At 43.6% G+C, this 139654-nt stretch overlaps 13 protein-coding genes, 1 long non-coding RNA gene and 1 other non-coding gene across 15 annotated transcripts; 8 read left to right on the top strand and 7 right to left on the bottom strand.

The window, feature by feature from the left end:
• Positions 1–9622: 9622 nt before the first annotated feature.
• Positions 9623–12673, bottom strand: MSRB1 (methionine sulfoxide reductase B1). The gene is made up of 4 exons (XM_053471531.1): positions 12512–12673; positions 11079–11221; positions 10725–10839; positions 9623–9994 (listed from the first exon to the last, which is right to left on the bottom strand). Exons 1-4 carry the CDS (start codon positions 12564–12566, stop codon positions 9969–9971), a joined length of 339 nt encoding a protein of 112 aa, XP_053327506.1. The 5' UTR covers positions 12567–12673; the 3' UTR covers positions 9623–9968.
• A 6604-nt stretch (positions 12674–19277) lies between these two features.
• LOC128501888 (testis-expressed protein 2-like) lies at positions 19278–29459 on the top strand. Its single transcript, XM_053471532.1, has 12 exons — positions 19278–19380; positions 19740–21055; positions 22811–23011; positions 23684–23990; positions 24277–24518; positions 24692–24841; positions 25088–25187; positions 26801–26933; positions 28044–28184; positions 28451–28663; positions 29079–29199; positions 29319–29459. Exons 2-12 carry the CDS (start codon positions 19760–19762, stop codon positions 29427–29429), a joined length of 3015 nt encoding a protein of 1004 aa, XP_053327507.1. The 5' UTR covers positions 19278–19380; positions 19740–19759; the 3' UTR covers positions 29430–29459.
• A 967-nt stretch (positions 29460–30426) lies between these two features.
• RPL3L (ribosomal protein L3 like) lies at positions 30427–35759 on the bottom strand. The gene is made up of 10 exons (XM_053471524.1): positions 35629–35759; positions 34153–34345; positions 33875–34043; positions 33658–33793; positions 33379–33565; positions 32653–32813; positions 32332–32433; positions 31251–31346; positions 30840–30959; positions 30427–30541 (listed from the first exon to the last, which is right to left on the bottom strand). Exons 1-10 carry the CDS (start codon positions 35752–35754, stop codon positions 30485–30487), a joined length of 1347 nt encoding a protein of 448 aa, XP_053327499.1. The 5' UTR covers positions 35755–35759; the 3' UTR covers positions 30427–30484.
• Positions 35760–37388: 1629 nt separating this feature from the next.
• NDUFB10 (NADH:ubiquinone oxidoreductase subunit B10) lies at positions 37389–39121 on the top strand. The gene is made up of 4 exons (XM_053471530.1): positions 37389–37610; positions 38258–38396; positions 38544–38683; positions 38911–39121. The coding sequence occupies exons 1-4, from the start codon at positions 37463–37465 to the stop codon at positions 39021–39023; spliced, it is 540 nt and encodes a 179-aa protein (XP_053327505.1). The 5' UTR covers positions 37389–37462; the 3' UTR covers positions 39024–39121.
• A 1648-nt stretch (positions 39122–40769) lies between these two features.
• RPS2 (ribosomal protein S2) lies at positions 40770–43925 on the bottom strand. Its single transcript, XM_053471527.1, has 8 exons — positions 43839–43925; positions 42595–42735; positions 42313–42402; positions 42093–42200; positions 41828–42001; positions 41434–41593; positions 40999–41090; positions 40770–40914 (listed from the first exon to the last, which is right to left on the bottom strand). The coding sequence occupies exons 2-8, from the start codon at positions 42730–42732 to the stop codon at positions 40819–40821; spliced, it is 858 nt and encodes a 285-aa protein (XP_053327502.1). The 5' UTR covers positions 42733–42735; positions 43839–43925; the 3' UTR covers positions 40770–40818.
• Positions 43926–43974: 49 nt separating this feature from the next.
• On the top strand, positions 43975–45131 carry LOC128501890 (uncharacterized). Its single transcript, XR_008355065.1, has 2 exons — positions 43975–44015; positions 44806–45131. It is a non-coding gene; the product is annotated as an uncharacterized LOC128501890 (long non-coding RNA).
• LOC128502513 (small nucleolar RNA ACA64) lies at positions 44540–44667 on the top strand. Its single transcript, XR_008355143.1, has one exon. It is a non-coding gene; the product is annotated as a small nucleolar RNA ACA64 (small nucleolar RNA).
• Positions 45132–47495: 2364 nt separating the features above from the next.
• On the top strand, positions 47496–50225 carry RNF151 (ring finger protein 151). Its single transcript, XM_053472022.1, has 4 exons — positions 47496–47513; positions 48234–48379; positions 48820–48916; positions 49643–50225. Exons 1-4 carry the CDS (start codon positions 47496–47498, stop codon positions 50033–50035), a joined length of 654 nt encoding a protein of 217 aa, XP_053327997.1. The 3' UTR covers positions 50036–50225.
• Positions 50226–51259: 1034 nt separating this feature from the next.
• On the top strand, positions 51260–59451 carry TBL3 (transducin beta like 3). Its single transcript, XM_053471521.1, has 22 exons — positions 51260–51385; positions 51857–51908; positions 52645–52740; positions 52842–52889; positions 53015–53156; positions 53366–53450; positions 53579–53749; positions 54213–54288; positions 54383–54479; positions 54639–54847; positions 55040–55181; positions 55739–55797; positions 55960–56066; positions 56244–56394; positions 56486–56716; positions 56944–57014; positions 57101–57257; positions 57369–57427; positions 57933–58036; positions 58244–58315; positions 58632–58790; positions 59009–59451. Exons 1-22 carry the CDS (start codon positions 51354–51356, stop codon positions 59176–59178), a joined length of 2490 nt encoding a protein of 829 aa, XP_053327496.1. The 5' UTR covers positions 51260–51353; the 3' UTR covers positions 59179–59451.
• Positions 59452–59855: 404 nt separating this feature from the next.
• Positions 59856–64921, bottom strand: LOC128501889 (NADPH oxidase organizer 1-like). The gene is made up of 8 exons (XM_053471533.1): positions 64822–64921; positions 64041–64121; positions 63193–63268; positions 62262–62439; positions 61744–61940; positions 61532–61645; positions 61106–61223; positions 59856–60703 (listed from the first exon to the last, which is right to left on the bottom strand). Exons 1-8 carry the CDS (start codon positions 64903–64905, stop codon positions 60019–60021), a joined length of 1533 nt encoding a protein of 510 aa, XP_053327508.1. The 5' UTR covers positions 64906–64921; the 3' UTR covers positions 59856–60018.
• Positions 64922–68895: 3974 nt separating this feature from the next.
• Positions 68896–76247, bottom strand: LOC128501879 (NADPH oxidase organizer 1-like). The gene is made up of 8 exons (XM_053471523.1): positions 76143–76247; positions 74852–74932; positions 74439–74514; positions 71432–71609; positions 71089–71297; positions 70459–70572; positions 70229–70346; positions 68896–69908 (listed from the first exon to the last, which is right to left on the bottom strand). The coding sequence occupies exons 1-8, from the start codon at positions 76206–76208 to the stop codon at positions 69401–69403; spliced, it is 1350 nt and encodes a 449-aa protein (XP_053327498.1). The 5' UTR covers positions 76209–76247; the 3' UTR covers positions 68896–69400.
• A 2016-nt stretch (positions 76248–78263) lies between these two features.
• LOC128501881 (NADPH oxidase organizer 1-like) lies at positions 78264–84051 on the bottom strand. The gene is made up of 8 exons (XM_053471525.1): positions 83951–84051; positions 82443–82523; positions 82019–82094; positions 81141–81321; positions 80659–80849; positions 80165–80278; positions 79460–79577; positions 78264–78971 (listed from the first exon to the last, which is right to left on the bottom strand). Exons 1-8 carry the CDS (start codon positions 84020–84022, stop codon positions 78503–78505), a joined length of 1302 nt encoding a protein of 433 aa, XP_053327500.1. The 5' UTR covers positions 84023–84051; the 3' UTR covers positions 78264–78502.
• Positions 84052–93512: 9461 nt separating this feature from the next.
• GFER (growth factor, augmenter of liver regeneration) lies at positions 93513–99077 on the top strand. The gene is made up of 5 exons (XM_053472021.1): positions 93513–93567; positions 93988–94115; positions 97107–97412; positions 98256–98464; positions 98843–99077. Exons 1-5 carry the CDS (start codon positions 93513–93515, stop codon positions 99003–99005), a joined length of 861 nt encoding a protein of 286 aa, XP_053327996.1. The 3' UTR covers positions 99006–99077.
• Positions 99078–104932: 5855 nt separating this feature from the next.
• Positions 104933–120670, top strand: SYNGR3 (synaptogyrin 3). The gene is made up of 4 exons (XM_053471528.1): positions 104933–105211; positions 115275–115509; positions 117980–118122; positions 119263–120670. Exons 1-4 carry the CDS (start codon positions 105113–105115, stop codon positions 119470–119472), a joined length of 687 nt encoding a protein of 228 aa, XP_053327503.1. The 5' UTR covers positions 104933–105112; the 3' UTR covers positions 119473–120670.
• A 4102-nt stretch (positions 120671–124772) lies between these two features.
• ZNF598 (zinc finger protein 598, E3 ubiquitin ligase) lies at positions 124773–132233 on the bottom strand. The gene is made up of 12 exons (XM_053471520.1): positions 131357–132233; positions 130311–130423; positions 129700–129829; positions 129344–129555; positions 128945–129162; positions 128684–128804; positions 128275–128462; positions 127972–128089; positions 127085–127875; positions 126502–126640; positions 126081–126225; positions 124773–125311 (listed from the first exon to the last, which is right to left on the bottom strand). Exons 1-12 carry the CDS (start codon positions 131534–131536, stop codon positions 124961–124963), a joined length of 2706 nt encoding a protein of 901 aa, XP_053327495.1. The 5' UTR covers positions 131537–132233; the 3' UTR covers positions 124773–124960.
• Between the last annotated feature and the right edge of the window lie 7421 nt (positions 132234–139654).

Here is a 139654-nt window from a genome sequence, read left to right as displayed (position 1 = left end):
CGCACTGTTTTCTTGTATAAGTGTTTGCCCCTGCGCGGTCTGTGTGTTTCATTATTCCGCCCCAGTTTAGTATTCTAGCGGTTTCCAGACTTCGCATTTACATTCCACTCAAGAATCTGAAAACCATTTCTCATCTCGCGGAAGAGATCGGGAGTTCTGGATGAAAAATATGCATTATTGGTCTGCGTTATAGGCATCATAACGATAAAATACTCATCTTTGTGCCCAATTTCGGCCGATTTTAGGAAACTGGAAACTGATAAAGATTGTTGAAGATTAGATGGCTTGGCTGGGGCAGAATAATATAGGATGTACAAATTCCTGCTGAAAGTGAACCTTGGTACCCCAAGAAATCTAAAGAGACCCCCCATGTGTCCCACACAGCCCCACCAAAAAAGACAGCACTTATTAAAGAAGCTGCAGCTCCAGCACTGTAGCCCACCATCCCCACCATTATCTGATTTTCGCTCCAGTTGTTGCTGCTAAGAGCAATCAGTGGCAGCAAAAGGAGCGCTATCTGCGCATGCATGAGGGGGTCTCTTTAGCCCCCCCCCCTGGAAATCTCACGTAAACCAGCACTGAACCTGTCAGGGAGTATAACGCGCATGCACCGTGGTTAGCTGGATCCATATTTAACAGTAATCATCACAAAGGTCAAAAGAATAAGAATGACCGATATTTCAAGAGGTTCTGCAGAGGCAGCGGTGGAAAGTCATCGAGGGCCCTTAATAAAATCACTTAACTCTTGCAAGACCAGACAGACTCACACAGGTGTCGCTGAAATCCCGTTCGTATTCTTAAAGAGACGCTGTCATGAAAAAGGCATTGTGTGTTTAAATATGTTTTCTTATTTTTTATAAATCCTTCTTTTCTTCTGGCGTAATTGTGTGACATCATCGCCACTTCCAGCTCTCCTACAAACAATTTTATATTATAATAATCTTTAGGGACTTGCATACAAAGCTGTAAGAGTCGGGTTGAATAGGTTTCCTATACTGTGAAACAGGTCACACTTTTACTCTATGGAGAGGGTGGTAGATAAGTGGAACAGCCTTCCAGCAGGAGTGGTAGAGGTCAATACAGTGGGGGGGATTTAAACATGCATGGGATAGATTTACGGCTCCTGAATCTAAGACGAGACCAACGACTGATTAAGGTTTGGGTCTGTACAGATGGGCCGAATGGGGCCGATCTGGCGGAACATTCTATGTTTCTATATGACTAATGACTGGGAAAAGGGGGTATTTCTGCGGCTATGTCCCTTTAAATGATTGTGAAGCCGGTGTCTCTAGGTGCTGCTCAGAGACCACATGCTGAGGGTTAGCGGGACTCATCTGCCGCGCATGTAATAAACGAGCGATTCTCATTAGCGCAGGGCTCGGGGAAGCTGCACATTCGTCGTCTGTTGGCACCCGTCTTAAAGGCGCATGATTTGCTGTTGCAATAAGAGTCGGCCATTTACCTCCATTAAGGCCGGGCAGAGTAAACTTTTGGTGACCTCCATACATCATGCGCACCGAGGGGAGGACGCGGGTTACAGGGGGCAGCTGCTTCCTAGAAATCTTAGGACACATCGGAGAGGTACGAGTGACTATATGGGGACATAAACCAGAAGACGGGCCTACAAAGTGTCTCGGTTAAAGGGGCCCCCCGGCCACCTCATTTAAACCATTCAAAAATACTAGAAATTGGTGAAATATTTACTTAATTTTTTTTCCTATCAAAACTGAACCGCATTCTTATTTTTAATATTATATTTTTTTAATGTTTTTTTATGGCCCACATTTTTAATGAAAAAAAAACTTTTTTAAAACAAAATGAAAAACTTTTTTTTTTAACCAAAAACATCGATACTATAATTTGGAATAAACATTCATGGGAAAACCTGAGTCTCAGGGGGAGGATTTTTAAGGTCGCACAGTCTGGAGTTGACTCCTTTCTATCAGACCAAGTTTCATCCGGAGACTTTGGGTAAAATGCAGCTTCTCCGAGCCTCCGGGTTACAGGAGCGGCCTCACGGCACACCCCGCGCCCCGCCCACTTCCCCTCCATCAATCACATGTGCCCTGCAACATCAGCGGGACCGCCCACTGAGCTCAGCAGGACCTCCCACCCGCATTCCACAAAGGGGGGCTCCTGGTAGCGGGAGTCAGAAGGTCCCCAGCTATGCTTCCTAATTGGTGCTTTTGCTCCCAGTATGCTATGGCTGATATCCCTGCTTGAATGCAGGTGACTCAATTAATTTTAGCTTTAAATAAGGAGGACTGGTATTAGTTGGTGAGTGACTGCAAACTTTGACAAGGAGCCTCCACGGTGGGCTATTAAAGAGTTAATACATGGGTCTCAGAATGCTATGGGAACAAACTGTCCAAAAGCATACTTTTGGGGCGTGATATTATGCAGTTGTAGTTTTGGCGGCGATTCCGGGCCCCGCGGCCACCTTCTGCCGGATGTCACATTATTTGTACGCCTGCCTTGTAAGACCTCGCAGATCTGCTTGATTTCCTTTGAAATAATTACGATGGCCAGCGGGCACCGGGCGACGAGTCCCTCCTTGTTCATCCTTTTGAATCTCTAAGATAATTCGGTCCCCTGGGTGCCCTGACAGCTGCTCTCCTATCCCCTGACCTTCTGCTCCTCTTTCAGCCTGTCCTGATCCCCCTGATTAATGCTCAGCGCCGGACACCTGTCTCTTCCAAAAGCTCGAGGTGAGAGGAAATTTGCACCTGACCGGGGGGGGGGGGGGATTTACTCCCGAGGACTCTCCCTCCGTCTGGTATTCCTGTGCGCTTCCTATTCTACGTTCGGCCCTCGTGAACCCATGAAAAATGCTTAAAGGGACACTATGGAAAAAAACTACCGCCTTAAAGGGACACTATGGAAAAAATATTACCGCCATAAAGGGACACGATCACCAAAACATTACCACCTTAAAGAGACACGATCACCAAAATATTACCGCCTTAAAGGGACACGATCACCAAAATATTACTACCTTAAAGGGACACAATCACCAAAATATTACCACCTTAAAGGGACACTATGGAAAAAATATTACCGCAATAAGGGGACACGATCACCAAAACATTACCACCTTAAAGGGACAGAATCACCAAAATATTACCGCCTTAAAGGGACACGATCACCAGAATATTACCGCCTTAAAGGGACACGATCATTAAAAAGCTAGTATCATACTCCGGTTTAAATCCAGACTGATATCTTTCAGACCAATCTAACCGTGAGCGTTCCTTTCCTCCGCTTGTTTCCCGCGGCTCTTCACATGCAGTCCTCTGAAATGTTATCTGATATCTGCACCTCGGCCCCGTACGCCGTGCGAGTCCTTCTAGCGATGTAAGGACTGTGACGAGGCCGCTGGACGCACCGGGATCATAAAGCGGGTCTGGGGTGGCGGGTAATTTAGCATTGGAGTCGGTGGATTTAATAACGTCTGCCGGGGTCGCTCTCTGTTGAGTCTGATTTCGTTTTTATCGCTTCGCAGAGAAATGATATAAAGTCTTTATTAAAACTGACCCTCAAATCCCACGTTACAGGGCAATAACCCGGGGTGTTTTACGCCAATGATCTGAGCCCGCATTCCATTGGATGACATTTTATACCTATTGGGATCTCCCGATAAGTGACATAGCTGCCAAAGCTCCTGAATTTTCTGGGACAGTTCTAACAACCAGGCACAAGTCCAGCATGTGGGTTTATGTCCTATTAGATGGAGTTGCAGGTCCTATTTTATCGGCCGGCCGGGAAGCTTAGCATTCCCAGTGCTCGGATGTTCCAGTGTGAGGACTTGAAAGTTGGTTTCTATGATAAGATTACAAGCTCTTCAGGGTAGACAAGCAAGTGTGTGAACTGTTCCCTATTCTGCTGTCATCTCTATAACATTTTTTACAGAGGAACTCCCGCCAAACGGTTAATAATATCAAATCATACGTACTGCAGTAAACATTAGAATGGCTTAATCTCAATCACCAAGTCAGACTCTCTGACTGTATTCAGCGTGAGTGTAAACTGCACTAATTTATAGGTCAGGGATCAACACCAAGCCTGGGCAGCGGGCCATGAGCTTTAAGGACAGCGCTGGCCATCGGCACATTTCCAGGACGGGGCCGGCGCTGTATCGAGCCGTTCAATTACCTTCTTGCGTGTTAGCCTTGGGTGACGTATTGATAAGGTATTAGCCGAGCTCTCGCCCTTGTACTGAATTATTGACCATTTCCAATCAATTTTAGCAATTAGGCCGGCGAGGAAAAGAATGCGATCAATTTAAATGAAGAAAAAGGCTGCTGGAATGTACCTCGCGGTCTCAAGATGTCCGCGTGTCACTACCAGCGATTCTAAGGATGCCTGTGAGGGCCAAACCTTTTCTGATGTCTTTTTAATACAATATTAGGCCTATAGTAGAAGCTGCCTTCATTTACACAATACTGTTCCTTTAATATAACTCTGTCTGTGGCTACCAATCACAGCTCAGCTAATGGGATTAACCCATTATATACCATTAATAACACCAATAAATTATTCATGAGCATCCGTGGGAGCTTTCTATGGGTTTGACTTGGAGTCTCCTGGTGAAGCGCTGCTTACCTGAGTCTCCGGGTCAGTTTCCTCTTTATCCAGACAGGGGCGTGGCATTTGGCCACGCCCACTCACCCTCCTACTCCCTATCTACTTAAGGCTGTCTGGAGCTAGCCCCGCCTCTATGTTCTGCTAGCCCCACCCCATGCACAGCTAGTCCCACCCCCCATGAAGTGACAGCGCCAGGTAGCCTACCCTGGGAAGTTCCTAGGTATGTTTATGAGCCTCCAGACCACCCCAAAAAAAACCCCCAAAAACCGTAATATTACTTAGAGACATTATCGACGAAGCAGGGAAAATCTCAGGGATTTATTCAGAGACGCAGGAGCCGCAGACAAAGAAAAGACGAGCAGCGCCTTGCACACCACTCCAGAATTTAAAGAGTTAACAAAAGAAAAAAAATATAATCAAATTATATTGTTTTAAGCAACTTCTGCATTTCGTATCTAGGAGATGGACAGTTATTATATCCCGCTCCCCGCTGCGATACGCAGAAGATTGAGATTAAAAGACTACGAGATCCCGCTTTAAATTGACCCGCTGATACCGCGCTCTAGATGTTATCCTTGCTGGGGTAATAACGGGTGGGTTCTCTTTATATTAACTCTGTATATTATCTGCCCCGCCGGTCCCTGCTGTCCTCTGCTGCCGTATGCAGGATACTAACGGACGGACGGGTTATTAGAAAACAAATCTTTTATTCCGGCCTCTATCAGCGGAAGGAGATGAAGGTCCCCCCCCTGTAATATTTAAGACACATGGTCTGTAATCAGCCCGCGCCGTTTAGATGATGGATTATGTTGATTGACAGCTAAAGAAAGCCGTTAAATAGATTTTTTGAGTGATATTGAAAATAATATACAGTGTGATTTTATGCTTTAAAGTCCATTTAAATATAAATTCCCGCAGATTATCCCCGATCCTAATTCTCGTTGATGATGTTTCTTTTCCTCTTTAATTAAAGGGACAGATTAATGTCTCCGACGCCCCCCGATAATGACAGATGCATTTTAAGGTACTGTGTGAGTAGCCCTCATGATCTGAGCCGGCATTCCATTGGATGACATCGCATACCAATTGGGATCTCCCGATAAGTGACATAGCTGCCGAAAATCCTGAATTCACTGGGACAGTCCTAACCAAGAATTCTGCGGCTGCTGCTACTGGGATCAGCAACATCTCCCAACGACATTAAGGGGTCTGTTCACTGGACCCTTCTGAGGAAGCAATGCCCCCCATCAATCCAGGGTTTGGGGGGGTGTGGAAAATGAGCTAAACGTAAAGGGACAGTCTAGTGACGGACGCTCGCTACATGAGCAGCACATATAGAGCCGTCGGATGCGCTAACATCATGAAGCAGCTGCTGGCCTTAAAGTGCTGGGGGCCATAGTCATCTCCAGTCCGGCCCTGGGGCCTTATCATGGCGGGCATGGCTGATATTTCAGGTCTGTGCCAATAAGTCTGACGCCAGCTCAGCCCAAAATGAGACATATCAGCCCAAAGCCCACCTGTAGCTTCGATGTTACTGTCACCCGTCGGCCAGCGGTGCAAACGTCCCGCGTTTAACCCCCGACCGACTGCGCAAGCAAAACAAAAATCGTGTATTGCCATATCACGTCGAAAGCAAGAAAAACCAGCGCGTGACGCCCGTTTAGTGTAATAGAATTAAAATAACGAGATCATTCTGCTATCTGGACGCAGAAGCCCCTCGTGTTCCGAGGAAGGGAGGGTGGATTATTTTACGTCTTTCGCCCCAGGAAAACATCGTCTGGGCTCGATGAGGTAAAGGTCATCGGTTAAAAGTTCAGATCGAGAAGAAAACAAGCGTTTGGATGAAAAGCCGGATTCTGACCACCAGCGGAGAGAGCTGGATCTACACGGACCGGCCTCTTTAATGTCCTGCGCTGAGGGATTTAATCTAGGATCCTAGATCCGGGGTTAAAAATAAATAAATAAGGAAATTGCTTCTTTTTTTTTTGTGGCCTCCTGCGTGTTGTAAATTAACCCCAAATATTCCAAAGGGTGTAGAGAAAGAAATCGAAAAAAGTTAACTTTGCTTCTAGAAATAGACTTCCAGAAGTATCATTATAAACCCTAAAAGTTACATTATATTAAATAATATATTATCTGCCGGATCGGCCCCATTCGGCCCCCGTCTAGTCGCCCGTTTCTCCTGCCGTAGACTCAAACCTTAATCCGCCGCTGGTCTCGTCTTAGATTCAGGAGCCGTATGTCTATCCCATGCATGTTTAATACCCTCCCTGTATCACCCTCTACCACTTCTGCTGGGAGGCTGTTCTGTGTATCCACCACCCTCTCAGTAAAGTAAAACTAACGCACTGATGCAGATACTGTCAGCGTTAGATAACTAGTTGGTTTTGGCAGCGATTGTCAGTAGCGGGCGAGTCTTTTGAACGTAGCTCTAACTAATCCTAATGAACTCAGACAAGAAACAAAAACCCCAAGCTCTCCCGACACGATCACTTCAGGAAATCAGTAACAGTTTAAACTAATCCCAAATTATGCTGCCTCAACCTGTCAGCAATTATATTTTCAGATGAACGCCCCCCCCCCGGACCCCCGCGTCTGGCAGGATTTACGGCTCACGATCTCGCAGCCTGTCAGTATGTGACAGAGGCAGGAGTGACGCCACATGTCACAGCACCGGGCTCTTTAACCCTTTTTTGGGGCTTAAAATATTCATAGAAACCTAGAATCTGCCAGTCGGACCCCGTCTTGTCGCCCATTTCTCCTGCTGTAAAGACTCAAACCGTAATCAGTTGTTGGTCTCGTCTTAGATTCAGGAGCCGTATGTCTATCCCATGCATGTTTAATACCTTCGCTGTATTACGTTCTACCACTTCTGCCGGGAGGCTGTTCCACTTATCTACCACACTCTCAGTAAAGTAAAACTTCCTTCCATTCACTCTAAGCTTCTGACCCTCTAGATTTAGACTATGGCCTCTTTTTCTAACATTTATTATAGCTCATTATAGCGTGTTTAACCATCAGACAGTAGAATGAATCAGAACTCGTGAAGGTCTATAGAGGAAAAATGGAACCAAGACTTTCTGATCTCTCCCGTGAAGAAGCCCAAAACTGACACTCCGGCCCCTGCGGACAGCCTGGACACCCCATTGACTGGGTAATACCCGGCATATCAATCAGCGATTTACAGGAATGTTAAAAACATTGGCCGAAGCACGGTCCATAATCTGCGAAGATATAGAGATAGAAAAACAGGAATTCTACGGCCCGGGACTGGGGACGCTGCTATAGATTTATGACGATACAAGAGCGCCCCCTAGTGCTGCCTTTAGAGCAGATCAAGCGAGAAAAGAAAGCGCCTCAGGAACAAGGGGGTTATACGAGGCTGCAGAATGACCACAGGGTCTCGGGGGCAGATTCTGGGGGTCACACAGTCTGGAGCCGACTCCTTCCAACCCCCCCTCCCTCTGTGGTCATATACAAGACAATGGGTGATATCCCTGCTTGAATGCAGGTGACTCGATTAAATGTATCTTTAAAGGTTACCATGAGCGGCGAGCCACTACATAGAATCTCCACTATGGGCCCATTTCAAGTCACCCCCAAATCCCAAGATGCATTGTACTTTAATCGTGGGAATTGACCTCGGATCTTTGTGTCGTTCTCCCACTAACCGATGTCATGGAGCCAATGCATTCACCCAGGTAGGAGGACACATAAGATTTTGAGACCCCCAGATGTTACTCCTTCAGGTGTAACCTGCGAGGTCTTGAAGGCTTTTGAAGGTGGGTCCACTAAAAGATGCCCCCCCTACGGCCATTAGAACCGGAGTGCGCTGTAATTATTCTTTTATTTTTACAAATCCATATTTTTCTTGAAAGTTTGTATCACAGACCCGTCAGCTGTCGCATGCGTTGAAGGATATAAAGTCGTCACGAGATGAGGAAGCGGTTTTGATGCGGAAAGTGTCGAGGAATCGAGGTAGTAAATAAGGAAGAAACCAACTTCTCTCCTATCAAAGTATTTAGACGCTTCCGTCCACTTACAAAGTGTAATGGGTTAAAAAGCACGGAGCCCCAAAGTCCGCCCATTATTTTAAATGCCCAAATATGGACACTTATAATGGTGGGCGTGGCTGGGGGCGGGGCCATCCCAAGACCTTTTGATCTATTAATAGCTACTTATGTATCGGAGTAAGGCACATAACTGAAGAATAAAGTTTCCTACTGTTTCTATATACATTATCGGGGCTTTTAGGGCTGTAGAACCCCTTGATACCCTTCGCCAGTCTTACAAAATAAAAGTATGCCCCCCCTCCCAAAAAAGACCATCTGAACTGTGTTAAAAAAAAAAAAAATGTGACACATTTTAAGCCAAATTTATGATTTATTAAAAATTACAAATTATATTTTGTGCTTACAGAATCATGAATCACGCATTGTGGGTTACGAACAATTAACCCATACATTCCCAGACACTTCTGAAAGCGGCAGAACAGGAGGATCTTATTATTTTGTTAAGAATCTGTATTTTGGAGATGACAGATCTTGGCAGTCACACTTCCCATCTACAGATGAACTACAACTCCCACAATCCTTTGCCAGTGTGGATCATGGAAGTTGTAGGTCCAAAAAAAAAAAAAACACGCACTAAAGTATGAAATACAGGAGTACTTTCCGTCTGCTAAGGGGACAGATTAATGTCCCCGACACCCCCACTATTGAAGAATGCACCTCCTGCACGCCATTTAGCTGAGGGGTGGGAAAAGGGGGCAAATGCCTTTGAGGGGTTCTGTAGATTATTATATACTTCCCAGCGTATGTCCCCTCACCGCTCCCGTATCGCGTGATCTCTTAAAACATTAAAAAGGGACACCCATCATGTGAAGCGCTTGTGAGGTAGAGCTGAAATCTGCTGTGTAACCAGGTGACTCGCTTCACGGGGTATTATCTCGGGGGGGGGGTGACACGTTACAGAGACCCTCGCTGCCCACTCCTGCGGAGTGCGAAGTGTTAAAAAAAGCCATCGCTCGTTGGCTGAAGATACGGCCAAGTCGGCAACCCAAGAAGAATTATGATCACAACAGCATGTACCAAGAATGGATCCACCTGAGTTCAACCAGGTCATTAGCCAACATTCATCCATTTAAATTAAATTAAAATAAATTGTGGTACCGGCGTCCTCAGGTGTGAGATCGCTGCGGACCGTGAAACGTAACCATCGAAATTACAAGCGTGCAGCAGCAGAAAGCCCCGGACCCCATCGCAGTCCGACGCGTGATCCTCGTCGCCCCAGACGTCCAGAAAAGGCTTTATCTCGGGGCAATTCATCCGGCGTCAGACTACGCAGCGGTCCAAGCGATCTTTACATTCTCCCGGTCTTTACTCTCACTTCGCGCTCCCGTCGACTTTGTCTGCGCCGGCAGAAGGAGAAAAGATTGCGTTATTATTTCAGACTCACCTTTTCTGTGTCATGTGACAATTAAGTGTGCCCGGCAGAACTTTAAGTGGAGAATTATTTCTCGGAGGGGTTTTGGGACATTTAATAGTATTACGGATATTGTTTCAAACGCTACATTTGGTAACAAAAGTGTTACAGTCAGCAGCGCAGGCGGAACAGGGACCTTTGAGCCGCTGCCGACGCTCTCGCCTGGAATTCTACAGTCCAAGGATTTTTTTTTTAGACTTAAGACCAAAGTGAACTAAATGAAGGTGCTGACTTAGGATATCCCTGAACCTGCGCGACATTCGGGAGGAAGGGACACAGGCTGATGGCAGGTGTTTAACCTTTAGCTACTCTAAAGATATGCGCAGAATGAGGTTTTATTGGCTCATTGAACCCAATAATCTCCAAGAGCTAAATAGTCAGAAAGCGCTGTAGTCTTAAGTTCAAAAAGTGAACTTTCTCAGAAGGCATCAATTGATCTACCCCCCCCCTCATACCGATGAACTGCATGCCCCAGGGCGACAGGATTTGCACCAGGTGCATGGCTCCATTAAGAAGTGGAATGGCACCCATACACCCATGGGCTGGCAGCCATACTTGACCCATACATTGTGCTGCCAGGCGTGCAGATGGCCTTCACAGCGCACCCGAATGTGTCACATAGGTGTTCCCGCTTGTGCCAGACAGAGGCAAGTTACCTTTGGGAACGAATTTCAGCGAGCTGCTGAATATTCAGAAGCGGGATTGCCCCTTCTTCGGCCCGTCGTTTAGGAATTCATGGCCCAGTCCATTCCCGCACTTCCCGCAGGAGACCTAGGGGAGGAAGCAGCACCGAGGAGATCATACATCTAGAACCGGACCTCGTTCGAGGTTCAATCCGTAGCGGGATGCCCATTAACATTTAGACACCCGGGCAGACTACAAGATAATCCAATCTACTGGACATCGAATGCTGCCAGAAGACATAATAACCCATTTGTGAAGGTCTGTTGATACAGTGGGGTAGGTTTGACCTCTCCTGGGACCCGTAGGAAGAAGTGGCGGTATCTCACCTTCAGGGCGTTCGGGCGCTCCACGTATTTCGACAAGCTGTCTTCGTGGATGGGTTCTGAGAAAGCCGGCCACGGAGAAGAATGCTCGAATTTGGTTCGGCTGGAGAAGAGCTCATAGCCGCACTTGGAGCATACATATATTCCTGGAACAGAGAAAACTTCAATCAACTTCATAGCCACGTTAATCACCTCTTAATGCCAGCAAGGCCACCACAAGCCACCGGCCAGGATCAAGACGCCCAGCTCGGTGGCAGATCTCACAGTGTAAAGCTCCGTGTGCAACAAATCAGGGAGTCCTTAATCATAAATACCCATAAAAACACAAATTCAACACAAAAATCCAGAGCCTCGTTGGCTATTTTCAGCATATAGTCTAGAAAATGCCATCCAGCAGCACAACACTCAACACTACTATCCGCCCCTCCCCCCAGCACTTACTGTCTTAACTGCACCCCCATTGTCATAGCAGGTGGGTGTCTGGGGTACCCTGTAGGAGATTATGGACCCCCCCCAATTCTTTGTAGAACCCGGAGAAAGCGGCGGGGGCTTCCTACGCAAACGAGATCATCGATAATAAAGGAGGAAGAATCAACGATCTCAGGAGCTGCGCAGGTTTGGCCAAAAATGATGCAATTGGAATATTATCAGGGAAAAGGTAACCAGGGCTAACACATGTTAATGCGTTACGGGTTATATAACCTAAACGCATTCTTTTCATTCTATAACTCTAAAAGGTTGTGTTTGAAATTATATATTAGTAGACCTGCATCTTGTTAGTATTTATTTATTAACATAATGACATCATAACCCGCAGAGCTGTATAATGTATTCCTGTCTGATGTAAGAGCGAAGTTCCTGCTCCTAACCGGCTGTTACAAAACAAGCAGCCGCCGGCGGGCGTTACACAACCCTATAAACAGGTTATGTAAAGACTTTACAAACCCCGAGAACGTCACTGGCACAAACACTTCGCACTTTAACGATAAAAACGCAGGACTGGGACACACACGGGGTTCAGGCACTGTTCCTGGAAAGCAAGGCAGTTGGCAGGTATGAGCGGCAGCTCTTGTCAAACTCTGGGTGTGAGCTGTTTTGGGAGCACTGATTCCCTGCCACCCCGGGCCAGGGGCCAAAATACTGATAAATACAGCAATTCTGGTGGAAAATGATTAAAAATGTGAAGCCATCACCATGGCAATGAGTCCGATGCTCATGCTGACAGCCCCACGCTCAGAACTTTGATTTCTTTGGCCTCGGTTACCCTCATAACACATCTCAGACACAAGCAAACTCATCCACGCACCAAAGGGACATTTGTGGCACTGATTGCAACACCCATCATGCTCAGACTTCCCCTTTGCCTGATGGGAGTTGTAGTGCATAACCCTTTCAGTGTCTCCAGCTCTCACAGACCATCACACTCTCGGTATTACCGTTCTGGAAGTGATCCTTATAGACCTCCCCGCCAAAGAACGAGCAGAAAGACATGGCGCTGCGACACTGGCTACAACTGACCCTCGCCGGCCACCACTCCGCACCGACTGACCCAGCAAGCGACTTCAGCGAGTTCTAAATATCACGCAGTAAAGCCTGGGGACAACTGATAGGAGGGACAACGAGCTCCAAACACCAAGAGACACAAACACATGCCTATGTCATCTGTCTCCTATACAGAGAACATTCTGGCGGAGCGTTTGCCGTAGAACCCAACTATTTTTTGTTCACTTGCACGCCATGCAATTGCCAAAAAGCCTTTGTCAAATATTTCAGACTCTTAGCATTTAGAAATTCTAACTCAAATGTTTAGATCTCTAGTGAGTGGTGTGGAATTACAGAATTGCGTCATATGATCTACGCCCTATTTCTCACGTCCTGTCATAGCAGCCATGTTGGAAGGGGAAAAGAATGTGGAAAAGTAAAGTTATTAGTTCATATTGGATGCTTCGATATTAATTAAGGGCCTATGGTCAGATAATTTCAGCTGCTGCATTTAGTTTTATTTATGTGCATTATTATATAACTCATTGCATCACCTTTCCCAGGTGTTTTTTTACAAAGATATCTGCGCCTCTGAGCCTTCCCGTTAGTAATCACTTAATATAGCGCCTCAATATCTCTCAATCAAATAACGCATTGCCAGGAATTCCCATTTATATTCATGGTTCGATGGGCCAATCTTGCTTGTATTCTTGCATCACACGCTGAGAATTATGAACAAATAGGTAATTCCACCACAAAGTTTGAAAACCGTCTTATCACCATAGCAACAAGTGGACCGGTCTAATGGACAGAAACATTATACCGGTTGTTATGTAATAAGATAACTTTTCAAAGTCACCATAAGAGCCGATGAAATGTTCCTTCAAGATGGCGGGAATCATTTTTTAATGACCTACCCCCCATTGAGTCGGCCAATAAATCAGCCACAAAGTGACAAAATATTGTGTTTTGTATATATCAAGATAAATAGGCAACCAATAAAAATAATTAACAAATATAATATCTCATTCTCCTCCACATTTGTCAGTTTAATTTATAAAGCCGTTTCCTGCTGTTTCTATACACATTATCGGGGCTTTAAGGGCTGTAGAACCCTGCGATCCCCTCATACCCAGCAAACATTCTGACCTCCTAGAAAAGAGGGGCATCTGGGGAGAAAAGAGGGAAACAGGGACTTGCACTCTTAAAGTAGGACACTTGGGAGGTATGCTATTGTGTTATTCCAGTACAGGGTCCCCATCAGTGTGTGGTCCGGGGTTATATACATTGTAAGCTATAGATATGACTCCATACTTTTATTGCTTTATTCTTCCCCATCAGCCTTCACCAAAGCCAGAGATCCTGAAAATTCCAATGTAACCCCCGGGGGTCTGGCGTTATCTTGGGGTCTTTACCTTAAACCTAAAGGCTTAGTTGATGAGTTCGGTCTCCATCTCACAGCTCGGACTGTATCTGTAAATGCCGCTTATCATCAGACGGGGGAGGTCTGTGCATTAAGATCAGAGACCCCGACGACTCCAGCCTCTCAATCCCTTTCAGTCTGTAAATCCGGATTAATCGCTCCAATTTCTAACGTAAGATCCTAAAAACCTCCTCGGTCTCTCCTCTTATTATTCACACTTCTTCAACTTACCTTAGTGCGTGAAAGTAAAGATGTCTGTGTAACTGTGTTACTGCATGTATGTGTATGTCAGCATATGTGTGTGTAAGTATGTTAGTGCATATAGGTATGTTACTGTATGTTTGTGTAGGTATGTTATTGCATGTGTGTGTATGTTAGTATGTTCAGATAAGTATGTTAGTGTGTGTAGGTATGTTACTGTATGTGTGTGTATGTTAGTATGTTCAGATAAGTATGTTAGTGTGTGTAGGTATGTTACTGTATGTGTAAGTATGTTAGTGTGTGTAGGTATGCTACTGTATGTGTGTGTAAGTATGTTAGTGTGTGTAGGTATGTTACTGTATGTGTGTGTGTAAGTATGTTAGTGTGTGTAGGTATGTTACTGTATGTGTGTGTGTAAGTATGTAAGTGTGTGTAGGTATGTTACTGTATGGCTGTGTATGTTAGTATGCTCAGATAAGTATGTTAGTGTGTAGGTTTATTACTGTAGGTGTAAGTATGATAGTGTGTGTGTATATCAGTATGTGTGTGTAGGTATATCACCGTATGTGCTGCTATGTGTGGGTTAGTATGTTAGTGTGTGCAAGTATGTTACTGTGTGTGTTAGTAGGTGTGTGTTTGCATAAATATGTCAGCATGTGTGAAAATATGTTACAGTATGCGTTACTATGTTTGTGTGTGTTAGTATGTTAGTGTGTTTAAATACGTTACTGTATGTGTTTATTAGTAGGTACTGTATGTGTTAGTATGTGTGTGTGTATATTAGTATGTGTGTATGTTAGTATGTTTATGCGTAAAGGTGTGTTACTGTGTGTGGGTATGTTACAGTATGCATTATTATGTTAGTGTGTGTAAATATGTTACGGTACATGTTTGTTAGTATGTTACTGTGTGTGTCTGTGTATAGGAGGAATTTGGGGGCCCCAACTTTACATCTTTAAGGGGCCCTGGCATTTTTACTCACCACTGCTTTGGCCCCTCCCCTAACCCCCCCCAACCACTCCTCTGTACTTCCCTCCAAATAAAGTGTCCCAGTTCAGAGGCCTGAGGACCCTCCTGCGCCTTTGTGGGACCGGACACATTAACTTCTTATTCTCATGATCTGTATGATTATTCCTCCCCATTAAACTAGGCTGAGGTTAAGAGAGAACGGTCCAGAACAGGAAACGTTAAGACACAGATCTCAGCTTAAATTGGGGCTAACGGTAAAAATAAAAACCCGCAAACCAATTATTCTGATTAACAAACAAAAAGCACAGATTGTACGTAGTTTTAGTAAATTAATTCCCTTGATAATAATGAATATTATTAGTATTATTAGTATTATTAATATTATTGAACGAATGCTAAAAGCTGAGACTGCGTCATTTCCCTTTTAAACTGAAGGGAAACTGACATTTGGAATTCTGACACACAGAGCCGCAAACCCATTCTCTCTCTCTCGTCCCTTAACCAAAAATAATGTTTGTATTTTTTTAATGTAACGTATAAAATACACATTTCTGATACATACCATAATGGCCACTTAAATCATAAAAATAAATCAATAAATAGTAATAATAACCTATAAAGTACATTTGTTAAATAAATAAAGCAGGCACTACGCGCTTCCTTTACAGGGTTAATAAAATCTGGCTACTCAGCGTCCTCCGGCTCTAGGTTTACGTGGAAGGCAGGCATGTCCTTACAGAACATTAAAAATTCAAGACTAGATCATCCTGGCTCAGACCCCGAATCCGCTGACCCGCAGAAGCGTCTTCGGCATCCGGAAAGGAAAGATAAACCGTCTGAAACCAGATCACCAAATCTTAGAAGCTGGAAGTCAAAAGTGCGGAGTTGGACCAAAGGACACGGCTTCCCAGGGGCCGGCGGCTGGTGACAGAGCGGACGCTTCGGACTGGTGGCCGCCATCGGGAAACGATTCTAATTCTTGGGTCCGAAATGTAACTTATGGCTTTTATCGTCTTTATCGGACACCTTCTCATCGGATGCCAAAATATTACGGGGCTTGTTATATGCAAAAACATCATGATCTCAGTAATGTGCCCGGACCACGTACTAAAATGATGCATTATATACCTAGTGTCCCTGTTCATTTTGGCTAGTCCCTCTTTGGACCCCGAATCCTTTTTTTGTCCCCTGTTGTCCTTCTTTCCTTCCCTGATGCCCTTTTTCCCCCACATTTTCTTCTCCCTCCTATGATGTTCCCCTTTCCTCGCCTGATGCCCCTCTTTTCTAGGAGCTCAGAATGTTTGCTGGGTATGAGGGTATCGCAGGGTTCTACTGCCCTAAAAGCCCCGATAATGTATATAGAAACAGCAGGAAATGAATTAAAATGTGAAAATAAAAAGTGTTCTTCACCTAAATGTCCTCTGCCAAAGAACTAAGGAAAGAGCTGTGGGGAGTGCAGCCCCGGGAGATGAAGAATTGGGATCTGGTCTCCGCTGTGGCCCTTCCACTTTTTTTTTAACCATTATGTACACAACGAGTGCGAGGGTTTAATTCTCTCTGCTGTCTGACATTGAGATGGGAGTTTATCAGCGATGTGGTCAGCTGAGCTAATAATAAGCGCATGTCAAGGATGAGAGATAACGTTGTCAGGACAAGCTGAAGACCAAGCTGAAGACCAAGCTGAAGACCAAGCGGGTATCATTACTAAACCGTAGCAAGACATTTTAATGTATCGATTTACCGACATCGCTCTGCATTCTGTAGATCCGGCCCTAACGAGCGTCTCCTGCGAGAAGTCCTCGTCCTGTCTTAATGTCTAGATAAACCAGTAGGACACCGTTCTAGAAACCACCCCATGTTACTCTTCATGGCCTCCTGAGATCTTCCAGAAGGACCTCGGTGGGGTTGCACCTTCACGATACATCCGGAAGACGGGGAAGTAAATGTTCTTCTCACCTGCTAACTTACAGTATGGCAAATATCCCTCATAGTACCCTCTAAGCTACTGACACCCATCATGGCTGTCTCTGGTGAAAGCCCCCCAACATAATGAAGCAGCTCTGGACACTGAACCCCAAGTTACGAGTTACAACAAGGACCTAAGACGTCTTCGCTCAATCCAAGTTTATAGGGATAATGAAACGTATCCATATTTAATAAACAAAGAAGAACACTTTACAAGCAATGGAGTCGCTTGGTTATCTTGGTAACATTGTATCTCAGGTGGGACCTCTAACCCCTTGAGGTAGCCATCGGGCTTATGCCCTTTGGCCATAAATCTCATGTTTTATGTTTATATCTCTGCAGGTTTAGATTAGAGATCTGGGAATTTGTTCTCATAAAATAAGATTGTGCAGGGCGATGCGGTATTAATGAAAATTTAATGAAAAATTATAAAGGGGGTCTCCACGGAGCTGCAAAGAAGGGGGTTTGAGGGGGTTTGCGATGCAAGTTTTAGGTGGGAGGGTTCAGAACTGCAGAGCATGGAGGTTTCTGTACAGTTCTGCATTAACACAGAGATTACGGAGCGCAGATCGCAGCTCAGGCTTGTACCGTCCTCTCGGGTGCTTGTGTCTTCGGTGGAAATGCTCGCTGTGCGTGTCATCTAGTGGCCGGGGGAGCTGGGTGTGGGTTCGGTGAGGCAGTGGGCATGCAGCAGCTGCTGTCAGACGGGGGCCGCTCCAGTCTGATCCCTGCGCTTGCTGCATTCGGCTCAGCCTGTCTGGCTGCTACAGAGAAAATCTGCAGGAACCCAGGAGCCGGCTGCCGGCTGCCAGCCTGGAAAGCACTTACCCCGACTGCAAGGGTCCCAGGGCATCCCGGCCGCTTTCTAACCTGGTAAGTACCTTTTTTTTTTAGGATGCTCATTATAATTAAAATCTGCAGCGAGAGGGGCCACGCATCCTAAGGACTTGCCAGAGGAAGCTGCGACCTGTCTTAAGGGCACTTACTGTAGTGTAGGGGGCATGGGGGTCATCCTACAAAACATGAAGATCAAAGCCCAACCTTTGGCTTCGCAGCAACGCACAGAGCTACGGGATCCGGACAAGTCCTCCAGAACCGAAGCCTCCGGGTTAAAGAAGCTTGAGGACCCACCTGGGCATGCAAATGGTTAAATTTCAGGTAGCCCGCTTAGTACGTGACCTCCATGCGGACCTCACGGGGCATTTATTTCAACGTGAGGACGACGGATGTGGTGGGAGGACGCGCGAGTCCTGTTTAACGGAGCCGATCAATAGCTAATTCATTATAATGAAAGAAATTCCCTGCCGCTGATTGCTGTTCGATACACGGGTTAACCCTTTGCATGCCGGGGGGGCGGCGGCATTTCAAGGGCACTGCACATCCCTGCCTAAAAACACGTAGCCAGAGCGTTGTCATTTTTTACTAAAACCGTGAGCCTAGAGAGCTTGCAATTAATTTAGAATCTCTGTTACAAAGATATCCTTGGCAGTAACCCATTCAGTGCCAGCGGTAAGTAGCGATCTGCAGCGTTACTTGCAGAAAGAAGGGTTTAATAAATATTGTGATTGTGTTATTATGTTATAGATTTGCTGTAGTTCTAGATCTGGGCTGCACGGCTGTACAGCGATACAAAGTATTACCAGACTCTTGTATAATACCCATAAAAAATATTTATTGCTAACTGCCAGGGAGAAAGAGAAGCGCTAGGAATGATTTTTAGGATAAGACATTTACAGGGAATATTTTCTGTTGAATAATTACAAATTACCAAAGCTATCTGCGAAAGATTAATTAACACTCATCAGGTCTCATCTTTGTTTCTATGAAACATAGAATTTGCCGGCAGATAAAACACATTCGGCCCTTTCGTTGGTCTCGTCTTAGATTCAGGAGCCGTATGTCTATCCCATGCATGTTTAAATCCCCTCGCTGTATTAACCTCTACCACTTCTGCTGGGAGGCAGTTCCACTTATCCGCCACCCTCTCAGTAAAGTGAAACTTCCGTACATTCCATCTAAGCCTCTGGTCCGCTTTAAGTATTTAAATGTCTCTTTTCCATCTCCTTTTCTCTTCTCTCTCCCAAGCCGTACGTACTGAGATCCCTAAGTCCTTCCTGGTCACTCTCCCCAGTCTAGTGGCTCTTCTCTGATGTCTCCCCAATAGGTCAATGTCCTTCTTCTGGAGATGGGGTCTCTTGTTCATGAAGATGTAACAGACTGAATCAGAGCCGTGATATCGCCAACAGAAGCAGTTCGGAGTTCATAGTAAGAGAATTAGTGCCTTTGTGTATTGAAGCATGAAGATAAAGATAAGTCCCCAAGCCTCAGTTTTACGGTCAGGTCAGGTGACCCTCGTGTTACACGATATCCTGTTCCAGCAAATATTAGACTTAAAGTAAGGGATCGGACCACCTGAATGCAACACTACTCAAAAATAGACTCGGGGAACATTCCGTGATTAAAACTTATTAAAAGATTAACAAAAAGGATTGTGCGTTACCTGTATCCATGTTTCTGATTGGCCATCTTGAATGTCAAATTGTTCCGTGGTTATTGTCCATCATATTGACCAGTTCTATGATATTATTATTTGATTGAACATGTCTATATGTTTGTTCTTTAAGGAAGAAGGACATGTTGAAAGATGTCTTATACATCCAAGGTCGATCTGGTCGAAGGCAGGACTCTTGCACCCATCCATTCTATGTCAGGTTCCCCAGCAGAGGACAATGTGCCACCGGTCACGCAGGGGATAACTATCCAGCTAACCAAGGTTCAAAGTGAGGACAATTGGGAGGACTTGGACGAAGGTGAACTGATCTTTAATCTGGATCAGGATAATGATGATGGAACCTTAGAATGTTCACCTGAGAAGGCTACATGTGCTTTATATGCCAATTCAGCAAGTGGCCGTGGGACTGCGGTCAATGAGCTTGCATTAGCTGCCTACGAGTGTGTGGGGGATGTGCTGTTGTCTAACGAGACCCAAGGAACCAATTCCCCTCTGTTGCCAAGTTCACCTACATCCAAACCTCTCATGAATTTAGTGAAATCTGTGTCAACTGAAATTGATTCCAAGAACCCTTCCCCCCAAAAAGCTCATCCACTGGTTAGTCTAGTCAAGTCCATCTCTACGGAAATCACCCGCCTGGAACCAGAGGTCACTCAGTCCAAGTCAGACTCCAAACTCAACGTCCATCTCTGGAGGCAGATAACTCAAACGAAAAACAAAAATGGAGACTCCAGGACTGCTCCATCGTCCCCGAGCATGTCCCCGTCCGAGAACAAAGGAATGTTTTTTAACGTTCAGGAAGTAGAAGCCAGGTTTGAAGACACCAAGAGAAGGTTATCAGAAGCCATGCAAGAACCCTTGAGCATGCTCAGTAAGATTATTGGGGAGGACACGAGTACTACTCCAAAGTATAGGACTATGTCACCAGTATTCTGTACTCAAGACTCCCAGGGCAACCAGTTAAGGGACCAAGTACTCTTCGACGGAAAGAACACTTTGCCAATTTATGAAAGAGTGGAAGAGGAGGATAAGCAAATCTACATGGATCCTCTAAATAAATATTCCAAGTACAAAATTTGCTCCTATGGGGATGTTATTCAAGTAGTAGAGTTGGCAACCAATGACATCATAGAAGAAGTCACAGATACGCCGCTTCCTCGCTGCCAAAATCCCCCGTCTCACAACGACGTGCCATGCAGCGCTCTGGTGTGTGTAGCCATCTTGGCTTACAACTTTTTCATTTGGCCTCTTCCTGCGTACATTTCGGGGCTTTTAATGGGCTTGGTCAGTGGATTCATCCTGGGATTTTTTATGATTTTATTCATGGTGCCCCAACCCAACTATTCCGGCAGAGACAGACGCGTCCTACAGGACAATTTACAACCTTCTTTAATGGAACTAAAATCCCAAGAGCCCGATGTGCTGAGGGTAAGGAAAACCGACGTAACTATATACTCAGTAATTAAAAAAAAGGAATGTATTGATCCAGGAATATGTGTATAGATCAAGTGGTCTACCTAGTGATCATGCCAGAGGAACATCTGCTCAGTCATAAAATCTTATGACCTTCTGGTCAACGTTCTTGAGTGAAGAACATTAGAAAGAAAGCTTTGAGGAAGAGGAATTTGGTTTTAATAAAATAAATAATTTAAAAAAAAAATTCTACTGGCAGAAATATTTAGCAGGATCAAAGAATTCTACAATAATGTGAGCTATAGCTTATTTCTTATTTAAAAATATATAGATAAATGACATTGTATCTGAACACTTCGTAGATAAAGCCTGGTGGTACATAGTAGGTAATTATAAATAGGGCCAGTGGTATGGGTCAGACAAAGACCCTATGCCTACCGCATGCCATTGCACCCTAATTTCTCATCTTGGTCACACCCTTTCCTAATTTCCCTCACTGCAGGGGTTGGGTCTTCCTCGATGGTTTAGTGGTGGTACTGGAGATCCGTGGTCTATTTAGCATACTTGGGGTATGCTGCCCAGAGCAGTACCTTTTCTGGGGTGGGAGTGGCTTTGAGGGTGAGCCACACACAGGGGCGTGGCTAGCCACTGACAGCAGGGGAAGTGGGTAGGGAGTAAGTAGAACTGGGCCAAGGAGTGGGCGTGGCCAAATGACATTCCCCTTCCCAGAAAAAGAAGACACTGAGCTGGAGACTCCGGGAATCAGGGCTTCACCTGGAGACTCCGGGTTAAACCCAGAGAGTTTGCAATTATGTTATTCTCCAAAGAGGCGAGTAGAAGGAACACAGAACATTTCAACTCCATGATATCACTATGCATTATAAGGGGGGGTAACACCAGTGAGCTTATCCTGCAAGAAGATTTTAGCTGGCCCTGTATAATGTATAGAAAAACTAGTGAAGAGAGTTTTAAGAAAACACCCACATTCCGTATGCATTAAGCAGGGTCGTCTCAACCGTGAGGAAAAGCTCATTGGGGTTGATCCTTCAACAGAAGGGTCCTGGTATGAATGGGGATATCTTTATGGTCTCTGCTTGAAGGGGCAGATTTTTAGGGTAAATGGACAGATTTTTGGGGTAAATGGACAGATTTTTGGGGTAAATTAACATATTCTGGTTATTATGAAGAAAAGGAAAATCCTCAAGGTGAGAACATCATGGGGTTTGCTCCATCATATTCCAGATTTCTAAACGATTTTTGTACCTTCCGTTTATTTTATTTCTCTTGCCTGTAATGTTAAGAGGAACCGCCTCCCAGCAGAAGTGGTAAAGGGTAATACAGCGGGGGGGGAATTTAAACATACATGGATAAATGTATCCTTATCCTGGTATGTTGATGACAAGACCAAGAACTCAATGAGGTTTTTACAGCACGTAAAATGGTCAGAATGGTTCTTATTGTATGTTTCATAGTTTTAATCTCCGCTTGAATATAGGTCACTCAGTTAATTATATCTGATAACTCCGGACAGCTTAGGGTTCCAATGAGAATCAGCATTAGAAGTTTTTTAGAACCATATGGTTCCGTGTTAGCTTAGTCTTCTAATATAGGACATACTCCCTGTCCGCTCTATACACTTACCTTATTTTATATAAGCATATGATGTAGTATTATTATTATTTATTGTTTTATATATCGCCTTCATATTCCACAGCCCTGTACAATGGGGTCCTCCTATAATTAATGTATATAAAATGTTTTAACCTCCAGGGCTGGATGAATGAAATGTTTTCCTACGACCCTGAAACCTACCACCCAGCACTCACTCACTCCGTGTTTGTCACCTTGGAGGGACCCACCATAAAGAGGTCCTACCCGAAAAGCAATCTTTCCCGCAGGTCGACGTTCGGAGAGGAGATTCCCGAGGTGGTCTTTCTCAGTCATCGGGTCAATAACTTGACGAATGCGCAGGTAAAACGGTGTAAATAAACTAAACCAAGAGACGTACGTTGGCCAACATAAGTTGGGTTTGGTCAACAGTAGTCTTTACTGGTCGCCTCTGTCAGAGACGTCTTGCTTAGACATCTCATAGGTGCCCCTTAGTGAGTACGCGTGACCTGTGCTCTCTGTCCTGCCATAAAACCTTCAGTATTTCTTTGTCAATGATTTAACAAATATTTGCGATATTTTCCCCAATTATTGTCACACATCCAGAAAAATGAATCCAAGCTAAATAACAGAACGTAGAACTAGTTTGAAGAACAGATTAAGCTGAAGATGTCCATGTTTGTGTCTTCCAGTTTGTAGAAGAAGCCTTTCATATCCTCACAGATGCGCGCACTTATACTTGACAATGTTAAACTATTTCAAGCAACTTGGCCTTGATACGAGGTTTCTCTCCATTTCTGCTTACATATAGCTTTGGGTCAGCACAGCATTTCTCAGTGATGTCCAAAATAACCCATATTCCATTAATATGGCTATGATTATTTTGATTTTGGTTAGTTTATTCACTAACAACCTCTTTTTATCATTTTAAAACATAATGTTTCACCCAATTTGCAGCTCTTAATATCATTTCCAACGATTTCTTTGAGGTAGTAAATAGAGACTGTACATTTACGGTCGTGACCGTCTCTGCAGGTATTTCTCTATCCGTATGGATTGGCTAAAAAGAGATTATGGAATAAGAAATATCCAATCTGCATCCAGCTCTGTGACACAGAACAGCCAACTTCCACCGACTTAGAATTGGGGGATACAGATGTTTTGGAGGAAGAACCCCCGAGGCATGACCATGATAACCCTCAGGCAATATTTGGGGATTCCAAGGGTTCCATCTTGTTCCTCTTTGGAAGAACAGGAAGAGAGAAGGAAGAATGGTACCAATACCTGGTGAGAGCTTCCCGGGGCTTCACGAATGGGAAGCAAAGATGCGAGAGCAAAACAGGTAACTGCTCATGTGTTGTGTGCATGCGCGTACGTTTGTGCGGCATCTATGAAGAGTGAATAAATCAGGCCACCAATGTCCAACTTTATAATACGCAAGTATGTGGTCGAGGGATTTTTTGGGCTTATTTTGAGCAAAATTATTGGGTTTCTTGGCTTCTACAACAGCTGTAGAGATGATCAGTTGGATTTATGACTTTTTCAACCATGTAATTCTTGTTATTTTTGATAGTTTGCCATTATTATTATTATTATTATTATCATCAGGGGTCTTTGTCTTTGTCTAGGCTTACTCCTAACCCCCATGAGCAGCCCGTGCAGCAGCAGGGGAGGATCTGGGAACAGCACTGGGGAGACCACCGAGGACATCTCCTGCCTGTCCAGACCCAAGGAGTCAGCAGGGACCATCAAACAGAAAATCCACCTGGATTACACGGCCTACATGTCCCACTTTATCCCACCCGATCAACCCAGCCCCCTGCTGAGCCCGTGCCAGAGCGCTGCTAGCAGCCCCACTCCCGTGAGAAAGGTCATTATAATAATGTAACGGAATCATCACATTTTATTTTATATTTAGAACTTTCCAGATTTAAATAGAAATGATCTAAATCGATTATTAGAACAGTGGAAGCGAGAGCACAAGAATCAGATGTTCACCTCAAAAATTCAGAGGTAACCATGAATTCTTAATTCTCAACCTAGAAGCCTCTTGGGGATCGTCCTACTCCGTGTAACGCCCATGTGTGCTGGATAAACGCGCTCATCGGACGCATTTTTTGGGATTTCTTGAGGGAGAAGTACTGGGAAGATATGGTGGTCAACAAGATTCAAAAGAAACTGAGTAAAATCAAGGTAGGGTTTGAAGGGTTATTTGATCAACTTTATTTTGAGTGTTTAGACTGTGTGGATCTCACTTTTAGAAGAACAATGGGAATTTTAGTCCACACGTTGGTCAACCGTGTCATACCAAAGTATTGCGTGTTGACGCCAAGTCATGAATCTTCTTACCTGGAACTCCTGTCTACTTTACTTACTCTATTATACCATAAAACAGTGAGATGAGTAGATAATAAAGATAACCTGCTCGTGTCTCCCCAGCTGCCTCACTTTATGAATGAGCTGACCCTTATGGCCTTGGAGATGGGGACATCTCTGCCAGAAATACTTTCTGCCTCGACCCCCACCATGAATGAGAGAGGTAAGAGATGCCTTCCTGTTTGTATGACAGTATCGTCGGGGCAGTTGACTAAGCATTGGCTCAGGCACTTATTTACTAAACACCTGCTTTAGTAAATCAGTGCCTTAGTGTTGGTTGCGCACATCATGTTTAAAGCTTATAGGAAGGAGTATTTGATTTTGATACAAATGACCTCTTAAGTGCGAAGAGCTTGGAGAACCCACAAGGATCATGTTGGATCATTCCCAATTAGCGTCTCATCGGCATGGCGGCCACGCCGTGGTGTGTAACCCTTGGGTTGTAAGGGTTGCCTTGTCCTGCAACAATATTTGAGAGTGTTTTCGTGTTGTAATTAAATTATTCTGTTCTAGACAGAAGATATGCCCTCAAGGGAATTATCACTTACTTCCAAAATCACACCATACAAATTTACAACTGTTTAAAATGCCCCGTCTGATGGCAGAACCCAAGTGCAGACAGAAATTTCAGCCGTAGTTATGCGCCAAGGATTGGCAGTGAGTTATAAGGCCTAATTTACAGAAAACAGCTGGACTGGACCAGGAATGCCTAGCGGGCCTACGGCCAATATGGCCGTCTGACTCTGATCGTAGGCAATGGCGTGATGTTTGGGTTCTGCCCCCCTGTAAACCACGTTATTATGGTGGTACTATGGGGGCATTTGTTAAGATCTTTGTCTGTAGGTATCTAGTAGATAGTTGGCTCCTCTCGGGGAATAAGGCAGCACAGGCTTTTGTTTACCACGATGCACATTTGAAAGAGCGAGACAGCGGCTCCGTGCTTCACGTTGTCATTTCTCCAGACTGGGCAAGCAAATGATCACATTAAATACTCATTAACTTTGCTCATGCAGAACAGTGAGAAGCGTTCAGACCGAGAGCGCACACAAACGATCACCGCATCTTCAAATCATGCAGCTTATATTTTCTTCCCTTCGTTCTCCGGCCTTTCTTCCTAACCTCTATCCTCAGCCTTTTCTTAAACCCATGTCTATACCCCGCGCTAAACTATTTCCCCCCAACAAATCTGGCTCAGAAAAGAAGAACGAAACACCTGTCCTTCGGGATCTCTGTAGTGTGGCCACCGTGTGCCTTTGCCCAAGAAGCCAGCGAAGCGTGATGTCATAGCATGATGTCATGGTCCAAATCATCAGAGCTCTGTGAGTGAGAGGAGCTACAGAGAGGGCACCACTCCACCACTGGGCGATGTCGCCCTCCAGAAGTCACTCTGTTGGTTTCTCCACCAGTCTAGCTGTTTGGTTCTCGGCTCCCTCGTGAGCGCGGCCTCCAGCTGGCGAGGGACATAAGCCTGTGTGTGGGATTAACAGCAGCAATTAGAAATCACAGCCCCAAAATAAGTTGTTTTGCAGCGTACGGCTGTAAATTGCATGCAAGGGCTTTAATCGGGGGATTATCAGCCAACGCGTTCAAAATCTTTTAACCCTTTGCTCTCACCGGAGCAACGCTCTACACGGAGCTAACAAAAATAAATAGATTAATATTATTTTAATGCATTTTCTTTAAAAAAAAAATATTATTCTCCGGTTCTGTGTTTCTTAAAGATTTTTAATATGTTTTATAAGATTTTATATGTTATTCTTTGCGCTCTTTCTCCAGGTCTATGGATCAATCTAGACGTTCACTACAGCGGCTCCTTCCAAGTGACGTTAGAGACCAAAATGAATTTATCCAAACTGGGGAAAGAGACAGCAATGGACGAAGATGGTCAAGCAGAAGACGGGATCGAAGGGTAATGACTGGCCGTAGCGGCTCTGTATGTCCCCGCTTACCTTCGGTGCTTAGAAATCAAAAGATCTAAAGGCTAAACACATTGTGAATGGGAGATAGAAAGCGTCTTAGTGTTGTTGCGGCAGGCGGTGCGTTAATTATAGGAATTATTATGTTAAACATAGTTGTTTGTGAACGAGAAACTCAATACAAGGCTGCAGAGAAATATATCCCTATGTGATCGCAGATGGGTCCATCCCACCAGACCATCGATGAGAGGAACGTGGTGGGCTTCACCCGTTCCTCACCAGCCTCCTCCTTTCATTTGGCGGCAGCATAGTTCAAATGAGTTACTAAAACCGGTTGCTAGAAAGGCGTATTAAACGCTACATTGTTCCATCTTTCTTTCTTTTTTTTAATTTTCTGGAATTAATTAGATGCTGCCTCGAGGCTTAATGAGACCTTCTGCTTCAGCTCGTTTCTAATTAGGACACGCAAGAAGCACAGATGTGCCGGAGACTAATGTGCTCTTCTCACTTACAGTGCTGTACATTATAAAACATTATAATAATAATACTAATAATAATAATAATAATAATAATAAACTATCGCGGGTGATCTCCAGTTCGGTTATTGTTATTATTATTATATTTTAAATCCTACTATCTTTGGAGGATCTTGGCTTCCACATTCAGGAAAACACTATTCTTTCAGTAATTAATTCAGATTTATTGGCAGAAGGTGAGAAACAGCCGCGACGTAAGTGTAAAATGACGTAAGTTGGCTGCTATCGGCTGTTTGTCAAGCGGAATAACAATGCAAGAAATGGGGAAAGTGTCTGATTCTGTGGAAACGGATAATTATAAGAACAGCTGAAAAAGTGATACTCATTTAGGTGATGGAGGCCGCGATAGGGAGGCCTGGCACGGTGGCGTTACAGGTCCTCTGTATCGTAAATTTACCCCACTGCACCTTTGGGACCCGGGTAGCCCCTTTCAACTAACACCCAAATTAAAAATAAATTAAAAAAACCCAAATAAAAAGTCATTTTTCCATAAAGTCCCCAAAAAATATTGTTCTGGAACTGGTGAAATGTTTAATTGTCAGAAAACCTATTCTTTTCTATCCATAGACCTCTTAATCCAAGAGCCCGGATATTCACGGACAGCGACGAGGAGTCTTCCAGTGCCGGGTCTTCTGAAGATGAAGAGATCTCTGTTGCTGAGGCGCCAGGAGCTGTGGGAGAGAGATTAACCCCGGCTAACGCTGAAGGGTACCGCATTTTACTTTTTCATATATATATTTTTTTTTTATTATTATTATTTATTTATTTTTTCTTATTGATCAGAAATAATTTTCTGCTTGATCACAAACCCTAGCGCTGTATACAGTAATAACCCCCAGCGCTGTATACAGTAATGTCGGTCGGTGACAAAAACCTGGTTTTATCGCATTTTGTTCCAATAAACTCCCTTTATCTGCAAACCTGGAGCCACCGTTGCTGTCAGTCATGTGATATTTTGGGTGACTTTCCTGCAGCTTTACGGGTGGAAACAGCACCAGTCGCAAAATTCTACGCTTTGTGGATAAAATTACGAAATCCAGGTATTTCCAGAAAGCAACCGAAAACGAATACATCAAGAGGAAGATTGAGGAGGTGTCAAACACCCCACTGCTGCTTACCGTGGAGATCCAGGAACTGGAGGGGTCTCTGGCTGTGAATATCCCCCCACCACCCACCGACAGAATATGGTAAAATCACTCGGCATCCTAAGTTCCTTTTACGTTCTTCGTGGAGAGACCAACATACTTTCTTATGGGTGTGGGATTTAGTCTAGAACGTCATAGAATGCTAATCAATTATCTAGAACGCCATAGAATGCTAACCAATTGCCTAGAACACCATAGAATGCTAATCAATTGTCTAGAACGTCATAAAATACTAATCAATTGGACTAGGAACTCTAGCATGCAAAGTCTACAGGATCCTTCCGGCCATTCAGCCCCCTTAAAAAAAAGTTAATATGAACGATGGGGGTATAAATGGGAAATTATTAAATCTTTCAATTTTTAAATAATTTTTAATTGTTTTTTAATCTGTTTTTTATTCTCCTCCTTGGAAAATTGCCTTTTTTTTTGCTGTTGACTGTTTTTTTTGCTCATCCAGGTACAGCTTCCAAACTCCTCCACGGGTGGAGATGAAGGTCCGTCCGAAGCTCGGCGACAGGGAGGTGACGTTCATTCACGTGACAGAATGGATCGAGAAGAAACTGCAGGACGAGTTTCAGGTTCTTCCCCCCCTTTTTAGTGTCGCACATTTACGGCAACATTATGATGTAACGTTGAATTTATCATTTTGTTGGATTTAGGCTTACTGTGTTTTGTTGGGGGTTTTTTTTTCCTACAGAAAATTTTAGTGATGCCAAACATGGACGACTTGTACTTTCCGATCATGCAGTCCGCTGTGGAGAGCTCCAGACAGCACCAGGTGGAACCTGAAAAGCCACCCATTGTGTGAGCAATGGGAGAAAGCGTTCTATACATGGATACGTTCCACGAGCCGCACTCTAGAACCGCCGGGAATTATTGGATTTGCAGCACATGACTTGGAAGCACCTTAGAATGTAACGTAGATGGATTTCACAGAGCATGACTTTTCCAGACGCAAAAAGAGCAGAACAATCCCAACACATTCTTCTCTGCGATATACTGGGGTCAGATTAGTCCTAACAGTTTGTTAACCAACTTTATTGGTGTAATGTTGTAGAATCTTTATTGGTCTAATGTTGTAGAACCCTCACAATCATTGGTCCGTTGCCCCCCCCCGTGAATGTTGACGATGTAAAGCAATAAATAATCACCCAGGTCCGGCTAATCCATAGCATCGCTCCCCACATCCAATAAATGAAAGAGTTATCATTTAATTTAATATTATGATTATTATTATTTTTTTTTTTTACTTTTGGGTATGTCGAGTTTATGTAGAATCCGTCATGGAAACAGAATAAAGTGTCAAACACGGTCTGAGTGTTATTTGCAGATATGGAGACACGTTCTATGTGCTTTGAAACTGGATTTCCTCGGGATAGATCGGGGGTTTTCGGGATTTTTATGGATTTCCAACTGACCTTATTTCAGTACCCCCCCCCCCATATTGAATGTCCATATATAACAAGGCAAGGTTGGAGCAATTCCAGACCAACTCCTACATTCAGACCAGTCGCCACAGGAGACGATGGAATCTTCTCACCAGTATGTACGATGACTGCTGGAGTGTTCATCTAATATTATCAGGTCGCTTTAAATAAGTATTTTATCGCATGTAACATACTTAATTTCTAACACAAAAAAAAAGGTATCCTTCTTTCCCTCATTGAGTTATATCGGCTAAACAGATACTGGCCCATTCTTGGGTTTATAGTTACACCAAACAGTGGCTTTAGGTGAGATGAAATGGGTTGTAAGAGTCACTAAAGGTCACACGCAAACGGATCATTCACAAGAAAAACATGAAATGACTTAATACGATGAGGTCGTTTTATTAGGAGGACAGTGACAGAAATTCCGTGACGTTTATAATTCTTCAGCCGGCTCCTGTTTTTCTTTTATCAGATGTTTCTTCTGGGGACCCTGTAACAGCACAAAAAGAGTTAGACCTAAGTTTTTATACTTCTAACCGCTTGGTTTATAGAGAGAGCACCGATGCCGCGTGGAAGAAATGAATGGCGTAGAGTTATTGGCGTGTCTGTTGATCTGGAATTCTACCAGGTTCTGATGGAATATTTAAGGGTGACATATTTAGCTTTCCTTCGTTGGAGCGATAGGTGGGTACGTATAGGCATTGTCCTAGGAACGTATACGGCACTTAGGAACGTATAGCACAGTGGAGACCGGCAGTAAGGAAGGCCTGGATGGACATTACACATACCATAAAGGCTCTTTTCTCCTGGTGCGTCTGGAAGCATCCGTGGCCAAACTTGGACGTGGTGTCAATAAACTTCAGCTCAACAGGGTCCAGGGCTTTGCGGCTGGTGTGAACCAACAGGGACTGGCGGGAAATAAACAGAACAGGAGAAATGTGGAGCAAGAACAAGCTGCTAATCACTAGAACCTTTCTAGGCTCACTTTTTGGTTCGCAGAAGATGTTTTCGCCCCACTCTATAGTTATTTGGGGTTTTTAAGCTGCCGTTGTTTAATACAGATTTTTTTTAAAATCCACTTATTATTTTTTCTCACAAGTGGAATTGTTTTCTTTTGCTTTGTTCTTATTTGGTTGTTTCTACAAGGAAATACTGGGGGGGGTTGGGGGGGTGACATGGTAACATGGGGACAGCCTCACCTTTCTCAGGGTCAGGACTCTCTTTTTTGTTCCCACGACACAACCCTTCACCATCACAAAGTCGTTGTTGACAGGCCCATAATGGGGGAATCCTCCCTGTACGCAATATAAAGAAAAAAATGAGGAAGAGGGAATAAAAAAAACATGGGAGCGACTGGTTAATATTTCATCTGGCCACAGACTAAAAAAATGTACTTAAAAAGAAATCATAAATCCAAAGTCTCATTAAAAGGGTTTCTTGACATTTAAATGCAATTAATAGCATATTTTGGTTGTTACGGTGATACTAAAGTTTATTCGCAGACTAGGAGTCACTACAGGGGGTTCTTGCGTGGATTTTTCTTGGTACCTCCTAATTGTGCTGACCGCTTTAAAGGTGCTATTCACTTAGAAAGGGGTGAGCCTGGGGTTAATGGCTCATTTCTTTGGAACCCCCCAGCCCCCCCCCCCGATCAAATACTTACACATACAGAAACACCCCCCCTCCACCTCTGCTTCCCTCTACTCTTCTGCCCTGCACCACTAACCCTAGGCTCACCCCTGTCACTCTAACACATACGCTGAGACACACACGCTGACACCAAACGCTAACACACACACTCATACTAACACCATAAACTAACACATACACTATATAAGCAGCCATACACACGCTAACACCATGCACTGACATCCACACACACTAACACCATATGCTGACACACGCTCATGCTAACATCATACACTGAAACGCACTCTAACACCGTACAGTGACGCACACACAGGCTAACAACAAACACTCCGTTGCCAGAACGCCTGGGTGCTATTCACCCATGGCAGCCCAATGCAGATATATGAGTCATGCTCTATACCTGGGGTCCCGTTAGTAGGAAAAGCCCACCATTCAAAATACAAAACACAAACATAAAGATCTCAAACGTGACAAATTCTCTTGAAGACTAAAATGGACAAACTGCGGAGGGAAGCAATTATCAGCACGCCACGCGCGAGGCGTCACCGACTAATTATGTAATTATTTTTCTCATTATTTATTGATTAATGTCATCATATTCTGCAGCAGTTGATATTCTAATCTCCTTACCAGTGGTGTAATGGATTTGTCTGTGATGTCGTACTGCGTTGCTGCGTTATTCTTCACAATTTTGCCTTCCTGCATATGTATTCCTCGTCCGACGCGATAAATCTGTGTGACGAAGAAATCATTCAATTAGTAATTAAAGCAGAGATCGGCCAAAAGGACAACTGGGGGATCTCAGTAGTTCCACAGGTTGCTTCTATGATAAAGCCACGATATCTGTATCTCATTCAACATTTAGTACAGCCGTAAGTCACCATTACTGTCAGGGCAGGCGAACAGACAATACAAAGTAATAAGGGGCATTTCACACACCCCCCCAAGTACCTTCTTGTTGATCTCCGTACGATGGTGATAGCCCTTCTGGCCAGCCCGGGCCATGCTATAGGAGACTCTTGCCGGGTGCCATGCTCCAATACAGGCCACTTTTCGTAGACCCTTGTGTGTTTTGCGTGGCAGTTTTTTGGTGTGCCAGCGGGAGGTGACACCTTACACAAAAAAATGTAAAAAGATGAGAACTGCCCATATCGCTTAAAGCATGAGTCGCAAAGATGTTGCTGTTGGTTAATGCCGGCTACAGGTCGATGGAGGTAGTCACCGTGATTCCGTGCAGTAGAGGACTTGGTCATCCTTGGGCATTGTTGGTCATCCTTGGGCATTGTTGGTCATCCTTGGGCATTGTTGGCCATGTAGCTGCCCGCCTTTGCGTACACAGGGCACGGTGGTAGTGCACACTCACAAGAGTTCCAGCTAAAGGGAGCCGTGGGGTTCTGGATTTCTGGATAATATCAGAACCCAGTCCTGTCTCTCTTATTGTGGGCCTTCAGAGCCATTGGTCCGTTCCCCTACACTACTCCACTATCTTTGCACCCTGTCACCTCTGGCAATGCTATCACTGCATTTGCTTAGGGGTGCTCCTAGAGCTCTGTAATATACGTTGACCGTTCCTAGGTCCTGCTGTTCCTCACCCAGTCCCCATCATCACCCCTACCAACCTATTCCCTTTCCAAAACATATATAATACATCGAGAACGAATAACACTCAGCATTTACCTTTCACTCCTTTGCCTTTGGTGACTCCAATCACATCAATCATCTCATCCTGGCTAAAAACAGAGTGCACAGAGATCTGCTTCTCCAGCTTCTCGTGGGCCCAGTCCACTTTCTCAGCCACGGTGCCACCATTCAGCTGGATTTCCATAACGTGGGCTTTCTTTTGCCGCAAGGGAAGGAGCTTCATCTACGCAGGGCAGACACAGTCAAACAGAATAATAATGAATGCATTGAGGAGGCATTTCTTGCGTCCAGTCTTGATCTGTGAGCCATACTCACCTGAGTGTGGACAATAACCCGGATAACCTTGCAGTACTTTTTCATTGCCTCAAAGTCTTTCTCCAGCTGTTTCTTGCCTTCCGCGTCCTGCCATTTCTTGCAGTATTTGGTAAAAGACTTCTTCTTGCTCTTGTACCTATGGGAACGAGTAGACAGAGGGTCAAAGTGTATGTTGTGCCGTCACTCTAACCCATAACTCTCATCGGTTCCTCCTCACCAGTTTCTGTAGAAGCGTCTCTTGCATTCATCGCTGATGTGTTCTGCAAAGATGGTCTTCAGACTCCGTAAGCCCCGTGGTGTTTCCACGTAGCCCACGATTCCCACCACAACCAACGGCGGCGTCTCGATAATCGTCACCGCTTCCACCTCCTCTCGCTTGGAAATCTCTGAGTGTTAATGGAACACGGTTATGGAACGCTTGAGTAAAGGAGAGAATAATAATAATAACCCTACTATTTGCCCTGATGACTTCATTTATGGATAGAGGCCACTTACTGAGTCCCGGCCTGTGGATTTCCCTAAGTATGTGGGTCATCCCAGCCTTGTATCCCAGGAAGGCTGCTAGGTGGACAGGCTTGCTTGGGTCGTCCTTGGGCCATGTCTTGACTTTGCCCCGGTGGCGGTGGCTACGCTTGTGCTTCAGGAAGCCAAGGTGTCCGTGCCGGGGGGCCGAGAACTTGCGATGAGACTACGAAAGACGACAAGAGAAGAGTAAATTCAAAAGCAGCCTGACCCATGACAGCCCCAGATCACTGATGATCAAGGAAATATATATATAGTAGTCGTGTAGTCCAGGAGCTATTGAAGAAGAGACCTCTGTGGTGTTAACGTGCTTACGTGACACTTTGTCTTCCTCCACCAATGATGGTCCACTAAATAAGTGTCATAAGAGTCTAAAAATATCTTAAAAATGCATAACGAGCTTTTTAGACACTTTTAATGTTTTGTTAATTAATGTAAAGTAAGTTTAGACTCCAAAAAATCCTGTAAATAGAGGGAAAAAAGAGAACTTTGGCATTTTTCTGGATGACTTAGTTAATTACAAAGCCAGAAACAAAGAGCTTCAGTAACACCGTTGCCTAGAAGTGGATGATACATTTAGGTTTCGTTCCCTATATACAATTTGGGGAAACGTAACGTTTTGCTTTTTTCCCCCTAAAATCTAGAAGTGGCCAGGGCTGCAGTCATCCCACGTGCTTCCTATTAAACATCTTGCTGAGCGAGTTAGGAACGGCAGCGAGAGATTCACCGCGACTGTAAAGTGATCCTCGTGCTTCTGTGAGATCACTCACCTCTAAATATCACTCTCTCTCACACATTTACTCTAACGCAGCGGACTTGGACCTTCTCCGAGCCGGCCCTCGGCCCCCCAGACACGCGCTGCTTCTATCTGCCGTTACGTTTTACAATTCAGATTACACATTATGCATTTTTTTCCATTAATGGAGAATTAGGACACATAGAAACGTAGAACCTGCCGGCAGATCGGCCCCCATTCAGCTGTAAAGACTCAAACCTTAATCAGTCATTGGTCCCGTCAGGAGCTGTATGCCTATCCCACGCATGTTTAAATCCCCTCACTGTATTAGCCTCTACCACCTCTGCTGGGAGGCTGTTCCACTTATCTACCACCCTCTCAGTAAAATAAAACTTCCTTACATAAATACACAGATACAGATTAAGGCTCTCACTTATTATTTTCTTTTACTTTTTCCCTCTAGATGTAGAAAACCACAAACAATATATATATTTAACCCCTAACAAAACAATACATTTATTCTCCATCACCCCCCCTCCACCCCAAGAAAAGGATCTGAATCCCTTTTCGAGTTAATTACAGAAAGATAAGTAAAAAAAAGATTGGTGGGGGTAATTGTTTGTGATCTCTTTTCTCAAGGGTTAACCGATGCTTTCCTGTACAAAATTAATGAAAATGAGCAAAAATCTAAAAGTTTAGAAAGGCATACAGACCATATCACTCGCCCCGCCGCTGGCTGCCTTCGGAAAGAGGGCTTCGCCGAGTGTTGATCGACTCTGATACTTAAGAATTTGGCAACACAAATTTAGATTCTGGCTTGGCGTCCTTTTGATATTCATTTCAAACCCAGGGGAAGACGGAAGGGTGATATTAATAATCAGGCCGTCCTATGGGGGAAGGTCACATGTCCTTGTTTTGATTTATTACCTGGGTGATCTTAAACCTATGAAGGTGGCAACGCGATGATACCATGGACACCGGGGCAGCCATAGTCTAGGATTAGGTGCCGCTGCGTGTCAAGGGAGAATCCTCGGGGATGGGATGGATCGTGGCAGATCCTTACGGTCACCCGGTGATTTACACCGCCGAGTCACAATGTGTTTGATTTACAATGCCGCAGTTGAGATACCAAAATAAAGGAAGCTCGATTGAAGACACCTTTCTGATTTCTTAAGGAAAGTTTTCCAAGGGTAGCCAAGGAACCTTTTGGTTACCGGAAAGCTGGTTTGTAGAAGGCGGTTTTGGTGTTTTAGGGCAAATATTTATAGTCTCTGGATCTGCGAATTTATTTAGTACCCCGGGTGAGGAATGAGGGGACAGACACTCCATAAGTAGCCGTATCATAGAGCAATGACTGGATTTATCCTAGGGGGTCCGTGTATGGCGGCAGGTGCCAGGAGCCGGGTGATCCTTTGATTTCCAAGATGGGGCCAAACCCAGTAAATTCTCTACCAAGTTATGCCGATTTTCTCCCCATCCAACGCTTTTCCCACCCCTGCCATTAGCTATATCGCTTCCCTGTCCTTCCTCCATATGAAAACAAACAAACAAAAACAGGGGCTTCAATAACCTTAATAAAGTGCTGGAAACTACTGCTCGTTATTCACAATTCACTAATAATCACTACTATCATTAAAATAGGTTTTCAAAAATATTGCGCTGTTTTATATTTTAAACCAGGTGAAGTTTTTGCCCCATAATATAATGTTTTCAATAAGCTGCATATCAGCCGTTTGTAGAGAGAGAGTTCTCGCTCTGTTATCTGAGCCCCGATCTACTAAACACCTCGACTCCTTAACGTATTGCCTGTGGGGAACCCACAGAATGGCTCAGTCTTAATCACCCAGCCAGACTCTCTGACTAATGAATGTCTATGGAGAAACAGACTTCATTAGCATTGCCATAAAGCATCAGCTCAGTGCGGTGTTTGAGCCGGGAAAGTCACCCAAAATATCACATGACTGCCAGCAACGGCACCTCCAGGTCTGCAGATAAAGGGAGTTTATTGGAACAAAATTAGATAAAAACAGGTTTTTGGCAAATTGTAAATTAATTCCTTCTTAAAAATGGCAGCATAAATAATGGTCTCCTGGGAAAAACACTTGCGCAGGAAGCCCTGAAGTGCCCATCTATTAAAATGATGCCTTTTCCAACCCTACATGGTATCCCCACACCGCCCCCTGCTGGCTGGATTACGCGCCACTTCTCTCCCATCGTATCACTGATCACTGCTGGGAGGACCTGCGAGGTTTTATTTGTAACCGAGGCTTGGAACGCAAGTCTCGCTCTCATTGGCTGTTCTCATTATTTGACTGTATATTAGCTGCCCGGGCAAAGCCTGTCTACAACCCCTTCTTGTTTGTTAATAATCCTGTTGATGAGGGTATTAGCTTGCGGGTGTTAGCTGTATCTCTCACCGCCTGTGAGAAAAAAAAAAAAAAAAAAAAGAGCCCGCCTGTGCTGTGTGCAGGTTTGAGCCCTCCCAGCCGCCGTCGCGCGTCCTGTGTCCGCCATATTTGCAAGTGCAGGGCCGGGGTGACCTGAGAGATGCCGTCCGACCATGATAAGGACGTGTACCCGGAGCCCTCCAACCGCACTCCGGTCCCGGACCGGCAGAGCGGCCTCCCCAACCCCTCGCTCATCCTAGGGAAGGTCTTCTACTATGCGGTGGATTTACCGGTTACCTCCTTCCGTGGTGAGTGGGGAAGGATAGGGGAGCCTAGGGGCAATCTGACAGGCTGTGGGGCAGGGTATAAGAGCATTATTCAAGCCTAGCATTTCCCAGTGTATGCCCCCTAGCCTCTCATTTTGCCTCTTTGTCCCCCAGTGTATGCCCCCAACCTGTCACCTTGCCCCTTTATCCTCCAGTGTATGCCCCCCAACCTGTCATCTTGCCCCTTTATCCACCATTGTGTGCCCCCCCCAAACCTGCCATTTTGCCCCTTTATCCCCCCATAACCTGTCACTTTAGTCCGTACCCCAACCTGTTGCCCTGCCTTTAAATACCTCTAGCATGTAACCCCGTACCCTTCAATACATGCCCCATATGACAAAAGGTCATTCGTTAGGACTTTTACGGACACATCGGCAGCTGGGTGATAAAAGGGCGAGAGAAGACGTTATACGGAAGAATCTGGGGATTTAGGGCCAAACCGATGGGATAACGATCGGCTCCGGCCAAAGTAACTAAGTAAATATAGAGAAGATGGTGGTTACGCTTATGGGAAACAAGGGGTTAAAGAACCTTGGAGATAAGTCTTTGTATTTAAGCAGATTGACGAAAAAGTACCAAATGTGTAAAAAAATGCATTGATGATGTAATGTGACGGCTTTATCCGCCAGATTGGGTTGAGCGCCAGCAAGCGAAGAATAAGTATTATTACTACCATAGAAACTTCCGCCGCGTGCCGGACCTGTCGGAATGCGAAGTCGGGGACTACTTGTGTTACTTTGAAGCCGAAATGCAGTGGAAGAGGGATCAGTGAGTATCTTTATTAATGCAGTATGAAAAATACATGGTCGGGGTGTGGGGGAGAGATACCCAAACTTTGGAAAACTTGCATTTCTGGCTGCCCCTTATTGTATAAACTCTGTATTTTATTTTTTTTTTTTTTTTTTTTTTTTTTAGCAAAGTTGATCAAGAAATAGTGAAGATCATACAGGAGAGGCTGAGAGCGTGCCAGCAGAGGGAAGGCCATAGCTACATCCAGAACTGTGCCAAGGAGCTGGCCCAATTCGCAGAGGCAGCAAAGGGTTACCAGTCTAGATGTAAGTTGTCTATTTTAGCGGGCAGAATAACTAGAAAAGTAGGATATCTAGGAATATTTACCTTTTTAAGTCCAAACCGCATACAGCAGTGATAGCAGCGTAGACCTTAAAGGAGTCTCTTGCTCTGATGTTCCCAAAGTTTGGCGAGATCCGTATTGAGATGCCCAGGAGAATATAACCGGATAGATGCCTCTCGGAGCCTGACGATTTCTTTGCTTCCTGTTTAGATGGTGATCTCGGAGCGTACGGTAACGCTAGAAAATGTCTCATGAAACAGAAACACAGAATGATCGCAGAAAGGAAAGCTGCAGCGGCAGCAGAAGAAGCAGCTGCCTCATAAACGGAAAGAAAGCGACGGAGGCGGTCAGCCAGCCCATGTGTGTTTTCACTTGTGTCGTAATCCTGGAAACTGTAAAATCTAATAAATATTATACGTTGGGTATGAGTGTTATTGGCGCTGGGAATGGTGGCTTTTAGATCTATTGCCAAATGTTTGCGGGCGTAAAGCTGAGCCCGTTCACCCAACCGAGTGGCTTCCAAGGAACAGTAATGACTGGAAGCTGCACCTTAACTACAGCCATAGGTGGGTAACAAATGCTCGTTGCGGTCAAGAGGTGGGATTTTTTCTGAACTTAGAGTCCAGGAAATCAGACATAGAATGACTTCTGCCAACTATGTTTGGCAGCGTGAGGACGATTAAAGTGCTGGGTCAGTGTTGTGGAGGGCAAGTAGTATTTGAGGCAACATCCTCAAGAGCAGATGTTGAGGAATGCCGTGTTTGAGATGGGAGAGGAAGGTTGTCTCTGGTTAGGTGAAGATGTTTGGAGGAAAGGGAAGAGGCAAAGAGAGAACGGTATGAAGTGGAGATGGGAAGTATAAGTTGAGTGAGTGCATGCTAGAAAAAGTAAGGTCCAGGGTGTGAGTAGGGAAGCCCTGCAAGAGTTGGTGAAAAGTTGCCTGGGAGAAGGGGAGAAGTAATGAGGGAGCAACAAAAATAGAGTCCTGGTGGCTCTTCATAAAAGGACAATAGAGATGGTGATTGTGGACGTGGTACTTTGGTGGCAGTTGATGAAGGATCGGTGGAGTACGGAAGGGAAGCCACCACGTTCCTCTACCACCCTTTAAAAGGCCTTGTTGCCCTCCCTGGATAAAATAGTTTAATGCCAAGAAGCTGGTTCTTGGAGGGAGACACCTCAGTCTCCAAAATCAGTTCAGGTATACGATGGGTCAGAAAAGCTCCATCGCCAGCCAACACCTTCGTGGTCAGATGTTTTATGGCACAGGTTATTGGAGCCACAATTGCCAAGCTTGTACCGGAGCTGGCCGTTCGTTACATCTGGCAGATGAAATGGGCCAAGTAAGTTTCCTACATGCAGACGAGCCGAGGACAAAAGCGTATTGGGGATTCTGCAGAAATCCAGGATTCATGCAGGAGAAAAAAAAAATCCAGTTATTTGATAGCTAGTGTCCTCCGAAGAGTGCTAACGGAATACACTAAAGGCTAGAAGTACTGGAATCCGGAGCCCAGCCATCCAAAAGCTGCCCAATAACCCATCTGCTGTTGCAACCAGGCTGCAGATTGGGGCAGCATAAGCGGGCTCTAAAAGTATACCCAGATAGTTAGAGCCATTTAACATAATCTGTAAAGTAGCAATGCTCAGGTGGCATCGCATGCTTTCTACTTCTGCAGATCGACTCAATATAGAAACTCTATACGCATCAGATGTTTCCTGGCCCATAACTTACATTTGTACAGACATGCCCACAATCTTTTGGAATCGCATTAAATTTACGCTTGTCTGACAATTCCGCTCCCAGCTTTGCTACCCTTGCGCCTCGACATCCTTGAAACCATCTGCGCGTCAGACGCTGTAACAGTTTAAACAAGTGCCAAGAACCGGCCCCTGACAGCTAGAATGCCGACGCGTTTCACACGGAACGGACCCATGCTGTGAAGCCAAGTTCCTAAGACCCGGCATGAAGGCTCAATGGATTCTAAAACTTCAGGAAACTCGATATATGCATGGAGTGTACCAAACAAAACCAAAAAGCACCCTTTTGAATAAAAGTAACAGAGACAATATACTTTTGTCAAAACAACGATGTCATTTTATTTATTTTTTTTGCAGAGAGGTCTAGGAGGTTGGTGGAGTGGTAGCCGCGGCCGCCGCAGCCTGGGTCCTCTGCACGGACACTCTGGTGTGAGTCTTCGCCAGATGATCGGTGTACTCCTGGGGATGAACAGACGAGGTGTGTTAATGCCGGCACAGAGTGATGAGAGTCACTGTGCTGAACACTTATTAGGGTATAATTACCTGGTATGGGGACTTTGTGAACACAGTCTCCTTCCACAGGTCAGGAGTCAGGTAGCTGTAGGTCTTTGAGATGGCATCAAAGGTAGCCTTAGCTGCGGAGGAACAATATAAACACCATTGAGTTTTTCCCTTGCCGCGTGGAAAGTGGCAGCTTTGATTTACCAACAGAGTCCATTGTAGAGCCTCAGAAAAGGAACAACGTGATCACGTTACAGGATCACCTTGCCGTGCATTAAGGGCGCATTTCCTTTCTCTCTCGTGTAACGACAGTAACACTATGTGCCGAGTGTAACTGAGCAGAGCTGAGAGATTAACGTTAAATCTAATCTTACAAATTATGCTTTAAGAAAAAGCCTTCAGCCACTTAAACACCCCAGCGCTTGTATTTCATTAACACCCAGCATGTAATTGCGCATGGAAGGGCAGATCACTCACCAAAGTTACCCAGGGTGGCAGTGCAGCCCCTTGCTGATGTATAGCAGTCATCAATACCAGCCATCATCAGCAGTTTCTTGGGGACGGGAGCGGACACAATGCCTGTACCTCTGGGGGCTGGGATGAGACGCACCAACACAGAGCCGCAGCGGCCAGTCACCTAGAAAGGGCAGAAGGTATTAAGTGAGTCCACTTTACAGTCCAGAGCATCAAAAGATTGACAATTGGGTGCAGTAACTACAAGAAACCCATTAGAACCATCAAACAACCAGCCATTAAGGCATGTCACGGCACTTAGGTAACCACACTAGGTCCCTTCCCCTGTGACATCTCAGAAGATAGTCTACCCGCTGACATTACATTACCCAGGTAGTCCCTGTTCTCATCTACACACCTTGCAGGGTACAGTGTGAGGTTTGCCGATCTTGTTACCCCAGTAGCCTCTGCGAACGGGTACAATGGACAGTTTGGCCAGGATGATGGCTCCACGGATGGCGGTGGCAACTTCCTTGGAGCACTTCACACCAAGACCCACGTGGCCGTTGTAGTCACCAATGGCCACAAAAGCCTAGAATGAATAAAACAGGCATTAAGAATCCATTGTACTGATCCCAGTTAGCAAACATCATTCATAACACTCTGCATCGAGGAAGCCGTACCTTGAACCTTGTTCGCTGACCGGCACGGGTCTGCTTCTGCACAGGCATGATCTTCAGGACCTCGTCCTTCAGAGATGAGCCCAGGAAGAAGTCGATGATTTCAGACTCCTGCAGAAGGAAAACGAGCAGAATTAAACAAAAAAAATCTTTAATCTAGGAACCAGCCAGTTCACGACCGGCTTAAGAGCCAAAGCAGAAAGACGTAATAAAGCCTCTTTACCTTGATGGGAAGGGAGAAAAGGTAGATCTCCTCCAGGGATTTGATCTTCATATCCTTCACCAGACGACCAAGCTTGGTCACTGGAACCCACTGGAAGACAGATGGTACGTTACAGACGACCCGCATGAACGCTCAAAAGCAAAGCCGCACTGCATCGCTTGCACCCTAAACCTATATAAATAAATCTGACAGTGACCTCATTTGACCTCTGGTTTTAGTACATGTTTCAGGTTTACTCAGAACTTTTCAAGAGCCCAAAGCGCAAGTTCTGTGAATACTCACTTCCTTGTCGTCGGCCTTCCCACCACGGGCTCCGCGGCCTCTACCGCGTCCCCTGCCTCTTCCGCGACCACGGCCTCGGCCACCACTGCCAAAGCCCCCGCGGAAGCCTCCTCTGTTTGCACCGGCGTCGTCCGCCATTTGCTGTAATAAAGGACAAAAAAAGAATGAGAAATAAGGCTCCGGAGCGACCAGGTAGAAAATACAGAGCGGAATATACAAATTCTAGCTTTATTTAAGGAAATTAGAAAAAGGGTGCGTGAAATTGTGACCGCTATAAGCACCTAACCTACAGTGGTCAAAATATATCTAATATTAGACCGGCACCCAGTGAAACCGCAATTCTCAGAACTAATTTGAGACAAAACTACAGGATCTCAATAAGTTCGGCTTCGAGGAAGGAAGTAGGAAAGAGTTAAATACTTAAAGGGGTTTAAAGTACAGTTGGGAAGTTTACCTCAAAGGAGAAGTGTTAGAACAAGAGAGCAGAATCTAGAACTAGGGGGTGAGATGGAATGGAAGGAAGGTTTTCTTCCCTTGAGTGGGTGGTAGGTAAGTGGAACAGACATCCAGTAGAAGTGGTAGAGGTTAATACAGTGAGGACATTTAAACATGCATTAGATCGGCATATGGATCGTGATCAAGAAGGGGCAGACTGGGTCTGATCTGCCATAGCATTCGAGGTTTCTATTAACAGAATAAATATACTACAAGTGAAGACAGACTGACAGGCAACCGGCATCAGACACGTAGGACACACCGACAATCAGACATTTAACCCCCTTTAGTTACAGGAGAGGCCATTGTTTTAAATGACAGGACGCACTCTATACACAATCGACTTCAGGCCCCTAGATAAGAAAACGAGGAGCATCAAGGGCCACAAAGCTCGAGTAGACGTAATATACAGTATAACAGCAACGTAACCCCACCAGGGAGAGGCGCGGATATATTATTGGGGCGGTAATGTCAATTTAATAGGATATTATTAGCAGTTATTTCACATTACATCACGTGACATCTACACCCAGCAATAGGCATTCGTAAGCCAGGCCTCATCTTTAGCACCGCTATAAACCCCTCAGTTTTAGCCAGAATCCCTCCAATACCCGGCCCCTGATTTCACTAAACATCCCAGCTTCGCATCGCAATCACGAAAGTGCTATCAAGCCGTGAGAGCCGGCGGATGACAGTGGATTATCGTGCAACCCCCATCCCAAACCATCCCCGCTGCCTCCATCACTTACGTGATTTCGATAGTTCAGAAGGCCGAAATGAGGCGGAAGCGGACTGATATACCCAAGGAAGTGTCGCGAGATTTGTAGTGAGCATGCGCGCTTCTGCCCGTGGGCTGCTGTCTATAAATAGCCGTGCACTGAAGGATGGTTTTCTCTTCTACGCTGGCTCGAGCTGGGGCAGTAAGGGTGAGTGTGGGGTGCGAAAATGAACTACTACCTTTATTTTAAAGTTAATTGGATTATTTTATTGCTGCGTTATGAAGAGTTAATAGTATTGACTCTTGGCGCTCTTAATTCTAGTACGTATAGGCCGTAAGTCCACAGACCGACCTTCATAACCTTGGGCTGTGTTATAATTAACCATTTTGCTGGGAAAAAAACAAAATAAACATTTGTTGACGTTCGTGTGTAGTCTCTACTCTATATGACCGTTTCCTGTGTGTTTTGTGAGGGATATAAAATGTAATTTGGTGCTCTTGGCCTAGCAACCAGTGGGGGTTCCAGTTGGTCGCTATGGAGATACCGCTTATACAAGCACTGAGCCACAGTTGCTTTTAACACATAAGCTCTGATGCCCCTGAATATGTTTAACTAAATAAGGCTTTAGTGTCGCATTAACCATAAAGTGTAAAATAGGTTGGAGGGATTTTTTTTTTCTCTCTATAGTCAGACAAAAGCTATGGGGGGATGGGCTGTTTGTCATATGTGGCACAGACTGAAAATTGCCTCTGGTGTTGTCCGTCACTGTTGGTGAGATACCTGTGCCTACATAGTCCTGGAGCATTATGCTCATTGCCCGCTCCTAATGTGGTGTGATGAGACCCGTGTTCCGACAGCTGAGATTACCGGCCAGCTGGCTCTTTGTCGTTTCTAGTAATATCGTGACGCTTATTGACATTAGAGATACGAATGTCCCGTTCATCACCTTCAAAATGGATAATTCTGCGGTTTCCTGACTGTTAATCTCTATTTCCAGGTGTAGCATGGCATGGAGCGTCGCTTCGGAGGGATGATGGATTCGCAGAAGGTGGTGGATACACACCGATCAGCTGTAACATTATGAACGCTGATAATCTTATGGCACCTGTTGGTGGGTGGGATAGATTGGGCAGCAAGTAAACATTTTGTCCTCAAAGTTGATGTGTTAGAAGTGGGAGAAATGGGCAAGCAGAAGGAGCTGAGCGACTTTGACAAGGGCCAAATAGTTATGGCTAGACAACTGGGTCAGAGCATCTCCAAAACGGCAGCTCTTGTGGGGTGTTCCCGCTATGCGGTGGTCAGTACCTATCAAAAGTGGTCCAAGGAAGGAAAAGCGGAAAATGAACAACGGGGTCAGGGGGCTGCCAAGGCTGTTTCTGATAGTTAATGCTGGTTCAAATAGAAAGGTGTTATGTATGGGGCTGCGTATGCGCAGACCCCTCAGTGTTCATGCTGACCCCTGTCCGCTTCCAAAAGTGCCTATAATGGGCTTAAGAATAAGAACTGGACCATGGAAAATGGGACAGCTGGCCTGGTCTGATGAGTCACGGTTTCCTTTACATCGCGTGGATGGCAGGGAGCGTGTGTCGCTTACCTGGACAGCACATAGCACCGGGGTGCATCCATGGAGGCTGCACTTCACAACTTACCTGACTTAAAGGACCTGCTGCTAACGTCTTGGCACCGGTTATCATATCATGCCTTCAGAGGTCTAGTGGAGTCCATGCCTCTACGAGTCAGGGCTGCTTTGGTGGCAAAAGGGGACCTATGTGATATTAGACTGGTGGTCGTAATGTTATGGCCAATTGGTGTATGTAACTATATGATTATTGGTGTAAAACAATCTAAAACACTAGCGTGGAGGGGTCCTAAGAGGGTGACATCATGGGTTGGCCCACCCATGGAATTTCCATTACCTCATTAGAGCCACAGTGCTTGACTTGCGTTTAGAGCTTCCAGTCTCTGCGACTGGTGGCAGCTATGGTGTCTCGTAATATTATATTTGGGCTATGTAGGTATTACAAGGTAGATTCAAAGCCTTCCGTTATTTATTCTATATAGCTGTCATATTATGCGCTGCCGTACAATGGGTAAATAGGACATTAGAATGTAACATTTCAATTTCCAGAAGCAAGGTGTAAGGAGGGTCCTACTCATACGGGCTTATGATATTTGCGGCGGTGTCTCCGGGCGGCCTGTCTGGAAGGTGTAACTGGTTTGTACATAAATTTCGGGATCTGCATGGTTGGTGTCTCTAAATGTCTTAACTGTATGTTTTTTGTGTAATTCGAAATGTCAATAAAGTTTATCTGAAAGTGGAGTGTCTGTAATTTGTTTATACAATTTTTATAGATGATAAAATTAGATGTTTTAAATACCAGCTCTGTTTTTTTTGCGGTTAAGATGGTAACCAATAAAACCAGGGCCCTGTTCGATCGAAATAATTTACGTAGTCGCGCTGACCTTCAGAGAACACTTCTCGTACTATTTAGATCGGCATATCGGAGGCTACGAAGAAAGGAGTTACTAAACAAGAGCTAATTAGTACCGAGTAAAGAAGACTGAGGTACGCAGGTTGTTTAATGTAAAGTAATGCATTTGGGTTCCTTTTGATAAATCTGTTGTATAATTATTGGCTATTAACCCTCTGCATCCATTGTTTGAATGGGGCCTTAATATGTAAAATGATTTTTCATACACATGCGATCCTATAAACCATTAGCACATACAAGTCCAGATCTCCATTTACAGAACGGACATCTGGCTCTCTGTGACACTATATATCCCAAGATCCTTAGCCACCTTTTCTAGGAGAGCTAAGGATAATGGGAAATGTAGTCCTGCAGCTGGAGGGCCACATGTTGATTTTCCCTTATTCTAGAACATTGCTAGGTGAATTTACGTATCTATAGGTTCTTTACTTACACGGGATGAGATCATTAACAATTGGGGAATCGTAAAAAATATTCAACCGCAAGGATGATTTAAATCCCAGATCTTAAATTGGATGTTTAAATCCCAGATCTACAGCCTGTAGCGACGTAGATCATTTATTGTTTTATCTAGTGCCGTCATATTCCGTAGTGCTGTACAATGGGTAGACAGGACATAACGAGCCGTATATAATTTAACAATCTGACTTCCAGAAATAATAGGCGGGGAAGGTCCTGCTCATAGGAGCTTGCAATCAGGGGTTTCCAACCTGCAGCCCTCTAGCTGGGCTGGCTGAGGAGGATGGGAGATGTAGTCCTGCAGCAGCTGGAGGGCCACAGGTTGGACGCTCCTGATCTAGATGTTGTTTTGCCGGTATGCGGTGGGGGATTAGCTGCTGATCAGCTGGAAGGGTATAGAACAGGCGCTGATTGGTCACTGGACGCAGCGGCACATGATCTCTGTCCGGTGAATGGTGTGTGTATCTAGAAGCGGCAGCAGATCGCTGGGGAGGTGGGATGATGGTGAGTACCCACGGGCTCTACAACCTCTGTTTCTTTACATTTAGACACATCTTGGACACTTTAAAGTTCTACATTGTAACAGAGAAGCTAATTCAGTGGCCAATCACTGAGGAAACCCCTCTCTGGCAGAATGAGGGTTAACTAAAGTTCCAGTTACAACCAGCGAGCATTCGCACGGCAGCTGTTGGTATGCGTCGGTTCTAAACTAGTTTCGGGGTGTTTAATGCTCATCATGATCTGTGACCCACAGGTTAGCACCGCTTTCAAACTTCTGTGGTGGGTTTGGGTTTAATGTCAGCTCAAGCTTGTATTGTTACTGAAAACTAAGCAGATCCTCGGAAACTACCGGACGCTACCAAGAGTAGACATAGTCTCTTTTAAAAAGTAAATGCTATTTGTTCTTTTTTTTGGGGGGGGGTAATTAGTGACAAAATCATACGTAGATGATCACCCAGCTCTGGAGGTTCCATCTGTAGTTTCTGCTGCTGGATTCTCAAACATGGTTGTTTGCTGCGGTACTCCGTTTACTCCGGTGGCACCGACCCTCAAGGACCTGGTGGACTAGCGGACCGGTGGGGAGCTTCTTTGCCGCTCTGTATGTTACTGATCTCGTGTTGAGACCACCAAGGATACTATGAGATATCTGGCATCATATAAACATTGCCCCTCCGCTCTTCAATTGCAGAAGGCCCCTAAATAATTAAAATACAACCCCCAACTGCCCCAGGGTAATAGTCTTTGGCTATCATTATTTGGATCTCGAGCAAGATTCCTTAAGGCTCCATTCAAAAGTGTAGGACATTTAAATATCAGCTCCAATCGAGATCCATGAACCGAGGTATGCGGCAGGAAAAGACACAGACCTCCTCCCCACGCGTTTCACACATAGGCATTCCCCTTCACGGGGGGGGGGTTCTCGGTGCTTTGCCTCCACCTTCACACCCCGTTGTTAACTTGGTTTTGTTCCCAGGGAGGAGGATATGACCTTGATATCTTTACGGAAAGACCTGACCATGATTTGCTGTGCTCCATCTGCCGAGGGGTTATGAAATGTCCCGTAATGATCTCCTGCGGCCATATCTTCTGCCGCAAATGCATATTGCAATGGCTGAAGAGGTAAGTGGCGTGTAATGGGGGTAAGTAAAAAGAAGATAAACCCCCGGACACAAACGTTACTACCTTTAATGATTTGTAGAGGACATCGCTGTCCTACGTTGGTTTCCTGACCTGACCAGTCTATGAGAATTGTAGTTTCCACTGTTTTGTCCCCATTTATTGTGTCAAAGTGTTAACAGTAACATTGGATCAAGCTCTCCCCGTCGAATTAACCTGTTCTGTCCACTTTTGCACATGCGCAATGTCGGCCCTGCAGAAGAAACGGTATAGACTAGACATGAAATCCAGCAAGAGGGACAGTCCTGATGAAATAGAGACAGTTGGCAGTTGCAACAATTTTAGTCCTTCAGGTCCAGGAATAGATCCACATTTTTCATGTTGAAAAAGCCCTTTCCATATACCCCGTGCTTTTAGGTAACTAATTATCTTTGTTTCTACAGGCAGCAAACATGTCCATGTTGCAGGACGGAGGTGAAAGGCAAACTGTATGTCCTGATGCACAAGCTGAAGAGGAAAATCAGCCGCCTTCAAGTAAAGGTAAAGTTTCTGCTCCATGACCTGGGACGGCTCAGCACCGCACAGGGCCGGCCCGACACATTACGCTGCCTGGGTCCACGGATGAAACACTCGGTACTCGGGACCTACCTCGTTATTTATCCTTACTTGGAAAGTGTGCTGTCAACTTTCTAGGGGTGGGCATCACTCCTGTGTTCCAATTGCCCTTTATCACTCCCATCACTCCTGTGTCCCAATGGCCCTTTATCACTCCCATCACTCCTGTGTTCCAATGGCCCTTTATCACTCCCATCACTCCTGTTTTCCAACGGCCCTTTATCACTCCCATCACTCCTGTTTTCCAATGGCTCTTTATCACTCCCATCACTCCTGTGTTCCAATGGCCCTTTATCACTCCCATCACTCCTGTGTTCCAATGGCCCTTTATCACTCCCATCACTCCTGTGTTCCAATGACCCTTTATCACTCCCATCACTTCTGTGCTCCAATGGCACGTGGTGTTCGCTGATCCAAGTTTAAGTTTAAAAGGCTAATTGATGGTTAGAAAACCCTTTTGCAATTATGTTACAGCCAGAAATGTCTGTATATATACGTGTGTATATATATATATATATATATATATATATATATATATATATGCATACACACAATGATGAGTCCAATAAGATGCTTCCATTGACCACATACAGATTTAAATACTCTATCGTATATAACGCATGGCCCTATGTGTGTGTTTTGGTTCCCTAGTGCCCTAATGAGCAGAATGGCTGTCCTGCACTCTTCCCGTTACTGCGGAGTGAAGAACACACCGAGTCCTGCGCGTATGGGTTGGTCGGCTGTCCCAACGAGGGCTGCCAACTCAAAGTCTTAAGGAAGGACATTTGCGAGCACAGTCAGAACTGCGACTACTGGAGCGCGATGTGTCATATGGGGTGCGGGACTTTACTGAACCCCGAAAATAGAGACGCACACAACTGCTACATGGAACTCAAAGAGAATTACGTCACGCAGCTCAATAAGTTAAAGCAGAAAGCCCGGCGCATGGAGAGCCTCTCCTCCCAGATGAACCGGCACATCCAGCTGCTCAGCGAGAGCCTGGGGGACGGGCAACCAGAGATGCCCTCGGCGGGGGCAGAGTGATGGCTTGGGTCTCAACGCCACTCAACGTGACACCCTAACTGACGCCCACCGGCTCCAAATATATTACATTTTTATTTATAACTTGCGTGGTGTAAAATTTCTCCAATTTGTATGATTTATATAATTAGACTGGTGTAACAGATGAACTGTGCGGTGATGTCGTGTTTATAATTAATAAATATTTATTAATCCGGAAAATGATCTTAGAAAATAATAATAATTTACCCACTGTTCAGAAAATATTAACTCCTACTTATTTCCTTGGGCTTTTAAAAAAGTTTATTTGCCCCGGGCTTTTTTTTTTAATTAATTTTTTAATTACCCTGGGCATTTTTTTTTATTAATTTTTAATTGCCCTGGGCCTTTTCTTTTATTTGCCTGGGCTTTTAATGTAGTGTTTCAGAAAAAAAAAATAAAAAAAATTATAACAAATAATGTGATTTAATGTAATTTGCAGCGTTTTGTGTAAAATTGTGTAAAAAAAAAAAGAAATACTTCCTCTTGATTCCTCACACTTTTTCTGCTGTTTCTATACACATTATCGGGGCTTTTAGGGCTGTAGAACCCTGAGATACCCTCATACCCAGCAAACATTCCGAGCTCCTAGGAAAGAGGGGCATCAGGGGAGGAAAGAGGGGGATGAAAGAGGGACATCAGGGGAGGACAGAGGGGCAATCAGGTAAGGAAACAGAGGCATCGGGGGAAGAATAAGCGACAGGGATTTGGGTCCTAATCAATGAATGTTGCTCCTGAATGCGTCAGTCACTCCAAAAATGAGATTTGTGACAATCCGCCACAAAATGTGGTGCAACCCACGAAAAAAAATTAAAACTGTTGGTTATGTTAATACATAGGGTTACGTCACAAGGGCCATTTAAAGCATTGTGCCTATTGTGTCTTTATGATCCCCGTATACCTCACCCCATATATTTCATGAAAATTACAACTATTATGTAGGTGAAAAATCTCCACACCTTGGAGGCGGTGAAAAAAAAATTGTGTTACTTTCTTTAAAGTACGTTAATTAAAATCTTCACAATACCTCTCAATAAAAAATAATTGATAGAAAGATGCGTATCTTTTATAGTCACCCTACTAAAGGGACCGTGAATAAAAGCACTTGGGTGTACAAAGATGGCGACGAAAGTACGATAGCTAGAATGCTGGGTGTAGCAAAATGGCGGCTATCAGTAATCAGGTCGAACGACGTCACACTGCAGCGCCGGAAGTGCAGTGCTGCTGGAGGAAACACATGGATTGTCGGTATCCGCGTGTGTAAAGTCTTAATGGCATAGGAAACTCGACTGTTTAAAGAAACATGGCCTACTCCGGGTTGCAGTTCAAGACTAAGTAAGAAATTAACTCTTTATAATTAGACTTATTCAAAAGTCAAAATGAAACTCAACACTGTTAACCCTTACAACCCCAAAACGACATATGCAGCGCAATGCAAAGCACCCATTGAGTGTGAGTGGTACTGATACAACGTTTCAAGTGTGGTCTTATAACCATAGCAACCAATGGAATGGTGCAATCATTGGAAACACTCAATTGGTTGTTGCTATGGTTACATGGCTGCTTTTTAAATGTTCTATAAAGTACCCCCCAATACCCCTGCACCTCCCGGTACTTGCTCTCACAGTGTTTATACTTCACGTGACTTGCTAGCAAAGTTTGAGGATGTGTACGGCGCTGCAGAATGTGACGGTGCTATAAAAATCACTAAATAATAATTTTAAAAATGTATATCATGTTATTTGTGGCGTTCTAATGATGTAACATTTCCTTCTTCTACTCTAACTCCTTTTAAATTCTTTCCAGTTACGCCGTCACCAGAAAAATTGAAGCTTTTTACAAAGGAGGAAAAGTCCAGGTGATGACGCTCATCTTTAAGGATTTTTTTTACTGTCTGCAAAGAATTTCACACTGATTGTCGGTGGGGGACCTCTAGTTATCGGCAGACACATTTGTGTGTTTGTTAGCAGGGTATCTTGTTAGTTTGACAGGGACATAGTCTTTTATTATTATTATAATTAATAATAATATTATATTTTATTTATATAGCGCCCCTGATTTCCGCAGCGCCTCTTACAGCCCATACATTCAAAGGGTCTGACAAAATTAGAACTTGACAGACTACGACGGACCGATACATTAGGTGGAGAGGCTCGGCTCGCAAGCTTACGATCTAGACGGGAATGGGTTGTAGACAAAGTTCCATAGATGGATGTGGAGGTTGTATTAGTGGCAGATAAGTTCTAGCCGAATTGATTGTAGGAAGAAGAAGCAGAAGAAGAGCGTAGAGTACAGAAGATAAGCCCAGCGGCTGCATTTTGGATGGAGAGAGTCGGGACAGAGGAACGCCAACCAGAAGGGTGTTGCAGTAGTCGAGGCGGGAAATAATACGTGAATAAACCGTAGTTTTTGTGACGAGGAAAGGGTGGATAGAGAGTGTACCTATCGTAATTTAGGGGAGTGTTCGGCTACACCTGTCAAATTGGCCAGGATGCTGAGATAGCACTTCTATATAAGATGTTGCACTCATTATAAAATAATGATGTTAATTTTATTCCCTGATGTATTCATTCTAAATATTTTTCCCTTATTAGATAAATAAAGATGGGACGTATCTGTTCTGTACCTGTGGAAATAAACTCAACATACTGGACATTGCAACAGGGACTGTCGCTTATTCCATTGAGCAGGTAAAACATTCGTTTTTGTTTTTAGTATGCAGAACTGCAGACAATGGTCTAGACTTTTGCCATGTTTTTGTTTTTAAATATATTTTTGGTTTTTTTCTTAGGAGGACCAAGAAGATATATCGTCATTTGCACTCAGCCCAGATGATCAGGTAAACATACAGAATATATATATATATATATATATAACCTATTTCTTTATTAAGCGAGGGCAGGTAGATCCATGTGTAGCCAGCCGCGTTTGTCTGACATGGCTCGTCGCCTGCTTCCTCCGTAGGTCCTGGTAACCGGAAGCCGGGCTCTTCTGCTGAAGCAATGGGAATGGAAAGAAGGCGTCTGTTCCCGAACCTGGAAAGCCATCCATACGGCCCCGGTTGCCAGCATGACCTTCGATTCCACCTCCACACTCCTGGCCACAGGTAGTTACAGACTTTCCTTCGTGCCTTCCAAGTTTTCATAAACGATAACCTACTCTTTCCATGTTTGTATTGGAATTGATAGCCTTTGATAAATGGTCCTGCTGTCGTTAATGTTTTTTCTTTAATTTGTCTTAATTCTATTGATTTTTCCCACAATATATTGGATTTGGCTAATACTAATTCTATACAAACTGCGTCTGTGATTGCAGGAGGCTGCGACAGCACCATTAAGATCTGGGATGTTATCAAGCAGTATTGCACCCACAACCTAAAGGGATCCTCCGGAGTCGTACAGTAAGACACTTCATCCCCCCCGCGCACGCATGGATTCAAATACACGGGTTTATTGAGTTGTGGAGATTCTTTTGCGCTGTGTTTATTACATTCTTCATACAGCGATCGCCCGTGTTCTCTTCCCGCAGCCTGGTACAGTTTCACCCGGACATGTCCCGCCTGCAGCTCTTCTCATCCTCCATGGATTACACGATACGGATGTGGGATTTAAAATCCAGCCGATGCCTGTGTGTGCTGGAAACCCACTACAGCGCCGTGACCTCGCTCTGCTTCTCACCTGATGGCGATACAATGATAAGGTTGGTGGTTAAAATGCAGGTTTTAATCTACCCTGTCGTTAACCCCTTTTTTTAAGAACACCCTCCTAATCAGCATCTCTGGCCATTCATGAGTTAATCTCAGCTATTCGGCACATTGACTGCCTAAAGGTTCGATTTCAGAGATCTGTCATGTACAAAACATAGAATTTGTTGGCAGATAAGAGCCCTTCGACCCATCTAGTCTGCCCCTTTTTTTTCCTGATGTAAAGACTCAACCTTAATCAGTCAAGATAGCTTTTTGCATATCCCATGCATGTTTAAATTTCCTCACTGTATTAGCCTCTACCACTTCTGATAGGAGGCTGTTCCATTTATCTACCGCCCTCTGGGTAAAGTAAAATTTCCTTACATTACATCTGACAGCCCTTTATATTCTAGCAATAGCTCATGAATGGACATCTTCAGTGCTGACATTTTTTTTTTCCTTTCTCCAAACGAACAGTTCAGGCAGAGATAAGATCTGTACCGTATGGGACTTGAAGACCAGAAGCTCTAAGAGGACAGTGCCTGTGTATGAGGTGACTATAGAGAGATCGATATAAGGAGCGTCCCTAAACGTACCCTTATACTGCGGGACGTGAATTACTTTAATACTTTCTCTTTATCTGACAGAGTGTTGAGTTTGTCCTCCTTCTCCCCGACTCCCCTGAAACTACTGACCAAGAAAAGGATACAAAACCTCTTCACTTCCTGACGGCCGGCAGCAAAGGTAAGGGAATTCAGGAAAAATGCTGAAAAATATAAATCACAACGTGATCTTAAGATCGTTTCAGTATTTTTTGCTGCTGTCCATTGATCTCTGGAAGAAACCCTCTGTGTGGGTTTTTTCTTGTTGCGTCTGAGCGGACACCTTGCTTTGTCCGGGCAGGTATGTTGCGGGTGTGGGATGCGGCATCGGCGAAGTGCGTGCGCAGCCAGACCTTGCCGCACGCGACAGCAAAAATCTCAGAGGATGAGACCAGCGAGCACAGCCTCACCTACTGCCTGCTTCTCCCGAACCAGCAGGAGGTTCTCACAGTGACGGCGGAACACAACATAGCCATCTACGATCTCCAGAATCTCCATCTGGAAAAGCAGGTAGGTCTCGTAATCCACCGACGCTTGGAACACAACAAGCCGCAAGCGGGCCAGTGTTCCCGACCTCGTCCTGAATGACAAATCCCATCATTCTCAGTGAGCTCTGGGGAAGGGCTGATCATGTCTGAAGCTTTGTCTGGCTTCTTCAGTCATTTCACGGATCTCACTTTGTCCTCCTCCTCTCTTGTCCAGTTTGCGGGCTACAATGATGAGGTTCTGGATGTGAAGTTCCTGGGTCCATCCGACTCCCATATTGTGGTTGCCACCAACAGCCCCCAATTGAAAGTGTTTGAGCTGGCCACGTCAGACTGCCAGATACTCTACGGACATACAGGTGAGCTCGTGTGGATCCAAGGCTCCTGCATATACTGTCTAGGAGTATAGTATGACGCCAACACAGATAACGGGGTTCCTTTCCCATGCAGCGTAGCGCGTGAGAAGACTCAAAGTGGTGGGTTCTGAGTCTCTTAAGGTGCGGTTCCACTAGGAAAAATGATATTATGCCTGGTCCGTTAGGCAAATAAACTTTAGTGGAAATAAATTTACTCTAAAGGAGTAATTACGTAAAATTTAAAGAAGCTTTGTGCCGCATGACAAATAAGTGTTCCTGGCAAATTTATAGTTGATTAAAGAATTGGTTCTGGGAAGGGTTTGGACATTCAGCAGTACGAGGAAAGGTTTCTAATGCTGCATTAGGTACAGAATTGTTAAAGCAGGAAAAAAAGATATCATTGAGCCGTAGGGCTCTCCTCTCGCACTAGAACCTCGAGTACACACAGGGTCTGATGGGGTCCGGATCAGCCTGTCCGATCATAGCCGCAACCAGTAATATCGCTGCCATTTGGAGGAGAATGTTTGTAATCACGCGTCTTGATGATTTTCTCCTTTTAGAGACCGTTCTTGCCCTGGACGTGTTTAAGAAAGGCCTCCTGTTTGCCAGCTGCGCTAAGGTATGAGCCGACTTTCCGTCTTCCGACTTAGTCTGGCATCTTTTAGAGCGGAACTGGTGCCGGGGGGACGGGAACCCTGCAGACCCTCTCAAAGTTGGTTTTGTCCTTTTCCACGCATTGGCTGAGTAGATTATAACATTCTGCGTTCTTTCTCTGTCACAGGACAACACCGTCAGAATTTGGCAAATGAATAAGGTCTCCGGGAAGGTGGCGTGCGTGGCACAGGGCATTGGCCACACGAATGGCGTGGGAGCAATCTCATGTTCAAGGTAAAGCTCGTCGGGAGAACCCGGTATTGTTTTTTTTATCTTTATCTGGAGGGGATCCTTCCTCCGATATCTTTGTGTTTCTTCTGGATCGTCGGGTTTGTGGGGAAAGAAATATTTGCTGTTGGCTGTGGGAGCGGGTGGTCTTCTTCTCTGACCTCCTGTCCCATCTTTCTGCAGAATGAAGGAATCCTTTCTCGTAAGCGGCAGTCAGGACTTCACCATGAAGTTATGGAAGCTCCCAGAATCCATCTCTTCCAAGAACACGGACGGCAAGCTCCCTGAGCTTGAAACTTTGCATGCGTGTGTCACGGAAAAGGCACACGACAAGGTGAGGTGACCCGAAGAACGCGGTTATCGCAAAGGGCGAACCCGTTTTCTGTCTCTCTGACGGGGAAATTGTCTGTATGTTCCCTGTGCAGGACATTAACAGCGTTGCGGTGTCACCCAACGACAAGCTCATCGCCTCGGGGTCTCAGGATCGGACGGCCAAGCTTTGGGCAGCCGCTGACTGTTCGCTGCTGGGTGTCTTCCGAGGACACAAGAGAGGCATCTGGTGTGTGCAGTTTTCCCCTGTGGACCAGGTTTTAGCAACAACGTCAGCAGATGGATCGCTTAAGCTTTGGGGTCTGCAAGATTTCAGCTGCCTGAAGGTGATTGAAACCAATTCATCAAAAGAGGACATGTTTCACGGAGTTCTCGCTTTATTTAGCAGATAAACCCTCTTGTGTGCTTCTACCTCCTGTTGGGGAGCTTGCTGTCCCTGGCGGTTGGAGATAATTACTGATAAAAAACATTATACTGTATTAGCGTTGCACATCTCCGTGATTTCTGTGCATCTATGTGAAGATTATTTATACGCTGCGTTTCTCTCTCGCAGACATTCGAGGGTCACGATGCCTCGGTGCTGAAGGTGATATTCGTCAGCAGAGGCACGCAGATGCTTTCGAGGTAATTATCCAGCCGCTCCCTCCTGTTCTCTATTCAGCTTTCTATACAGGATAGATTCATTTATTTCATTTATTTTTTTCCTGCAGCGGGTCGGATGGGCTTCTGAAGCTTTGGACCATTAAAACCAACGAGTGTGTTAAAACCTTGGATTCCCACGAGGATAAGGTGTGGGGTCTGCACAGCAACAGACAGGATGATGCCGTCGTGACCGCGTCCGCAGACTCCACCATCGTCCTGTGGAAGGTACAAACTATTTCACTGCTCTGAGTCAGAGGGAAGTATCGCGGAAGGGGCTTATTCAGTATCAAGTGCCACGGCTTACGTAGAGACTCCCGTTTGCTTTTGATTTTATAGGACGTCACAGAGACCGAATTGGCCGAAGTCCAGGCAAAGCAGGAGGAGGAGATCCTAAAGTGAGTTACTGATTGTTAAATGGTGACGCTTTACTGAGGCTCGTTAAAGCTTTTAGCACAGAATGTATATAGAACCTACAGCCACCAGCTTCCATGTTCTGGTTTTAAGTTTTTTCCCAGCTGTTTTGTGTAAAGCGGAGGGAATTCCATTTGGTGCCACCAGGTGGCGACCCTGAGCTCTGCAGAAGCAGCAGCAGGGAGTGATAAAGGGCCATTGGAACACAGGAGTGATGGGAGTGATAAAGGGCCATTGGAACACAGGAGTGATGGGAGTGATAAAGGCCTCTGTACGCCTATGAAGAAAATCCATTAAAAATCTGCCGTTTCCAGCTATAATAGTCATTTACCACATTAACCCGTCTGCGCTGGATTTTTGATCCATTTAATGTTAATTTAATGGACGAAATTAGCTTTTCTTTAAAAGAACAAGGATATTTAAAAAAATAGAGCTTTATGCTTCTTAAAATGCCCATCTTCTCACACATTTTGTATTTATTAATCGTAGGCAGCAAGAGTTGTCCAACCTTCTACACGAGAAGAGATTCCTGAAGGCGCTGGGTCTGGCCATCTCCTTAGACCAGCCCCACACGGTGCTAACAGTCATTAAAGGTGAGCGTTTAGTAGAGGAGCCCCGCTTTACCCCCCCATTATCTTCTGGTTTTGTAAGTTTCCAGCTTTTGGCGACCGTTCTTCATCCCTGGGCCAATGAGCGATGTGATCAAATACGTTTAGGAATTTGCCGTTATAGTAGTTGCCGTACTGTTTGATTTCCTCCGGGAAGAAATATATAACGGCGGTGATCTTTTTCCATCTCAGCTGTCCTACGAGAGCCTCAGGGAAGAGACGATCTAGAGACAAACATTCTAAGACTGCGTCAGGATCAGAAAGGTACGTGGCTGCCGTCAGAGAACAGAACGGGTTTAACTCTTTAGGATGCTTGTAACAATGTATTTTAACGGTGCTGTTCCGCTTAAAGTGCTGTTTAAAAACATTCCCATTGGGTGTCTAAACCGCCTCTACGAATAATTAAGAAGTTTTTTGCCTGGACTTAATTATCACGTGATGCAAAACCAGTCACTGATTCGTTGCTGCCATAAAAACTACATATATATATATAATATTTATTTATTGCAAATGTTTTGAATGTCCCAGTAATAACGTCTCTCCCCCATGTTCTCTTGTTCTTCTCCCGCCGTCGCTGCAGAGGCCATACTCCGCTACTGCAGTGTGTGGAACACAAACTCCCGCAACTGCCCCGAGGCTCAGTCCGTGCTGAACGTTCTTTTAACCCACGAGTCTCCCGAAACCCTGCTGCAATACAACGGGATCCGTGGCAGCGTGGAGGCTCTCATACCCTACACCGGTGAGTTGTGGGGCAGAGTTTCTCAGGATGACCTACGTGGATCCTGTGGGGGATGTTTCGGTTCTTGTTTGAGGATCTAAGGCTATTTAAGTAGAAAGCACAATAAAGCAGACATCTTTGAAATGTTTCGTTCAGTGATTCATCACCTAAATGTAATTTAAGGAGAGAGCTAAAGCTCACGAGGCTAGCGGTACTGACCATGTCGTTCTTGTTCTCAGAGCGACACATGCAGAGAATGGGGAAGTTGCTCCAAGCCTCCATGTTTGTGGACTTCATGTGGCAGCATATGAGGCTGACGGACATACCGCAGCAAGAGGAAAAGATGTCCGTGTCGCTTCCCGCGGCTGCCAATCAAACCGGGAATAAACCAGCGGACGTGGCGGTATAAGGACCTCATCCCAGATGTCGGCCACGATGTAACCAGGCGTTTCATTGGCTGACGGGAAGACCTCCTGTGTTACCTGACGTGCTAATGGACATTGCATTAGCCGATTAGTAGATCTCCCCGTCAGGAGACAGGATTTCTCCACCAGTTGTGATGCCTTTTACTGGACTTTTTGTAAACATTTCTATTTTTTTGCTCTCTCGGGATCCCGTTTATTTAACCGATTCCGACACCAACTCGGCAGCCGCTCCTCAGCAATAAAGAAATTCCAACTAACGTTTTGCTGTAAAATGTCGGTGTGAATCGGGTTTTATCATAGGCTTTTCTTTACGTTTCTTTCTAGTTTTTATGATGAGATTTGAAGTCATTGAGTCGCATGCTTTATTCCGGGCTTGCAGTTGGGGCCAACAATGGAAATCTTGGGGGCCCCAGTAAAAACCCACAAATAGGGACCACCACCCCACCTCGCGATGCTGCCCTACACTCGCAATGGGCCACCAGGCCGATGCCCAATGAGGTGGCCCGTGACAGGTCAGGGAGCTTTCCCGGGCCCCTGTTACTGGTTGTACCCCCTCCCCCACAATGACTTAGGGTAACACTTTTTGCAAACTATTCAAGGCAGATAATATGTAAATTGGGATTAAATGTGTCGTTATTAGAGACGCACAATAAACATTCACTTTATATGAAAATATTTATTTAACAATAAAAAAGTAGGAAGTACTTGGATGTAGGCAACCGTTCACTTAGTGAATACACAGGACATTGGTAAAATAAATAAAATACATAAGCATGAAATAGTTTTTTTTTTTCCGAATAGATTTTTTTTTCACTAATTACTAATTAATTAGCGCTGGAGAGGTAGGGTTCTGCCTGAGCTTGCAGGGCAGTCTTTGTCACAGTCGTGCACTTGTGCAAAATCTCGTGCGGTTTGGGCCGTTTGGGGACCTGAGGGCGCTGTGGTTGAGGGTAAGAGGTGGGCGTTGGAGACGCGTTGGTTAAAATCCTGTCGTACGTGTGCTGTGCCGGTGTCTTGGATCGGGAGTCTTCATCTCTCTTTGGTTTGGGCGTCTGCATTGCTGCCTGAGGGTGTTGAGGTTGGGGGGAAGGCACAGGCTTCCGGGAAGCGTCGGTTGTAATCACATCGTAACTTTTTTGTGGCTTGGCTATCGCCTCGGGTTCCTTATAGTTTTTCCTCTGCTTTGGGATAGGCGTCCAGTCTGGGTTAGCGGTCACTGGTGAAGCCAATTCACGCTGCATGTTCGTCGACAAACCGTAGAGAGACCGGGACTTCCTTCTGTCCAGTTTCTGGATGTTCCTTCTGTCATCGTCGTTGGTGGAGGTCACGTGATGGTCATCCTGAGACCTCCAGCCTCCCGCTAATGCGTTCAAGGCCAAGGAACTGGTGGCTTTGGAAAGGTTAAGGGTGGACGTACATTTGCCCTGAGTGATCATGCTTTGAAGTTGCTGGTAAGTGTTGTAAGGTTTTAGATACATTGAAGGGACGTATCCGGTTCTTCCGTTATACCTGAAGACAAAGCGAAGAGCGGTTAAGGTTGACCCACTGATTTGTTTAGTGTTTCCCAGTAACATTCACCATGGGAGGCCGAGCTATGGCTGAAGTAGTCACCAGAGTATTATGGCTACTGGAGACATTTGATAGAAGGCACATGGTTAGAGCATTCCATGGAAATAGTATCAGTCTCCAAGTTCCATTCTATATTACTATGTTTGTCCGAGTTATGGACATCACCGGCTGGACACAAGGGGTCTTAGTCATTTTGTGCCTTTTCTTATTCTGAGGAGAGACCATCATAGCAGTGATACATTTGGGAATGGTTTGTAAATGCGCTCTTCATGTTGTGGAATTGAGTTGCTGATACACGTTGTTTAATTATAACCCTCATTGAGGACTCGCAGCTCTTCTTACCTGACCAGCCACCAGCCGTTGATGGATTTCTCCATGACTTCCACAATGACTCCGATGCTGATGGTCAGCTCATCAGAGCTCATGGCTTCATACCCTTTCGATGCGTAGTAAACGACTCCTGTGGGTACAGAAGTAAGTTTGTTTTTTTTTTTTTAAATAATGTTCTTTTATTGATTTGTAAAATCTTTTTAGTAGTTTAGTCTAACAATAAAAAGGGGAAAAACCTAATTTTTAAGTCTTACAGCACACTGCACCCTTTTATGAATATATAATAAATACACGATGAATGAAGAACACAGTCATGTATGTTCTAGATTTCTTCTAGATTAAAAAAATATATACTTTTATTGCTTAATTCTGATAATTCTGTCCTTCATGGAAACTATGGTACAAATAATTACTATTCTGGATGTTTCCTGTACTTGCCATCATAGTCAGAATCTGCTCCTGAATTTGAATCCTCGTTGCTTTCAAGGTCTTTGAGAAAAGGAGCGGGAAACCAAGCAACCCTCTTCTCCTCATTCTCCACCAACCACCAGCCTAAAAGAATAAGATATATTTAGGAGTCGGAAAGGAACGTTAAAAAAGCGCAAGCGCCGATTCCAGCTGGATGTAGAATAGATATTCTAGAACGTTACCTGAGCTTTCCTTGATCAACACACCCAGAAGCTCGTTGCGTTTCACCTTGAAGGGCCTGTTCTTGGTGTCTTTGGTCTCATAGTCTTCTATACACACATACTGCTGGGAGATGATGGGTCCCTTGGCCGGGGGTTCCGGCAGCGGTTTCGGGGGTTCTTTGTTCTGCTCCCTTGCATCTGATGGCATGATCACCAAGCTGCAATCAGGAAAGTAACATTAATGAGCATTAAAATCCTATACGAGTCCTGAGCAGATGGGTCATCGGTGTAACAGGGTCTTGCTAACCGTCACGACCGCTCGCTTTTGGAACCATCGTTGATCGTTCAAGGTTGGCCAGACCATAAGGTGAAATTAAGCAGCTTCTGAGCTTCCAAGTTAACACGGGACACTTTCTTGGGTGGGGGAAAAGACACGTAGAGCATGACCCCAAGAACCAAGTGTGTGTCCTACACAAAGCCCGACCCAAGTGTTTTCCCATAAAAAGTATCAAGAAAGGAATACGAAAGAGGAAACGGACCTGTTTTCTGGAAAGGTTGGATTAAGGTCATAATTGCTCGGGGCGAAGAACTTGAAGACTTCTTCGGACTGTGAGATTTTCCCGTCGGTTTTCAGAAGGTCCGAGGAGTAGACCTCAAGAAGCCGGAGCCTCTCGATGAAACGGTTCGTGTTTCTGTTCCGTCGAAAGATTGGAACGTCTGCGGACGAAGGCGATCATTAGCGTGACTAACAGGGGTGGAATTTCTCGGGGCGATGTCCCCAAAAGCAATTATAAGGATGTCACAACAGGTTCTACTCTAACTGACAACGTGAATGGGCGGAGCTACAGGGAAAGCCCGAGATACAATGTATCACCGGAGTGTCCAGATCTTTCTACGATGCCTTGGGAATTAAAAATAAGGAAGTTAAGATAAGAATGGCGCAAATCTTAATTATAAACCATCGGGCACAATATTTCAGTCCTTCCAGCTAAAGGCAGATGAGTGGAGAGCTGTTGGATTGAAATAGTTTTTTATCCTGATTATTAAAAAACTTTATATATATATAATAATTCTTAATCATTTTTTTTAAATATTAACATGATTTAAAATAATTATTTTAAATTATTTTTTAACAAGAATTATAAAAATTATTTAAAAATATTGACATTATTTATAATCATCTTTTAATAATAATAATAATAATATATATGATAAAATATATTTATATATATATAATTCTTTTTTTTTAAAAAATATTAACATATGGTTAAAAATAACTATTTTAAATAATTTTTTAACAATAATTATAAAACATGATTTAAAAATATTGAAGTTATTTATAATCATATTTTAATAATAAAAATAAAACAAATATATATATATATATTTAATAGATTTTAAGAATTAAAAAAGATTTGTCGGCAGTGTTTCTGGCGGCGGACTCTGGGTGGAGGATTTAGGTTAAACTACCTTTCAGTTTAGGGAGGACACACTCGGACTTTTTGAAGAATCCGGACTCCAGAGGGAATTTCTTCTTCAGCTGTCGCTGTAAAATGAATGGAAATGAAATTGAAATGACTTGTTTCACTCCTCCTCAACGACTGGTTATACAACGTTTAGACGACGTACCCCAAGAGCTAAGAATAACACTGTATACATTTATGTGGGCTATGTAATGTGATAAAGTTTTACTTTACTGAGGGGGTGGTAGATAAGTGGAACAGTCTCCCAGCAGAGGTGGTAGAGGGTAATACAGTGAGGGTATTAAACATGCATGGGATCGGCATACGGCTCCTGAATCGAAGGATCAACTGATTAAGGTTTGAGTCATGTTTCTACATCATTATGACAAAAATACGGCAGGATTATTAACCCTTTCATAGCCCATTATGAAGATTCTATGTAGTGACTCCCCAAATGGCTCTAATACAGGTCGTCATGGAAACCTTGGCTTGTCGTTATTTAAAGATACACTTAATTGAGTCACCTGCATTCAAGCAGGGATATCAACCAAAACAAACTGCGTGCAAAAGCACCAATCGGGAGTCTTATATATGATCACAGCGGGGGGGGGGAATAGGAAGGAGTCGGCTCCAGACTGTGTGATCCGGAGAATCTGCCCCCGAGACCCTGAGTTTGGGGCAAAAACCCAGGTATGACCTTTAAACATAAACATTTCTTCCCCCAAAAACATATATCTGTTGTAATCATTTTAAGGTTAAAAGTCATAGAAAATAATTTATTTGGGGTTAAAAAAACATTGCGTTTTTATCACAGTCTAGTTAACAAACAGTAAGGTCGTTCTTTGCCAGACTTACGTTTAACTTCTTGAAGTCTTCAAACATTCGGTAAATCAGAATATCGTTACGGTCCGACCACAAGACCGTAAACATATTATGCTGCGAAAAGAACAAAGATTTACTATCAAATCCATCGAATCAGGTAGTGATGTCATATGTTTTTAAATTAGTTATGATAGCAAAAGAGAATATTTTTACTTTTAATTTCACCGGTTCGTGATCACTAAAGCACATTTTCTGTTTACTATTCACACCTTAAAATACAGGCTGTTTGGAATGCCCTTTTCCTACAGATTGCCTACAGATTTTGATGTGAGAGCCTTAGTTGTCGCGGGATACACATTCAGATGAACCGCTGATCAATGTCAGGCTTTTAATTAAACAATTTCCTTAATTTTTCAGGGAATGCTTAATTGTCACGTGACACAAAATCAGCACGTCAGCAGCATCTTAAGCAAACAAACCTTAGCAGATCTGTCATTTTATTTTTGCCTCTTAATGTATATAAATCTGAATAATCAGATTAAAAAAAACTCTAAGGCTTTAAAGTTTTTACAGAAACAGCCAATCGGTAGCTGCTTATAAGTCACATGACAATTAAGCATTCCCGGAAAATTACGAAAAATGTTAAATCATTATCTCTGGAAAGGCAATGGACTTAAAAATAAGCAGGAATCACGTTTCAGCGAGGACAGGCGTCATGCATGGCGGCATCAACTATCGAAGGCATGCGCACGTGTAATCCCAGGCACATAAAAGTTAATATATTCCCAGCTCGAGGTGATGGGAGTTACAATACCTTGAATTTCCCATGTTGAAGGACTCCAACAGCTTTAACCTCCAGAGGATAACGGCCGCTTCCACTCCTACCCCTCTGGGGCATCTTGAGACCGTGGAGATAATATGTTTTTACGAGCTAAGATCCTGACGGCTTCTATTTATAAGGAACGAGGATCAGGGTTGCGAAATAATCCTCCAATCACGTTCATCGAATCACGACGATCAATCACTACGGGCCGTACCCGTCCTCCACTCCTCGTTCGGAGAACAAGGAAGCGCCGTCCTCCCCTGCAGTCACTCGGAGGTTTTTCCCCGTATGATCCAATCGCTCTATCATCCATAATATTTATTTTTCACATTTCCCTCCTGATCCAAATCTCGTCATTTTAACCTCACTCTATAAATAGTTTTTATTGGGGTTTTATTATTATTATTATTATTATTATTATTTTTATAATTTTTTTTTTAAATTATTTTTATAATTTTTTTTAATTATTGCCAATATTTATTTTTTTTTTAAAAAACCCTAATCTCTCAAATAGGCACAGAAAGTAACTTTATAATATATATATATATATATATATATATATATATATATATATATATATATATATATATATTATAACATATATCATACATACATGGAACACGCACGGAATATTTGAAGAGTTAGGAATCGATGGAGTGATCCTGACGACTGTTGCTATGGTGATAAGACCCCATTTCCAACTTTGCATTAGGAGTAAATTTTTTGGACTAAACCCCCTACATATTTTGTGCAAAAAGCGCACCCCCCCCCCCATGTACCTGATAAATGAGCCGACCCGGGGAGTCTTGAAATATTAACCCTTTAATAGCCAATTTTAAAGCTTCAATGTACTGACACGCCAAATGTGTGACCCAAACGGCTTTAATACCGGCCCTCGTGGTAACCCTGACTCGCCTCCCCGCAGTGACCCCGAGACCCGGTAATGGGTTCAATAAACACTAACTTTTTGACCTATTGTGCTTGGAGATTTGGTTAAATAAATATCGACATTATTTTCATTGTGTTGCAAGCGAGATAATTGCATCATTCTTTAAAATCTATTTTAGGATCTAAAATTCACGCGACTAATTTTGGACTTTACCCAACCCAAACATTTTTGAATGTATATATAAGCGCATTCCGATTTGGAATCTGACGAAGGGTAAATACACACAAAAAATAAAATAATAAAATAAAAGATAAAATATAGAGGTTTGATCTTTAATTGGACGGGTAACTTTTTTAATTTTGGTTTGTGCTGCCAACGTTTGGAACGGTTGAAGAGGGGAAATTTGGTTTAAGAGGGGTAGTTAGAGGGGTGGTAATCTTTGGGGTATTTGTGTAACTGATTGGGGCATTTAGAAGAAGAATAATGGGATTTATTCACCCCGTTTAATTTATAAAGCCGTTTCCTGCTGTTTCTATACACATTATCGGGGCTTTTAGGGCTGTAGAACCCTGCGATCCCCTCATACCAGCAAACACTCCGACCTCCTAGAAAAGAGGGGCATCAGGGGAGGGGAGAGGGGCATCAGGGGAGGGGAGAGGGGCATCGGGGGAGAAACGAGGGGCATCGGGGGAGAAACGAGGGGCATCAAGGAAAAAGGTATGCAGGTAGGGCATACTGCAATGGTATGATCCAGATTAGGTGGAGAAAAGGTCAATTTAATTGGGCTGACTGGCCTCCAGTGGAACCCCCCCAAAAAATGGCTGCTCAACAATGTTCTAGACCTATGAGAAACATGGCCACACCTTGGAACTTTATTGCTCCGGCTACCCGGAGGCCCCCTTGTGGGATGCGAGCAGGAAGTGCCGCTGATGTCGGTGGGCGGTCTGACTGATGTCGGTGGGCGGTCCCGCTGATTTAGGTGGGCGGTCCCGCTGACATGGCGGGATAAATCACTGTTTAAGGGGGGAAATGGACGGGGAGTAGGGTCGTGACCCGGAGTTTTGGGGGGAGAGGCTTCATGAGGGGTGAGACACCTTCAATTTGTATAGCGGCGGGAGGTGAATAGGGCGGCATTGGGCTGCCTAAACGGCGCTCCCGCGACCCAGAGATTGAGCACCGTGACCTGGAGAACCAGAATAGCCGCTCTTCACCCGGAGTCTCTGGGGCGAAACCTGGGCAGCTCCCGGGATGCTCGCGATGAAATGCCCCAACGGGCGATCTAATGCGTACCAGGAAACCACACCTGCCAACTTTGTATATGAACTGACCCCCAAAGCTCTTCCAAACCCTATCACAAACATTCTATCGTACAGACTTTCTAAAGGTGGCAACCACATGGTTCTAAAAAAAATCACGTGGTAAAGATATTCTGAGTGGAGTCACCTGTACTCAAGCAGGGATTTCAGCTGTGATACAATTGGAATGCTTACATATGATTCATTTCAGGGGAAAGGAAAGCTTCTGTTAAATACAAAGACAATTCCAATAGATGGTTAATGAAGCGGGGATTTTTTTATGCTTTGATTATTCACATGTTGTAATTGTCTCCACTAATTGTTGCTGTAAATAGTAATATATTAATAATGTTCCATACATAACGTTCTTAGACGCTAATACTGGATATCCTGCGTGGTATATGCTACCGGCACTGGAATGGTTAAACATTCATTCATACTATTAAAAAAGCAGTTTTAAGTACTATAATTTTTCCAGCTCATGGTGATTGTCTGATAATCCAAACTGGATCTGCCCCCTTTTCCCAAATCTGAATTATATATAACCTCAAAAATAAGCAAATATATATAAATATATCTATATTTTTTTTTTTAGAAACCTGCCGTTGCGTTATCTCTCCCCTATTGTTAAGTTGCTGATTGCTGCTGATTGGATCACTCAGCCATTGTAAGCATGGAGGAGGAAAAGGGAGAGAACGTTATGAGATGAGACTCCCAGTTTGTGCTTTTGCTCCCGGTATGCTATGGTTGATATCCCTGCTTGAATGCAGGTGACTTAATTAAGTGTATCTTGAAACAATGCCGAGTCAAGGTTTCCACGAGGACAAGTACGAGTCCCAAGGTCGGGCCGTGTGGAAAGTTCCCTGCTCTGCCCATCGCTCAGTGTTTCTCTCCTGTTGGGTATTTTATACCAGGAAGTGATCCCAAACGACGTTTCCCTTAGTCTGCGTTTTTGGAAAGCCTGCTCCTCCCTAGATGCTTCGTGGAGGAGTCAGACAGGTAGAATCCTAATCACCTGCTTGTCCTTGACGTACCTGTTTCAATCCATACGGTATTTCCTTATAGACATTGACCCAGTAACTTCAGAGAACCGAGCACTCCTAGAGATCCGGCTTGTAGGAGATCAAATGTCCTCTACGTGAAAGAACCAACGACCCCAGACATAGATTCCCCTCTGGGCACAATGAGCAAGGAGGACCACGTCTGGACTCATCTTGGGAAGAGATTGTATACCAGGACATACGAGAAAAACTCAACCAAACTTAGTAGCCTGCCCCCCATGGTGCGTTCCATGTCTGGAGCGCCTCCAAGTTTTTGTATCCAATTACTCCCCTCAGAGAGATCTCTAGGGGCTTCACCCCGAGTGTGAAGGTTGAGTCCAGATGTGGACCTCTTTGCTCGATGGTGCCATATAGGATCCACAGCATCCCACCGATGCAAATTCATTGGATGCCTTTAACCCCTTAAAGACAATGGGCGGTCCCTAAACCCATTGAAAACAATGCATTTTGAGCCTGTACATGTACGGGCTTTGTCATTAAGGGGTTAAATATAGTTGGGTGACCTTTATACCACTTTTTTTGTATAGTCTTTCATTTAGCTTGAATAATATGTCAAAAAGCAGCAAAATATAATGTTTTTTAAAATTTTATTTAGGATTTTTTCCACAAGTTAGGTGCCACCGACAAAAATATCCCCAATTATTGTCCGGCAACAACCCCTGAGTAGAATAATATCCCAGGTGGATAGCTTTTTAATTTTATAAAGGAGCAAAATTGTATAAGGGAGCAAAATGGTTTGGATTGGGGTCAAAGAAGGGGTTATTTTTAATTAATATTTCTAGTGGGAGGGATAGTTTTTTTAAATTTTATTTTGTAATGATTTTCATTGTTATTTAATGCCACGCAGTCCAGAACGTGTGCTGGCGGCAAAATATGACATCATCTATCATCGATCAAAATATGACATCATATCCAACTCCGTATATATATCTTAAATACAATAGAAAGCCGGGGTGAGTGTGCAGCGATCTTACTCAATAACTAAAGTGTAGCCCAAGTGAACTAATATATCACTTCAATCAAATAATTCTCCTGGCGTTGATATAAAAAAAAACATTACATTTGGTAAGATTGGTTTCTAGAAATTGGCAGAAAAAAAAACATTTAAAATAAAAAAAATACACAATGTGAACTATTACAGCAAGAAACTGACTACAAAAGAGAAAAAAGGCTGCAAAAAAGGCATAAAAGCCAAGAAAAAATATGTACGTTGAGAATTTCACTTATTTTGACCATCATTGCAACCTTAATAGCGTTAAATGGTTCCATAATCAGTTTTTTAGGTTTTCTTGGGGAAAAAAAATGAGTGTATGGATTCCACCTTTTCACAAATCTGGCCTTAGAGCTGCATTCCTGGTGATGGTGGTGCATCTGCTGTGGATTTCTTGGCTTGAAGGCCTTGTGGGGATCGTTGGTTGCGCGACCTTGAAGACACAATCTGGTGAAGGAATAGGCGAGATGGGACATCTGGGTGAAGGATCCTCATCAAAGCCAGAATCCTTCCTTATCTGATGCCCTAAAGTGATGTTTATCCTTCTACTTGTCTCATCCGTTCTCCAGCTCCAAGACTCTTCCAATGTGTTGGCGAGACCATCCAATGATCGAGACTTTCTCCTGGCCAGATGTTGACGTCCGTTCTCTTCCTCGCTGGACCATATTATTCCCTTGGGCTCGGACCTCAGCTCTTTGCTGAGATTTTTAGTGCTCTCCAGCTTGGAGAGGGTGGGAGTGGAGCCAAACATGTCCTCTCTGAACTTGACCTGTAACTTCTGGTGAGGATTATTGTACGGTTTGAGGAACATAGCTGGGACATATCCAAATTTCCCATTATAACTGGTAAAGAGAGGAAGAAAAACCAAACCATTAAAAAAAAATTAAATATCTGTAAGATAATCAAAAACTACACATATTGCCTGAAAATTAACAACATATGAAATTCACAAAGTGCCATATTTGCACCCAATAATATATAGCTTAATGCAATTCCGAGCTTTGTTTCAAATGTATCAGGGTAAATTCTTCATTAAGAATGGTAAGCGCCCCTTGTGGTCTTATGTGGAATTGCAAGCTGACCCAAGAAATGCTACTGGTCCATGAAACAGAGCAGATAAGGGCATAGGTTCCCTTTTATTTGTACAGAAAATGATACTCACTAAATAAGCCACCAACCAATTTCAGATTGTTCAAGGACTTCCACGACAGCGCCAAGAGGTAGAGAAAGTTCATCGGTGTTTTGGGCTTCAAAAGCCTTCACCGCGAAGTAGGCCATCCCTGGACAACATGCAACTGGAATTAGCTCAAAGAAAGAAACATCCAAGTACTTCGTCGATTTAAAATGTCCGTTGATTTACCACCTGGATGGCGCACATCCTTAATTACTCACCATTAGTGAAAGGCTTTGTGGTTGAGCGTTCTTTGTGTGCATCTCCTGGCTTTCTGAGATAGGGGGCAGGAAACCACGCAAGGTATTGTTCTTCATTCTCCACAAGCCACCAACCTGAAGGGGAATCAGAAGGTTTTACAAACGCAGAACCCATTTCTGATTCACCCAGTCCTAAAACATTTGGTCGGCCATAGTTGTTCTATGGTGGCTCACGTCAATGTGGACTAAATGTCTTAGCGCACCAATCTTGTGCTACACTAGAGTGACCGGTTGTCCTCACTTTCAGGGAACATTGCCTTGACCGAGGCTCTTATTCCATTCAACACTAGTAAGAGTATTTACCAAAGTCAACATCGTTATAAGGATTATATCTTTTTTTTTTGTACACTCCTTAAACATTTATTGCCATCCGAAGAATGGGTCATTTCCACCCCAAAAAATAAATAGAATATAGACATTATAGACATTATACTCTTGAAAGCGAAGAGATTCTGAAGAGACGGGACATTGAATCCACCGTGCCTGTGCCGGGCTCGTATTCTTAGAGTCGAGGGGAGAGATACAAAGACAGACCAGGCCTACTTTAGCTGCTTGTCTCAGAATTCTGAATGAGAGATTTGGTCCACCTACCACTCGTGTCCTTAATCCAAACATCAACACACTCATCCTTCTTGACTTTGAATGGTCTGTTTTTCGTGTCTTTGGTTTCGAAGCTGTCGACGCAGACATATTTCTGGGCTAGAACTGGTTGAGTGATCGGCTGACCGTGTGGCTGTGGACCACCCGTTACTTCCTTACGCTTACAATTCGTGTCATTCTCTGACGGCATTATCACAAGGCTGGTGAGACACATGAGAAAACTCCTTTAGAATCCTCACATCATGATTATTTATCTTACGTTGACAGGTTTAGAAGCCCACATGTTGGCTCTAGATGTCACAAACATAACCTTGACAAGAGGTGGCCACCCTACCTGTTTTCAGGGAATGAAGGGCTGAGATCTTCCTTCTTTGGACTAAAGAACTGGATGAGTTCCTCGCACTGAGATATCTTGGAGTCTGTCTGTAGCAATTCCCGGCAGTAAATCTCGAGGAGACGGAGTCTCTCCATGAAACGATTGGTGGTTTTGCTCCAAAACAGAAGAGGAACATCTTTGTAGACAACAGAAAAACGTTACAGGTTCAGGTCAGGATTGAGCACTCGGCATTGAGTAATGCTAGGAGCGAGCACTCTGCATTGATTAAAGCTAGGAGCGAGCACTCGGCATTGAGTGAAGCTAGGAGTGAGTTCTCAGCGCTGTTCAATGTGACAGGTTCACCTTAAGAGGTCTCGAAATGCCCTAGATTGGGGCGGCTTGTGTACTTGCCCCCTCTGTGTCCTCAGCTAAGTTTATTTTACTTTGGACAGGGTGGGGTAGACATTAATAAAAATCTAATTACCAAATGAAAGTCACCTTTTTGAAAGAGACGCTAAAAATAATAAAAATTAAGTTTCGTCATGTCAACAAAAAATTGCCAAATATTTACGAACTCTTTCTTTTTCTTCGACGACTTTATGGGACTTTATGGGATCATAAAAATTGAAACAAAAAATGTTTTCACCAAATAGAACAAAAGACTTCCTGATGAAGATAAAATCAACCTCTAAACGTGCCACATTCAAAACACGAAAGGGTTTGTTAAGCAAATAGAATCCCGGGTTGGTTCTTTTTTTGTATTGTTTAGTTTAGGTGGTTTCTGAACGGTAACAGGTAACATCTCACCTGGGCTGTAACTCTTACATTATAAGAGGCTGGCGGAGGTCATGGATGGTAAAAAACCTGCACATTTTCGCATTTCTTTTAAATTAGTGAAATTGCAGATTAAAATTAAATATTGGAAGCCCGGTCATTACGTCTGAGCCCGTCTGGCCAGAGATGGCCCACATATGATAATAGCCCGGGTTGTAATAACTCTCTAATGGTGCCATCAAAGATAGTTCCTTATGAAAACCATGACCTGTTGGGAGATACAGTTGGGATGAGGGTGTGTGGTCCTTCTGACGTCGGTGGGAGGTCTGCTGAAGTTGGCGGGCAGTCCGCTGATGTCAATGTGTGGGCCCACTGATGTTGAGTGCGGGGCCACACGGTGGAAAACTGGTGAGGCTGGAGGGGAAGTGGGGCAGGAGTGGGTCGTGTCCCAGTCATTGGTCAGTGATGACCCGGCAACCAGGAGAAGTGGCCTTCAACCGTACTCAAAGGGTTCCCAGGTATGCCCATTTGGCCCATCTGGCCATTCCCAGGTGTACATATGCCTATTATTATTTATGGTTTTCTATAGCACCATCATATTCCACAGCGCTGTACAATGGGCCTATCCCGTGCATTCTCAATTATTGCTCTCGGCCACTAAAAGAAAGCCTGCAACCACGTTGGCGGCCATGTTCATTTTCAGGAATCCATTACCGATAGTTATAAGCGTAACCGCTAATTATGAGGCCTTTCGCCTCGACTTATCCAATCTGCCACGATTCATACGGCTGGTCCGCTGCCAATTCATTTATAGTTGCGATAATTAGGACTTGTCTAGTGATTGGCCCTACAATATACCGGTATTTCCAGGTCACTGCAGGAGAACGTCATTAACTAATAATCATCGGAATATCCATGTCGCAATAACGTAAACTCAGCTATGATATAAAAATACTTCATCAAAATTAACTGGGGGTTATATTACTGTATACAGCGCTGGGGGTTATATTACTGTATACAGCGCTGGGGGTTATATTACTGTATACAGCACTGGAGGGGGTGTTGCTGTATACAGTGCTGGGGGTTATATTACTGTATACAGCGCTGGGGGTTATTACTGTATACAGCGCTGGGGGTTATATTACTGTATACAGCGCTGGGGGTTATTACTGTATACAGCGCTGGGGGTTATCTTACTGTATACAGCGCTGGGGGTTATATTACTGTATACAGCGCTGGGGGGTTATATTACTGTATACAGCACTGGGGGTTATATTACTGTATACAGTGCTGGGGGGTTATATTACTGTATACAGTGCTGGGGGTTATATTACTGTATACAGCGCTGGGGGTTATATTACTGTATACAGCGCTGGGGGTTATATTACTGTATACAGCGCTGGGGGGTTATATTACTGTATACAGCACTGGGGGTTATATTACTGTATACAGCGCTGGGGGTTATATTACTGTATACAGCGCTGGGGGGGTTATATTACTGTATACAGCGCTGGGGGTTATATTACTGTATACAGCACTGGGGGTTATATTACTGTATACAGTGCTGGGGGGTTATATTACTGTATACAGTGCTGGGGGTTATATTACTGTATACAGCGCTGGGGGTTATATTACTGTATACAGCGCTGGGGGTTATATTACTGTATACAGCGCTGGGGGGTTATATGACTGTATACAGCGCTGGGGTTATATTACTGTATACAGCGCTGGGGGGTTATATTACTGTATACAGCGCTGGGGGTTATATTACTGTATACAGCGCTGGGGGGTTATATTACTGTATACAGTGCTGGGGGTTATATTACTGTATACAGCGCTGGGGGTTATATTACTGTATACAGCGCTGGGGATATAATAATCATTTATGGATCGACAGAGGTTCATATTGTGATACTTGGCTGGAAAAATATGTTCCATTTATTTCTTGGGTAAGACTTCAGGACTGATCAGTGATTTTTTGGACCCAGCCTTAGATATGTTGAGGATCTTCCAAGCTTTTCACTCCCCAGCTCTGATGAGATACATTTTGGAACCACTAATTATGGTAATTATTAAAGCCAGTCTTTAATTAAGTAGAATATTAAACGAGATCTTGTTACAAAGAGACTTCACACTTTACAGATGGGAAGAACGTTACGTTACCCGCATTCCGGCGACTCGCTCAACAGCAGCGGAACCACAAACCATTCATTCATTTACACCAATACGAACCTGCGCTGAATTCACTCACCTCTCAACGCGGGTATGATCTGCTCAGATTTATTGACGAGTCCCGACTCCAAAGGAAATTTCCTTTTAAGTTCTTTCTAAACAGCGAAGAAATGATGTTTAACGCTAGACGCTATTCAATATTTCCCCCACCATTTTGAATATCAATATACTTAAGGTGGGTTTATATAGAATTTGACAGAACATTTCTGGAATATTAAAAAAAATAAATAAATGTAAATCTGTATGTAGGAATATTTTATTACATGGATCAGTTTTTTTATATTTTTTTAAATATTTTTATATTAATTAATTTTCTCACCCGACTGGAAGTCATTTATCGATATATATATATATATCTATATAATTTTAATTAAGGTAAATATTTTTATTTTCAGGCCGTTGAAAGGCTCCCCGTAGAGTTGCGGTACTTACGGCGAGCTCCTTGAAGTCTTCGTATGTCCGATATATGATAACGTTATTGCGATCCGACAAGAATATAGAGAACATGTATATCTGCAAAGGACATACAGAAAAATCTCAGAAAAATTGTGCCTGTGACATCATAGCCTTTCTCCCGCGCGGGGGGACGACACTGTCTCGTGGCCCATGGCGTTGGTTGCTATGGTGAACTTCCCCAATGGGTGTCTAGTGCCGAGGAAAGGACCACTGAGCAGCATCAGGGACCTCCACAACATTTCACGTGTCCAAATCGATACAACTGTGTTGAGGGGTGTGGCAAGGGGTGGGAAGGGCAGGACCAGCACCCAAAATGGGCGTGGCCACCATTCTTACCCAAATTGCCGCTTTTGAGGTGCTATTGTCGCGGAAAGGCCATGTGAGAGCTGCAGCAACCAGGAGAGATCTCCTCAACAGGCCCATGCCCCCTTCTGCCTGCAAAAACAGGGCAATTGGACCGCTTCCCAGGACGGCGGGACAGTACCCCAAAATTGGGACTGTCCTGTGGGAACCGGGACTGTTGGGTGGTATACATTATTGGAATGTCACTGTTCTCCCTGCTCCAATAAACATACCTCGGGAGAACCGTTTTCCCTTATTTTATGATGGGACCGCACAAACATGCGCAGAAAATACAAGCCAGAAGTATGCCAAAGATTCGCGGATCATCAATTAGCTCAGAATGCGCCTGTTACTAAACTGGATTGACTCCATTACATTATATAACCGGGAATGAAACCGGTCCGTCTGCATGAGAATTACGTCCGCAGGGCGAAATATCGAAAAAAATACTTTTTAATAAAAAAATTACCTTTAAAGGAACCCTTTAATGTCCCAGACGGCCTCGCCAAGAAGGAGCGCATGTTAAAGTACATTATAACTCAATAAATAAAAATAAATGCACCTGAAGGAGAAGCTGCAGCGCCCCCTGTCTTCTCCGCGGCCAACGATTCTCATCTCTGATTGGTTGCTTGAATTGGTAAATGCCTATGTGGCAATTCTGCAGAATCCCACCATGCATGTGCAAGGGGGGGACCCCTCAGCTATGCTTTAAAGTGGATGTGATGGCTGGAGTGACCCTTTTAAATGGTTTTAGGGGAAGATACCGGGGGTAGAAGTCTTTTGTCACTGGACTGTCTCTTGAAAACAGGAACAGGAAAAATATATCTCCCAGTCCCTTGCAGATCGTAGGGGTAAACATCTCTTTCACCAAAAGGGTTAACCATAGCTACCCAAAGCATCCCTGGCTAAATGGAGAATGTGTTACCTTCTGCCTTCCATGCTGCACCAAGCCGACGGCTGTCGCTTCTACCGGGTACCTGAGCCGGTCCATGTCCTCGCTCTCTCACAGGTGAAGCTGTACCTGCGCTGCTGCTTTCTTCCTTCTGTGTTTGCAGACCAAGGAGTCGTATAGCAAGCGGGAGGGCAGGGCAGGCAGGAAGGCGTCATTATTATCTACAAACAACCCCCCCCCCTGTCCATCACATTCCGTAACTAGAAAATATATATATTTAGAAATCGGTTGATTTTTACCCGCCGCTTAACCCATTAAATCATTTGTGTCTAAATTACAGGAACTTTACTAACAATTCCACACATTTTTTGTAACTTATCCTAAAATGCTATTTTTTTGAAGATTTTGGTGAATTTGATAAAATCAGACCCAAATTTATTATAACCGGTCGCTCTGAAATTCCACATATTCCCATCTTACTCGACTTTTTTTTTGTAATTAATTTCATTTTAATTTATGTCAATTTAATTAATTTCATGTTTTTTTTGTTTTAATTTTGTTTTAATTACAAAATAATAATACTTTTTCCCCCAGAGAACTGGAGACCCTAGCGACCCGTCGCCAGGTGCTGCGGAGGTGTGAAACGCGTTGTGTGAAAAGAATTTTTACTAAAAACTCTAGAATTTAACTTAATTACTGAATTCTTCAGATGCCTTTTTTTACACGCTCACTTGGCTTGTGGTATTGTGACGCAGGATGAAAAAGTTTATTTAACTAGAGTTTAGCCTTAAAAATTCACAGAAAAACACAGACAAGCTTTTGTCGATGTTAGTGAATGTTTTGTTTTTTATTGAAAAAAATATATACATTTTCTATTCATACAAAGCTTACAGTTTAATTCTTTGGAATCCACGATCATTCTTTTAAACATTCTTTCTCACAAAAACAAGTACATTTCAAAGACACCCACGTGTCAGCTTTCTAGTTGTTGAACTACAACTCCCACAATCCTCTGTCTGATCTGAGGATCAGCGCCAGGTCTAGGCATCTGGCACATGGGGGCAAACGCCTGGTGGGTTGCTGGCCATGGGCTCCCCGACGGCTGTCATCAGGCGGCTGCTGGCCTTAAAGGGCCAGGGCTGCCTCAACATCGCCTCTCCAACTCCCTATAACATTGTTTCAAAACCACTAACACCACTAACCAGCTAATTCACCCCAAATCACATTTGTTTTCATTAACTATGTCTAAGATCAACAGTTTAATCATACATGATAATTCAATAGTCATTTTTTATGATGAGGCCCCTTTAAACAAACAAGTTTTACTACAAATCACCACAATTCTTCATAGTGATCATCGCCAAACGGCAATAAGACAATCCGATACTCTTATAATCTACTCCACAGAACCTTTCAGCAACATAACTAATAAGAACTTAATTATAGAGCCGTACAATAATATCCCGATAATATAAACTAACGTTCAAAAGTTTGGGGTCACTTAGAAATGTCCTTTGTTTTTGAAAGAAAAGCAAAGTTTGTCCATTACAATAACATGTAATGGATCAGAAATCCAGCGCAGACGGGGTTAATGCTGTAAATGACTATTGTAGCTGGAAACGGCTGATTTTTAATGGAATCTCTTCATAGGCGTACAGAGGCCCTTTATCACTCCCATCACTCCTATGACTCCCATCACAATGGCCCTCTATCACTCCTATCACTCCCATCACAATGGCACGTTGTGTTCGCTGATCCAAGTTTAAGTTTAAAAGGCTAATTGATGGTTAGAAAACCCTTTTTGTGATTATGTTACAGCCAGAAATGTCCTTGTTTTCCATGAAAACAGCTGAGTGACCCCAAACTTTTGAACGGTGGTGTATTTCAGGTAGAAAAAAATTCTATTACAGGTATAGCATTACCGCTAGGTATAATCATGTCTATATACGACATTACTCAAATAATCTTGTAAATAAACAAGTATAAAAAAAAACCCCAAATCTGCCGACTTGAGGAGAATGAAGCTCCATTCATGTAATCGAAGTTGACGACATTTCGTTTTAAAGATGCTGTTCCACCAGAAAACGTTACTCTAGCTCTGTAACATGCTAAGGAAATAGACCTTAGTGGGTCTGTCATTTTAATATTTCATAAAAACACAGAAGAAGCCTTTTTTTAGTTTCCATGGCAACAACCTATTATTGCCTGCATTTACATATCACATTCCCTGAAAAAAAATTATGAATAAGGAAACATTTTACATGACTAAAAAATGATTACTTTGAACAGATTGGGCATTTAACATTCGTAGGATGGAGGCTTCCGATGCTACATTTAGTTATAAAAGGGTTAAAATTCAGCACGATAGGTGGAACAGCAACTTTAACGTGACTTTATTTCTCCCGTTCTTCTGGAAGCATCTGTTGGTCTCCAAAAGCTCCCTCTAGGCTAAGCCTGGCTAGCGATTTCCCTACAGCTCTCCTTGTGACCGTACTACATTTCTGAAGGATCTCATCCGGCTTTGGCCTTGCTGGGACCTTGGGAACGTCGGACGTGGTCTCCACGCTGGAAATAGATTGTTTGGAGCTGCTGAACGAAGAGCTGTCGTCGGAGGCAGAGTTTGAGTTCATGTTGCACTCCATCAAACTGTCCACGTCGGAATCTATATAAGATCGAGCTTCGGACCCCAGTGACTGGGATCTCTCCCTTTCCTCAGGGTTGCTTCTGTCTTCTCTTTGGTTTGGTAGTAGGTTTGAAACTGAGATATTTCTCTCCCTCCTGAGAATGTTCTGGAATCTCTCATAGTGGTTCGCGTATGGCTTCAGGAAGGCAGACGGAATATATCCTTTCCTTGTGTTGTATCTAAAAATTCAAAAATAAGACAGACAGGGAAGTTAGAATGACGTTCACTGCTTGTGATTGCCTGCATTTCTCTAAAAAGCAGAAAAAATTAAAGTTTTCCCCGAAATTTGCACCTAAAAACCTTTAATAAAATGTGTAGTACAAGATGCTACAAGATGTGTAGAAGTTATAGTACTCAAATATTATGGCATCGTTTAAAAAAATAAATAAAACGATATAGGCAGCCATTTTGAATTACAACCGACCTCTTGCAAGGCAGTGTTTCTCCATATATAAAACAAAGGAGCAGCTTTCAAGAAGAGGGGGGTATCACAGAAAAGCGAAAAAATAAATGAAGGGCGATTTTTAAAATAAGGGAATGGCAAAGTAGGTCTGGTAACCGCGTCATTGCAATGGGCAACCACGGAGAACATTAAAGTTTGTGACGAGGAATACAAATTCCACACCCGCCACTCTCAGGTTTAGGAGATGAAGGGACGAGGCCGCACCTGATCAGCCACCAGCCGCTGTCGGATTTTTTCAGAACTTCCACCACTGTGCCGATGCTCACCGAAATTTCATCAGGGTTCTGGGCTTCATGGGCTTTTACCACCACAGATAATGTACCTGGAAAAAAATAACAGATTATAGCCGCTGTTGGGGCATCCTCCCCCCAAAAAAACCCAAGAGATTACAGATGTGAATGACAGACACCCCCCACACACACTCCCACCCGTCTCTGTCTGATATACGGGGTGGTTTTAAAGGGAATCCATAGAAAATATTCTTTCAGTATGTTCATTTGCATGTTTGAGTTTGTCATGTCTAATGTTCTAAAAATAGATGCAATGCTTGTCGTGCTTGAGTTCAAAAGTTCAAAAAGAGCTCCAACATAAAATTTAAGATGTTTTATTTGTTTTGAGCAAATTCTGCTTCTTGTATCTCAAATTGAAGCGCCAGCCGGAAGTTAGTCACTTTTTTCCCTTCTTCTAAGATTAGTCAGTGACCAAGTACTAATGAGCTGCATCATAACTTTCATGTAGGAACCTGAATGCATTGAAGAGCCCCTCTGCGCCAAAAGTTACAGAGATCTACAGAAAGATTATCGTTCTTATTCTCCAGGGTTGAGAAAAGCCAGGTTTTGTTAAACATTGAAAACACTTATTTTTCTGTTTCACTGAGAAAATGATTTTACAGACAAATCGTAAATATACCTTCTTCTTGGCTTTCCTCGTCCCCACTGTTCTCGTCAGCATCTCTGTCGACCTTCAAGTAAGGGGCCGGGAACCAGGCTAGTTGCCTGTCCTCATTCTCAACCAGCCACCAACCTGTTGTGGATTCGTCATTCAGATTATGTACAAAAACGACATCCTATTGCCTTATCACCATCAACACATAACTATCAGTCAATTATGGGAATGTGACATTGTGTTATTGTCTTTCCCTTGATGCTACATGACATCTTCTACACAACCCAGAAGAGACGTTCCAAATCTCGACTTGGAACACCAAGGTTCCTTAAGTCATTTGTTGATTAATACAGAATATACATACATAATAACCAAATCTGGCATTTGACGAAGCTTCACCAGAGGATGAATAAACCATAGTATGCATTTAGGATCCACAGATTTAAAACAGCGAAGTCTACGCATAGGACACCTTATGTCAATTGTGACCAGAACTTAAATGACGTTCCATAGCCTACCTGTGCTTTCTCGTAATAACACATCCAAGATCTGGTTTCTCTTGACTCGGAATGGTCTGTTCTTCAAGTCAATGCTTTCAAAGTCCTCAATACAAAGAAAGCTAGAAGCCACCAGGGGTCCTGAGATTTCTGGGATATGGCCGTCAGCGACTGTCTTCTCCTCTTTCTTCTCAGAAGGCATAATTACAATGCTGAGGAACACAGCAGAAATAAATCAAACAACGATTCCGAGTGTTATAAAAGTCACATTTCTTAAATGTAGTCAAAGCCACCATCCATCCACCAAGGTGGCCTTACTTCAACGACAGAGAAGCCAGTGGCTCCCAATTTTGGTGGAAAATCCCCTCCATGTCATATATTTCATCACAAACCTCAACTACACTCTACAGCAGTTCTCAGATTGTGGTACATGGACCACTGATGGACCTTTCAAAGTTTGCCACCAAATTAGAAACTTTTGTAAACTTCTATCAGATTGTTACCTGTTATCTGAGAAGGAAGGTTTAAGGTCGTTATCCTTCAGCGTGAAAAAATGAACCACTAGATCGCACTGAGATATCTTGGCGTCAAGGTTCAGCAGCGTTTGGGAGTAAGTCTCAAGCCTTTCCAACGTCTCCAAGAACTTTTTTGACTCTTTTTTCTTTGCGAAGGGGCGGGGAGCACCTGAATTAAGAATAAGAGAGAGAAAAAGAAACTTTAGGTGATTGAGAAATAGGTAACTGTCCTACGTGCCATCGTTGCCACCTGCTGGCCACCTCTAGAATTGCCCCTTTTAGAAATGGATTGATATTGAGAAATTCTCCAAGATTCCACAGAATAATGCAAAAGCCAGGAATTTTAAATCATATTATTAATTACTTTTAAACATTCCTTATATCACAACAGACTTGTCTTCTAAATTTGCTACCAAAATAGCAAGATGTGAAGGAATATGGTTTGTATTGGTCCTGACAAATTAAGACGTTTATAACTAAATATTATTATTATTTATTATCTTTTATTTATATAGCGCCAACAATTTACGCAGCGGTTATAACATTATTTTTTTGTTACTTTGAGGTGGGAAAAAAATGTATTTTATCATATCATTTTCCCTCATTCCTATTTCTTCAGTTGTGATAAACTATATCCTCTAACCACGTGTGATTGGTCGAATGGCTGTGTTGCCATTGCAGCAGAAGTGATGCTAGACATCAATGTGCGCTTTCAAAATCACAAATTTGCTAAAAAAAAAAAAAAAAAAAAGTATTTTCTATCATTGAATAATGGCTTGCCTAACATTAAAGAGCAGAAGAGAGAGAAGAGAGGAGAGAGAGGAGAGAAAAGAGAGAAAGAAAAGAGAGAGAGCACACTTTCTTACCTTTTAATTTGGGTATAATTCTCTCTGATTTATTTAACACTCCAGACTCAAGAGGAAATTGTTGTTTAAGTTCCTTCTAGAACATAGAAACACAACGTCACGTCAGTAACAAATGAGTTCTGTTTAATTTTGATAGCTGTGTTCATATCTTTGGGGGGGGGGCACTGTGTCCAAGCTGCTCAATGTCCAATTCCTTATTGACCCCCGTCGTATGGATCCATCAAATATAGTATATCCACCAATTTTCCAAATACAATTTTTTTGGAGGTTTTTAAGGGGCTCTCAAAACATTTTATAATTTATAAACCACGGTCTGCAGGGGATAGAAAGGACGCTTTACTCGCACTGGGGTTCTCGGTGTTCTAATACAGAATCCCTTCCAAAAACATGGAAATATTTGTTTTTGGGTTTTTTTTAAACTTACCTGGAAGTTTTTGAACTCTTCAAAAGTCCTGTAGATGAGAACTTTGTTGTGGTCCGACCAGAGCACTGAAAACATATACGTCTGTGAAAGAGCAAAAAAATAAAAATAAAATATAAATAAAATATTTTGAATATATTATATATTATATATATATAATACGCCGATTTTCTGCAAATGTTAAATGGCAAAATCCTTTGTAACTTTCCTAAGAAGTCAAGACTGGTTTTGCCCAGAACAAAAAAAAGTTTAAATGCATGTGGAAATAGAATTTGCCGGCAGATCGGCCCCATTCGGCCCACGTCTAGTCTGCCCTTTTCTCCTGCTGTAAAGACTCAAACCTTAATCAGTCGTTGGTCTCGTCTTAGATTCAGGAGCCGTATGCCGATCCCATGCATTTTTAATACCCCCTCACTGTATTACCCTCTACCACTTCTGCTGGGAGGCTGTTCCATTCATCTACCACCCATTCAGTGAATACAAACACAAATTGATATAAGAAATTCAGAGTGTTCAGAAACTCTGCATTTTGTGAAAATCTGCAACATTTGTAAGCAAAGACACACAATCCTTACATACAATGAATAATGCTTATCTAGTAACAGAAAAGGGGTTAATATTTTTGTTTATATAATTTTCGATGGGGCCCTATAACTGAGGGCGCATATAATGAAAAAAGCAATCTTCTATGATTGTAATTTCCCCTTAATTTATCGTATTTGCTCGATTATAAGACAACCCCCAAAAATCTGATTATTAATTTAGGAAAAAAGGAAAAAAAGCCTGAATATAATATTAATTCACACGTAAAATACTTTGTCATATTTAATAAAAACTATGATTTCGAAAAATGATTTTTTGTTTTTATTTCCTTTTATTTGCCAACCTGCCCCCAGTTTTGCACATCTGCCCCACAGATATGCCTTATACCCCCTATATGCCACTCTGCCCCCAGAAATGCCTTATATGCCACTTTGCCACCCTGATATTCCTTTTAACCCCCTATATGCCACTCTGCCTCCAGAAAGCCCTCATACCCCCCATTATTTGCCACTCTTACCCTCCCCCAACTTACCAGTGCATCTCTAGACTCCCCATGCTTCAGATTCAATGATGTGTAGAGGAAGTGCCGGCAGCAGTGGAGGTTGTCTGCGCGCATCGTGCCGGAGAGAAGGATCCAGGCCCCCTGCAGCGCTGCGGGGGATCTGGATCTTAGTCTTGCAGTCAGACTTCTATTTGAGGTCTGATTATAAGACGACCTCTAATATAAGACAATGGTTATTTTCTGATACAAACTTTGTCTTATAATCGAGCAAATGCGGTAATTTTCTATATTTACAGAAGAAATGTAACTTAATGTTACATAGAAACATAGATTCTGATGGTAGATTAGAACCATTCCGCCCATCTAGTCTGTCTGTTTTTCCTGATGTAAGAATGGTTCTTATCTGCCATCAAATTCTATGTTTTGCCAGACAGAAGGAACATGTATAATCTATACAGCGTCTCACCTTGTGCTTCCCATGCTGCATTACCCCGATGGCTTCCACCTGTACAGGATGCCTGTGGCTGCCTTGTCTCATGGTCACTGTGGGATGCTCAGCATTCACTCCGCTCGGTACTCTATCTGTCTGAGCAGCTAAATACCGTTCTGCCTGAGGGTGTGGCTTCTAGCCCAGCAGCCAATCAGCATCCACCATGCACTTCCATTCACCTGTGTACACATGATTCATTTCTTGGAACAGAAGATTTATTTCTTTTGCTTCTTGAGGCTTTTTATGTTTTCCAGATAATGTCTTTCAATATAAATCATGCACAAAAAAAGCATGAATTCTAATAGTTTTTAAAATAAATAAAGAATCTATATTAAATATTTTATTATAAAACTCTCTTTTTCAGGGTTTTACCCTGGATGCAATGTTGACGGTTTGTTGCCGGGACCAGGGAGGGGGCGACTGGGCAATTGCATCTTCCAGCGTATGTGTGTGTCTGGGTATATTAGTGTATGAGCGTGTCTGGGTATATGAATGTATGTGTGTGTCTGGGTATATGAATGTATGTGTGTGTCTGGGTATATGAATGTATGTGTGTGTCTGGGTATATTAGTGTATGAGCGTGTCTGGGTATGTTAGCGTATGTGTGTGTCTGGGTATATGAGTGTATGTGTGTGTCTGGGTATATGAGTGTATGTGTGTGTCTGGGTATATGAGTGTATGTGTGTGTCTGGGTATATAAGTGTAAGTGTGTGTCTGGGTATATGAGTGTATGTGTGTGTCTGGGTATATGAGTGTAAGTGTGTGTCTGGGTATATGAGTGTATGTGTGTGTCTGGGTATATGAGTATAAGTGTGTGTCTGGGTATGTTAGCGTATGTGTGTGTTTGGGTATATGAGTGTGTGTGTGTGTCTGGGTATATGAGTATAAGTGTGTGTCTGGGTATATGAATGTATGTGTGTGTCTGGGTATATGAATGTATGTGTGTGTCTGGGTATATGAATGTATGTGTGTGTCTGGGTATATTAGTGTATGAGCGTGTCTGGGTATGTTAGCGTATGTGTGTGTCTGGGTATATAAGTGTAAGTGTGTGTCTGGGTATATGAGTGTATGTGTGTGTCTGGGTATATGAGTGTAAGTGTGTGTCTGGGTATATGAGTGTATGTGTGTGTCTGGGTATATGAGTATAAGTGTGTGTCTGGGTATGTTAGCGTATGTGTGTGTTTGGGTATATGAGTGTATGTGTGTGTCTGGGTATATGAGTATAAGTGTGTGTCTGGGTATATAAGTGTATGTGTGTGTTTGGGTATGTTAGCATGCGTGTGTGTGGGTACATTAGCATGCGTGTGTCTTGGTATATTAGTCTGTGTGTTTGGGTATGTTGGTATGAGTGTCTGAGCGTATATATGTTAGCATGATTTTCTGGGTGTATGTGTGTGTCTGAATGTGAGTGTCTCAGTGTGTGTGTTAGCATGAGTATCTGTGTGTGTGAGTGTCATCATTCTGACATCGCACGATAGAGCCCCTGCGCGGGAGGTTGAAAAAACTGCTAAAAGGGAGAAATAAGAGGCTGTGGAGAGGTGGAAATTTGGAGGCTGTGGAGGGGGGCAACGTAGGAGGCAGAAGTGAGTGTATGGGTAAACGTTAATGTATATGTATGGGAATGGGAGAGGGTGTGTGTATGTGTACGTGTATGGGTGTGTATGTGTATGGGAGAGGGTGTGTGTGTGTGTACGTGTATGGGTGTGTGTGTATGGGAGAGAGTGTGTATGTGTACGTGTATGGGTGTGTATGTGTATGGGAGAGGGTGTGTATGTGTACATTTATGGGAGTGTATGTGTATGGGAGAGAGTGTGTATGTGTACGTGTATGGGTGTGTATGTGTATGGGAGAGAGTGTGTATGTGTACGTGTATGTGTGTGTGTGTGTGTGTATGGGAGAGAGTGTGTATGTGTACGTGTATGGGTGTGTGTGTGTACATCAGATGAGTATCAGCATCTCATTTTTTTTACAAAACAGGACTTTTTTTACAGATAATCTTTGAGCCAAATGAAAATTTAAATATTGTGGAAAAAAAATGTATTCACTTAATTTTAAATATATTGCTCAAGGTCTGAAACAGAAGACACGCCTTCCCCAATGAGCCACCCACTTTACCAATAGGAAATCTCGCCCGTTCATTGAACCATCAATATCATGGACTGTTTCACTGACGATAATGTATTGTTAAACTATAGTGAATAGCCACAATATTTCCCAATCTGTTATCACCGATAAGTCATTAGCACAAAGATTACATCATTTCAATAAGAAAGCAGACGTACCTCTATCGATCCCCGTCGTACAGCTGAATGGAGGAAATAGAACATTTTGTTCTGATTCACCTTCTAGTATGATCTGATCGAGTGTTTGCTGCCTCCATTATGTCTTTCACACAGAGATTTACTGTATGTGCCCTTTAAGCGTTGGCACCTTCTGGCCCGGGGGACAGGCAAAGGCAAGCAGTCCCGTGCCTTACTCCCAGTAACTACATACACACTAGTAGAACTACTTACATACACACATTCACACTAACACATACTTACATACATGCTCATGCTAAACACAGAGACTTACACACTCATGCTACCACACATGCACACATACCACTCATGCTAGCACACATTCATGCTAGCACACACTCATGCTAACACTTACACATTCATGCTAGCACACACTCGTGCTGACACATAGTCCCTCAAACACATACAATATTTACACACTCGTGCAAACACACACACACTAATGCTAACACACACTTACACATGCAAACTCACGCTAACACACTGACACACCAACACACTGTCCAATGGGCCTGCCTGTCAATGCTTTTGTGTCACATGATGTCACGCAAGGCTTGGCCGATGTGGGTGTTGTGATTTCATGCCCCATTTGGGGTGTGCGTCAGCATATGGTGTTAGAGTGTGTGTGTGTCAATACATGGTGTTAGAGTGTGTGTATGTTAATGTGGGTGGAGCCATGATGTTACGTTGTATTCTCTCAGTGGAATGTCCCACGTTCACCAAATCCATGCACACTGCACCATTTAGACATTTTCGCAGGACAGATGCCAGTTCTCAGGACTGTCAATTCAGGACTCTTGGCAGCTATGATTTAGGAATAAATTTTTATATTTTTGCTGTTATAGTCTTAGAAAGAATATTTCCACGTAGGAGAGCTTCAAATCCTATATCATGTTGGCCAAAATTCTCATATTCACCGAGGTTGGACCTGCATAGGATGCCAGCAGGACAATGAACACAGTGTTCCGGGCCAGAAGTAATGAATAATTTGGTTTGGAGAGCTTTGGTCTTTCGTATCATCACCTTTAATGAGATGATCAGCTGCCATTGCAGATTTTTAATAATACACGTCAAATATTCAGCATAATACAAAGAATCTTTAATGATCTTTTTTATTATTAAATATTAACTTATCCACCCAGACAAATGTTGCAAAATGTTGACATTCCTGGGAGGCGAATGAGTCAAAACCGAAAAAAAAGGGACTATAGATAACCTTTGAGTCGATGCGATTCCCAGGTATATCGTGTCATTGATAACAAATTAAAGGGACCAGAGACGGAGTAACTGCGGAAACAAACTCAGAAGGTGCTCTGGGGGCAGAAATCCAACCTGTGGCTTTGGAGCCGTAGCTCTGTGACATGTCATGTGCCCATAAAATGTACATTAAAAAGATATAGATTTATAAAGAAGTCTTTATTCTTAGTTTATTGTATATATGGTAGCTGTATGGTTCCTTTAAACGGTTGTGGTCCCCAAGTTGAAAATGTATGGCGAGATTCTGCAGAATTCCCCATAAGTATTTGCCCCATAAGCCTTTGCCCCATAAGCATTTGCCCCTTTCCCTTACCCCCAGAGGGTTGCTGTGCACGCTCCATGCACATGATATATATATATATGGCGGGGGCCTTATACATGTGCAAAAAGAGCCCTCACTGACTTCAATTGGAGGGCTCTCCTTCCACCGATTGGCTGCTTGAAGCAGCCAATCAATGGCAAGACTTTTTTTTCCTTTCTGAAGAATGCATATTAAAATACAGAGGGTCACAGAGTACATTAATCTGCGTTCTTCTACGGTGGGGCTGTCAGGGACATTAAACTGCCCCTTTACATTGATCAACCCGAAATCTGTTGATCTCCCGCAGCATTTAATAGAAGGTTTTCTCTCTCTATTAGACGCCTCTAGCCTTTCAAACCGTGACTCTTCATTCGTCACAAGACACATTCATCAGTGAGTACGAAACAATTTATTGCCCTTTTCCGGCCGGTAGACGCAGATCCTCGTAGCCACTGCTACGTTATCACGGATTGCAACACCGTTTATTAATTTATAACGTAGCTTCAGAATAAATGCCCCATGCCCCGGAAAGCAGCATCTGGCGCAGGCACATTTATTTACACCTTAACCATCATATGCGCTTCAATGCTTTAAAAGTCCCTTTCAATTCGATGGAGTTCATTTTGCAAATGCATGGGGGGGGTCCTGCGGTATCCCCCTATATGCAACTGCCCCCCCCAGCCCTTAGATATGTTCAGTGCCGAACACATCTCCCTGCACAATGGCGCAATGAAAGCTGCGGGTAGGGGTCTTTTTAGGCCGCCGTGTGCGTTGGTGGAAAGAAACCCCCCCCATTGATTTCAATGCAAATGCTATCCTGCCACTTATTGGCTGCTTCAAGTTGCCAATCAGTGCCAAGAAACTATGGACCACAAAAGAAGAATCAGGGCAGCTGCAGCTCTGTAGCTGCACCTTCTACCTAAGGTAGGTGGCTTTATTTTTTTAACGCGCCACCTACCAGAATACAACACTCTATTTAACCCGTTATAGGGAGCGCAACCTAAAAAGAGGTGAAGGCACATTTCTCTTTTAACCGAAGTGCGCCATATTGTAAGAAGTAAAAAGCAAAGACAAAGAAGTATAAATTCCCACGTTCCAAACCCAACCCTGCAAATACATGCCTTCAGTAAACGCGGAAATACAAAGGGCCGCTGGGGTATAACGTGTAACCGTCAGCCTCAGGTCGTTCTGTTACCATTGCCCGGCCTCACACATCGCAACGCGACAATCAGTTTCCTACTTGAGACATTTTCAAATAGTTCACTAATATCTAGATAAGCTTTATCTAAAGTCACCAGGTCCAAAACGGCAACAATATTTATTCACATTATCGGCGTGCTTTGTCTGGCATGTGCCCAGTGGGCCGCTGGAGGACAGAGCCTTATCTGCATGGGCAGCGGCTGGATGTATGCCCGTCCGCATGCTACGTGAGCGTAAGAACATAGCCTATGGCTGCGCATATTTAGCTGTTGGCTGCACTTACAGTATTGGGGCGGCTGCTCGTTATACCAACAGGGATCGTTGATGACATCACATTCTAATTACAGAGACATTAATCTCAAGCAGGCCCCCCCTTTGCAGCTATAATGGCTTCCACTCTTATGGGAAGATTTTGGGGGAGTTTCTGTGGTAATTTTTGCCCGTTCATCCAGTAGAGCGTCTGTGAGGTCAGGCGCTGATGTTGGACGAGACGCCCGGCTCGCAATCTCCATTCCGGTTCATCCCAAAGGTGTTGGATGGGGTTGAGGTCGGGGCTCTGTGCGGCCGGTCAAGTCCTTCCAACTCATCCAACCGTGTCCTTATGGACCTTGCTTTTTGCGCTGGGCCACAGTCATGCTGGTATAGAAAAGGGTCTTCCCCAAACTGTTCCAACAAACTTGGAACCAGAGCATGGTCCAAAATATCTTGGGATGTCCTCTTCCCCTGTTGGCCCAAGAAGTTGTGATCTGCCTTGGCGCTAACCCAAGGAAGCGCCACCTTTTGGGGAAGCTCACGAACTATGGAGGCTCTGCCGACTCGGCACAATCCTCCATAGAATTAAGGATCTATCCTTTTAACCGGAACATAAATCAGTGGCGCTACAAAAAAAACCCTGATTGCTCAAGAATCTGCTGGTACTATATAATACATACATGATGAAAATAAACAACTAATTTCACAAGAAACCAACAATCTCGAAGTTTCAATTCGGTGCAATAAAAAGAATTCATGATATTGTAACTGCGTATCGCATAACCTAATCTTTATTGCCATTGTTTCATGGCGGTCACAACCACGCATTCCAACGTTTCCCCGTAGATAGAGCATTTATTTGGAGTTTATTTCCTGAAACGCTGACATTGTAGCACGAGTTCAAAGATCCTTTTTAGCTACAATGTTGACTTTCATTGTCTGAACGTACTTTGCCTATCTAAACAAGCTTTTGTTGTCCACCGTGAAGGGATTGCCCCAGATAGACGCCGTAGAACATGGCAGCCGACTTCTCCAAGCGTGTTCCTTGGTGGAAATAACTTCAGATCCCTACATTGTATGGCTCTATACGCTAAATAAACTCATCTAATAGGATTTACGTATTAAAATTAGGAATATATATACATTATTAGAAACTAGCTTTATGTAGATAGCATCTTAATTGCCCGTTCTTGGGATCAGCATGCTTATTCCTCCTCTCTTGCTTTGCTAAAAGCCGTGTTCTCCTTTCCTACCCTGCCCAAAGTTGTTGTTTTTTACATACAGCATTAAGCATGTAAGTAATAAATAAATATTTTATTTTACTTACCTGGAGCTTTAACGTGTCTACTCACCTACTTGTGGTCCGCTGGCGTCTTCCCAACACTACAATTAGGACATCCAACGTAACGCGTGCCATCATCACATGAACAGGGGGCCACATCGCGGAAAAGGACCCAAATTGTGACTTTATTATTTGCAATCAGGGGCTACTGATGATGCGTTGGAGGTTGGAGAATCTTGTGCTTTTCTTTTATTTATTTATTTTATTTAGTTTATTTATTTTAATTATTATTTTATATTTATATATATTATTTTAAATATTAAAATAATATATAAAATAATATATATAAATAGTATTTTAATATTTAAAATAATATATATAAATATAAAATTTATATATATTATTTTAAATATTTAAAAAAAAAAACTGGTATTGCTAATTTTATGTAACTCCTTAAACGTTTCTATTTAAATGAACGGAGCCGTTTACAAAGGGTTAAATATCAAGAACTTTCGGGCAACATTTAAAAAAAAATAAAGTTACAGATTTCTTATTGTTGTAATTTGCGACGGATTTGTTCTACTAGATAGAAATACGAATCATTCCGGCACAAAACAAATTTTTTCTAACCATCTGATTGAAAAGATATTGTTTGTGAAAGTTTATCCGAGGCGACGTAACGCCGGTATTACCGGGATTAGGAAAGACTTAGATGTGATCAACATATTGCAACAAATTTTGAACAAACTTCTGACTTTCTATTCTGCTTGTGATGTTAAATTGCAGTTGCTTGAGTCATCTTTCCTTTATTATATAAAAATATTGATTGGATATATAATATTACTAATATTCTTACTCGGGCTATAATATCGCATGTCTTACGTGTACCGATCAACTCAGGTAAAATGTTAACAAAGCACTGCAACATCTCAGGCTAATAAACATAAAAAAGCCAATATTAATTTAAAAGAATTTAAACACAGAAAATAATCAGATTTTTCTGCTGTAATGGCAACAATACATTTAAGCCTATCGGTGCCTTCTGCTTGTGTGACATGGAAGGATGGAGATGATGGTGGGGAGGAATATGATGAGGTCGGTAGGTAGGAATTATGATGTGGGTGGGTGTAATGATGGTCAGGGGCACTGGCACATACATGCACACACACACACATACATACAGACACACTATCTAACACCTTACACTTACACGTGTACACACACAGGCACTCTAACGCCATACACTTACACATCCATCCATGCATACATATATACATGCACACACACACACACCCTCTCTAAATATTATACGCGCCAACAACTTGCGCAGCGCTTCTTACAATACAGATATTCAAGGGGTCTGACAAGACGAGAATTGACAGACTGGAACAAACCGGTACATTAGGTGGAGAGGCTCGGCTCGCAAGCTTACAATCATGAGGGATAGTTTTTATTAAAACTTAAATACATCTGGAACGGACGTGCAAATTCCCTTTCTAGCCGCATTCGCATGTCAGATAGAAAGAAGCCATGATGGAACCAAACAATGACATCATTATTGATGTCATGGCTTCCAAAAAGCAGCTTGCTGCAAGGGATGTTACTTAAATACTGGCACGTCCCCAAAACTATTATTCTGTTTGTTTACGAGGCATTCTTACTTCATGACATGCCAAAGATATTTGCATATTTTGACCAAGAAATGTTTTTGGAATGTGCGATACAGCCCAGAAAAACATTTTCAACATTAAAGGGTTATTAGGACTTTTTTGAATTTTTTTAATGTTTTGCACCTTTTTACCTCTAAGGAATAATTTTCAATGATTTGCAGACTGTTTAGCAAAGTTGCATATTTTTACCTCTAATCTTTTTAGGAGATCTACAACATTTTTGGCATGTTTATTCTCTGCTGTAAAAGTGATTTCTGTGTATTAAAGAACTTATTTTTTTTGTAATTTATTTAAATAAAAATGACACTGGTTAATTCCATACTTATATCAAAATATTATTAAAATATATTATTATAAAATATATTATAATAATTTAAATATTTGAAAATAATATAATTTATTGTTATTAGTAGTAAAATTAATATTATCATTATTCCGACCATACCAGTGCTCTCTCAGTGGTCACGGGCCACAGTGATACTTAGACCTATGTGGTCTTGTTTATTCATCAAGTATACTTTAAAATTGCATGGTTTTGTCCCTATTCTGAACAAAAAATGCCATTTCCACAATAAGAGCACCATGAAATATGATATTTAGCTATTTCCATATTTTTTTTTATTCCCAGTCCTGGTTCCAATGGCACGTTGTGTTCGCAAATCCAAGTTTAAGTTTAAAAGGCAAATTGGTCGTTAGAAAACCCCTTTTAGCAATTAAATTCAAGCTAGAAATTTCCTTGAAAACAGCTGTGACCCCAAACTTTTGAATGGTAGTGTACAGTACGTATAATATATATATATATATATATATTTATATATAATATTAATATAATAATATTAATATTATATATATATTTTATATATGTATACATTCTTTTGTTCCAATCACTGACCCTTACATTAAATGTAATATCTATATTAATTCAGGAGTTTAATAATTAAATCCGAAGAATATAATCACCAGCCTTCTGCTCGGGTGTTCATTGGAATTAACACGGCTCCACATGTTCTGAAATCTGCCCCTAAACATGGTACTAAAAAGTAGACTATAACTCAACATGGCTTCATCCAGTTCATAAATTAGTGGGGGTAGCAGTGAGGTCTGCCCCAAAAATAGCTGAAACTCCTATAAGAGAATAGACATTTATTGAAAGTTACGCTCATGAACACCTGACCCCTTCAGCTCTGACTTTTGGGAAAGATTTTAGGAAAAACCCCACTTTATCTCAGGTGTGATGGTCTCAGACTATCCATTACTGTCTAACAAGTGTCCATTCATGGCTTTCCAACCTCAGGTTCTAGATCGCTCTTTCTTGGAGACCTCCAGTCGATGTAAACACAATGGCATCCTTGTGAACTTTTTTTATTGTGAGCTTGTTTCATGCTTTTGAAGATATCTTCCAGAATTGCACAATACGGCCCTGGCCGCTTATTTATTTATTTTTGTATTTCCTTGTCAATAACAATGTGATAGATGTTTGACGAAGGGAGGCTGAGGATGCTGTCCTTTGTGATCTAAAGTCTGTCTTATTTCCTTGTATCACAGAGCGTGCGATCAACACATTGGCCACCTTGGTGATAAGAAACAAATGTGGTTTGGTATTTGCCCTGAGACTCTGGAGGCTCGCAGGACGCTACCCTGGTTGGACTAAACCAGGACCAGAAAAAAAATCTAGAACCGGGACTGTGAGATAATTAAACTTTTGGAGACGTTATTGGCTGACGTAATAAATGTCACCATGTAATCAGCAGTCTCTAGCACTTCTTCAGATGAGGTCCCGGCGTCATCTCATTTTCTACTGAGGGCCAGGGAGGACCTCCGCTGCGATTTGAAGATTTTGGGAAGCATCCCCCTGCTCGAAATGTCCAAGGGTACTCTCGTAGGAGCACATTTCACATAGTTCTAGACACTTCCAGAGGACTTTTTGGTATTTTCATTGTCCAGGGGTGTCCAGAGCAAGATGGTAGGCAGCAACTCTCTAACCGTATGTTCTCCACCCTACCAAAGAAGACTCAAAAGTCTTCATTGATCCTGACAACATCCAGTTGTTTTGGGATGTTATATTACAGGGCCGCCAGCTTGGGTTTGACTTCCAGGGTGAATTGTTCCAGAGGGCTTTTACTTGGTCTCCTTGGTCCCATATGCATCTGCCTCTTTCCATCACCCCCAGCTCCTTGGCTTGTAGGACATGTGTTCGGCCAAACATATCTCCTACAGCCTGCACGCACCTGATGCACTCATTGTCAGGTAGCTCAAGTGCTGGTTTGACGAGGGTTCTGGAGGGTCTTAGGAGCCATCCCTTTAACACCTCTGTTGGAAGGCAGCTTCGTGCATCAATTCACGCTTAAAGGAAGTAATGAGGCCATGTTTTGCATTTCGCGACCAAGCAATATCTTGGAAGCTTCTAGACGAGCAAACTTTGGGATGTAGACCTAGAGCACGTTCAGTTAGTCACGCACCATTAATCAATATGACTTAAACAGGGAAACAACTTCGAAAAAAAAAACAAGAAAAGCCACATAATTTGTTCTTAAACAATAAGACTCAAACAAGTATTTACACGAGTAAGTAAAAATGTATCAGCTTCCGGGCTGTCTCCCTCGAAAGAGAATACAGACGTGACTTCACCTAGCGTGAAGTTTCTGGGTTAAGAAAATAAAGAGAGATTCTGGGACAATGCTTTAAAAGTGGTTTTGTTACCATAGCAACCAATGAACATGTTTTTTTAAGATACGGTTATGGTTATAGATATGGTTATTCCTCTTCCCTATCGTTAAGTTGGTTGGGTCCGGCAGCCTTTGTAAGGATGTCTGAGGAGAAGGGAGAGAACTTCAGGAGATGGATAAGATGTATATGATAGCTAAGGGGTCCCTTTAATGTGTATGATAACTGAGGGGTCCCTGTAATGTATATGATAGCTGAGGGGTCCCTTAAAATGTACACAAGGTCCTTGTTGGAACCACATCGGGGGATTCTTGATGGGCTATGTTTCATGAGACCCCTGCGACCTGCATACTCTTGTACGAAAAGCAATCCCATTGATTTCAATGAGTGTGCTTCTCTGCCACTAATTGGCCACCTCAAGCAGCCAATCAGCCATGAGACTCGTCGGACTAGAGAGGAGACGGAGGGCAGTTTTTGTTTCCTTAACCTTTTAAAGGGTTACTCAGAGTACTTTAATAAGGGTTCTTATTTGGAGACTCTGCCGGTGACATTAAACTGTCCCTTTATGCTAAAAAGCCTGACAATTATTATGGCTGTAACAAGCTGCGTTGTTTTTTTTAATTTATTGGTGAAACATATATTTTTCGGGTATAACTTCCTCTTTAAATTAAAATATCTGCTTAGGGCTACAAGGAAATGCTTCATCAGTAAAACGGGTGTAAATTGACTGAACTATTTTTAGAACTTATGACCAATTCTTCAATGAAACCTCGGCGGATTAAAGTCCAGCCGCAAATTGCACTTTAGGAACCAGTTATTGCGTTTTTTCCTCCCCTATGACAAGACGCGCCACGTTTTACCCGTCAACTTATATTATATAATAATATATAATAATATATTAATATATAATAATATATAATAATAATAATATATAATAAGATATAATAATAATTAAATAAAAATATATAATACTGGTAATAATATAATAATAATGTAGACTGCGATCCCTAAATATTGACACCGGCTTTCATTTTTGAAATCTGATTTATTTCTTAATTTTTCAGCATCAATATTTGAACCCCCCCCCCCATTAGAGAACCATTTCATAGCGGTTTCACTTCAAGGAACTGCGTGAAGCTCCACGGAGAGGGATTGTTTTATGCGATTGACGTCATTTTTATTATTATTATTATTTTTCATTTCCTTGTGCAGCGAAAAATGCAACACAAACCAAGTGAATGAACTGAAACCTCCCATAGGTAACGCGTGTATTAATGTATGTAACTGGGCGCGTGCGTAATAAGTATGTTAGTGTGCCTAAGCGTGTTACTGTCAGCGTGCATACACCGGCTCCATCTACCTGCAGGATGTGGCCAGGACTACCTGCTGGCATCACAGGTAGTCACGCTGGCCTCAGTGGGCGTTCCTGCCGATGTTGCGGGACACCCCCCCATTTAAGGGGGAAATGGGCGGAGAGTGGGGCATGTCAGGACCCCCTCTCGCGACGTGGAGAAGCGGGACTTCTCTCAGAGTCTCAGGGCAGTTCCCAGGTGTGCATGTCAGTACGTGTATGTATTTATGTACGTGTATGTTACTGTGTAAGGGTATGTATGTTACGGCGTGTATAAGTATGTGAATGTGTGTGTAGGAGGGCCCCAACTGTACGTATCGCATGGGGGGGCACGGTATTTTTTTTAAAGCCACTTACCCTGAGACAAAATTTAACCCTTTAAAAGCCCATTGTGAAGATTCTTTACATATGTATATACATACTATATGATCACAGCCGTGCAGAATAGTAAGGAGTCAGTTCCAGACTGTGTGACCCTAAGAATCTGCCCCTTCACCCTGAGATTGGGGCAAAAACCCTGGGATTCTGGGATTCCCAGGTGTGTGTATGTGTGGGTCTGTATATATATATATATATATATATATGTGTGTGTATATATATTTATATACACATTTATATATATATATACATATATCTACATACATACATACATATATATATACATACATATATATAATATATTATTCGTTATATTGAATACAAATGTCTCCAAATATTTAGAACATGTGTGTGTATATATATATAGGTATATAAATATATATATTTGGATATATATTTCTATAATATTTTGCGGCTTATTCTTCAGTTTTATTATTTAATATTTGCAGAAATAATAAAATCATGTAATTGTTACAGATTTTAGTCATCAGCCCCCTGTGGCCGCGGCCCCGGCCCGGTAGATGCGCCGCGGTACTCCCGGCACTGTCGGCTTCCTGGCAGGGAAAGCCACTCCCAGAATGCACTGCTCCCAAGATGGCGGCGCCCAGTAACCGGCAAGCCCCGCATCCTTTCAGCGGCTTTCCTATCCAGATACCCGGGGTGAAGACCGAAGGCAGCGGCCATGCGGGGGGACAAGAGGGGCTCCCCAAAAAGCCCTGTAGGGCCTGCGTGGACTTCAAGAGCTGGATGAGGCAGCAGAGGAAGGAGAGCACGGCGGCCCAGGTCAAATAATAAACCCGTCCCCTGTCTGTCACCGGTGGGGGTGCAGTGTGCCCTGTCACCGGGGGTGGGGGTAGAGGCAGTGCTTTCTCGTCTCCTGGGCAGGGGTGCAGTTTGTCCTGTGCCCGTCTCCGGGGGGGGCAGTTTGTCCTGTGCCCGTCTCCGGGGGGGTTGTTTCAGTTTGTCCTGTGCCCGTCTCCGGGGGGGGGGGGGTTGTTTCAGTTTGTCCTGTGCCCCTCTCCGGGGGGGGGGGTTGTTTCAGTTTGTCCTGTGCCCGTCTCCGGGGGGGAGGTGGCAGTTTGTCCTGTGCCCGTCTCCGGGGGGGAGGTGGCAGTTTGTCCTGTGCCCGTCTCCGGGGGGGGAGGTGGCAGTTTGTCCTGTGCCTGTCTCCGGGGGGGGAGGTGGCAGTTTGTCCTGTGCCCGTCTCCGGGGGGGGTTAGTTTGTCCTGTGCCCGTCTCCGGGGGGCAGTTTGTCCTGTGCCCGTCTCCGGGGGGGGGGCAGTTTGTCCTGTGCCCGTCTCCGGGGGGGCAGTTTGTCCTGTGCCTGTCTCCGGGGGGGGCAGTTTGTCCTGTGCCCGGCTCGGGGGGGGGCAGTTTGTCCTTTGCCCGTCTCCTGGTGGGAGGACAGCTTGTATACGAAGTAAGACGGACCGATATATTAGGTAAAGAAGGCCCGGCTACACTCTATAGAGACCTTTTCTTTAGGCAGCATTAATGGTTCCATCTAAAGAGGAGACCTCTGTGGCATTGGAAATTTATATGACTCATTTAGACGTCATCGTAGTCAGAGCCTTCTACGAGTATGATCTTCCAGCACGATTGATGCTTCTTTTTCCTTTCTTTAAGGAAGCTGACATTGAAGATAAGGAAAGACCCCCTGAGTGCCCCTTAGACCGGGAGGAGCTTGGTAGAAACACCTGGTCGTTTTTACACACGATGGCAGCTTATTACCCAGATCACCCCTCTACCAACCAGCAGCAGGAGATGAGAAGCTTCATCGGCCTCTTCTCCAAGTTTTATCCCTGCGATGAGTGTGCGGAGGACCTGAGAGAGAGGTACGCATCCTGAGATGCTTCTGCTTTATTACAGAACGGAAAAGCATGACTTTGGTAATAAATGCAGTGGTTCATTAAAAGGAAAGTGCAAAAAAAATTGCTTGGTTGCAATGTCAGGTGTTAAAGAAACACCATTTCCACCCAGGGGTGTAATAAGCTTTTAAAGACGTGTAGCAGACTTGTTCATTAAAATCCATACGAATGTCCGAGAACGACGAGAGACCCCCAACGAAACAAACGAAAATGAGGGCTCTGCATTTTTATTTGGTTTTCGTCACCGTTTCCCCCCTCTTACAATTGATCAAAACCTGTACGGCCGTCATTACTGAGGGGTAATGAGCATTTTAATTTCGCTGTGCGTTTGATTTTCTTTTACAGGTTAAAGACCACGCAGCCTGACACGAGCAGCAGACACAGGTTGTCCCAGTGGATGTGTATGTTACACAACGACGTGAATAAAAAGCTGGGAAAGTTGGAGTTTGACTGTTCCAAAGTGGACGAGCGATGGCGTGACGGCTGGAAGGATGGATCCTGTGACTGATCAGCTTTGTGCATTGCCAGTGACAATGGGGCGGCTTTTACCTAAACGTTGAGATTAAAATCTTGTCTTGAAGTGTTTACTTTAATGCGATTTGATGGTCAGGTGGCTAATGTCAGATTGGATCTTTAAGGGGTTTCTCCTATTATGCCTTATTTTGAAGGCTCCTTGATGCACTGATACTACGATTGACCGTTTATGTCTTTACATGTTACTATGTAACAAACGAGGAGCCGCTATGAACCTCCATCGTGAACACGTTCAACATCAACCCCGGGCAGTCAAAGAATATCGCTGTTACATGTAATTAAAACATTGTACTGAGGTATTTCTTTTGGTTATTGAGGCATAGATTGTGGTTGGTCCTGATGCCCCAGGGGAAGCTTTCAGGGCATATAACATGTCGTGGGCTTATGACAATGACCTGGTGCATACATCACTACATGTGCCCTGGTCCTCTCTGCAGAAAAGTCCACCTCTAGCCAAAGAGCTATTTTCTAGCCTCGATTGTCTTGTCAGCAGGGGGGGGGGCAAATTAAAACAAATCAGTTTAACATAATTTGCTTGGTTCATTTTATCTTCTGTAATTTGGCACCTGATCTGTAATGCGATAACATTTTGTGATCATTGTTTTTTTTTGTTTTTTTTTTCTATAAAATTTTTAAACCCAATAATAATAAATACGAGATTTATTTCTGCATTGAAGAATATAGTTTGAATTTATGAGATCTTTTTCTCTGGTTTTTACATATTCTGTCTGAATATTAAATTTATTGCTGTATAAAAACCGCTGTCATTGTGTTGGTTCTTGATAAAGACATCAAAATCAATTGGCAGGATTTCTATACATTTTTTCTTTTACACGTGTATATTTTAATATAATTGGCGCTGGAGACAGTGTATTTCCCCGTTGACGCACCTAGGTATACAATGCCCCCAGACCCATGGAAAAATATTTAGGTGGATCAAAAGTGAAGTGGGTGGAGCTATAATGTTTCCACACCCCTGCCCCCCCCTTCGCTGTGCCATATTTAAAAGCCAGCCAGAAGAAAAGCAAGAACCGGGACGCATATAATGTCTGTATTTAGCGACCAAGAGCCGGCCCCCCTTCTCAAATCACTAAAGAGGTATCTGACTTGGAAATGCTACATGACCTGGGCACAAGTATATATTCGGGGGGGGGGGGCTGTGTGTCTATACTTCATATAGGAGCTTATATGCACATATACATATAGGAGCTCATCCCATACATAGAATATGTATATGCAGATAGGAACCCTTCAGCCCACATGGTCTACCTTCGCAAGCACCTGTGTTAAAGCAGAGTTAAGTGATCAAAGCGAAGCCGCCGCCGTGTTTCCTGCCGCCTCGTTGCTCAGTCTCGGTAGAAGAGCAGATTTTCCTCTTTTGTCTCCGTTCAGCGAGGCCGTGATCTGGAACGTGGAAACGCTTGCTTCCCAGCATGTAAAATTAGCTCTTTTTTTTTGTCCTCGCTCTGTCAGAGCATCATCATCACACAACTGCCTCGTGATTTGCTGCTGGTAACCGGCCCTCCTCGTTACCCGAGGACCAAAGGATTCCGTCCTCGTTACGATCATTCTTTCTGTATCGCAGGCATTAGCTCTGTCTCAATGTGTCTTTCAACCTTACAATCCAAGAATGATTTTTAACCCCGTACTATCTATTCACGTACTTTCATATTATATTTTCTATATTTTAGGACTGCTTTTTTTGCATTTTTCACCCTCATTCATGACCCTCAATTATGAATTAGGAATAACGGAGATCATCCACGGCATTCTACAGCATTCTTCGCAGAAACAGAGCTTGCAATCTAGCGCAGGATTGTGAGAACTGTAAGTGTTAAACGGTCACAACAATACTTCATTTCTAATGAACGACAGAGAAAGATAAGGAGAAAATACATTCTTGTGACCTTGAGTGATCTTTTTAAGTTTCTATGGCAACAGCCTATCATGGTGGGCTTTGCGTCACATGGCAATTCAAAATTCCCTGAAAAATTATGTTATGAATAACCCTACATGGTTAAACAATTATTTTGGGGAAGGGTCTGGATGACGTTTCCAATGCCATAGTTATGAAAGTATTCCGTTTTCTAGAGTAGGTGGAACGGCGTCTTTAAATATTACAAATAAATTAATCATTAAGGGGAAAAATGATTAGCAACCCAGAAGCATAAAACGCTAGAGAATGCGTCATTTGCGTACTTGACTTGCCGTAAGCCTAACCTAGCATGCGCCGCTGTTCTTACTTCTGGTCGTTGGGAAATGATGTCATATCCCGTCATCCAACTTTTAAAGGAAGCGTGGCATGTCCACTTGGCCCAGCCATCCATAGTGTTAATGGGCCAGATGGGGTGATCAGTAACGTCCATTGACTTGTGGCCATACCAGGGAAGCCTAGAGACTCCAGGCGAAGAGCCGTTGGGGGTCACTGGGGGGATCCCCGGGTGGCGGGAGCAGCATTGTGGCACACCTCACACACTGCCCACTTCCCCCTCCCAAAATGGCGTGTGTCCCATGAGGTCAGCGGAGCACCCATCCATGTCAGAGGGACCGACTACCCGCATCCCGCAGGAGTCCCTGTTATGCATCAGAGAGGCTGCCTCCACCATGGTCCTGCCACCCTAGGCCAGATACGTCACTGGCTTTTACATGTTTGTCTTCTGAGACGATATCAAACATGGGTGTAGGTCATCTATCGCAAAAAGACCTTTTTAGAATAAAAAGAGCAGTGGTTTGGTTACAATTTTCATTTCTGTCCACAAGATGGTAGCGCTCATTAGTCTTAAAACTTCCTTCAGCTGCTCTTTTTTATATATATCATCTATCTTATGTACGTACTGATTATTTCACTTATATTTACCTACAATTAACCAATTTATCCAGAGCACAGACATTTTACATGCCCTGTGGGGGGAAAAAAACAGGAAGGAAACTAATTAAATCTGTATTTAAAAGGTAAGAGGCACCGAATCTTTTTTTTAGTCAACTCGGGGGAAGGAATTTCCATACCCCCCTCTGAGCACAAGCTGAACAGGAAGCTACTGTAAGAAGATAGGAAAGTAAACTCAAAACTATACATTATTCGTTCATACAAAAATAATTGCAATTACAGCTGTCTAGTTTCTTGGAAACCACTTAGGGGCTGTGCCGGTTTGACCGGTGTGGTGGAGACCCCCAACTAGATGCAGGTACGGCTGGTGTCTGCAGAAACGCCAGCCCTATTTTTATTATATTAAAGGCATTTTTTTAGTCCATGTCTATTTGGCTGCATGCAGATTGGTGCAGGCATTATTTAGTTATTTTCTGTCTCATTTAGCTCCTCCCCCACCTGCCTTTACTAAAGCAGGAAGCGTACTGCAGTACGCTTCTTGCACATGCTCAGTAGAACTCCCACTCGACTGTGGTAGAATAAGCCAATCACACGTATGTTATTTGAACACCGATGTTGTGATAGCATACGTGTGATTGGCCGCTTCAGTGATAGTGCTATTGTGAATGTGTTTTACATATTAACCCTTCCTGGTAACATCTTTATATTAAAACAAAGTTCATATATCTTTTATTACGCTACCTTTGTTAAGCGAAGAGTTTGGCCACTTAGGAAAGTCTTCTGGCTGGAGACATGAGTCATCTGATGAAGATAAACTCCTTTCCTGGTTAATCCTGTTACGCATCGAGCGCTGACCGCGGGACAATGTATCACGAGCTCGCAGTCCTCCTTCTGACACAAAGCAGGCGCTCAGCGCCGAGGCGTCACGGCCATCTATGAATGGCTTCTGAAATAGAGTTCCCCAGAGCGCTTGTAACTTGGCATCAATATCCTTCAAAATACTTAACCTTCATTACTATCGAGAATCTGTGGAGATCTCATAAAATGAATGCTGTCGGAAATCACGATACACCCGTGAATACGATGTTGGTGCGTTACAATGTGTTTACTTGTATGTTTTGTTTTTTCCTGATTGTGTTTTAATATTTGTTGGTCAATTCACAGAATATTCCCTTAGTTTCATATTGATGGGGCACGTGGTTATTTTTTAATTTCTATAAATTTTTCTACATTTCGTTAATTCGTGCAAATGTTGGAAAATAAGGACAGCAACGAAACAAACATAAAGAACTTAGAATTTTCATTTGCATTTTGTTGCCTCTTCTTTCTTTGTCCGCTTCACCCCAGTATGAAGTTGAGCAGGCATCTCGGAGCGCTTCCGGGGGAGAGGCCGTCCTCATGGAGCAAGCAATGGCTCTGCCCTTCTTCATAAGTCCTCCAAGAGACCAGAATATTGCAGACAGAGGTTCCGCGCCTCTCTTTCTCCGAGAATCCGTCTGCTATTAAGGGGAAGGGGTGTGCGCAGAGGCTCCGCCATTTTGCAGAATGGCTCTGCGAGGCCTCATTAATGGAGCTGATACGGAGGAGAAGCAGATAATGAAAGTGGAAGTGATTCTTCGTTTCAGGTATGATTTGACAGCGACCGGCTGCATATCTGGGAGGCGTCAGTAACATTTCCAGGAGACACCCAATCTTTCATAAGAAGCCCGGCTTCAGAGGACATACATTTCATGGCCTATGCCAAGCATGGGGTTTTTTAAAAGGTCAGAACGTGGTGAGGGATGGCAACGTCATGGTTTACCCAAAACATTAACAACATCTGGACTTCCCATGTTCGAGAGATTCAGCAACACTGGACCATGCTTGATTCTGGTCCAGAAGACGTTTCCGTTCTTCTATTTGAATGCCCGGGATAAGGACTCCATAGGACTCCCTTGACTTATACCTTATAGCAAAGGTTCCTGAGAGGATCCCCATCAGGGTCAGGTGAAGAGAATAGCCTCTGGATGGGCCACAAGGGGCCTACAGACCCATAATGTGATAATAACCCCCCCATACCACTACCTTGTTACCAATGCATGTAACATGAGGAGGGGGGCATCTGTACTTGGTTAACATTGGGTCCCTGGGCTAAAGGGGTTGTTTTTTAACCGTCATGGGAAAACAGCAGCAGGAGGGGGTGGGCATTTTTTTAGTATATAGGGCATACAGTTGCAACAATGAATCAACCGCATATCGGGCTGATACAATTATCTGGCACGTTATGGCGGCACACCCAGCGTCTGATTCGGCAGGGTGCACAGAGGTGTGACCGTCCTTGCCAAACGTGGCATCGGCACGACAGCTATTTCCGATCAACTCACACTAGCAGAAACTGGATTGCAAGCTCATGGGTATCATTCCACAAAAAAAAAAAAGTTTCCAATTTATATTTTTTATTGAAAATTGATTCCAGCGGAGGGGAAAAAAATAATATTCAAAAAGAAACAGAAAATATTTTCAGATTTCATAATGAGAACAAAATAATAAAAATCTAAAAATTTTAGTTACATGTAAAACAAAAATCTGCATCTATCTATCTAATTATCTATCTATCTATCTATCTATCTATCTATCTATCTATCTATCTATCTATCTATCTATCTATCTATTCTCTCTCTCTCTTTCCATATTCTCTCCCTCTCTCTCTCTCTCTCTCTCCCTCTATCCATTCTCTCACTCTCTCTATCCATCTGTCTATGTCTGTCTCTGTCTGTCCAGCCTCATGTCTATACATCCACCCTGTTTCAGCTCCCATCTATTGTGAAAAGGCAATTCTCCTGCTAGAGGGGGCAGCCCAAAATGGGGGCACCAGTAAGACAATAAAAATAGAGAGGGGGGAGAGAGGGGCTGGAGGGAGGGTGAGAACGTGCAGAGGAAGATAAGAGCCAAGCAGAGCAGAGGCTGTGCAGGGTGATAAGGAGGATGCTGTGAAAAGGAGGAGGGAGAGAGAGGCATGGAGGGAGAAGAGAGGACTGAGGCAGGGGAGGTGCCTGTAATGCATATAGACAGAGACTGCTGGGTGACAGCCAGAGACACCCAGACCTAGGAGGAGACACACTGACTTGGGTGAGGGACTGACTCAGGAGGACAGACAGACACATAGAGGGTGGAGGTGACACTGATCACACAGGGGAGAAGAGGTCGAAGCAAGGAGAAGAAGGTTGGGCATTAAGACAAGGGGGAGAAGAAGGTGTCAGGTCCGACCAGAAGACATGGAAGGATCTTCATTTGGTGCAGGTCCTGCAGGAGGGAGCTTTGAACCTGTGGATTTCCTCAAACAGCCACAGACCATCCTGAGGATACTGTCCTGGGTAAGTGGAATGGGGGGCTTTGTGTCTGGAGCTGTCCTTGGTGAGACCCCTGAACGTTCTGAGATGGAACAGCATGAGTGACATGAGTGAGAGGACATGGTGGGGGGGATTGTGGGCTTTATGGTAGATACCGGTACCTGGGTAGGTGTTTGCCCCTCCATGGCGGTCACCAGATCCCCAGTGGGCTTTGGAGGACTGGGTTACAGTGAGTGCAGATTCTTTATTGGGAACAATTGGCATTTTGGTGGATACCGGGTTTGTCTGTCATGGAGATTCCAGTCCATATTGGGACCTCTTTCCAGGCTGTCTATGGAGGGACCACCATGAGCCCCCTTGCTGTGGGATGAATAACCCCTACAGGATTTTGGAATTCGGTACCATATGCATTCATTTACCCTTTTTACCCTCAAATTTACAACATACCTATCTGTCTGCTAATGGGCCATACCAAAGCTCCTAGGAGCCACAGGAGTCACCTGCCACCTAAACCTGCCATGGCTGTGATTCACTAAGCCAAAAAATAAAAATATCACATACCCCCACTCTAAATGACATTCCCAATATTTTTATGAAAATATATATTTTCTAATTGAATCAAAATAAATTTGCTGTAATTCATAATTGAAGAGGTGTATGTTCATTGATCCTTTTTTGGATCGGCTTGGATGGGCAATTGGCTGGCCTCCTTCTGTCCTGGCTGGCTGAGAGTTATGGGGGGGGGCTTGTAATATGAAAGCAGCTGAAGAAGGCTGCAGTTTGCCCAGCCCTTTGCTAATCAGGTTGGGATCCTGGAATGGAAGGGAGGAGGCGTATGATGTATGTACAGCAGGGATGGGCAACCACTGCAATTCCAGCTGTTGACAACTATGACCACCATAACGCTCAGCCAGCCAATACGCTCGCAGAACATCACAGGTATTGCATTCCATTGCAGCTGAGGTGCCACAATCTATGGTGTTCTGGTTACAATAGGTGTTTGGAGAACCCACAAGCTGTATGTATTCCATAGGACACTGAGGTTCTCTTTGATTCTGTGCAGCCCAGTGGCTTCTGGTTTTGATACAGATGGATATTTTAGAATTCAAATCAGGTCCATGCAGATAAATATCCACTGCCAGTAATAAAAAAAAAATACTAATGGTCGTTTACAATGATACCAAGCGTGATCTAAAACCCAGCATTCTATTTTGGAAGTCGGAGGTCTTGGGTTTTTAGCACAAAAACGGATATAAATGTATCGACCCCAACAAAGATGATCCAGAGTTTGGGATACCTATTGGTGGACCATCATTCGTTGAGTAATTGGACCACCGAGTGAGACTTGAGCTGATAATTTTTGTAGGTTCCCAAAGGTTGACTCTATTAATACATTTGGCTGATTTGTGGCCAATTATTATAGGAAATATGGAGATACTTTTATATAGATTTCCAAAAATCTAATGTATTGGGAGATGCTACCGAGACAAATAACGATCTTCAATGTAAAGGCTATACTTAAAAAGCAATAATAAGTATTATCATTTTGGTATTGACCAGAAAATTGGATTTGGTATGGTCCACGCTATTAGAAAAAAAACAAAAACAAATCGACCATTTACAGAGGCAAAAAATATAAACAAATTTGACGTTTAATTTCATTGAAGGCCATCACTCTATATCTAAAATCATCAAGATTGTTACAGGTGAAAAATAGGATATATTTCATTACTATATATGTTTTATGACATCATATATGTACGGTATGAATAAGATGCCCGGAATTATTTCTAATCATTTGGTCATCTCGCTGAGAAGTCATCGTCGTGAGGACCGACAACCTTTCCTCCTGCTAAAAAGCCCCCTCCTTCTTCAGGTCAATGGTTGCCACGTCAGGTTCTTTTTTACAGGCCAACAAGAAATTCCATGTGATGTCAGCTGCTACACATTCCCTGCTTAATGGAATTAAGGAACTCCGTATGGATTTTCTTTATGTTCTGGATGCAGAATTTGTATGTTGGCTGAAATTTTGTCCAAAGTGGCGAACCTAATTAACCCCCCCCAAAAAAAAAACATAAAAAAACAATTACAGTTTTAATAAATAGAAAATAATAAATACAAAAAACAATTAGTTGTACATTATATATATCTTTGTCAGTTACCTGTGTTCCAATTTTGGATTGTTACATAATGTAAATTATTTTATGGATGGTGTCAGACTGTTTTCTAGGACTTAAAAGCTGCATATCGAAAGTAAAAGCTGCTTCACAGTCACAAGCCAGCAGGTGTTATATAAATACACGGTGCTAACGTGTAATGATAGGTTAGTGTTAGCGTGTAACGTGTAACTTGTCTTCAAACTGACATCTGGCTGAGAGTAAAAAGGACCTGGTGCAGGCAAATACAAGGTCACTTGAATGACGCTCTTTACATATAGATATATATGGCCTTCAAACATCTCTGTAATATGAGACTCATTACCACTCCTGGGGCAGGAAGAACGTCTGGTTCCATCAGAAAGCTCTAGATTACCATCACATTTTAGGACCTAAATGGACCATCAGGATATGGATTCTTTCTGCCCTCTCTATAGTGACCCCAGGTCTTTCTTAGTTCCAGGCAGGTCAGGAATTCCCTGCCCCCCCCCGGCGGCACCCACAGTTACCCTAGAAACTGCCCTGAATGTGAAGATGTCAGTGTGGTACCTTACAGAGACACAATGGAGGCCACCACAATGTGCAATGGGCATCCACAAGGGATCTATGCCTATACTGGTAGCCTAAAAGTGGGTGGTGGGGCAACAAAGGGGCATCTTGTCTGGAGTGCTCTTTGGTCTAGAACCGACCCGACCTGGACTTAAATAGGGGACATAACACTATCCCTTAAAATCATCATGTCTCCCAGACTATACAGGCAAAAATGTGATCAGTAAAAAGCAATTTATTAAAACCATAATAAATGTGTTAATCCAACGCAGACATCTACCTCATTTAAAAATGGCATTTCCCAGTGGGCAAGGGTATTTGTGTCTTTTCTCTCCTTCCGCTTGATAGGAACACATTTCATCAGGTTGGACGCATAGTCTGTATTACCAGTGTTTTTCTAGGTTTTTCCCCTCTCACTCTGTTACCGTGGTAACAAGGGATGACATCCACTGATGCCAATTTCCAATCATGGCCGCCTTGACGATAGACTGAGGTTGGAGGCAGGATGCTGTGGTGTGTAGACATAGTATGAGGTGCCATGCAAGGAGGCAGGAAGTCCGTGGTGGGCACTCTTACATCATAGATGGTTTTTAGTCATTTAGTAATCCAACTGCTTTTAGGAACTGAATCTGACATAACACTTTATGATCTAATGATCCGTTTCAGAGATGGAAGCATGGACTTTCCCTCACATCTAGATTCCATGTAAGCATCTGACCCTCTAGTTTTTGACTATGACCTCTTGTTCTAACACTAAACAAGAGATGGACCCTTTCATTCCCTATCAATGAAACTTGACTAACCTTGACCCCAATCCATTTATCCCACCAACGAAAGCCCTTAGCATTTACCCCGTGTATGGGTTGTTTTTGCGTTTTGGATGTTTTCAGGTTCTCCACTGGGGTTATCCTGGAGAAACATCTGGTGCTGCAGGTTGGGACGGATCTCCTACAAAATCTCCCTAAAACTCCACACCTTTCCCATGATGCATTGCAGACGAGATCATTGCTCATGGTGTTACGTATTGTGTCTGGTAATGGTGGAAACCAGGAATCGTCCACCAACCAACGTGCGTTTCATTTCACAATCCAAGGAATTGCACCATGATCAGAATACAGGTTTGGTTGGATACTTGCTGTCCCATTAACGTATCTTAATACCTAGATATAGAATGTGGACACTCCTGTGTTTTATACCCTATGTTTTTGAGTGAACTGTTATGGCTCCTGAATCTGAGACGAAACCCGTGGGGCTGCTACCCAGAGAGACGGCGCCAGAAAATCAGGACTGTCTTGAGAAAACAGGGACTGTTGGGAGAAATGTTTATGCTGAACCACATCAGGCATTTAGTTATTCAGTTCTCCATTTTGTGCAGCGCTTTCTACAGAAAAAAATATCTAAAATATAAAAAAAATAGCTATTTCATATATAATAATCCATGCATTAAACATTTCCGTTGCGGTCATTGGTTTGTATGTTCTATGAATAGGGCAGGAATATTTCTGAGTCCAGATACCTAAAATTTGGTAAAGTAAAAAATATGAAAGACAAAAAAAAAAATCTAAATATTCATTTTGTGCTCGGAGCGCTGCAGGGCATCTTCAATTATCGAACAACCGAGACATCTGCACTTAATAAAATATGGAAATGGGTTAATTGGCTAATTTCCAAAAGGAACTAAAAATGCGGAACAAAGCTGAGCGTCTGATAATTCTTTACCTATTTCTTGCAAATTTTCTATAGAACATGACAGAAAGTTTTTTGTTTTTTTTTAAAGAATACTTCTTATTTTCCTGTTTGTCATCTACGAGCCCCCAGGTTTCAGTGGTGGTACCGTAAACCTTGCTAAATTATATATTACATTTCAAGAAATACTCAGTGGTATTGTCTCCATGGCTGTTATTAAGTGAATCCACCCCCTAAAATTAGAGTCTTACACTTTACACCATTTCTACCCCCTGCTTGGCAAATGAATGTCTTATATCAGGGTTTCTTGGTGCCCTGGATACAGTATCCCCCCCCCCCGTAAATAAAAGATTTGCGCATACTAACATGCAAACATGCTCTGACAGCCACTCACTCTAACACCATACACTCACACATACATAGACACACTATCTCCCTCCCAGCTCTCCCTTGTACCACTATCGCTGTACACTGACACACACACTCACCCACGCAAACACGCTGACACCAAATTCTAACACATACATTAACATAAACACACAATAACATCATATGCTGACACACATTCACGCTAACACTATAAGCTAACACGTATACACTCTAACACCATATACTAACACACTCTAAAACCCAAACACACATACGCTAACACCACACGCCTCTCCGAGAAGTAACCCCCCCTTACTTTCTACCTAGCCTGTAGTTTTAGACTATGACCTCTTGTCCCCTATTTATTGCGTTTACTATCAATTCTATTCCAAATTACTATTATTTATTGATTTTTATTGCACCATCACCATCCACAGTGATGCACCATGGAGTGCCCTTCCCTGTACTGAACCTTCAAACGCCGACCGCCGGCGCTGGGTTTACGGCACAGTTAAATAATGCTATTTATTGGAAAAAGTTGCGTTTTTTTGCATTATTTTCCCAGCTAGAACAGAGATTTCTGGGTCAGGATTCACGCTGATTCTGCAGTAAGGAAACCCATTTGGCCGGCACAATATCTAATTTAACAGGATAAAGGTTATAAATAATTGGATACACTCTGGCTTTTATACGTAGAATCCTATTTTATTACCTTTCTTAATCCAACCCACAGCAAGCGTAAAAGGGTAATTATAGAGCTTTTTGCCAATTATCCAGCTTGATCTATACACTTTCCTGATCAAAAAAAAAGGAAAGTACTAATTTTCCATGGAAGCTTCTTGGTCACCTTGCCGCCTCTTTTTTGGGTAGGAGATGCTGTTCATTAATCCTTAACCCAATCTCTTTCTCTTCATAAATAATAATAATAGTAAAACAATTTTTAGTCACCCTTTGTAAAGTACACATTTCAAGAGAAACCATCACGGTAAAATGTCTGCTATTACTGTGATTTCACATTTTTTTTAAGATAAAGTTATTTCATACATTGTAATCGCTGTATGTCGGCAGCCATTTTTTCTCTTGGAGCCCCGCCTCCTTCCCTCACTTATGAAATCGACATCCTTGGCTGCCGCCTGATGGTATGCTTGGCTTTATACACCTTCAGCTTCGATTGTCTCCTGATCATAGATAATAAAATCTAGTATCCATGTGGAGAGCAAATTTATTGGGGTAATAATGGGGTAAATGCGTTGCGAAGGAGCAAAGGTGATACCGATTAAATTATAAATAAAGAGGTGGGGGTCGTCATAAGAGCAAGTTAGGAGGCTGACATGGGGCGCTAAGAATGCAGACTATGGCTCTCAATTAGGCAAACTACCCCACAGTAGGTTTCTTGGCAGATTTTGTGGCTAAGCTGTTAATAATTGGTATTTCTCTTATTTTTTATCCTCACTTTCTTTGTGTCGCCCTCTATTTCTCGGAACGCCATCCAGTTCACTCCGACGGAAAGGCTGACTTGCGTTTTATGTTTTTAGTTTGCTTTTGTTAAAGTAACGATAGAATCTAAACTCTCATTGCCAGCCGAGTGTGAAATGTGAAGCCTCACCCAGGCCAGCTTAGCCAGAAAAACCAGTAAACCATTACTGGTTATGACCCTACATACAGGACTGTGGGTTATATTACTGTATACAGTGCTGGGGGTTATATTACTGTATACAGTGCTGGGGGTTATATTACTGTATACAGCGCTGGGGGGTTATATTACTGTATACAGCGCTGGGGGTTATATTACTGTATACAGCACTGGGGGGGTTATATTACTGTATACAGCGCTGGGGGGTTATATTACTGTATACAGCGCTGGGGGGTTATTACTGTATACAGTGCTGGGGGTTATATTACTGTATACAGCACTGGGGGTTATATTACTGTATACAGTGCTGGGGGTTATATTACTGTATACAGCGCTGGGGGTTATATTACTGTATACAGTGCTGGGGGTTATATTACTGTATACAGCGCTGGGGGGTTATATTACTGTATACAGCGCTGGGGGGGTATATTATTGTATACAGCGCTGGGGGTTATATTACTGTATACAGCGCTGGGGGGGTATATTATTGTATACAGCGCTGGGGGTTATATTACTGTATACAGCGCTGGGGGTTATTACTGTATACAGTGCTGGGGGTTATTACTGTATACAGCGCTGGGGGTTATTACTGTATACAGCTCTGGGGGGTTATTACTGTATACAGCGCTGGGAGGTTATTACTGTATACAGCGCTGGGGGGTTATTACTGTATACAGCGCTGGGGGTTATATTACTGTATACAGCGCCGAGGGTTATTACTGTATACAGTGCCGGGGGTTATTACTGTATACAGCGCTGGGGGTTATTACTTTATACAGTGCCGGGGGTTATTATTGTATACAGCGCTGGGGGGTTATATTACTGTATACAGTGCGGGGGGTTATTACTTTATACAGTGCTGGGGGTTATTACTGTATACAGCGCTGGGGGTTATTACTGTATGCTAGAATTTATTATAAAACCAACAAAATGCACCAAATCATGATTAACAGCGTGTATCTGGAAAAAGGGTCCCCCACAGCATAGGGAAAGGGGAGTCTGAGTGGATTTAATTTCTAATAGGAAGGAAAATAGATATCCATGATGATCCAAGAGGAGATGCTGTCTTTAGCCAAGGTTAGTACCTTTTATTGGACCAGCGATGATGGAAACAAAAATATTGGATTTCTGAAAATTGAGCATTGGTGTCATTTTTTTAATCTAAAAAGATTCAGACAACGTTCACACTTCTGCAACGAGTTCTTACTTGTAATAATATAAGTTATTTCATGTGTTATAAAAACCCTTATCTTTGCAGTTAAATGGTTAATTTGTTACCCACATGAACAATGACAGCAGTGGAAAGTACCGTTCTTTCATTTATTGCAACAATAAATAGCATTTTTTGAATAATATTTATTGGAATAGCAACCAAACTTGGTTACTATGGTTATTGCACTACAACCGCTCTAAGTAAATAGAAACCCCCATTGGAGCAAAATTGAGCAAAAATAAACTAATGTGAAATATCATTGAATTTAAAAATAACATCTGGCAAAATACCGGTAAGTGACATCATCGTCTACGCTGAGGAAAGGAAGAGAGAGGTGAGAAGACGCCGGTATATATAGACCTTTTCAGAAACACCTTCAGCTCCAGAAAGCTTTGTGTGAAACGCAGACTCTTTGAGTGCCCCCCCGCAGCCCGCCGGCACCTCGTTATCCTCGATTCCCACCGAGGTCACGATGGTCGCCATTCGGAACATTCGCAGATAAGTGGTTCTTCCGACTTCCAGACAATAAGGCTTCCCAAATGAAATGTAACTGATTTAGGAAAAGAAAATAGTAAAAACCCTTAGTTATTGTTATTGTTATTTTTAAACAAGGCCCTTAGAGAACTCTTGTTGAGATCCAACAGAGCAGATGTCTTCATCCAATTGTGGTCTCCACACCTCAGGCTAGGAGGAGACACTTGATGGAAGCCATACATCGGCCAAATGAATCCCACATTCCACCAGCTTCCTTGTAGTGAATTAAATCATGACCCCCCATCTATGTTAGATGCTTTCTCTATGAACATACAGCACATGGACCATACCAAGACTGGAACGATCCAGGCCACCAGATTTTGAGTAGACTTAGACTTCCAGTTTGATCACTAAGGGGGGACCCAACTTCTATAGTTGGGTTGAACGTAAGATCGGTGATGCACCTAAAATGCATCCTTGGCCGAGTTATTCGAAAAAGAACCAGGTTGTTATCCGGCCCAAATCAGTCGTTCCACCTCCAGTTCCATGTTTGTAAAGGGGTGGAAAAAATTGATGTATAAAGGCGCAATCTTGAATACTCAACGCTACTCTAGAATGAAACGGAACGCTCCAGCCATCATGCATCTCTTGATTGCAAGAATTATGAGACCCTCTCACACACATACACCGGCAACAAGTGCTCCTAACGGTTTTAAAGAGGGGGGGTCGGTGGGTTGCAGCCCTGGAGCTGCAGCTTCGCCTAAAGGAAGGTGTTGATCTTTTTGACATCTAAAGAATGTGTATGAAAGTACTTTAACAGACATTCTCTGGCGGCGGGGCTCGATAGCGGCATTGGAGTGTCGCTTTAAAGCAGATGGGTTGCGGTTTGGCCAATACAGCTGGATCCGTCCCAAAACACAAGTGAAAATTCCCCTGGCTTTCTCTGTGGTTCCAAAATTCCCTGTATTTCAGTCACCGTCCCTCGCTAACTAATAATCAAATTATTTTACGTTAAAAATCGTAAAAACGATATGCCTTTTCTTTATATAGTAAATCATTTTCGATATTTCTTAAAATATAGTATTTTTTTCTAAGCTCTCCCTTACAAAAAAATTACTGCAGTTTTTCTGCAGTTTTTTGGACATGAAAAAACTGCAATACTGTACTTTTACTGCAGTATTACTGCACGTTTACTGCAGTATTACTGCATTTGTACTTCACTGTACTGCATTATTACTGCGTATTTACTGCGCTTTTTTTTTTTACTGCAATTATACTGCATTGTACTTCAATGTACTGCAGCTTTATTGCAATTGTACTTCCGTACAAAAATAACTGCAGTAAAACTGCAGTACAGTGAAGTACAAATGCAGTAAAACTGCAGTAAATGTGCAGTAATACTGCAGTAAAAGTACAGTATTGCAGTTTTTTCATGTCCAAAAAACTGCAGTATTACTTCAGAAAAACTGCAGTAATTTTTTCGTAAGGGCTATTTTAATTTTTTTATATTTAATCCTATAGTTGAATATTTTTTCAGTATTTGAAAAATTGTTTTTTTCTGATAATGCATTTCAAGCGGCCTACCTTGGAGCTCATTATTCTAGGGGCAGAGATCGGCTAATTAACTCCAAAAACAGCCTTTTCTCCCCAGCAACAGTTTTACTTTTTTTTTACATTTTTATTTCATTAATGAACCTCTCAGTCAGCATAGCTTTTTGTTCTGCTATATTTTTCGCTTCTAGTCTGCCTATTTTTCCACTTTTCTACCACTTCTGATGGGAGGCTGTTCCATGCATGCACTACCTTTTAGGTAAAGAGGCTTTACTTAGAACAGATCTAGAGTATTGGTAAAAGCATGTTAATTATCTTGCTTGCGATTGTGATCCAAGATTTTAGCAAGCTGAAATGATTGACATTATTGACGCCATGGTTCCTGCAATTTTGGGTGAAAAACTCTACATTTTTTAATAATGCGTTATTTCTTTTTTTTTTTTTTTTTTCTTGCAGGTTTTCTCTATCGTGGTTTTCGGCTCCATAGTGAACGAAGGTTATGTTAACATTGACAGCCCCGAGCTGCACTGTGCCTATAACAGAAACGAGGACGCCTGTAATTACGCCATCTCCATCGGACTCATCGCGTTCTTCGCCTGCGTCTTCTTCCTGGTGCTGGATATTTACTTCCCGCAGATCAGCAGCGTGAAAGATCGGAAGAGAGCAGTGCTGCTGGACATGGGGTTCTCAGGTGTGCTGTTTTCACACGTTGGTGCAAAGTAGTCTTAGCCAGGGGTGAGCCTAGGGCTAGTGGTGCCCACCATAACTAATACCCATTCATACACGGACACTCACACCCTCCCTTCCCCATCTTCCAGGGGCCACTAAGCCTGACACCCTGACACGCTAATATCATACACTGAAACACACAATGACACGATATACTAACATACACGCATGCCAACACCATACACTTAACACCCACACACATACTAAGACTAAATACTAACAAACACGCCATACACTAACACACACAGACACTAACACAAACCCTTTAAACATATACACATACACCCTCCCTTCTCCATCTTCCAGATGCCACTAACCCTAAGGTTGCCCTGAAATTCTAACACCAAATGCTCACACACACTCTCATGCTAACGCCAACACACACTCTAATGCAATACAGTAACATACACACTCACACTAACTATATACTGACACACAAACTGTAACACCATATCATAACACGCACACATGCTAACACCATACACTTACACATACACTCTCCAACGCCGTACACTAACACACTCACTCTAACATGCACTTATATATACACTCTCCAACGCCGTACACTAACACACTCACTCTAACATGCACTTATACATACACTCTCCAACGCCATACACTCACTCTAACATGCACTTACACATGGTCTCTTATCGGCAGCGCACTTTGCACCGCTCTCCTTCTCCCTCATATTTATATACACAATGTAAAATCAGAATGTTACGTGCTTCGTTACATAACCTTTAAATGTCATTAGATTAGACTTCGGTTCTTGATTTCCTGTAAAGAGGAAGCAGAAGATACTGAAGAAATTATTTCTTACCCTTTATTTCCTCTTTTTCACAGTGGATAAAAATATATATAAATGAGAGAGTAGAGCTGCGTGCAGTTATCGCCTTAAATAAAGATGGCCCCACCAATTTACGTCCACTTTACGCCCACACTGGCCATCTGGCAACCTGGGAAAAAGCCAAGTGGCCGACAGGTCCACAGACTTATCGACGCTGCAGACCAGGTCCTGCAGTGTGCCTCTGCTCATACGTCATGCGGCATCCACTGGCCTTAAAGTGCCAGGACCCTTTCGTCATCCCTTGTCCGGCCCTGGCTAAAACCAGCTATAAGTGTGACCCCTATGGCAACATTTTGGGGCAACTCATGGAACTGCATCTGCCTGGAAGACTCATTCCATAAATTTGCCCCTACCTCCCAAGTGTGCTCCTCTCTCCTCCCCTGATGCCCCTGTTTTCTAGGAGGCCAGAATGTTTGCGGGTATGAAGTTATCGCAGGGTTCTGTCTTGGTAAAGCTCTTTTACATCCTATTCCCCTCTGCCTGCCCCGTGCCTTGTACCCACCCTGTGCCTGCCCTGTACCTGCCCAGTGCTTGCCCTGTACCTGCCCTCTGCCTGCCCTGTACCTGCCCAGTGCTTGCCCTGTACCTGCCCTGTACCTGCCCAGTGCTTGCCCTGTACCTGCCCTCTGCCTGACCTGTACCTGCCCAGTGCTTGCCCTGTACCTGCCCTGTACCTGCCCAGTGCCTGCCCTGTACCTGCCCTCTGCCTGCCCAGTGCCTGCCCTGTACCTGCCCAGTGCTTGCCCTGCAGCATTTTATTACAGATTTTCTCTGATGCGCCTTTTTAGCGTCCCTGGAAATGTTTCTCTATTGCCAAGAAGCCGTATCTATCCGAGTTCCTGTAATCCCCGCTAACTCTCCTGGGATATTTTGGTCTGTGTGTCTATGACTCAGACCCCCGCGCTGTGTTTACCCTCTGCCTTTTATTAGCCATATGTGATAATTAGGCACTTCGCTGCTATTGAGTCAGCCCAGACTCCGAGCCGCGACGCTGGCGTTATGAAGAACGAGTTCGGACTCGATAGTTAATCACATTCTATGCAGAACTCGAGCTTTAAGACAACGTTAAGCTTTCTGCAGTCTCGTACGAGCCTAACAATGCTCGTGGCTGGCTAAGAGTGATTAGAGTTGTAAATCACAGAGGCTGTAGTGCCACCATGGGGTGGAGTGGAGAGCCAGGTGGTGGTGGTACCTTAATAAAGCATCTCGAGGCACATTTGGAAGACAACATGCGCGAAGCCTACTCATCCAACACATATTAAAGGGAAGGGGATGGATAAAAGCACATAAAAGGAGCACAGAAAGGATTCAGTTAAGGAGTAAATTCTTTCTAAAGCCCCGGTGGCTGTCTGTGGCATTACAAGTAAAATCCACATTCGGTTCCAGATCTTCGGAGCAGCCCGGATGGCGTTGCCCCCTCTCCCCCCACGCTGTATAATGAGTAAATAGATTTAATTTGTGTTGTATAGAATGATAAGAGGAACTGAAACCCGCTTAGGGAACATTCCTTTTGGCCACATGCAAAGTTTGTCGTGCTGGAGGGGGGCTTCATAACTTGACTCCTTTTGTTGAATTGTTGCAGGGTTTTGGGCCTTCATGTGGTTCGTTTGCTTTTGCTACCTGGCCAACCAGTGGCAAAGGACCCCGAAGCTGCCAGAAGTGGACCAGGCCGCTGATGCCGCAAGAGCAGCCATAGCGTTCTCCTTCTTCTCCATTATCACCTGGGTAAGATGTTAGATTGAACACGCTTACTCCATGCCTGCCAACAGACCCGAATAGGCGAGGACAGTCCCGTTTCTTGGGTCCTGTCCCTGTGCATTGTGTTTAAGCTGCGGATGTCTGAGATACAAACACAGCCTAAACGCTGGTAATGAGATTCACCTCTGGACAGAATGGGTGGAGCCTAAAGTAGGTGGAGTCACACAGTGCTGCATAACTCCACCTACTTCAGGCTCTGACACCTGGAGCAAAAATACACACACACACACACTCACACTCTTTGGAAGAGGTGGGGACAGCCGCAAGCAGGAGGGAAGGACTAAAAATGGGAGGGCCAATAGAGTGATTGCAGCCAAACACAAGTCCTCCCCCTCCCCACCCAGAAAGCTGCACATGACGCTCTGATCCCTCCCTCATCGGGTGGGGTGTATGGTGGTGGCTTAGAAAGGGGCAGGGCTCACATTTTATAAGGGCGGGGCTACCCCCCAGATAGTATGGGAATGGGCGTGCCTAAACATGATCCCAGAGACAGAGCCTGGTGACCCAGAAAAGCGTCGCTTCACCCGGAGACTCCAAGCAAACCCAGAGCGTTCCTGGGATGACGATGCGCCATGTTTCTGTTTGCGTTGCAGGGATACCTGTCACTCTGCAGCCTCGACAGGTTTAACCATTTAGCTTTCACCGAAGAAGATCAGAGAATTCTTTCGCGCCCCTGACATTTACCAAGATCTCGCCCACCGCCATGACACATAATTCACCGACGTAACACACTCACACTCACACTCACTCTTTACTAATACGCTGCTGTAATACTCATCAGCTCTCCTGACTCCACTCTATATCTATATGCAAAAAAAACCCAGAAATAACCTGTACCTATAGCCTATGGCACTAATAGGACTACCACTCTCATGACTCTCTACTTATCATCAGTAACTCATAGGTTACCCAAGCATCATGGGAGTAGTAGTTCTGTAACAGCTGGGGCTTCTTAGTAGCCGCTCGTGTGCTAGTGCTGGAGGATTATGGGAATTGTAGTCAAGTAGCAGCACTTTAAGATGACTTTCCCTGAACCACTTTAACCCCTTAGCTTCTAGACAAGCGTTAACCTTGCACTAATGCTGGTATTAACCCTTTTTAACCCAGGTTTTGCTCACTCTGAAAGCCGTCCAGAGGTACCGGCTAGGAACGGACATGTCCTTGTTTGCCACGGATCCACTCGCTTCTGCGCCCAATGCCGGATACCCGGGTTACCCCACGGGCAGCGGGATAGAAAGTACGGATACTTACCAGAGCCCTCCATTCACCGAAAATTCAGACATCAACCCCAGGGGCTACCAAGTGCCATCTTACTGAGGGGCCACAAGGGGCCACCTCTGGGTCTTTCTACACAGACAGAGCGGGTTAGCTGATGCGGAGCGGAGAATCGGAGGATGGCTTCAAACTTAACAAAAAAAAAGTACTACTTTCTAGATGTGATTTCAAGTGCTGGTCGAATTGTTTTATCATTTAGATGTACAGTCGCTCTGTACGCCGGTGATCGATTGTATGTGATACCTAAAAAGGGGTTAATTTATTATTCTTTATTAACGAATGCAGTGTTCCCTCTAAGGCGAGAGCCGCCAGTCGGCCAGCATCCAGCTGGGCTTCAACCAAAATCCACCACGTGGCCAAAGACGGCAGAAATAACTCAGCAGCTGGGATGCCAGCGACTGTCCGCACCGGCGCCTACGTGGAGAAACCACGCGCGGGATGTAAGACCCACTGGTGGGCCACAATAAATTTAAAAGGTGGGCTCGTGGGCCATGCCGGACAGGTAACATTGGTTTTACCCATACATTGTACATAAAACATACATAGAAACAGGATTTACCGGCAGCTCGGCCCCATTCGGCCCATCTGTAAAGACTCAAACCTTAATCAGTCGCTGGTCTCGTATTAGATTCAGGAGCCGTTTGTCTATCCCATGCATGTTTAAATCCCCCTCACTGTATTAACCTCTACCACTTCTGCTGGGAGGCTGTTCTACTTATCTACCACTCAGTGTGTAATAAATATTCGATATAGCAAAGTTTAGCTTAATCTGTGCCATGGATTAGACTGGAGTAACCGAGCTCTTAGGTTATGGATGAGACTGATGAGGGTTGTCCTGAAATCACCAGACCCTATGGCATTATGAACATTCCCTGCACCCAGTTTTGTTCTTGGGGGGTCTGGTGTATTTAAATATCAGCCCCACCCACAGTGTCTTGGGAAATAGTGTATCTATATATATATCACTAGCCTACAAGTATAGGAAATGTACAGATCAAAAATATTACTAGCTATATTTGCATAACATTTATACCTCTGCGTAAAAAAGCACAGAACAACCAAAATAACCTAAAATAATAAAAAAAAATCTTTTGATCTATGCATTAGTTAGGACAATGTAGAGACTAAATGCCAAGCTTTTTTTTTTTGACAATAATTACACATACACTACGGTTTAAAGGTTTGGGGTCGCTTACCTGTTTCCATGGAAAACAAGGACATTTCTGGCTGTAACATAATTTTCTAACCATCAATCAGCCTTTTAAACTTGGATCAGCGAACACAACATGCCATTGGAACACAGGAGTGATGGGAGTGATAAAGGGCCATCGGAACACAGGAGTGATGGGAGTGATAAAGGGCCATCGGAACACAGGAGTGATGGGAGTGATAAAGGGCCATTGGAACACAGGAGTGATGGGAGTGATAAAGGGCCATTGGAACACAGGAGTGATGGGAGTGATAAAGGGCCATCGGAACACAGGAGTGATGGGAGTGATAAAGGGCCATCGGAACACAGGAGTGATGGGAGTGATAAAGGGCCATTGGAACACAGGAGTGATGGGAGTGATAAAGGGCCATTGGAACACAGGAGTGATGGGAGTGATAAAGGGCCATTGGAACACAGGAGTGATGGGAGTGATAAAGGGCCATTGGAACACAGGAGTGATGGGAGTGATAAAGGGCCATTGGAACACAGGAGTGATGGGAGTGATAAAGGGCCATTGGAACACAGGAGTGATGGGAGTGATAAAGGGCCTCTGTATGCCTATGAAGAGATTCCATTAAAAAAAAATCTGTTTCCAGCCTCAATACTACATTAACCCCATCTGCGCTGGATTTTTTAACCATTTCATGTTATTTTAAGGGACATTTTCTTTCAAAAACAAGTACATTTCTAAGCGACCCCAAACATTTGAATGGTAGTTTATATATAAATATATATATTTAGCGTATATATATAATATCTCTGCAAGGATGCTTCCTAAACCCAGACAGCCTTTGCCAGACATGTAGCATCACGATTTCCTCTATCCCAAAAGAAAATTTTGAGCAATATTAAAAATATATATATTTCTCTTAGAGGGAACACTGGATGTTTTATGCGCTTGGAAAAAAAAGTGATTATTTGGCAAATATTCTGTTGAATTGAGTTCACGTTCCTGTCCTGTACCCCGTATCTCCTATTATAGATTGATGTGTACGTGTCAAGCAAACCCCCCCCCCCAAAAAAAAACAAAAAAACAAGCAAACAGGAACGCGGGGGCTCTTTCAGCTGCTGGGTAGAGGCTAATCCAGTGAGGACTGTTTAAGCTTTGAGTCTTTATAGCAGGAATAATGGGCAGACTAGACAGGGGCCGAATGGGGCCGATCTGCCCGGAAATTATATAAATTCTGTGATTTAAGTGCATATTTGTCCTTTAAGGCGGTTCGGTCTTTACATTATCCTCCAAAATCCATTAATCTGCACTCGGTTGATGACCAGGATGTAGATCCGGGCCGGGATAACGGGGCAGTCCTGGCACTTTAAGGCTGGTGGGCGCCAATGACATCAGCACAGCCATAGGCCACACGCTGCCGCATATATATATCCAGCCAATGGCCGCACGCCATGGCATGGAGACGTCGGCCGACGCGCAGGACGGCCAGTCCAGGTCTTGCGGCTCGTGCGCAGTCTTCTACAATGATGGAGGCGGAGCACAGGAAGTGGGATACAACTTCCTGTTTGGGCTGGCAGAGGGATTCTAGTGCAGTGAAGAACCATGGGAGATTGAGGGAAATTTGCATAAAGCAACCCATCTCTTTACTTGGCATCAAGGCTGGATAATTTAAATCAATAACCTAAAACTAGAATATTAAATAGAAATAAAATAAAAGATGGTTCCCCTTTAATTACGTCACACATCTTTAAGGTTAAAAATACGTTATGGCGATGTGACATTGTGTTAGTTTCCTGTCCAGTTCTTAAACTTGTCTTCTGTGCCAAATGTAATAAAACGACCTTTCACGATTTTGGCCTCTATCACTTCTGCTGGGTGGCTGTTCCATTTATCTACCACTTATGTTCAAAAAGCACCACCATTTTTTCAAATTGCAATTCCAAAATAAACCTCCGCCAAAAATGTATTTTAACCTAAAATGCATTTGGAATACCTTACCTCCTGGAGAGACGGCACATTCCTGCAGAGACTCAGTCACAAAAAAGACAAAGTTATTTTAAAAGGGTGAGCACGGATACCAGGGCTCCCTGCAGAGTGGTCGTTGGTCTCGTCTTAGATTCAGGAGCCGTATGCCGATCCCATGCATGTTTAAATTCCCTGACTGTATCACCCTCTACCACTTCTGCTGGGAGGCTGTTCCACGTAACAGATAATCCAAAGGCTGTGGTAGGTACTATTCGGTAAACTCACCTGTACTCAAGCAGGGATTTCAGATGATATAGCAGTGAGAAAAACACCGGTAGGGTATGACGGGAGTCCTCTCCAGACCGCGCCACGGGTAAATCCCAGACTCATTAGCATACTATAACAACGCCCAGACATGCAAATGAGCAGCATATAGAAGAGGGCTCGCTGCCCTTAGGCTCTGTAAATAAACTTTTTTTTGTTCTTTCAATTAGTCCGATACATTTTTCTCAATTAACCCAGCTAGTGCTAGAGGGGGGTGAAACATGCGCTACCGTATATCCTATTCACATACAAAAAGTTATGGGTTGAGACTCTAACTCCCATTATCCAACGCTCAACAACCCAATGGGGAGGGGGGGTTGAGACTTTGGCCCAGTCCTGCTAACAAGGCGAGCTTTCGCTGGCGTCTTCTGGAACGTGTCGCGTGTACCGTGTGAATATTTGTGGGTGGCGTGGCCTGTGTGTCTACGAACAAAACGACGTTTACAAATCTTTGTACATAGTGTATTTCCTGAAAGAACAATCTGTGATTGTGTATTTTCAGTAGCGTCTTGTGTGAAACCGTAACTTGTTTTCTGTACATTACCAACTACGAAAATAAAGGCAACATTAAAAAATAATATATATTCAATAAAATCCGTCCTCATTCGCTGCGAAGCACTTTGGGCACTTGGGCCAAGTCAGACAATCTTTACATCAGGGGTGTACAACCTGCGGCCCTCCAGCTGCTACAGGACTACGTCTCCCATACTCCTCTGCCAGGTCCTTAGCTGAAAGAGCATTATGGGAGATGTAGTCCTGCAGCAGCTGGAGGGCCGCAGGTTGGACTCCTCTGCTCTACATGAACAGGAGACGGTAATTGATGGAGTCAATAAGGAGCTCTCCAGGTGTAGTTGGATAGCAATAAAAAAAGGTTACCTGCTGAAGAGGGAATATTAAATATTTGAGGACATTACTATATAGCAGAGCCACTAGAAAGGGGAACGTAAAAGAGCCAGACCACAAACACCAGAATGAAGATGGAAGACAAAGAGAGGACTTTATTAGCTGCCTCCTTTCCACAGAATCCAAAACCGAGACCTGCTTTTGAAGACAATATAACACATACCAGCTGCTTAATGCCCTGTAAACGGTGAAAGTACCCGACAGGTAAGGCCGTGCCTGAATTGGCCACGGGCCACCAGATTGTAATGACGCCCTCGGAGCCTCTCCGGTGCACCGATCAGCGGCAGCTTCAGGACGAAGCCAGATAACTAATCTTATTTTAAATGCAAGATGTGATGAAGTATATATCTAATGCTTTATAAAGCTGATAGAACAGGGGTGTCCAACCTGCGGCCCCTCCAGCCGGGTTGAAAAAGCATTATGGGAGATGTAGTCCTGCAGCAGTTGGAGGGCCGCAGGTTGGACACCCCTGTGCTAGAACGTCTTCAGTCCCATCTTTTTGTTTGTTTTTTTTTCTGGTGGGCATGGCCCCCAGCAGCTGGCAATAAAGTATTTAGAAGCTCCTGAGCCCAATTATTTCAGAGCGATAGGGAAGCTGTGGACCATGTTACAGCTACACAGCAGGCAATAGGAACGAACATTCCCGAATATAATTTAAATGGTCAGGATTTGGGGGGGGGGGGTTAAAGAATACTGAATTACTTGTAGGGTTAGCGTCCCTTCTCTCCAGGCGTCGGAGAAGCAGCACTTCGCAAGTCGAAAATACTATAAGGTAAGGTTTTAAATTTATCTTTTTCCAAGTAATTTTAAAAAATTATTGTACCAACTCTTTAAAGAGTTTCAGTAACGCTCTGGGATTTTGGAGCGGTGAAGGGGGGGGAATCTGGTCTGATTTAGGGGGGCATTTGTAGAATCGTATCAGGCGCCTTAATAGACAAACATAGCCAGGTCTTAACACCGGCACAATTCTCTTCCAACGCTTCAACAGCCTTTTATCAGCTACACCGAAGAAAAAAACCTTTTTATTTGGCCGCAAGATCTCGTAGACAAATAATTTTGGTATGGCCAGGAGGTAAAACCTCAGCCTGCTCTTGGAGTACATTAGATCTTTTTGAAATTAGTGGCACATCCTCTTTCCCGCTAAGTGCAAACCCACGCTGGGCAGAGCCGATAGGGACTTAACTGATGATCCTGCTGATGGCCTGGAGCGACGGGAAGTCATTGTCCTCTATGTGCAAAGTCTTATGGTAGGTGACGTCCCTGGGAGCCAGCACCTGGCCACAACTGGGGCACGTCGAGTAGTCCTGATCAGAAGCGTTCGAGTCCGTTTTCCAGGCCCCTTTCTTGTTCTTTTTGGATTTGTTGGAGATGGGTTTGTCTTCCTGTCTGTAGTCCCTGTGAGCGGAGAGCAGTTCCTGCTGCTTGGAGGTGTCGGGCAAGAGGACCAACAGCTCGTTGAAGATCACGTTGAAGTTCTCCCCGAGTAGCTGTCGGCAGCTTTTGTAATACTCGGAAGCCGTTATCAGCCCCTTTACAGAAATAATAAGTAATAAAGTGTGAATTGATTTACAGATAGACGCCAATGACATTTGGCTCGCTAAGTGCGCAGATTAGCCAGCAATGGCAGGATGGCAACGTGTAGGCCATGCCATATGTCCAAAGACTACCCCAGAAAGCTTCTCTACATACAGGCTGAGTATAAGACAGGTCTCCAGACTGCACTACGGACTATGTCTGTGCTACGGGGACGCAACATGTGTTTCAGGGTCTTAAGTTTTAACTGGAGCTGCCAGTGGTGTGAATAAGGAGTAAAGGAACCAGCATGTGGGCACCAGCTTGGCATTCTGTCGATCATTATCGAATAATTATCTGGTCGTTGCCAGCACGCTGTGGCATTTGAGAGGTTTCTCAAAACAAAGGTTTACAACAGGACCCAGTCAGGGTGGTAATGCTGCCCAAATGTCTTGCTACTCTGTGGAAGTGACTAGATGTCCAAACCGCAGACACAGCGCTGCAGGACCATGCTCGATGAAGCATTTTTATAATAAAAAACAATGTAGTTTTTCATAACAATGCCGGCTGTAAACACACAATTAGTTTACAGAACAGACCTCGGCGGCAGTGCCGCAGATACAGCTTCACGAACGGCTGCGCGATAAACGGGGCAGAGAAAGCAGCTACTAACACATATGGTGTTTGTTTAAAAAGTACATCAATAGGGAAATATGTACGTAACACGTTCCCACTCCTTGGTACGCTATCCTGATACGAAGCGTAAGAGAGCAGATGCAGCGTTACCTGTCGGAATTTGCCAGAGTGGGATTTAAATTCGTTGAACTTGGACTCGTCGCTGTGCAGGAAGTCTTTGATGGAATTGATCAGGTGGATGTTCCGCTGCTGGAAATTCTCAGGCACGAGGTACGGTCTGGAGCAAAAAGTCTGCCTGGGGGACAGAAGCAACGACGGGATCACAAAGCGAGTTAAACATTCTCAAACCACCAAAACCAAACTTTTGCTACTAAAACAGTTTCACAATTAGACTTATTTATTCAAAATAAGTCTAAGAGACACGACAGCTTTAGAAATGCCACCTACAGTGTACGGCTCTGATATATATATATATATTATATATATACACACACACACACACACACATATATACACATATACATATATATACACACACACACACACACACACTACATCTCCTGCTACTTACTCTTTCACAGGCTTGATCGGTGGCTCCGCTGGATGAGAGACAGCGTGGATGTTGCTGAAACCGGGAGGAGGTTTCCCAACGGATGTCGATAGCCCTGGTGGAGGCGCTAGAGGAGCTACCGTCACAACCGGAGAGAACCCTGTAGGAACCAAAGAAAATAAACCAGGGCATGAGATCGTTTGTCCACGGCTCTCTACTGTGACTTATCAATCGTTAACATTTTAAAGCATTATGCTATCCAGCCACTAGACCTTTATATACCGTTCAGAGGCGCTGTGGCATATGGGATCCTCTATATCATGCGTTTTTGGATTTCCATATTTACCCCTAAAGCAGGCATCTTGGGGCGGGGGGGCGTGGTAAACCACCCGAGACAGGTTGAACTTGATGATCTTTTTAACCTACTTTACTATTTATTACATTTAGAGTCATTGACCTCTGGGTGAATTTCTGACTTTAAAAAATAAGATGTGGTAACCTAAGTTATACTGCATGGAGCAAAACAAGGAGATACAGAATGTGGGGGAAACATTGAGTAACTATGAAATAGGAAATTATTTGGTTGCTCCAGACTTAAACATACCTGGCGGTGGCATTCGGAGTACATTATTGTTCACTAAAGCAGGAAAGTCTTCCTCGGGCAAAGGGTATTGCGGCGCAGAATTAACAGGCATTTTAAAGCCTGGTGGTTCGCTTGAGACGCTACTCTTCTCCGGCACCTTTTCTGTTGGCCCATTTGCCACCGTGTTGGATTTGTCACCGAGGATCGAACTGGCAGGCGGTGTTGGATTCCGTTCTCTCTCTCTAGCGTTTTCCTTGAGAGAAGAATTGGCAGGTCTGTCGACCGACGGCTGGCTGCTGGAAGAGGAACCCTGTTTCTCAGACCCAACTCGTTTCTTCTTGTTCACCTTTCCAGAGCTCTGAGGCGCTGGTGCCGTCAGCAGCTTGGAGATGTCAAACATGGTCGGTGTGTTACGGAATTCCTGTTGGGTTATCCCATTACCGTCTTCCTCTTCCTCGGAAAAAGAGGAGGGCTTGGGACTCTTTTTTGTTGTTCCTTTACTGTTGCCAAGTAGAGGAGCACCCTTCCCAACTTTACTTGAAGCCATACTAGGAGTCGCAGGTTTAGGCTTGCTTTTTGAAGTGCTGGCAGCCCATGCAGAAGTCACGGAAGACATGGGCCTGTTTGGCTTTATATTAGACACCAAGGCCGGAAAGTCTTCCTCCTGGAACCTGTTTGTGTTCCTCGCAGTATATGTGATCCCTGCAGAGAATGCTGGCACAGAGGAAGAACTGGAAGAAGCGGGCGAAGAAACAGCTGAGAGGCTTGGGAAGTCCTCTTCCTTCAGCTTTACTTGGGCTGGCTTTGCCGCACTGCAAAACACAAACTATGTGTTAAGAAACAAGTCAAAGAATTTCATTAATACTCTCAAAACCATTACTGATAATGTCCCAAAAATAGTTCTGTACCTCAGTGATGGCGCAGCCGGAGCAGAACCAAAAGCAGGAAAATCCTCTTCATTCAAAGGTCCGTTAGACCTGGTCTCTTTAGCCCCTAGAGTCGTAGTTTTCATAAGGGAATCTGGCCCTGCAAAGAAGGGGAAGCAAATGCTTGATGAGAAAGGCCTACAAAAGGTTTTTACTTCCCAGAATTTAGTTTTTTTGTTTTTTAAAAAGGGATGCATCCAACGCATGATTTTCCAACACTAGGAATATGAAAAAAAAAAAAAAATTAATATTCGATAATCTAATTTTTAAAGACACATTGCTTACCTGTAACCTCAGGTGCAGGTTTTGCAAAGACCTTGGTCTTGCGGCCCTCCTCGGGTTCTCGCGTCTCCTCCTTCCGGGACTTCGCGTTCTCTGGGTTTTCTGAAGGTTGTTTTCTCCCCATTTCCTCTTGACGGCGAGCAGCTACAGACGCCCGAACAGCAGCGGCGACTTCTCTGTCCTCTTCCTCCCTATTGGTTTCCCATATTAAAAAAAAAAAAGTACTTTATTTAGCGCCATCAGATTCCGCATCGCTGTACGAAGGGGAGTAAAGCAAAGATAAGTCTGGCAGCAGCATTCAAGGTGGATTGTAGAAGGTAGTGTTATACTTTTTGCCAGACTTAACTCTCAGAGATTAACCTGTAAAAAGACATGCAACACACCTTAAAATCCAAACAGGGAGCAAACTCACCTTTTATATCTCCAGCTCCCTCTCCTGTTCTGCTGCCCTCCGCGAGCGCCTCCTCCTCTCATTAACCTTCCCGATCTGTTAAAGCGATCAACCTCTTCATAGTCCTCTCCGCCAACTATGCCTGGAATATTACAGTCACAGAACATATAAATCCTTAACTGTAAAAAGGGTGCCGTAGAAACTAATCAAATAGAAAAATGAAGCCACTAAAGGCTTTTTCTTATATGGCACTGGACTTTAACCCAAGACAGTTGTGCATACCTTCATTTCTGCGATTATGGCGTGGCGCGTAGTTGAACTGGAGGTCGATTTGCCGGTTCTGCCGGGCCTCGGCTCTGCTCTTGCTATGGCAGGAGGTCTTGTGCGCTTTGTAATCTATTTCGGTGCGGAAAGCATGGGTGAACTGCTCGGTGCTGCACCGTCCCTCCTCGCATAAGAAGTGGCTATCGCGAAAATGCTCCCGCAGGAAGTTGTACTCGCTGCACAAGACACGAAACCGATATTTAGGATTTTGGAGAGCTCATGCCCTCATTGGCGTATAGCTAATATAGGGGCATCACCATTTAAATATACATCATTAACCCATTTATGTTTTAAGTTGACTGGCTTCTGCTGGTGTTCAAATGCAAGAGTCCCTTCTGTTCGTTTCATCATGCCAACCTGTAATACTCTTGGGCACCATCAGAGTCACAGAAGTGGCAGAAATAGTGGTCCCGTCGCAGATGTTTGAGTAACTCGTCATTGTCGAGGTAGCGTTCATCGCAGAACTTGCACAGCGGGTGCCCGCGGTGAGACGTGTCCTCGGGGTCCCCGTGAATGCGGTGACGGGCAAGGTCTTTGCGGTTATACCATTTACGCTCGTAAGTGAAATTCTGGGATTGGAATTAGAAGGATAGCGGCATTAAAAATACAAGATGAAAAAAAATAAAAATAAAAATACAAAAATCCCTCTCTGCCACATTTTTCTGTGGACTGCAGTCATTTAGTAAGCCCTACTTGGCCAGTTTTGTTCTAACCTTAAGGTGTTTCAGGCAGAGCTTGCAGCTGAAGAGCTCGTGATGCTTCCTCATGTGCTGCTCCAGGTCAGGAAAGGCGTGAAAAGGTCTCACCTCTGGACACAAGGTGCATTCATGTTGCAGCAGCTTCCTACACAAACAAAAAATAACGGTAAATCAAATGTTACTTAAAACAAAAAAGGTGAGCCAATTGCGTCTATGAAATATAATTATCCATCACATTACTTAATGAAATCTATTACATACGGAGTTTGTGGATCATTAAAAGTACCAGATTTGCCTATAACTTGCCCTTAAATCTGTAATTTAATGGCAGGCATCAGATGACCCTTATGAACTCTATTTGGTATGGAGTTAAAAAGTAGGGACTAGCTACTAACAAAAGAGATGAATTCAACGAAAGGTTAGGCGAAACCTGTATACCTACTTACGTCCCTGGCCTGAACGCACTTTAAAGCTCCCTTACAATACATATCTAAACTCTTACGATGGAAGCCACCATTGGGAAGGTGTATTAAGTAAATAAAGAGTTTCCGTGACTGTAACAGGCGGCTACAAGCGTTCCACGCGAGGAAAGTAAGCCAGCACCGGCGTGTATAACTTCGCATTACCTGTACTGGGAGAACATTTTCCCATCGCTGAAATAGATGTCATGGTTCTTCTCGTACTGCATTTGCTGAGTGTTGATGCTTAAAAAGGGAACAACTTTCTTGACAAAGATCACCTGCGGGAATAAACGATGCGCTTTATGAAACACCGTCCACGTAAAGACAACCTAACGAACCCATGTGAGACACGGAACATCAACCCCTTGCACTTCTTCCTCTTGAGGGTCTCTTGGCGTGTATTGATGCTGGCTGAGTACTGCGGCAGTTGGGGTGCTAGACGTTCTCTACTCTTGACGCTAAAGTAAATTACAACTTTGCACCGGTCTAGTATTCGGATATTCTTTCAGGGGGGCAGGGAGCGGTGGAAGGTAGAGTATTATTATTAAATGTTGTATACAGCACCATCATATTCCGCAGCGCAATGGGTATACAGGACATAAGAAGTGGTATGGAGGGATCTGATCAAAAATGCCACACTATCCACGTGGTACATAACAGGGGCCCGTATGACTGCTAGTTACTGTATAGCAACGGGCATTATTAACCCCTTTTAAGGAAACACTGAGCTATACAACTGACTGCCATACAGGTCGTCACTAGCGGCCCCATAAGGAAAAGGTCGTATTGACAGCGTATCTGAAAGTAAGAGTTTAGGAAAGAGATCCAACGAGCGCCGCAGATAACTGCAGCCTTCGCAGAAGCCCAATTAGTTAGTTTTCTTTTCAGGCTGTGTTTCTAACGACTGCGTGTCCTTAAAGTTGACTGGGTGCCGATGTCGTGAGTCACGGACAGGCCTGGTGGTTACATAAGGTGGAACTAAGGTATTCAGCGACCAAGCCTTTGGAGTGATACATTTCACTTTAATATTTAGCCAAAACCCTGGAGGTAGGACTGTAGACTTTATGAGATTTTTAACCCCTTCACGACAAAGCCTGTACATGTACGGGCTCACAATGTATCGTCATTAATGGGTTTAATCTAACTAAACTTGACAGAGGATGGAGTAGAGTTGTTACAGCATGAAGAAAGATGGCGGCATGGTGACCCACCTTGTCCAATTCCTCCCGGCACACAGCGCAGTATTTCTGCTCACACAGGACCCTCATCTTAGTGGAGCAGCGATAGCAGACGGGATGGTCACACTTCCCGATAGCATAGATCTCCAGCTCTTGGCAGCAAAGAACGCAGTTTCCTTCCAAGTCGAGGGATTTACCCGTCTTGGAGGCCATGGCTGCAGGTGGGGAAGAACCGGCTAATGGGAAGTAGAGGGATAATCAGAGAAAAGGGCAATGAGCTGGAAGAATGGTTCCCCCGCCGGCAAGAACGAGGGATGTAGGTTTTAAGGAGAGGAAGTGGAAGAAGATTCCAGAAACGCTGGGGTGGAAAAACAATTAGATGGGGTACTGAGATGAAGCAGTTACCCTGACAGGAGGTTACGTAACATGCAAGGTGATGCAGGGGCAAGTATCAGAAGCTAAAGCAATGTAAGGGGGTATTTTCACCATTTAGAGTGGGGAGAAGCTACCAACAGGTAGAAAGGAGAGGCTGGTGGTGGGGGAGGGGGTGTGACAGAACAGGCAGACGTGTCCAGAAAATTTAGCAGAAGCAGGTGATGGGTTAATAGCGGCAATGTGAATGGGGTAAGAGCTAGAGATAGAGGGGGAGAGGCGAGGGCTGCCTACAGAGCTGATTATCCCTGAAGAGGCCGGGTGGGAGGGTTGGTTACAGGCCAGGCCGGTTAGACCTTCCACTGGTGACAAACCGCCGCTGGGACGATGCGGCCGGAGCAGGGAGCTTGGTGCCGGGTCTGGGACCCAAATGGAGAAGGTGACTTAGCGCCCGTGGCCCCTGGGTTTGATAGAGGCCGGTACGCGGGGCCCCGGGTCCAGTAACCAGCAGCGCCAAAAGCACACGTTACCGGCTCAGCGTACGTCACTGCCCAGACTGACGTACTCTTCCGGAAAGGCACCATAGAGCGCAGAGAAAGGCGGCAAGAGCGCACTCCCAAAGCGTACACTCCATCCTGTGGGAGCTGCGTGTCTGTGGTGTGGGGCTCCTAATACCCTTATTTTACTTTTAGGCCTCATAACCCAGAATGTCCCCCTAGGCCGTTGTCTGTATATCCTACAGGTTTATTATCAATAGAATTAAATGCGTTTTGTGTTATGTTTTTAAAGTTGAAGTCCCACTGTTATTTCCCTGTAGGTGCCATCTGTATATTTTCAGTGGGTACCCAGCAATGTGCGCTAAATAAGTTTCTGTTACTTGACGCAAAAACCTGCGTGATTTACAGTCCCTTCCCGGCCATTTAACTTGACTGTGACGTTTCACGCCGTTTGCGGCATAAATATTCCCATAATTGTTTTGCACGCTGCACGGGGTGTAACGGGGTCCGTGCCAAGTCACCTGCACCACAAACGCCCTTTACAAATAACAGAGAGACGCGTGAAACCTAGAAATAAATATAAATAATAGAAAATCTAAATAAATATTAATGACTTTTTTTGGAGTCGGTGATCATTCACTGCTTTTTTCCTATGCAGCTCGCCGCCACAAGGCTGCACTGCAGGATTACCTTTTACTTCCCTCGTTCCTTTATAACAGGATTCGAACATGCGGAGACCGCGAAATGATCCCATGCTGGGAAGCAGTTCCACTTATCTACCACTCTCTCAGTAAAGTAAAAATTCCCCACATTCCATCTAAGTTCCTGGCCCTCTAGTTTAAGATCACAGTCTCTTCTTCTAACATTTCTCCTTGTCTCCTGTACCCTGTTAAATCTCTGTAACTCGCGTTTCTCTCCTCCATCCTGTACACGGAGATCCTTTAGTCTTTTGTGATATTTTTATCCTATTTACAATATGGCTACAGAGGGACTCTTGTTGTAAGAGGTATGGTCGGTGGTGTGGCTACGGGGCAGTTTCTTTATGTCAGTTTATGATCTATTTAAGGGTATTTATTGAACTGAACGGGAATAATGTATGTTGTTAATTTATAAACACATCTCCTGCTGTTTCTATACACATTATCGGGGCTTTTAGGGCTGTAGAACCCTGCGATACCCTCATACCCAGCAAACAATCTGGAGACAGCTGGCATCTTCTGGTTTGGGGACAGGTAAAGCCAAGTGGCCCCATACACATATACATGCATACTTACACTTCGCTAACACAAAACACGCAAACTTACACACACTCCCTCTAACATGCACACACGTACACACAAACACTTACACATACACACATACTACTCTTATACCCCCTCTCTCTCACCCCTTTACCTTCCCAGAGAGTTCTTTCTAGCTGCACTTCCATAACGGGGGTTGTGTTACGTGACACCCGCGTTCTGGCTTTCTTGAATGGGTAGGTCAAAGTTGGACCGACATATTTTTTTTTAAAAAAGTAGGATCCTAAAAAAGTAGGATATCAGGGTAGGAAAGAGGGATTTGGGTCACAAGGAGGGACCCCCAAAGCATCGTGTCACCAATGTGCTGACCTTAAGGCAATTGCATACTTTTTATCTGTTTGTATACAGACCCACTCGCATCCTTTTAGTGTTATTTTGTTTCACTTCTACTGCAGCTATTTCCATAACATTTAACCCTTAATTTTTATGCTGGTTAAGTAACGTAAGACAAGGGGGGTCCACAAAAGTGCTGCAGGCGATGAAACAGAAAATACATAAAACCGTAATTATGGCATAATGAGTATAAATGATTTTAGGTCCATTTTTTCCCCCGAATGCACATCAAACCTATAAATCTGAGTTGCTTTTGGTGAAAAAAATGCTAATTGACTTTGTACATATCACGCCGCTTGCCCGTGATATTCGGCATCATGCGCTAACAGTACCCCTGTGCATCAGCCCTATTGTCTTTTCGTTCAGGTACATCCATTCTTCTGCTAATTATTTAGCTGCACTGTCAGACTGAAGGATAGCAATCATGGCTTCTGAAAACGGGAAAATGATCCTACTTCAAAAATCTCTTCTGGGGGGGTGAGGGGGGGCTTAGAAAATAAATGAGTCAGGGTGATTATGGGATGATTTGCACATTGCACAGACTGAACATAGGATAGCGTTGCGTTAATGCGTCCCGGAAGTGACAGACTCTGCTTTTTGTTAACGTGTCATGTTCTGGTGACAGGGCTTGTCATCGTTCCCTTGGTTTATCGAAATGATCAATTGGAAAAGCTGTTTAACCCTCAAAGATTCAGATGATGGAGCAGCGTTGCAGATACGTCTGGGACAGAGATGGCTGATAAAAGCCAGATGTGTCAAATAGAAAGAAAAAAATATATATAGGGGCTTTAATGAGACTTTTGAGGTGTCATGCTTTAAACATATCCGTGAAGAAGGGGTATCTGTTCCATTGTAGGGCCACAGAGGGACATTGGTTCTCCAGTCTTCAAAGGCATATGTAGCCCCTTCCTTCCTTCATTGATAAAACCAAGAGAAGGCTAAATCTTCTAAGTGCAGACCCCCCCCCCCGAGAGGTGAACCACTGAAGTCTTCAATGGCATGTAAGAGCCAGAAGGTCAACCCACGTCCACAACCTCCAAAAAATAAAGTCTATAGGGACCCGGCTCCACTGTGGTGTTTTCAGTACATGATGAGTAAGACATTTCGATGAATATCATTTATTTTATTTTTCACAATTCCATGCATTATTGGGTATTTTAGGGCTGTAGAATCCTGTGATACCCAACAGACCTTCTGAGCTCCTGGAAACGAGTGTCATAAGGGGAAAATAGAGGTACATCAGGGGAGGAAAGAGGGGCACAGGGGAAGGAAAGACAGGCATCAGAGGGAAGAAAGAAGGGCACCAGGAGAAGAAAGAGGGGCACATGGGAGGAAATAGGGGCATAAGAGGGGCCCATTGATTGGCAGGATCAGTAGATGAGTGGATATCGTTGAACAGACTTGCTGTGTGCAGTGAACGACCCTGCGCAAGGCTTTAATCTTACTCCCCGGTATATGACGGCTTCGGACGTAAAAGATGTGGGGATTGCAACCAAAAGTGTCTTCTTGAAACCAGAAACAAACTTTGAACCTTTCCCGCCCGCGATGCCGGCGTCACATCTGGAACCCAAAATGCATTTAGGATAAATGTGTTTTGCGACAGGCTGACAATCTCCTGAGAGACAGACCCCCCCCCCCCGAGTGTCTCAAATTAGGGCTTTGTTATGCAGATTGTAATTAGTTCGTTCTCGCAGTTGGCGTCTTTGATGTAGTTTCAGTGTAATTTGTGAAAATCTGACACGTACCTTTATCTTATGGGACTCCATGAAACTCCTTTTATAATGATACCCCTCTGGCACAGGTTAATCCATAAATCCCCTTTCTCTACCCAAATCCCTCTGAGCTTCTTTTCCAAAAAGATCCCTAAAAGTCACAATAATGTGTATAGAATCAACAGAAAATATGTTTAAATAAAATGTGTTATTTTTCCTTTAGATACCTGATACAATTACAACTGTAGCCAATCAGTGGAGTAAAACGTGGCGTAAAATGTTCAACCACGAAAGAGCTCACAAAGGTAGGTGCTCTAATATGATCTTTTTATTAGTTTAATACATTTAGTATTTTAATAGGCATCTGAGACATCGAAGGGAGGAAAAAAAGTTCCTCCCTTAAAACTGAAGGTTCTACCCCTAGGCGCAGCACCTCTCCTGACCATTACTGGACCAGCACGGATAATGAATCGAATTACCTAATGGTTCAGATAAGCCCTGGACAGACCACCTGGCATTCCAGGCAAATGCCCTGAAGGCCATCACTGGGCGGCCACTGGCCTTAAAGTGGCCAGGGCCACCTCATGATCGCCACTCCAGCCCTGGTTCAGATATATTGGAGAGCTGTGGAACGCTGAAGTGGAGAGAGAACAAATTATTCAGAGGTGACAAATAATGTTTTCGTTAATTATTCTCTTGCTCATCCTCCCCTAAAATGAACAGTAACACAGACTGTGATTCAGTATCGAAATGCGCATCACCCATCATGCAGGCAATTAGCGAGAAATGAACCGGGGTCCAGCAGAACTAATGAGCTTATTTAAAGAGGCGCTGTTCCATGCAAGCAGATATTTAGGAAAATAGATCTTACACATTAAATCCACAGATCACAAGCTCTGCACTCGCTAAATGTCAGCAATAAAGAGAAAGTATTATCGCTCCAATCAAATCTACTGATAAATATTTTCTGGCACAAAAACATTCGTATCATTATTGGGTATTTTTTTATTCATAGAGCGCCAGCAGATTCCGTGGCGCGGCACGAAGATTATTTGGACCAAAGAAACTCTTAACTTAATGCACTACTGCATTTTTTTTTGTTATTTCCGCCGGATTTGGGTGTCTCGGAATACTGGAGATGAGATCTCCTATGAAGTTGGTAACATTGTAACACCAGAAACATGCTAGATCACATTATGTGCTAGCGGGGTAAGTGTGTGCGTACGTGTGCGCATGCGTGGTGCAGTATACCATTTGTGTGGGGTGTGTAGGCTTCCTATTTGGAGTAAGTTTTGTAGAAGGTTCCGTGGGCTGTGATCGCTTCTGTATGATCAAAGCAGTTCTAGGAACATTCCAAGTGAGCTGATCTGTAGACTCTTTAAATATGAATCTTTTAACAGCCTCCTCAACAATCCTGTTTTAGTGATTCCCTAATAGTGGCAACCAAATGGTTCTAACGATGGTCCTTATAAAAACCATGACTTGTCAGAAGGTAAAGATATTGTGAATGATGTCAAGTCACCTGTATTCAAGCAGGAATTGCTCAGATCAAATATAAAGGTGTCTACTCCAGATCTTGAGATTGGGGTAGAAACTGTTAGGTACCCTGAGAGTTCCCATCGATAATCGAGTCATATGATGTCATCACATGATATACTGCCCCTTCACTGTGCTAGGATTAGATGGACCTTGGGTTTTAAGGGACTCTGACCCTAAAGATCCATTGCCCATCAGGCTGGATCCATTGGTAACACAACTAATGAAGTTATTTATGAACAAAACTAGGAACTGTATTAACCGACATATTTTTCAATGTTTTATTGTCACACTTATGTAGGTTCCTTATTTGTCACTTGTATAGGTCACGCCTGTATAGATCTCTCCCTTACATTCCCAGAAGTTTAATTCGGGTCCTTATTATTTTGAGCAACCATTGTTCATCCGACTTTGGCAACAACCTACTTAAACATGAATTGCATGTTTTTGCCAATTTTATTAGGAATACAAAAAAAGGTTTACTGAATACCTGAATTTTTGCAGGGCAAGGAAAGAGTTAAGGGGATTCTGTCCTTCCTGTGACGGGTTTACACACCGTCCGTCATCCCGCTTCAGTGTAGTGGATAATAAGTTACAGGTGGACTGAAGTGGGATCTTATCCTCTAAGACGTTACAATTACCGGAAGCCACAGCAGGCCAGAGAAAGTGTATCCTACTATACTATGCATTTATTATTTATTTTACAAACACATTTTATTTTTTTAGATATTTTAATTATTCCTCCCATCATCCCAATGATTATGTGAAGGTCAGCCAGCCAGCCAGCCCATGGCACTTTGTCGGCTGTGGACTACAAACCACATCAAAAATTAAAGAAAAGAGATGTACACGCTGGCCATCGGGCAGTATGAGCTAAGCCAGGGCTGAGCAGGACCTGAGGCTAGGCTTGGCGAGCCATGTGTGAGCTAAGGTGGACACGACGGAAACAGGAGGGTAGTTGTCAAGAAGGTGTCAGAGATCTACCTGCCAGCTGCCCTCAACCTCTGGTAATGTCCGTGCATGGCAGTGGAAACCACATCTGGTGGCTTTTGTAGTACTTTGGTGCATTTCTCTGCATACTACTCAGCATCTCCACATTGGTTATGTCTTCTGCATAATGACTATTTAATACAGATGCTGTCTTCTCCCCATAGCCCATGTAATAGGCCATTTTCTCCTGTGGTACCTGGAGGCAGAACGGAAAGGGAATGCGACTGCTATAGGCAGAAGACCTTCTCTCTCAGGGCCATCCCTAGTCATCTCAGACCAAGGAACCATCCGTAGAAGCAAATCCTTACAGAGAACTCACCCGGACCGAAAAAACCTAACTAGAGATGCGGTTCGAGAAAGCTCATACTTTTTCCTCTCCTTACAGGTCAGAGCCGAGCCAGACATTGGGCTTGGGCCAACGCCAGTTTCCCCAGCTTTACGTAAGAAACATGTACATCATTCATTGCACATCCAAGTCCAAATGAAAAAAACTAAGAAAAAGCAATGCCATAAGAACAGGATTAGTATAGTTCTGGGTTTAGTTCTGGAGACTTCTCCAGAAGGATATTGATGTTCTCGATAGAGTTCAGAAACGGACAACTAAAATGGTAAATGGTTCGAAGGATCAGGAGAGACTGAGGGATCTCAATATGTCCGGCTTGGGGGAGAGAAGAGAAAGAGAGGGAATGGAATAAAAACATTTAAATAAAGGTATTTAACGAAGTACCGGAGGGAAAAATATTTTCAAAGAAGGACGAATGTTAGGTCATCATAATCAAACAGAACCAGTGTTAGAGATGGTGGTAAAAACCTGAGGTCCTTCACGAGTTGTATAGACGTGACGGTCTCTTTCAAGACACTCTACCCTGAAAGAGAGTCATCTCCCCGGAATACAAATACGAGACCATTAGAACTCCGCATCAAGTAAACCAGCAGATGGATGGCTTAGACATTTAACGTTATAACCCCAGCACCATTTATTGTACGTCTTTAATCTTTCAATGTCATATTTAACTAATAGCCCCGGAAACTGCTCCTATTTTTGGGTTTCTAACGAGGATGTAATAACAGATGCTTCAGGAGCCATGTGTCAGGCACTCAACAAAGCTGTCTTGCGGAACATTGTGATACAGGCATTATTCAGTGCGTCACCTTCCAGACAATATTAGCTCCGCAAATAAAGTATGGATGCGGTACTCGGCTGGGGATATTGAATAGGTCGCACTTCAGCACTGACTGAAAGGTTTAATGTGCTCTGCGTGGTAATTAGATGTCCCGCAAATGAGCTCAATTTGTGCCGTAACATGTTAGACAGTCCGTGATAAAATATTTAGTCTTAAATCCCTGTTAAATACCAATGCAGCGATTGTATAATCTTACCACGATTCTTCTTTGTTGATAAAATGATGTGTCGGAATTAAATTGTTTCTGAAGATAGAATTTTCTTTATGAATAGCCTCCTCAAAGATTTTTTTTAGTTAAAATATTTGTTATGCAAAATTAACCATTAAAGTGTTGGGTTTTATAGTTCAAAGATCCCAATACTCTGTTTATCTCTGTTTTGTTTGCCCAGTCCCTCTTTGGAACCGA

This window comes from Spea bombifrons, chromosome 7, assembly GCF_027358695.1.
Source record: "Spea bombifrons isolate aSpeBom1 chromosome 7, aSpeBom1.2.pri, whole genome shotgun sequence".
Taxonomy (NCBI): domain Eukaryota; kingdom Metazoa; phylum Chordata; class Amphibia; order Anura; family Pelobatidae; genus Spea; species Spea bombifrons.
Note: the sequence above shows the minus strand (reverse complement) of the source record. Positions and strands in the feature narration are given on the sequence as shown.

Excerpts from the sequence above, each read along its gene's own strand:
- LOC128501888 (XM_053471532.1), top strand. The coding sequence starts at position 19,760 with ATGTCTTATACATCCAAGGTCGATCTGGTCGAAGGCAGGACTCTTGCA. Across the intron at positions 24,519-24,691 it reads GCCCCACTCCCGTGAGAAAG|AAGCCTCTTGGGGATCGTCC; the intron begins GTCATTATAATA and ends TTCTCAACCTAG. Across the intron at positions 29,200-29,318 it reads AACTGCAGGACGAGTTTCAG|AAAATTTTAGTGATGCCAAA; the intron begins GTTCTTCCCCCC and ends TTTTTCCTACAG.
- RPL3L (XM_053471524.1), bottom strand. The coding sequence starts at position 35,754 with ATGAATATCAAAAGGACGCCAAGCCAGAATCTAAATTTGTGTTGCCAA. Across the intron at positions 33,566-33,657 it reads GGGTTATTGTCCACACTCAG|ATGAAGCTCCTTCCCTTGCG; the intron begins GTGAGTATGGCT and ends TGCCCTGCGTAG. Across the intron at positions 30,542-30,839 it reads AGGAGAAAAGAGCCTTTATG|GGTCCCCAGAAGAAACATCT; the intron begins GTATGTGTAATG and ends GTGCTGTTACAG.
- NDUFB10 (XM_053471530.1), top strand. The coding sequence starts at position 37,463 with ATGCCGTCCGACCATGATAAGGACGTGTACCCGGAGCCCTCCAACCGC. Across the intron at positions 37,611-38,257 it reads ACCGGTTACCTCCTTCCGTG|ATTGGGTTGAGCGCCAGCAA; the intron begins GTGAGTGGGGAA and ends TTTATCCGCCAG. Across the intron at positions 38,397-38,543 it reads ATGCAGTGGAAGAGGGATCA|CAAAGTTGATCAAGAAATAG; the intron begins GTGAGTATCTTT and ends TTTTTTTTTTAG.
- RPS2 (XM_053471527.1), bottom strand. The coding sequence starts at position 42,732 with ATGGCGGACGACGCCGGTGCAAACAGAGGAGGCTTCCGCGGGGGCTTT. Across the intron at positions 42,201-42,312 it reads TTTTCTCCCTTCCCATCAAG|GAGTCTGAAATCATCGACTT; the intron begins GTAAAGAGGCTT and ends TTCCTTCTGCAG. Across the intron at positions 40,915-40,998 it reads TCACAAAGTCCCCATACCAG|GAGTACACCGATCATCTGGC; the intron begins GTAATTATACCC and ends GTTCATCCCCAG.
- RNF151 (XM_053472022.1), top strand. Across the intron at positions 48,380-48,819 it reads ATATTGCAATGGCTGAAGAG|GCAGCAAACATGTCCATGTT; the intron begins GTAAGTGGCGTG and ends TTGTTTCTACAG. Across the intron at positions 48,917-49,642 it reads TCAGCCGCCTTCAAGTAAAG|TGCCCTAATGAGCAGAATGG; the intron begins GTAAAGTTTCTG and ends TTGGTTCCCTAG.
- TBL3 (XM_053471521.1), top strand. The coding sequence starts at position 51,354 with ATGGCCTACTCCGGGTTGCAGTTCAAGACTAA. Across the intron at positions 52,741-52,841 it reads TCGCTTATTCCATTGAGCAG|GAGGACCAAGAAGATATATC; the intron begins GTAAAACATTCG and ends TTTTTTTCTTAG. Across the intron at positions 56,395-56,485 it reads CGGAAAAGGCACACGACAAG|GACATTAACAGCGTTGCGGT; the intron begins GTGAGGTGACCC and ends TTCCCTGTGCAG.
- LOC128501889 (XM_053471533.1), bottom strand. The coding sequence starts at position 64,905 with ATGCCCCAGAGGGGTAGGAGTGGAAGCGGCCGTTATCCTCTGGAGGTT. Across the intron at positions 64,122-64,821 it reads TTCAACATGGGAAATTCAAG|CATAATATGTTTACGGTCTT; the intron begins GTATTGTAACTC and ends TTCTTTTCGCAG. Across the intron at positions 61,224-61,531 it reads AGCAGATTCTGACTATGATG|GAGTCGTTTACTACGCATCG; the intron begins GCAAGTACAGGA and ends CTGTACCCACAG.
- LOC128501879 (XM_053471523.1), bottom strand. The coding sequence starts at position 76,208 with ATGGACCGGCTCAGGTACCCGGTAGAAGCGACAGCCGTCGGCTTGGTG. Across the intron at positions 74,933-76,142 it reads TGCAGCATGGAAGGCAGAAG|ATATACATGTTCTCTATATT; the intron begins GTAACACATTCT and ends TGTCCTTTGCAG. Across the intron at positions 69,909-70,228 it reads ATTGGTTGGTGGCTTATTTA|TTATAATGGGAAATTTGGAT; the intron begins GTGAGTATCATT and ends TCTCTTTACCAG.
- LOC128501881 (XM_053471525.1), bottom strand. The coding sequence starts at position 84,022 with ATGAGACAAGGCAGCCACAGGCATCCTGTACAGGTGGAAGCCATCGGG. Across the intron at positions 80,850-81,140 it reads CCTTCCTTCTCAGATAACAG|CATTGTAATTATGCCTTCTG; the intron begins GTAACAATCTGA and ends TGTGTTCCTCAG. Across the intron at positions 78,972-79,459 it reads AGCGGCTGGTGGCTGATCAG|ATACAACACAAGGAAAGGAT; the intron begins GTGCGGCCTCGT and ends TTGAATTTTTAG.
- GFER (XM_053472021.1), top strand. The coding sequence starts at position 93,513 with ATGGCTTTCCAACCTCAGGTTCTAGATCGCTCTTTCTTGGAGACCTCC. Across the intron at positions 93,568-93,987 it reads CTTGGAGACCTCCAGTCGAT|TCTCTAGCACTTCTTCAGAT; the intron begins GTAAACACAATG and ends TGTAATCAGCAG. Across the intron at positions 97,413-98,255 it reads AGGAGAGCACGGCGGCCCAG|GAAGCTGACATTGAAGATAA; the intron begins GTCAAATAATAA and ends CCTTTCTTTAAG.
- SYNGR3 (XM_053471528.1), top strand. The coding sequence starts at position 105,113 with ATGGAAGGATCTTCATTTGGTGCAGGTCCTGCAGGAGGGAGCTTTGAA. Across the intron at positions 105,212-115,274 it reads TCCTGAGGATACTGTCCTGG|GTTTTCTCTATCGTGGTTTT; the intron begins GTAAGTGGAATG and ends TTTTTCTTGCAG. Across the intron at positions 115,510-117,979 it reads GCTGGACATGGGGTTCTCAG|GGTTTTGGGCCTTCATGTGG; the intron begins GTGTGCTGTTTT and ends GAATTGTTGCAG.
- ZNF598 (XM_053471520.1), bottom strand. The coding sequence starts at position 131,536 with ATGGCCTCCAAGACGGGTAAATCCCTCGACTTGGAAGGAAACTGCGTT. Across the intron at positions 128,090-128,274 it reads ACCTGCACCTGAGGTTACAG|GGCCAGATTCCCTTATGAAA; the intron begins GTAAGCAATGTG and ends CCTTCTTTGCAG. Across the intron at positions 126,226-126,501 it reads CCGATCAAGCCTGTGAAAGA|GCAGACTTTTTGCTCCAGAC; the intron begins GTAAGTAGCAGG and ends TCTGTCCCCCAG.